At 33.9% G+C, this 144,179-nt stretch overlaps 7 protein-coding genes across 10 annotated transcripts; 1 reads left to right on the top strand and 6 right to left on the bottom strand.

The window, feature by feature from the left end:
- Positions 1-53,733: 53,733 nt before the first annotated feature.
- On the top strand, positions 53,734-57,772 carry LOC139857275 (65-kDa microtubule-associated protein 1-like). Of its 2 annotated transcripts, none has more exons than XM_071846010.1 (10): positions 53,734-53,853; positions 54,484-54,548; positions 54,693-54,896; positions 55,008-55,256; positions 55,339-55,554; positions 55,728-55,883; positions 56,057-56,368; positions 56,723-56,810; positions 57,046-57,194; positions 57,303-57,772. In XM_071846010.1, the coding sequence occupies exons 2-10, from the start codon at positions 54,486-54,488 to the stop codon at positions 57,594-57,596; spliced, it is 1,731 nt and encodes a 576-aa protein (XP_071702111.1). In that variant the 5' UTR covers positions 53,734-53,853; positions 54,484-54,485; the 3' UTR covers positions 57,597-57,772. The 2 variants fall into 2 exon arrangements, with proteins under 2 accessions (XP_071702111.1, XP_071702110.1); XM_071846009.1 differs by having other exon boundaries at positions 53,744-53,853; positions 54,461-54,548.
- Positions 57,773-61,580: 3,808 nt separating this feature from the next.
- Positions 61,581-67,151, bottom strand: LOC139857839 (serine/threonine-protein phosphatase PP-X isozyme 2-like). Of its 2 annotated transcripts, none has more exons than XM_071846676.1 (8): positions 66,697-67,151; positions 65,819-65,971; positions 65,183-65,260; positions 65,024-65,109; positions 63,081-63,156; positions 62,732-63,000; positions 62,558-62,636; positions 61,581-62,149 (listed from the first exon to the last, which is right to left on the bottom strand). In XM_071846676.1, the coding sequence occupies exons 1-8, from the start codon at positions 66,835-66,837 to the stop codon at positions 62,099-62,101; spliced, it is 933 nt and encodes a 310-aa protein (XP_071702777.1). In that variant the 5' UTR covers positions 66,838-67,151; the 3' UTR covers positions 61,581-62,098. The 2 variants fall into 2 exon arrangements, with proteins under 2 accessions (XP_071702777.1, XP_071702778.1); XM_071846677.1 differs by having other exon boundaries at positions 65,183-65,245; positions 66,697-67,149.
- Positions 67,152-93,952: 26,801 nt separating this feature from the next.
- LOC139858268 (V-type proton ATPase subunit e1) lies at positions 93,953-95,617 on the bottom strand. 2 transcript variants are annotated; one of them, XM_071847133.1, is made up of 4 exons: positions 95,500-95,617; positions 95,259-95,428; positions 94,456-94,503; positions 93,953-94,287 (listed from the first exon to the last, which is right to left on the bottom strand). In XM_071847133.1, the coding sequence occupies exons 2-4, from the start codon at positions 95,354-95,356 to the stop codon at positions 94,221-94,223; spliced, it is 213 nt and encodes a 70-aa protein (XP_071703234.1). In that variant the 5' UTR covers positions 95,357-95,428; positions 95,500-95,617; the 3' UTR covers positions 93,953-94,220. The 2 variants fall into 2 exon arrangements, with proteins under 2 accessions (XP_071703234.1, XP_071703236.1); XM_071847135.1 differs by having other exon boundaries at positions 95,259-95,558.
- Positions 95,618-96,504: 887 nt separating this feature from the next.
- Positions 96,505-97,521, bottom strand: LOC139858911 (probable long-chain-alcohol O-fatty-acyltransferase 5). Its single transcript, XM_071847748.1, has one exon. It carries the CDS (start codon positions 97,519-97,521, stop codon positions 96,505-96,507), a length of 1,017 nt encoding a protein of 338 aa, XP_071703849.1.
- Positions 97,522-98,401: 880 nt separating this feature from the next.
- Positions 98,402-99,484, bottom strand: LOC139858910 (long-chain-alcohol O-fatty-acyltransferase-like). Its single transcript, XM_071847747.1, has one exon. The coding sequence runs from the start codon at positions 99,482-99,484 to the stop codon at positions 98,402-98,404; it is 1,083 nt and encodes a 360-aa protein (XP_071703848.1).
- A 506-nt stretch (positions 99,485-99,990) lies between these two features.
- On the bottom strand, positions 99,991-122,011 carry LOC139857306 (uncharacterized). The gene is made up of 4 exons (XM_071846042.1): positions 121,334-122,011; positions 100,688-101,036; positions 100,408-100,605; positions 99,991-100,322 (listed from the first exon to the last, which is right to left on the bottom strand). The coding sequence occupies exons 2-4, from the start codon at positions 100,995-100,997 to the stop codon at positions 100,264-100,266; spliced, it is 567 nt and encodes a 188-aa protein (XP_071702143.1). The 5' UTR covers positions 100,998-101,036; positions 121,334-122,011; the 3' UTR covers positions 99,991-100,263.
- Positions 121,949-123,004, bottom strand: LOC139858909 (probable long-chain-alcohol O-fatty-acyltransferase 5). The gene has a single exon (XM_071847746.1). The coding sequence runs from the start codon at positions 122,981-122,983 to the stop codon at positions 121,949-121,951; it is 1,035 nt and encodes a 344-aa protein (XP_071703847.1). The 5' UTR covers positions 122,984-123,004.
- Positions 123,005-144,179: the final 21,175 nt, after the last annotated feature.

Raw genomic sequence — 144,179 nt, 5'->3', positions numbered from 1 at the left:
GGCTTCCTCGGTGTTGATGTTGAAAGCTCGGCCGCGCGTATTGGGGTTATCTTTCTTCTTCGGGCATGCGTTTCTATAATGGCTCGTTTGGCCACATTCATAACAAGTGCCTGTCTTTGGTGCATTGGGCCCCTTTTGAGCAACGGGAGCGGTGTTTCTACATTCGTGGGCCAAATGGCCACTCTTTTGACACTTGATGTAATACGGCCTTCCACATTCACTCAAATGATGTTTGTGGCACTTGTTACAAAACGGTAAAGTTCCGGCATAACCTTTCTTACCGTCGGGAGTGAAAGACTTCTTGGCGGGGTTGTTGTTGTAGTTGCTTGATTGAGAGGGTTCCCACTTTCTTTTGTTGCCGCCCGTTTTATCCTCGGCCTTAGGAGCCGGCACTACTACTTCATCCACCGTTTCTATTAATTGGCGGGCCATGTTCAAAGCGGCTTGGTGATTAGCGGGTTTGGAGGACATCACACCTTATTTGATGCTCTTTGGAAGACCATCCATATAGAGTTCAACCCTTTGAGATTCGGGGTTCACGAGATTAGGACACATCAAGGATAGCTCGGCGAAGCGTTGGTTATAGGCCTTGAGATCGTTTCCGACCGCCTTCAAAGTTCTTAGCTCTTGTTCGAGCTTTCGGGTTTCTTCGCGAGGGAAGTATTCAACAATCATCTTTTCCCTTAATTCGGCCCAAGAGAGGGCATGAGCTTCATCGTTACCCACCGATTGAACATAGGTGTTCCACCACGTGAGGGCGACACCGGCGAAAGTGTGAGTGGAGTATTTGACCTTGTCTTGGTCCCGACAACCACTTATGCTAAAGACGGCCTCCGTTTGTTCGAACCATCGAGTGAGTGTAACCGGTCCCCCGGTTCCATCATAAGTGTGAGGTTTGCACCCCATAAAAGCCTTGTAGGAGCACCCTTCGCTAAAGTTACCGGCTCCTTGGTTGTTTTTGTGGTTGTTGTTATTGTTGTTGTTGGAGGAGTGACTGGCCATGGCCGCCTCTATGGCAGTGGCCACTATTCGTTGTAGTTCTTGTTCGGGAGTCTCATGGCGTGGCACGCGACGAGGAGGCATTGTTCCTTCAAAACACAAGAATACCGTTGATTAGTATTTTCAATAATACTAATCATGATATGGAATAAGGATAGATAGAAAAATTTTCCTTGACTCGCCTTAAATTCTTTATGCCACAATGTCGGAACGTTCATATGAGTCACCGTAATATAATCCCGGAAATTATATTACCCTAATTCATATGTGCATTCGACATTATTTCACTAAGTCAATGTGGCGTGTCAATTAAATTAAATAACGTGAGATTTAGATTGAATAAGAATTAGATATGATAGAAGAGTTCGAGTATAATGCACAAGTGGTCAAGTAATTCCTACTTCAAGTCTATATGCCGGTTGTAGTCTAGACTCACCAATGTACCCTATGACTCGGGGTTGACACCAATGAACTCTAAATCCCTATAACCAATGCTCTGATACCATCTGTAGCGACCCAACAAAATCATCATTTAATGGCGCCGTCTACGTAGGTCCCATTACATGGTCATAAGTCTTTAAGACAACGTTTGACCGAAAACATGTCGCATTCATTTCATAAGTATGGATGTTTCAAGGTTTACAAAGTAGTTCGACAACTAGTTACATAACAAAGTTTAATGTAAAAATGAAACATATGCGACACAATTTGAAAGTAGTCAAAATACGCTCCACGTATGCAAGTATACTCGACATCCAATGCAAGTATCAAAAAAATAATAAGCGGAAGCATGTATCATTAAGCATTCAAGGACCTGAGAAAACATAAAAGAATCTGTCAACGAAAAGGTTGGTGAAATCATAGTTGTATGCATAAAGTATAATTGTATCGCAAGGTTTAGTATAAATCGTTTACCAAGCGTATACATCTCAAAAGATGTGTTTGTATCACGAGCACCCAATTATCAAGCTTAACTGAATCTTACCTCTGCATAATAGTGTTAGAACCTACATTATACATCGAAAATACGTTTCATTCATCTGAATGAGCGTTCGTCAAACCCCCATGGCCACACAACATAATTTCTCGCTTACACTCTACTAGTGTAACTAATGATAATTGGACTTGAGGATTTTTGTTCTGACTCGTATGTATCTTTGCTTTCGTATAGTATTCAAAGTATCAAAGTATGAAAAGTATATATATACATGTGAAAAGTATATATAAGTATGTAATGTATATGTTTTCTCATCCCACGATTTTACTCCAACAAGTAACGTGTGCAAGAACAATGCTAGTCTCGACCTAAACAAATAGGTTGTATCAATAACGATAGTCACGATTGGTCAAAGATGTTCAATTAGTCCTATGGCTCAATACGACTCGATTATGTAGCATGTGAATCAAATTGTCAAGTTTCATGCAAGATACAAGTATAGAATCATGTTAGAAAGATTGCATAATCATTTGGTTAAGTTTGACAAAAAGTCAAACTTTGATCGGTCAAAGTCAACGAAAAAGTCAACGCGTTCGGGTCGGGTCTCGAACTATTTTTCTATGCTAGTTATTCATATATAAGCATGTTAGAACAAGTCTCATGTGAATCGGAGGTCCATAGCGTGCCAAACATTTTTCATATAATTGACAAGTATGTCAGAGGCTGAACACGCCTTAGGTCGCGCCGCGACCCAAGACTGCTGCGCCGCGGCATATAACGTGTGCTGGTACCTGGTCAGTCTCAAATGTCTAAGTCTCAAATCAAAACTCTTTCAAGCATAAATCACAAACCGCTAACACTTAGAACTCGTATCTTATATCGTTAGAAAGGTAATTTGACAAGGAACACAACTAAATACATTTCACCAACCAAAGACATCATTTGCAACAATCGAATTTCCAAGTTAAATGATCAATCAATGCACACATTTAATGCTTCAAATTTTACAAGTGCATATTTATGATTCGGGCATTTAATGCATACATAAAATACGCCGTTTTGTAGATAATCAAGCATACAATACAACTAACTACTTACTAACAATAATTCATGGCATTCAATGCATCAAATATTCATTTCAAGCTTATCAAACCCTAACCCAAAATCACTAATCAAGTTTATGGAGCTTTCTCAAGCAACCTACACATCAAATTGAAGCTAGTGATGTTAGGAACACATTTAATACATGCATTTATAACATTTAATATCATTCAAACAACCAAATCACCAAATCAAACACACCAAAGTTTATGTTCATGCTAGTTACTTCAAATAACAAAATCGAACATATAAATCATATATTCATGTTAGACTTGAGCCATAGACACTAATTAACAACTTTATAAGTTAAAAACATCAAGAACACAAAATCTAGTGATTTTAGAAAGTTACCCAAACTTGATGAAATCGGTATGGAATCGAAGAGGAAGTTGCAAGGATTCCAAATATATAATTTGTTTTGATTGATGTTTGCTTGAACGGATTTGGATGATGAATCTTCAAATTGGAGAATTGAAAGAAAATAGGGAAGTAGTAAAAGAAAAGGAAAAATGGAAATGAAAAAGATGGGAGGTGGGGTTGACTAGTCAAAAGCTAGTCACCTCTGTGGCACTTTGACGAAACTAGTCCCTCGAGTTCGGTTGCGGTTGCGTGAATTACCTAAACGAGAATTTTTTTTTTAAACGCGTATTAACGAGGGATGTTATAAACATATAACGGAATTTAAATAATTAAACGGAAAAGTAAACGGAAAAAGGCGGGATGTTACAACATATTGTTGAATTTTTTTCGAAACGAGGACATTTTGACCAATTTTCCTGCTACATATAAAAATAAGATTTAGTTTTTATAAACGTACCTTCACGAGTTATTATTAATATACAAGTAAATATTATACAATTGAATAAACTTAATAATTAACATATATATAATTGGTTTATGATGTTAACAATATTTTAAGGATCACAATTAAATAAATTCAAACAATTTATATGTGTAATACAAACTTTTAATATGTTACCTCCGTTCCGCCACAATGTCCACATTTTTATTTTGGGACGTTCCATTTCAAGTGTTCACTTTGTGTTTTAACCAATGATAATATGTTATTCTAAAGAGAGAAGATTTCTAATTGGTGGAGAATGAAGTTAGTGAGATTTCTTAAAACTATGTACAAAAAGTAAGTAGACATTTTTTTTCTGGCAAAAAATAAAATAGTATAAATAACATTTTTCACAAAAATTGTGAAAAATGAGAGAAACAAAATGGAGCAACATGGGTTAACGGAAGACATACCCATTTGCTACTAGAACTGAAACCGTTAAACACATTAAACCCAAATACAAAGCAAAATGCTCAACTTTATCTAGTGAAGGCCTACACAAACACAAGCATACTTTACAATTACAGAACCATGTAAAACACCACATCGTTACTATTGATCCACAAACACCCAATACCTAGCCGACCCGATTAAGCTTCAAAAATATCGATGTCACTACCAACAACCCGATACACACGCCATAGAGAAATCCGATATAGACGAGAGCATGAACCAACAAACTACCACCTCTTGAATAAGGCACACCTAATATTGTGCCACCAAGAGCATTGTAATAGAATATGCTCAATCTTCCAAGCTCCAACCACGCACATTAGTCCATTCGAATTCTTGCTCCTGGTTTGATGTACGCATGAAACGCCCCCCTCCGCCACCATAAAAACCTCATATGGGTCTCGATACACAGGAAAACCAAGCACCCACTCCAAGATCCCAAGTTCCTAGACATAAGTGAAGGTACTACACTATTTGTTGGCAAATAAGTTACTTATTATTTGGTTTTATTTGGTCGTTCTCTACTATCGAACATACCTTCTATGAAGGTCCTCCAATTATCTATAGCGTTATTTTTAGGGTTAAGAATTTTACCATACACTTTGATAGGCTTACGAGGGAAAGTGGCTGAATCATCCAATTTGACATAGTAGGGAATAATTAAAGTAGTATAATTAAAGTAAGTAAATACTTGTAATGGGACGGATGGAATAATTAAAATAGTATGAATATAAATATTACAAATAATAATAAAGTAAGCTGTAACAAAACGTTTTGACATAGTCAAAGTTTATATGAATTATTACAAGGTCAATAACATTAAACGTTAATGGTATGGTACAAAAATAACATTGAATGTCTACAGTCCTTCCCAAGGGGTCAAACCGATCAAGGTTAAATAGTAACTTCACAAAACGCAAAAAATGTCATTTATATACTTTTAATTTATCTAATTATATTATTATTATTATTATTATTATTATTATTATTATTATTATTATTATTATTATTATTATTATTATTATTATTATTTTTATTATTATATTTATGATTTTTTTAAAGCTATGAATTTTTGTTATTAACACTATCACCAACGCAAAAGCCAGTTACAACTAAAAGATGTTCACACAATGCGAATATTTAGATTCGAGCCGATAAAAATTGAGAGGTGATCTTCACAACTTCTTTTTTATCTATGTACACCTAATTACATATTATACCCTTAATTATACTTAGAATAATAATATAAGTTAACAACAACAAAACTCAATACCACCTAAGTGGTGTACGGAGGAGGTGGGATGTAGACAATCATTCCCCTATTCTAAAATAAAGACAAGTCATTTCTCCACCCAGAGTGAAAACACTCTCAAAAGTAGAGAAAGTCATTTTTCTCTCTATTCAATGGATAGAGAGATTGCTTCCGAGTAAACCTCAGGCCAATAAGTAGGAATTTAAAAAAAATAGAATAAAATTTAGACGAAACGAAAATGGTAAAATTAAATTTGAAATGGCCCGTTCATATACATTATAAACGATTCACAATAGTTGATTACATCGCGAGGTATTTTGTGACGACCCGGAAATTTCCGACCAAAATTAAACTTAATCTTTATATGATTTCGACACGATAAGCTAAGTCTGTAATATTGAGTCTCCAAATTTTTGAACTAGTTTCATATATCCATTTGACCATTAACTGTTTTCGACGATTCACGAACAAACAAAATGTAAAAAGATACGTGTGAGTATATATATATATATATACACACACATATATATATATATGTATGTATATATATATATGTATATATATATATATGTATATATATATATATATATATATATATATATATATATATATATATATCAATTTCTATTCACATTTATAATTATATTAAAATATATAAATATCAAATATTCAATATATGATATTATATATATATATATATATATATATATATATATATATATATATATATATATATATATATATATATATATATGTTATATAATATTACATAATTAAAATTGAAATATTAAATGTCAAGTTAAAATATAGTTATTATATTAATATTGTTATTAGTACTTTCATTATTATCATTAAAATAAATATCAACGTTAATATCAACATTATGAATATTATTAATGATATGGATATAAAATTTGATATATTTAAAATGTTATAGTATTATTATTACTAATATTATTATCATCATTAGTATTATTATAATTAATATTATAATAATAGTAATAATATTATTTTTATAAATTTTATATTTATTATTATCAATCATTAATAATATTATTATTATTATTATCACTATTATATTATTATACATTTTTATTGTTATTATTTATAATATTAAGAGTATTTTTTTTTAAAAGCAAACAACTTATATTAGCTGGAAAAGAGATTACAAGCCATAGCATGTGAGGGCATGCATGAGGCAACCTATACAACTATTACAAAGCACAACTTGAAACTAAACAGGAAGATAAGAAGCAACCATATATGTAAATACAGATATATAAAAGCAGATGTATATATACATATACAATATATACATCAATATTTTGTATTAATAATTATTTGTTTAAATTAATTAATACAGATTAATACAATTACATAATCAAATTCATCAATGGGATCAGTTTCATATCACGATCACTGTAAGGATTTTTGTTTCCTGTCTGCAAATAGAATCAAATCTCTAATTCAGCCAAAATCCGTTAGCACTCCCTTTCTCCTTTTATATTTTTATTTATTATCCAGTACGAATTGATTCCCCCTGTCGAGCATTCTTTGTTATTACTTCTGGCTCGAATACTTCTGTCAATATTCTCAATCTTCTTTTACTTTGTTTATATATCTTTTTATTGAACTCTGTCGACACAATCCTAACTACAAAACAAATGAAATCAAATCTTGATGCTGTAGTATGTGTTCAATATCACATTTTGATGTTACTTCCTCCTGCATTCCCATGACTTAATATTGACAAAGAAAAGATCAAGATGAATTACCTTGCATATTATCTGTTTCCCATCGCTTTCTTTTCTTTTAGTTATCTGTATTCTTCTTTTTGATTGATTCTTCTTGTCGATCTCAATCACCACTACAATAAAATTTTCAATCAAATCTGGCTACTGCATAGAATCAAACTGGTACGATTATAAATTTTCCACTACAACACATACATGCATAATATAAAATCCCTCATCTTGAAAACTATATATATTTTCTATCTTCTGTTTTAGTTTAGAGTTCTATCCAAGAACAAATCCAAACTCACCATCTTTATTAACACTCAACAACTCGATTACCAAGAAAAACACCCGTTAGATCAACTACGACCACCTATCACCACCCTTCGATCACCTTACACTCTTTTCTCTCCCTCTTTTTTTTTTTTTTTTTTTTTTTTTTTTTTTTTTGTTACTTCGTGAACAATCAACCTTAACCATAACACCTTCACCTTTCACTTCTCTCACGCATTCTCTCTCTAAAATTTCCGTCATATTGAAACCCATCTTGCTTCGTTATCGTGTACAACTGAAACCATTTATTGATGAGCTTAAAGATGATGAATTTATGGACGAACATTTTAATGGTGATATTGTTCACTCATATGTTATTAAAATTCCTTGCTTTATTGTACGTGATCTCACTTCCTTTAAAACATGATATAAGTAAAGATTGAGAGGTGGTAAAGTAACGTTAAGTGCATGCCACTATGTAATCTTGTCTGCTATTCGAAATTCCTTTCACCAAGTACAAAACCCCACCACCTATATTTTTTTTTTCTTTCTTCCTGTTTGATGCAGTTCACCAACTGAAAGTGTTAATCAAGCACTCCTTAACCCCACTTCAATCAATTATTACATTAGTGATTTCCTTTTTATTTAAAAGTGTGCCGACATATATCAATCAAATGACACCCACGATTCAAACTGATAGGAAATAATACATGCATAACTACTGTAGGGTCGGTATATAAGAATATATTGGAAGAGTGATTAGGCAGCAAGCTGGAGTGCATTCCTTTCCTTCTACGGTCCCATTGTTTTTTTTTCTGTTTCCATCAAGTAGCATATCCAATCAACAAAACCTTTATGTTGCTAAGTGGGTCGTGATTATTTAAATTGTTGGGCCGTGGTTGTTTATTATTGCTAAGTCATAATTATCTAGCCTTTTTAAAGTGGTCCGTGGACTCGTTGTTACTGTTGGACGTATACAGAAACGAAGTTGATGAGTTTGAAGATGATGTAAACCGTGGTGGTGATGGTTAATGATAGATGATTAGGTGTTGATGATGAGATGAACCCTAGTATTGATATAGATGACATATAGGTGATGATGATTATGGTAGTGGTGGTCTTTGATTTAGTTGAGCTAAGCTAACCGTATGATGGTGGCAATATGAGGAAGTAAACGATGATCAATTTGTTTAAGGATGATGATGAAGTCTAATGATGATAATGAATTGAAACCCACTCATTTTAACCTATTCTATTCGATTGCTATTGTTTCCATTTTCTTTTGTTGATACCCTAAAAACAATCAAACAAAAACCACAAGACCCATTTGGTTTTCCTAATTGCTGCCACAAGATGAAACATCAAACTACAACACCGTGGCAGTATTGCTATAGTTTTATATTTTTGTCTTCTATTTTGGTTCGAGCAAGGAAGAACTTATAAGTTAAAGGTGAGGATGATGGGTGGTAAAGATGAGAATGGTGAAATAAGAAACAGAAATTAACGGGTTAAATATATTTGAATCACAATTTGAAACAGATATGGAGTGACAGAGGGGTGGTCAAATGTGTTGTTGGGTTAAGGAGAGGTCGCGGGTTCGAGCCCGGGCTGGGGTATTATTTTAAGCCATTTTCTTTTTGAGGTAGAATTTCCTATTTATTATTATTATTATTATTACTTCTATTAATATTATTAATATTCTTATTATTGATATCATTATTATCACATCATTATTATTAAAGTTAAGTATTATTATTACCATTAACATTATTATCATTATGAGTATAAATATTATTATTATCACGACTATTAAAATTTTCATTTTTAAAACTATCATTAGTATTATTATTAGAACTATCATTGTTTTTATCATTATTATCTTTATTATTATTTTTATGATTATTTTTATCATTACTAAAATTATTTTAGTATTATTATAATTAATAATTTTAACAAACAAATGATATTTACATATATAAAAATATATATTTAATACATATAACATAACAAAATTAATATTTTTAAATTATTTACAATATATAAAATGAATACCCAAAACATATAAATTATTAATATAAAAATGATATAACTAATAAACTTATTTATACAAATTTATTCGATTACAATTATATGTGTTAATATATATACCTGATATAGGTTCGTGAATCCGAGGCCAACCCTATACTTGTTCAATGTCGTCATATGTATTTTTACTACAAAATACAGTATGGTGAGTTTCATTACTCCCTTTTTAAATGCTTTTGCAATATATATTTTTGGGACTGAGAATACATGCGCTTTTATAAATGTTTTACGAAATAGACACAAGTAATCGAAACTACATTATATGGTTGAATGATCGAAGCCGAATATGCCCCTTTTTGCTTGGTAGCCTAAGAATTAGTAAACCAGTCTACTAATTGACGCGAATCCTAAAGATAGATCTATTGGGCCTAACGAACCCCATCCAAAGTACCGGATGCTTTAGTACTTCGATGTTGTTTTTATCATGTCCGAAGGATTTCTCGGAATGATAGGGGATATTCTTATATGCATCTTGTTAATGTCGGTTACCAGGTGTTCAATCCATATGAATGATTTTTGTCTCTATGCATGGGACGTATATTTATGAGAAATGAAAATAAAAATCTTGTGGTCTATTAAAATGATGGAAATGATTATTTATGTTAAACTAATGAATTCACCAACCTTTTGGTTGACACTTTAAAGCATGTTTATTCTCAGGGATTAAAGAAATCTTCCGCTGTGCATTTGCTCATTTTAGAGATATTACTTGGAGTCATTCATGACATATTTCAAAAGACGTTGCATTCTAGTCGTTGAGTTCATCAAGAATATTATTTAGTCGTTTATAGTTTGGATATATTATGAGATAGCATGCATGCCTGTCAACTTTCAATGTAAAGGAAGTTTGTTTTTTTTAAACGAATGCAATGTTTGTAAAATGTATCATATAGAGGTCAAATACCTCGCGATGTAATCAACTATTGTGAATCGTTTATAATTGGTATGGACTTCGTCCAGATGGATTAGGATGGGTCTCTACAGTTGGTATCAGAGTGGTGGTCTTAGCGAACCAGGTCTTGCATTAGTGTGTCTAACTGATAATTGCTTAGATGCATTAGTGAGTCTGGACTTCAACCGTGTCTGCATGTCAAAAGTTTTGCTTATCATCTCGTGTCAAAAGTTACCTGCTTATCATCCTTAGGAAATCATCTGCTTTCATCCTTAGGAAATTACCTGCTTATCATTCTTAGTCTAGACATGTCTTACTGCCTCTATTGCATAGACATTGTATAGATAAATTCATATCTTAGCGTATCTGTTATTGTTACCTTTGCCTGACAGCTTCTGTAGATTCCTCTATAACTTATGGGATTTTAGTATTAAATATGCATATGTAAATTATGTATTGCAGGGTACTAATCTACATCCTATAATCTATTTCTTATCGAAAATCCTTCATCTGATCGTACGAGATGAATCCCTCAACCAGTTCGAGTCCCTCAGATTTCGATAGCTATTCCGATAGTTATTTCGATAGCTATTCCGACATGGATATTCACCTAAGCTTCGAAAGCGGTGTCACCAGAATGAATCAATCAATCAGCCATCCCCAATTCATCTGATGAGTTCGTAGTCGACTTACTCAATGGAGACGCGAAGAAGGCGATCCTTTCCACCAACCAAATTGCCCTCTTGGCGAGAAACCTGAAGCACTTACCGGCGAACCTGTTCGTAATACCATTTTCTCTCTCATTTCCCGAATATCTCGCCATGATTATATACTATCTCAAAACCTTATTCACTCGCTCATTCCTACCGACAATCATCCTGGAGTAATAAGTCAACGAGCTTCGCGCCCGAGTTGTAGCCTTGAAAAATATGGTGCAAAACGTACCAGCTTCAGCAACATCACTGACACCAACAGTACCATCAACAGCACATCCGCATCACACACCTCAACATCACAATCTGTCCCACGAGCATCAACATCATATGCACCATAGATACCAAGGAGTACCAACAACAATGAACGATGAAGTATTGATCCATAACTTCATTGAAGAAATATTCTGCGAAGAATATGTGGTTTCTAAAGTCTTAAAGATTATTTATTCTAGCTTAAACCGAAAAGTAAATGAGATTAATATCATATTAACTCATTAAATCCATAAATACATCTGAAGAAAATATATATGCAAGTATATTTTCATAAAGATTGTAAATAAAAATTCTTTTGTACAAACTGTTAATGGTGAAAATATTTTAACAGGTAGGTAATACCCGAGGAATATTTAGTTTCACATTAATAAGTTACACTGTACATTCTTCGAATCTGATTCAACAGCTATTTACCATCCTACTTACATCTACAGTTATACGAATTTGTTCACCACTGAATAACCATGTTTATTCGATTTCATAATTGGATTTCAACTTATCAGAATCCAACAAGTGGTATAATGAAGGAAACTTTGGACAATTGAAATGAATTAAAATATTGATTATAGCATATGAAACTAAACAATTCTTCAAGTCTGCCACTTGATTTCATCTTAAACCTCATTTGTATCTTGACGAATCTAATCTGCGTTCAAACATTTCATAATTCTTAAAAACACTTCAATCGAGAGGATGAACCAACCGCACTTCATCTACGAAAGAAAAGATTGATGCATATAGTTATGTACCTGAAAACACTCGGAACCTGAGTAAATGTTTAAAACATATCTGTGCTAACCCTTTAGGAGTTGTTATTACCAAAAATAACTTTGCAATCTCTTTTCAAATTAGCAAATTTTGTCACAGCTCCATCAAGTCAACTTTAACTTTTCATTCGAAACAACCTTATTATAACCTTGATATATATGCGTGCTCTTTTATTGTTATCGGAGAATCTTTTATATTCCACCACATCACCAGTAGACGTACCAGCAACCTCGTTGCTCCTTGGCTTAAATCGCTCCGACAAATCACTATATTTATCTATTGAAATCTTATCATGAACTCATCCGCACCTTGTAACGAGAATTGCCATACCAATTACCAGAAATCAGCGTTTAATCATCTAAAAACACAATTCTCTTGAAACCCCTCGGTTTGATAACTAATGATCCAGATCCATTAACTTTGAAAATGCTGACGAAGCAGCATGTAGTAAATGGTCTTAATGGCCAAAAGTGATGATAAAAGAATGGAGTGTTGGGAACACACGATAGAAAATTTGGTACTGAAAAACGGATTGAGCAAACCATGAAGGAGACCAAGGACAAATACAAGGACCAAACCCTATATTCGAAGAACCCAGATAAATCTGGATCTGACGAAATCTCTAGCGAATATCTTGCCCCTTATTTATTCTAAATCCTTGCGAAAGGATTTTTCTTCAACAACATTTGAACTTAGAAATTCCAAAATATCATCATAAATATCTTCGATATTTCTGAGGATATTTTCATAAATATTCTTGTCCGAAATTATCTACCTCTTCGCGCTTTATGTATTCCATTATATTGGAAACTTATGTAAAATCTAAGTATAAATTATGAATGAATTCTGGAGAAGTGTAGGGAATTGAAGCATGAGTTAGTATAATATAATGGCGCTTGGCCAACGTGATTATATTACAGTAAGTCATGCTGAGTTTCTAATGAAACGTGATAATGGTTCACAGTAGATCATACCATCATCATGTGTCATGTTACATAACTCTTTCATTCTGCTTAACTTCTAAACATATCAAGAAAATATATTCTTGATAGTTCTATTCTCAGTGATTCTGGTAATTTGACAAATCAAATCGTGCTATTACGTTCTTTCTTGTTTAGAACATTAAGTTCATTCGAAACTCCATACTTACGAATTCTGGACCGTTACTCGCTTTACTAGAGGCTGAGAAAAAAAAAGCAAAGAGCTCCGAAACATAAGGAAAGATATAAAACTCGACAACAACACAGAAATCACAAACCGTGTACATTAATACGAATAGCAATATAAAGGCACAGGAGTATAATAAACACAATAACCCCAAGAGCAAAATAGAAGTAAATAGATTCCTTCGGTGGTAGATGAAAAAGGAGAATGAGCGATATGAAAGTCAGGAATATATCCAGAATTAAAACTGGATGAAACATATTGACTGATGATTTGGAAGTATGAATTAAATTAAAGCATACGAAATGGGAGTGGTGGGAAATAATGGAACGGAAGAAGTTCATTTATAGTGGAAATACCAGACAAAGCAATCGAGACAGATGATCGCATTTAATTAAAGAGATCATAACTTCCATAAATCCCGAAGAATCAGATCTTATAGATTTCCAAGATCTTCTTTTAAATTCCTTGAATTCCGGAAATCCACCGTATCTACGACAAAAGTTAAATCTCTATATTTTGTGACAGCTTCACTCGAACGCATCACATAATCGAATCGTTTTATCTATATTTATCAATAATGATAAAACCCTATTTATCAACTCATTCTCGTCATGAAAACATTTTTATTGTTAGCTATGACGACCTCACTCAAATTTCGAGACGAAATTTCTTTAACAGGTAGGTACTGTGACGACCCGAAAATTTCTGACTAAATTTAAACTTAATCTTTATATGATTTCGACACGATAAGCAAAGTCTGTAATATTGAGTCTCCAAATTTTTGAACTAGTTTCATATATCCATTTGACCATTAACTGTTCTCGACGATTCACGAACAAATAAATTGTAAAAAGATACGTGTGAGTATATATATATATATATATATATATATATATATATATATATATATATATATATATATATATATATATATATATATATATATATAATTTCTATTCACAGTTATAATTATATTAAAATATATAAATAGCAAATATTCAATATATGATATTATATATATATATATATAAATATGTTATATAATATTACATAATTAAAATTGAAATATTAAATGTCAAGTTAAAATATAGTTATTATATTAATATTGTTATTAGTACTTTCATTATTATCACTAAAATAAATATCAATGTTAATATCAACATTATGAATATTATTAATAATATGGATATAAAATTTGATATATTTAAAATGTTATAGTATTATTATTACTAATATTATTATCATCATTAGTATTATTATAATTAATATTATATTAATAGTAATAATATTATTTTTATAAATTTTATATTTATTATTATCAATCATTAATAATAGTATTATTATTATTATCACTATTATATTATTATACATTTTTATTGTTATTATTTATAATATTAAGAGTATTTTTTTTTAAAAGCAAACAACTTATATTAGCTGGAAAAGAGATTACAAGCCATAGCATGTGAGGGCATGCATGAGGCAACCTATACAACTATTACAAAACACAACTTGAAACTAAACAGGAAGATAAGAAGCAACCATATATGTAAATACAGATATATAAAAGCAGATGTATATATACATATACAATATATAAATCAATATTTTGTATTAATAATTATTTATTTAAATTAATTAATACAGATTAATACAATTACATAATCAAATTCATCAATGGGATCAGTTTCATATCACGATCACTGTAAGGATTTTTGTTTCCTGTCTACAAATAGAATCAAATCTCTAATTCAGCCAAAATCCGTTAGCACTCCCTTTCTCCTTTTATAATTTTATTTATTATCCAGTACGAATTGATTCCCCCTGTCGAGCATTCTTTGTTATTACTTCTGGCTCGAATACTTCTGTCAATATTCTCAATCTTCTTTTACTTTATTTATATATCTTCTTATTGAACTCTGTCGACACAATCCTAACTACAAAACAAATGAAATCAAATCTTGATGCTGTAGTATGTGTTCAATATCACATTTTGATGTTACTTCCTCCTTCATTCCCATGACTTAATATTGACAAAGAAAAGATCAAGATGAATTACCTTGCATATTATCTGTTTCCCATCGCTTTCTTTTCTTTTAGTTATCTGTATTCTTCTTTTTGATTGATTATTCTTGTTGATCTCAATCACCACTATAATACAATTGTCAGTCAAATCTGGCTACTGCATAGAATCAAACTGGTACGATTATAAATTTTCCACTACAACACATACATGCATAATATAAAATCCCTCATCTTGAAAACTATATATATTTTCTATCTTCTGTTTTTGTTTAGAGTTCTATCCAAGAACAAATCCAAACTCACCATCTTTATTAACACTCAACAACTCGATGACCAAGAAAAACACCCGTTAGATCAACTACGACCATCTATCACCACCCTTCGATCACCTTACACTCTTTTCTCTCCCTCTTTATTTTTTATTTTTATTTTTTTTGTAACTTCGTGAACAATCAACCTTAACCATAACACCTTCACCTTCCACTTCTCTCTCGCATTCTCTCTCTAAAATTTTTATCAAATTGAAACCCATCTTGCTTCGTTATCGTGTACAACTGAAACCATTTATTGATGAGCTTAAAGATGATGAATTTATGGACGAACATTTTAATGGTGATATTGTTTACTCGTATGTTACTGAAATTCCTTGCTTTATTGTACGTGATCCCCCTTCCTTTAAAACATGATATAAGTAAAGATTGAGAGGTGATAAAGTAACGTTAAGTGCATGCCACTATGTAATCTTGTCTGCTATTCGAAATTCCTTTCACCAAGTACAAAACCCCACCACCTATATTTTTTTTCTTTCTTCCTGTTTGATGCAGTTCACCAACTGAAAGTGTTAATCAAGCACTCCATAACCCCACTTCAATCAATTATTACATTAGTGATTTCCTTTTTGTTTTAAAGTGTGCCGACATATATCAATCAAATGACACCCACGATTCAAATTGATAGGAAATAATACATGCATAACTACTGTAGGGTCGGTATATAAGAATATATTGGAAGAGTGATTAGGCAGCAAGCTGGAGTGCATTCCTTTCCTTCTACGGTCCCATTATTTTTTTTTCTGTTTCCATCAAGTAGCATATCCAATCAACAAAACCTTTATGTTGCTAAGTGGGCCGTGATTATTTAAATTGATGGGCCGTGGTTGTTTATTGTTGCTAAGTCATAATTATCTAGCCTTTTTAAAGTGGGCCGTGGACTCGTTGTTACTGTTGGACGTATGCAAAAACGAAGTTGATGAGTTTGAAGATGATGTAAACCGTGGTGGTGATGGTTAATGATAGATGATTAGGTGATGATGATGAGATGAACCCTAGTATTGATATAGATGACATATAGGTGATGATGATTATGGTAGTGGTGGTCTTTGATTTAGTTGAGCTAAGCTAACCGTATGATGGTGGCAATATGAGGAAGTAAACGATGATCAATTTGTTTAAGGATGATGATGAAGTCTAATGATGATAATGAATTAAAACCCACTCATTTTAACCTCTTCTATTCGATTGCTATTGTTTCCATTTTCTTTTGTTGATACCCTAAAAACAATCAAACAAAAACCACAAGACCCATTTGGTTTTCCTAATTGCTGCCACAAGATGAAACATCAAACTACAACACCGTGGCAGTATTGTTATAGTTTTATATTTCTGTCTTCTATTTTGGTTTGAGCAAGGAAGAACTTATAAGTTAAAAGTGAGGATGATGGGTGGTAAAGATGAGAATGGTGAAATAAGAAACAGAAATTAACGGGTTAAATATATTTTAATCACAATTTGAAACAGATATGGAGTGACAGAGGGGTGGTTAAATGTGTTGTTGGGTTAAGGAGAGGTCGCGGGTTCGAGCCCGGGCTGGGGTATTATTTTAAGCCATTTTCTTTTTGAGGTAGAATTTCCTATTTATTATTATTATTATTATTATTATTATTATTATTATTACTTCTATTAATATTATTAATATTCTTATTATTGATATCATTATTATCACATCATTATTATTAAAGTTAAGTATTATTATTACCATTAACATTATTATCATTATGAGTATAAATATTATTATTATCATGACTATTAAAATTTTCATTTTTAAAACTATCATTAGTATTATTATTAGAATTATCATTGTTTTTATCATTATTATCTTTATTATTATTTTTATGATTATTTTTATCATTACTAAAATTATTTTAGTATTATTATAATTAATAATTTTAACAAACAAATGATATTTACATATATAAAAATATATATTTAATACATATAACATAACAAAATTAATATTTTTTAATTATTTACAATATATAAAATGAATACCTGAAACATATAAATTATTAATATAAAAATGATATAACTAATAAACTTATTTATACAAATTTATTCGATTACAATTATATGTGTTAATATATATACCTGATATAGGTTAGTGAATCCGAGGCCAACCCTATACTTGTTCAATGTCGTCATATGTATTTTTACTACAAAATACTGTATGGTGAGTTTCATTACTCCCTTTTTAAATGCTTTTGCAATATATATTTTTGAGACTGAGAATACATGCGCTTGTATAAATGTTTTACGAAATAGACACAAGTAATCGAAACTACATTATATGGTTGAATGATCGAAGCCGAATATGCCCCTTTTTGCTTGGTAACCTAAGAATTAGTAAACCAGTCTACTAATTGATGCGAATCCTAAAGATAGATCTATTGGGCCTAACGAACCCCATCTAAAGTACCGGATGCTTTAGTACTTCGATGTTGTTTTTATCATGTCCGAAGGATTTCCCGGAATGATAGGGGATATTCTTATATGCATCTTGTTAATGTCGGTTACCAGGTGTTCAATCCATATGAATGATTTTTGTCTCTATGCATGGGACGTATATTTATGAGAAATGAAAATAAAAATCTTGTGGTCTATTAAAATGATGGAAATGATTATTTATGTTAAACTAATGAACTCACCAACCTTTTGGTTGACACTTTAAAGCATGTTTATTCTCAGGTATTAAAGAAATCTTTCGCTGTGCATTTGCTCATTTTAGAGATATTACTTGGAGTCATTCATGACATATTTCAAAAGACGTTGCATTCGAGTCATTGAGTTCATCAAGAATATTATTAAGTCATTTATAGTTTGGATATATTATGAGATAGCATGCATGCCTGTCAACTTTCAATGTAAAGGAAGTTTGTTTTTTTTTTTTAAAACGAATGCAATGTTTGTAAAATGTATTGATGCGGTAGCGGAGTGGTATAAAATCGTTATTAATTTTAGCAGAAAATACTATTAAATACAATACAATTTTACACAAGATATTTATTTATTTAGAGAACGGATATACTTAAACCTTGCTACAACACTTATAGGCAGTGTACCTAATCGTACAGTAGTGTAGTTTTTAGTAAGTCCGGTTCGTTCCACAGGGAATCTTTTTAAACAAAGCTTAACGCTATATTAGTTTACTTTTATAAAAATACAAATATATATATATAAGTAATATTATTATTATAAAGGGGGAGTTTTTACCGTTTAATGACCGGTTTGTCGATTTTAAAACTTTAGTCGCAGTTAAAACCAAATGTAAAATATTAAAAATAAATACAAGACTTAAATTAAAGCATAAAGTAAATAACGATAATGAAATTTCGAATAATAAAAGTGCGATAAAATAAACTTGCGATAATTAAAAAGTACGATAATTAAAAGTGCAATTAAATACAATAACAATAAATAAAAATGTGATAATTAGAAGTGCAATTAAATATAAAATAAAGGAAATTAAATATGAAATAAAAGAATTATGCTTATTTAAACTTCCGTAATCATGATGTTTGACGTGTTGATTTTTGTTTTATGCCCATGGGTTAATTGTCCTTTGTCCTGGATTATTTAATATGTCCGTCTGGTTTTTGTCCATAACAGTCCATCAGTCATAAATATAAAGTGCGAGTGTCCTCGTCAAATTATCCTTATACCCGAAGTTAAATATTCCAACTAATTGGGGACTTAAACTGTAACAAGATTTTAATACTTTGTTTAATAATTACACCAGGATGTCGACTGAGTGTAACCCAAGGTTTTAATATTTTGTTATCAATTATACCAAGTGTCCTTGTACATAATTTCACCCCTGTTTTAATTATTCTAGTGGCTATTAATCCATTCCCGTGTCCGGTTAAATGAACGATTATTCGTAGGTATAAATACCCCGCCCATCATGTCCGATCGAGTGTATATGGTAATTTATAGGGACGCCCAATTGTAAATCTTTATATTAACATTAACAAACTATCATTTAGTTAAACAAATATAAAGCCCATTAATAGCCCATAGTCTAATTTTCACAAGTGTCGTTCTTTTGTCCAAACCCCAATTATGGTACAAAGCCCAATTACCCAATTTTAGTAATTAGCCCAACATCATGATTAATTCGTTTTAAATAAGCATAATAATAACTTAGCTACGAGACATTAATGTAAAAAGGTTGAACATAACTTACAATGATTAAAAGTAGCGTAGCGTTACACGGACAGAATTTCGACTTACACCCTTACAATATTCGCTAACATACCCTTATTATTAGAATTATAATTAAAATTAAAATTAAAATATAAATTATAAATATAAATATATCGTATGAATGAGGAGAAAAAAGATGATATTTTACGATCAGAATGCGCGAGCTTTATAGGGGGTTTCTGAATTTGGGGCTCCGCGACTCGCGGCCTTTTTGGCCTTCAAACTCCGCGAGTCGCGGAGTTTACTTTTACAGCTCAGAGGAGTTTGGCTCTTTGTTTACCGACGGTTTAAATATAAATATAATATATTAAATAATTATAAGAATTATTTAAATATTATATTATATTTATGTGCATAGTTGACTTGTAATTTTTAGTCCGTTGCGTCGAGCGTTGAGAGTTGACTCTGGTCCCGGTTCCGGATTTTCGAACGTCCTTGCGTACAATTTAATATCTTGTACTTTGCGTTTTGAATCTTGTACTCTTGTAATTTCGAGACGTTTCTTATCAATAATTGGAACCTCTTTGATTGTCTTTTGTACTTTTGAGCTTTTTGGTCGTTTGCGTCTTCAATTCGTCGAATCTGTCTTTTGTCTTCACCTTTTATTATTTAAACGAATATCACTTGTAAATAGAACAATTGCAACTAAAAGCTTGTCTTTCTTGAGGAATAATGCTATGAAATATATGTTCGTTTTTAGCATTATCAAATATTCCCACACTTGAGCGTTGCTTGTCCTCAAGCAATATCGTCTTGAAATACTAGAATCACTTCTTTATTCTTCACACTTTGTACATCAGTGATTTCCATACGGCGGTATAAACAATGGTAGTAACGATATGGTTTACAGTCCCACATGACTATAAAAATTTAGATCCATTAAGGAAATTGGATCTTTATGAAAACATTTGATCTTTTGAAAATTAAATCTAGTTTTTACCCTAGATAAGTTTTCCGGAATAACCCTTTACCGGTGTTTGCAAAATATTTTTGTGGGTTTGGTGGGTTTCATATTTGAAAATTTTAGCTCAAAACTTATGGTTTTGTGTCACCCACTTGCTAACCTTGTATTTGGAAAGCAACACGTCCAGTTTACTTGTCCCGTATATTACCTTTCGGTAAACTACCGTCCGATTGTAAAGGAAAGCGTTGAACAAGCAACTGTTAAGGCAATGTCCCCTGACATGCTTTTAATTATGGTCTATAACGTGTCGGACGCAATTACTATCCTTGGTAGGAGCAATAGTAAAGCTCACCCTTATGATTTTTCGGTATGGCACAAGGTCCTGTCTTTGACCATGCTATGCAACCACCGTTCTTACGGTTGACACCCGATTTGGTTCAGGTGACCTAATGAATTCCAGGTGAATTCCTAGGATTTTACGTTCAATGGTAATGAACGCATTGAAAATAGGGTTTTCAGAAAATAAATCGGTTTGTAATTTTGATCAAAATATTTTCCCGTTCAAGCTCGAGTTTAGATATCATTGAATTCCATGAGTTTGTAATTCTCAATCTTTAAGGTCAATCTCTAGGATTGAGTAATATCAGTCTTAAAAGCTGATTTTTAATCTTTAAGGAGATTATCCTTTCTGGGGATCTGATTCATTAGTCTTGTCCAGCTAATTTGCATGGTGCCCCCCCATTGTACGAGATAAATCCTTCTCATGGTTAGGATAAATCTGACCACTTGGCGACCCGGTTTAATGCTGAGGTCCGTGGATTTCCTGCTGATTTTAGTGATGACTTTTCTAGATTTTTCGTCAACCTACAGCTGGTCTGGACGACAACTTCATGACCTAAATCAAGAAGCGCGTGTCTTTTTCGAAAGACTTTACTTCCTTTTAATGATGGAATTGATTCATCGTGTAGATCCATCTCTTCTTTTCTTTTATCGGGTAAAACAGTTTAGTTTAGTCCAAAGCAAAAGTATTTTCAGTTATTTGCTACAGATATATGTGACATATGTTTAAGATAACTTGGTAAATTTTCCCACACTTGGCTTTTATTTTCCTTTTTATCGTCCTCTATTCCATTTTAAATGAATTTTAACATTTTAGTTTGTTTCTTAATTTATGTCCTTTCCGAGGTAACAATAATTTCGGTGTTAAAACCTAGTTTTATCGTTCATAAATATGTATAAACATGATTTTGAGTTCATTTAATTGAAAATTTTGAAAATTTTTACTAGAATTGGGTAGTCAGTATATAAGACCAGGGCTGTTCTTTATTATCAGAGAGCACTAGATTCTAATACAACTACTGCTTTACTAGTATTTTTAATGGTAACCAAGTGTATAAAGTAAAAAAAAAAATTAAAATCCGAAAGAATTTAACCCCTTCCCACACTTAAGATCTTGCAATGCCCTCATTTACAAGAAATCAGGAATAATTTCAATTATTGAGGGTGATTTGTGTGAAAATGTGTGATGACCCAGAAATTTCGACTAAATTTAAACTTAATCTTTGTATGATTAACATTTTCGACACGATAAGCAAAGTCTGTAAAACTGAATCTCAAAATTTTTGAATTACTTTTATATATTTAAATACCCTTCGGTTGTTTTCGACGATTCGCGAACAATTATATGTAAATAGATACATATATACTATAACATGAAAAGGTAACAATGTATTAATTGTTTGATACCGTACATTAAACTTATTGGTTTAAATATCTATTTGAATGTATATGATAAGTTGAAATATTTATTATTAAAATTTATTTATAAATAACTTCCAATGTGTATTTAAAAACTGATTTATGTATATTAAAAAGATATATACATATATATAATAAACGATAGTAACATTCGTTTATTGATTCAATTGATATTTAGATAAGTTAACTAAAGCGTTTAAGATGAACCAGTTAAACACTAATTTGTTACAGTGTTTTCAAATTGCCACATTACTCAAAATGCTACAGTGTTTTCGAAAATCACTATTTGCTACAGTGAAATTTGATTATAAAAATGTATTTTAACAAATAGCGAGACGATGATTTATAGAAGTAAATGACCAAAACACTCGAAAGTTTAAGATACACTTTGAGTGATATAATTAAGGGATAATTTAAGGCTATTGATAAGGCTAAAAAGGAACATATATTTCATAGCATTATCCCCCAAGAAAGACAGGATTTTAGTTGTAATTGTTCCATATTCAAGTAATATTCGTTTATATTTAATAAGTGTGAAGACAAAAGGCGAAAACGAAGAATTGAAGACGGAAAGGTCCAAAATGCTCAAATGTACAAGATACAATTAAAAAGGTTCAAATTATTGATGAAGAACGTCTAAAAATGACAAGAGTACAAGTTGCGGAACGCAAAGTACACGATATAAAATAGTACGCAAGGACGTCTGAAAATCCGGAACCGGGACCCGAGTCAAGAAGAAACGCCCGACGCAACGGACCAAAAATATCTAGTCTACTATGCACAAGAATAAAATATAATATATAAATAATTATATTAATTATTTATATATTTATATTTATTTTATATTATGTCGACAAGCTAGGAGCCAAAACAATGTGAGCTGTCCCTGGTCCTCATGCGAGTCGCATGGCCAGAAGGCCATTTCCATGCGAGTCGCATGACTCCAGATTTCAGGCCAGGTTCTATAAATTGCAACATTTTCTGCCGAGTAAAGAAAGAAAAAAAACACACACATACATATTACTCCGTATTTATTTTATTTATTATTTATATTATTATTATTATTATTATTATTATTATTATTATTATTATTATTATTAAGATTATTATTAATCTTTTTTTTTTTTTTTATTATTAGTGTTATTATTTTTGCGATACAAAAATAATAATGTACATCAAATATTACGACGGAGTGCTGTCCAAGTAATTTTCAAAATGAGTTTTCGAGCAAGCTAGAGCTAAGGAAATTATGGGTTATTGCCAAGGAGGTTATGGGTAATGTTCGGGGGTATTTTTTTGTGAATCAAACCTCGTGTTTATCATCTCCGATGCGTCTACGTGCTTTCCTGCAATATTGTATATCAATATTAAACAGTGAGTTTCATATGATCCCTTTTACTCAATATATTTTTGGGCTGAGAATACATGCGACTGTTTATAAATACTAAAAATACTAGATTTATATGCGTGAGTTTCATTTGCTTCCTTTTTAATTGCTTTTGCAATCTATATTTTTGGGCTGAGAATACATGCACTTTATTTTAAACGCAATGGATACAAGTACATACTAAATTCTACACCGAGTTTGAACCGAAAATCCCTTAGGTTTGGTAACTAGTAACTGCCAGTTATAAGAACTGGTGGGCGCGAGTAGTAGTATATGGATCCATAGGGCTTGACATCCCCGTCTGTTCCAGGTATAGAAAGAAACTCTAGCCTGAACTATAAAACAGACGTATGCTATTTGAAGTTAGTACACATTGGATTGCGTGTATTGTACATGTTGGTTGCATGTTAAACGAGGGGTACTTATTATAAACGTTAAAGTTTAGTTACCAGGGTTCTCAACTTTGTAGAACCGATTGATAAACGTTTCGGATGAAACAACTGAAATCTTGTGATCCACCTTTTATTTAAAACATAATGATAAACGTTTTGAATAAAACAACTGAACTTTTGTAATCCACATTGATATACGGATTATGTGTAATATTAAAACTATGAACTCACCAACCTTTGTGTTGACACTTGAAGCATGTTTATTCTCAGGTTTCTAGAAGTCTTCCGCTGTTTGCTCATACGTGATACAAGTTATGTGCTTGGAGTCATACATGCTATATACAAGAAACTTGCATTCATCAAACCATTACCATGTATCTTATTTTGACTGTATTGTCAACAGATGTATTATTGTAAACCATTTAAATGGTGATTGTCTATACGTAGGAATCATCAGATGTAAAAAAAACCTGGAATTTATATATTCATTTATGAAATACCTTTTCAAACGAATGCAATGTTACAAAACGTATCACATAGAGGTCAAATACCTCGCAATGAAATCAATGAATGACGTGTTCGTCCATATGGATTTGGATCGATCGTCACAAAATGATTAAATTTTTACCAAAGTTTCCAAATATATTGGCGTTTGTTTGCTGAATGATAAATGGTGCACATCATTTGTTCATTCCGTCTTGTCGTTATTTCACATATATTTTGCATCTTGTCGTCAAAATTAGTTGCTTTTGCTGAACTTAATGCCAGTCTTTGAAAATGCGTTGTTTTACCCTGTTGTGTACATAAGATAAAATGCAAACATATATACATATTTTTGAAGTTTGGTATATTACCCCACATTCAAAAATTGTTAAAATCTAAGAATAAAAGTTAGATAATTATAAAAATGATTACAATATTAACAAAAGTATTAAACGTATCAATAATTACAAATTACAAAAAAAAAAAAAAAAAAAAAACTAAGTATACTAGGGATGATACTGGTACCAATAGGGGTTCCAGGCATAACCATAGGTGCTGTAGAATGCTTCGGCAGGGTTATACGTAGGATATGGTGGCTGCATCTCTATAGACCAGGGAGGGAAGATGGGTTTCGGTGTAGGAATATAGTTTCTACCTATATGTTGGCAATGAGCTATGATTTGGTTCTGATGAACTTGCCAATCTTCAAATGCTCTCTGTCTAGCATTTTCGTATTCCTGAGAAGCTATAAACCTTTGCATTTCTTGCATCTCATTCCCCCCTCCTACATTACCTTGCTGTTGGTTTCTCTCCACCTGTGGATGTCTACCATGGTATTGTACTGCGGCGTTATTTCGCCTCTTCAAAACTTTCGCACCATGGTATACATTTAAACCTATAGTATCGCGGGGTTCCGGTTCTTCTACTAATAATCCCCCCCGACTTATATCCACACCGAGATATTCACCAATCAAAGTAATAAAAATACCACCTCCTATTATGCTATGCGGTCGCATCCCCCGAACCATAGCTGATAAATAATAACCCACACAATACGGTATACTTACAGCGCTTTGTGGGTCTCGAATACACATATGGTAAAACAAATCCTGTTCATTTACTTTTTCCTTGTTCTTACCCCTTTGTGTAATCGAATTAGCTAAAAACCTATGTATCACTCTTAATTCGGCTCTATCTATATCCAAATAAGAGTAATTTCCCCCTTTGAAACGGTGATGGCTTGTCATTTGACTCCACACACCGTGTGTATCAAAATTTTCATCTATCTTTCTACCGTTTAGTATCAACCCTCTACAATCGGCAGATGCTAACTCCTCAGGCGTATATATACGTAAAGCCTGAGCCATGTCTAGTAAAGACATGTGGCGCATCGAACCGCCTAACAAAAATCTAATAAAAGAACGATCGGTTAAACTAGCTACCCGATCATTCAACTCTATACTACACAACAATTCTTCACACCATACTTTATATACAGGTCTATGCATGGTGAATAAACGTACCCAGTCATTAAAAGTAGAATTACCATACCTCTGTACAAGTAATTCCCTAATTGGCCCGGCCAATTCTACAGCTTCTAAGGGTCCCCATTCTATGACCCTCGGTACCTCAACAACCTTAGAATGAAGAGTATGTAAACCCCTTTGATATTTTGGATAATCTATCCAAAGTCTGTCAAATCTCAGGTTCGGGTGCAACTCTTCCAAGTGCATATCGGAAAAGGTCATGACTGGATGAGGTATATCCTGCTTGTAGTAGTTATCCACCTCCTGTTGTTCCGCATTCTCAGCAGGAACATTACGGGCTTAGGATGAAGATTCACCCCTTTCAGTCTGCAAAACACATCAAACACAATTTTTGTGCATCCAAATATGCATTAGTGTCAGTAAAATCATCAATCAAAATAATTACAATGACATTTTAAACTTAAGCTTATTTTCACATTATTATCAAATCTACACCTTTTCAAATAAGCATATACGAAAATGTTCGCCAAGTTCATAAGCATTCAACTCAAATAACATGTCAAAATAATCATTACTAGCAATTAAACAAGTTTCAAATGGCATTATCTTTCAAAAATCAAGTTCATGAATTTTAGACTTGAAAAAGTCCACTTTAATTCTCAAAATCATGTTTAGGCTCAAAGTTTGGATCATTTAACTACCTAAACATGTTACACTACTTAATTTAGTAACAATTCATGACAAAAATCGGCCATAACCTGTTTATATCAAAAAGCCCCAAATTGCTCAAGAACACAAACCCTAGATTATTCAAAATTTGAAGTTTAAGGCTTCTAATCATGTTAAATAGCATCAATCTAGGTTATACAAGCATAATACATAAACAATTTAAGCCTAATTACACTAAAAAGCATCAAAATCAAATTGGGGAAAAAATTGCTCAAGAACACTAATTTCGGATTAAATGGTGCTTAGGTGTAGAAATTTACCGTTTTTCTTGAGTAATTCCTAGATAGCATCCTTCTCAACATGATTTTAGTAAAAGATTTGGTGATTAACGGTTAAAAATTGTGATTTTGGGGGGTTTTTTTTGGGTTTTTCGTGGGTTTTTTCGCTGTTCTTCGCAGTATTTTTGGGTGGGGGAGTGAACTGCTCTGTTTTTTTACGTTTTATTTTTTTCTGGGTTTTGGTCCCTCCGCGACTCGCGGTGAAATACCCTTCAAACTCCGCGAGTCGCGGAGTTTGGTATTTTTTTTTTAATCTTTAACTTATTAAAACAAATAAGTAATTAATTTTAAAATTTTGTTTCCCTTGTTATTTAGGACGAGGTCGTTTCGGATCGATGTCCTAGTCCGTCCCTCGACAAAATTTTAAAATTTTTTCTTTTTGTAGCGATTGTTTTAAAAGCTAAGATTTTTGGTTTTTTAATGTTTTTGGCATACTTTAAATTAATAAGATTAAAAATAATGATAATAAAAGTTCTCGTCCCTCCCTTGGGTAAAGCAATTTCGGTTCAAAGACCTAGTCTTCAACTTACGACGAATTTTAAAAATCATACTTTTAACTTAACGAGATAAAGTAAATTTTTGTTTTTAAATTCACACAACTTAAATATAAAATTCAAAATTAATATTAAAAATTCACACCAAACTTAAAATTTGAAATGCATAAAATTAAAAATTCATACTTTAAAAATTCACACCAAACTTAATTTAAAAATTCATATTATAAATTCACACCAAACTTATATTAATTTTTCAAATATTTACAATTTTAAATATATTGTTTTTACAAAGTTTACAATATTAATTTAAGATTTAAATATTAATTTTAAAAACATGGTAAAAATAATTAAAAATCTTTTTTTTGTCTTTTTATCCCACTTTAATCAATCAAATATTATCAAAAATATGCGCCCCTCTTTTCGGTAAAGTAATTTCGGTTCCAAGACCTAATTTAACTCATGACGAATTTTTGAAATATTTTGGGTTGATTGATTAAAGATATTTATACCTTAAGAATAAACGTTAAATTTCGCAGTGATGTAATAAATTTTTGAATGATATCAATAATTTCGGTCGCCAAACCTAATTTTATTCAATACCAATTTAATACTTTTTAGCGAACAAATTAGCGTTTATTATCAAAAGGTTAAAAATAAAAATAAAAATAAAAACTATACAGACATACCTGTGGAATAGATTTCTTAGTTATATGATCTATCCCATTCATAAGATAGTCGGTTTAATTGGTTTTCCATGGCTACATAGGCGTAACCTCGAGCATTCAGTGTCTTTTCTTCTAAACATATGAACGGTCCGTCTCTGCATAAAGTAACAAATTCGGTATTTGAATAGGTTTGATTATTTGAACATTTACCTCCATGTGACCATTTTCCGCATTTGTGACATCTTTCTAAGTGTCGTGCTCTTCTTTTCGCTGCGGATTTTGATTTTCCTTTACCAAATTGTAACTTATTATCTTCGCATCTGGATTCTTTTCTAACTCCGTCCATTCTTTCTCTGATTACTGATACTATTTCACTTGGTAGTATGTCATTATTTCTTTTAGTGATTAAAGCGTGTAGCATTAGACCATGGTTTAGTTCACAGGCAGTCTTCATTTTGTAAAAACCTAAAAAAAATAAAAATTCAGAATGGGGGGAGAAGACTAGTTCTTTAGGGTCTGCTAGGGAAAGACCATTCGGGTTCCATTTTCGAGAACTACACGAAAACAGACAATCTAACTCTATCAGAAATACATATTATCCTTTAAAGACTTGATTCTCCCCACACTTAGTTAGCTGTGGTGTCGAAATTGTGATTAACTTCGTTGTCGACTTCCATCGAACCATGTATGTAATGTTTAACTCTGTGACCATTAACTTTAAATTCAATCCCATTTGAATTTATTAATTCTATCGTTTCGTATGGGAAAACTCTTTTGACTATGAATGGTCCAGACCATCTTGATTTCAATTTTCCAGGAAATAGCTTGAATCGTGAATTGAAAAGAAGAACTCTGTCTCCTTCTTTAAATTCTTTTGAACTTCTGATTCTTTTATCATGCCATTTCTTCGTTCTTTCTTTATAGATTAACGAATTTTCGTACGCTTCATGTCTTAATTCTTCTAATTCGTTTAGTTGACTTAATCGTAGACGTCCGGCTTCATGTAAATCAAGATTACATGTCTTCAAAGCCCAAAATGCTTTGTGTTCAATTTCTACTGGAAGATGACATGCTTTTCCATAAACAAGTCTAAAAGGTGTGGTTCCAATTGGAGTTTTGTAGGCTGTTCTAAAAGCCCAGAGTGCATCCTCCAATTTAATGGACCATTCCTTCGGATTTGATCCTACGGTTTTCTCTAGAATACGTTTTAGAGCTCGGTTGGTATTTTCAACTTGTCCACTTGTTTGTGGATGATATACGGTGGAGATTTTATGAGTTACTCCATATCTTTTAAGAACTTTCTCAAGTTGATTATTACAAAAATGAGTACCCCGATCACTTATTAAAGCTTTCGGTGTTCCAAACCTTGCAAAAAGACTTTTTAAAAAGTTGACTACAACTCGTGCATCGTTAGTTGGGAGAGCTTGTGCTTCCGCCCATTTAGATACATAATCAATGGCTACGAGTATATATAGATTATTATGAGATTTTGGAAATGGACCCATAAAGTCAATACCCCAAATGTCAAATACTTCACATACTTGGATGATATTTTGTGGCATTTCATCACGTTGACTTATTTTTCCAGCCCTTTGACATGCATCACAGGATTTGCAAAGAAGGTGTGCGTCTTTGTAAATTGTAGGCCAATAGAATCCAGCTTCATAAACTTTTCTTGTTGTTAGTTGAGGCCCATAATGCCCTCCTGTTGGTCCTGTGTGACAATGGTTTAATATTTTACTAGCTTCATCTCCAAATACACATCGGCGTATTATTCCATCGGGACAACTTTTAAACAGATGTGGATCTTCCCAAAAATAGTGTTTTATATCACTGAAGAATTTCTTTCGTCTTTGGTACGATAATCCTTTCTCAAGGAATCCACAAACTAAGTAGTTTGCATAGTCTGCAAACCATGGGATTTCTTTATAATCTATCTTCAATAGATATTCATCAGGAAAGTTGTCTTGTATGGCCGATTCATTTAGAACTTCTAACTCAGAATTTTCAAGACGAGAAAGATGATCAGCGGCGAGATTTTCTGCTCCTCTTTTATCTCGGATTTCAATATCAAACTCTTGTAAGAGTAAGATCCAACGAATTAATCTTGGTTTAGCATCTTGTTTTGAAAATAGGTATCTAAGAGCAGAATGGTCGGTATAGACCACCGTTTTTGCTAGAACGAGATATGATCGAAATTTGTCAAAAGCAAAGACAATAGCAAGGAGTTCTTTTTCAGTAGTTGTATAGTTCGTTTGTGCCCCTTGTAACGTCTTACTAGCATAATATATAGGTTGAAATCGTTTTTCAATCCTTTGTCCTAAAACGGCTCCCATTGCAAAATCACTTGCATCGCACATTAGTTCAAATGGTAGATTCCAATTTGGTGTTATCATAATCGGTGCATTAGTGAGTTTCTCTTTAAGAATATTAAAAGATTTGATACACTCATCTGAAAAGATGAATGGAGCATCCTTTTCTAGGAGTTTATTCATAGGAGTGGCAATTTTAGAAAAATCTTTTATGAAACGTCGGTAAAAACCGGCATGCCCTAGAAAACTCCTAACTCCTCTAACATTGGTGGGATGTGGAAGTTTAGCAATTACATCTACTTTAGCTCTATCCACTTCAATTCCTTCTTTTGAAATTTTATGTCCAAGAACGATGCCTTCTTTAACCATGAAATGGCATTTCTCCCAATTAAGTACTAGATTTGATTGTTCGCATCTAAGAAGCATTCGTTCCAGATTAACTAGACATGATTCAAATGTATCACCGAAGACTGAAAAGTCATCCATGAAAACTTCCATGCATTCTTCTATCATGTCATGAAAAATCGCCATCATACACCTTTGAAAGGTTGCAGGGACGTTACAAAGTCCAAATGGCATGCGTTTGTAAGCAAAAGTACCATAAGGGCACGTGAATGTGGTTTTCTCTTGATCTTCGGGTGCTATTGGAATTTGAAAATATTCGGAAAATCCATCTAGAAAACAATAGTAACTATTTCCGGCTAATCTTTCCAACATTTGATCTATGAAAGGTAAGGGAAAGTGATCTTTTCTGGTGGCGTCATTTAATTTTCTATAATCAATACATACACGCCATCCTGTTACAGTCCTAGTAGGAATAAGCTCATTTTTCTCATTTGTAATGACAGTCATGCCACCCTTCTTAGGCACGCATTGAACTGGGCTTACCCATGGACTATCAGAGATTGGATAAATTAAACCTGCATCTAGCAGTTTAATAATTTCTTTCTTAACTATATCTTGCATATTAGGATTTAGTCTTCGTTGGCGTTGCACATACGTTTTATGATCTTCTTCCATAAGGATTTTATGTGTGCAATACGAAGGACTTATTCCATTAATATCATGAATCTTCCATGCAATGGCTGGTTTATGAGCTTTCAACACAGAAATGAGTTGTGATTTCTTATTTTCAGTAAGAGAAGACGATATTATTACAGGTAATTCAGATTCACCATGTAAATAAGCGTATTCCAAATGGTTTGGAAGTGGCTTTAACTCTAATTTCGGAGGTTCTTCTATCGATGATTTGTATCGATATCTGTCTTCTTCTTTTAGCATTAGAATTTCTTCTATTGTTGGTTCATATCCATTAGCTATAAGTGTAGCTAACATTTCAGCTTCATCAATTGGTTCATTACCTTCTCCTAAAGAACATTCTCCTGTTCCTTGTAATTCTGGAAATTCTTCTAATAATTCTGCATGTGCATCTATAGTTTGAATATAATAACATGTATCATCTGCAGATTGTGGTTGTTGCATTGCTCTATCAACTGAAAAGGTAACACTCTCATCCTCTATACTTAGGGTCAATTTCTTACCGAACACGTCTATCATTGCTTTAGCCGTGTTTAAGAATGGTCTTCCTAATATGAGAGGAACTTGAGAATCTTCTTCCATGTCCAGAACAACAAAATCTACTGGAAATACTAAAGTACCAACTTTAACTAGCATGTTCTCCATTATACCTCTAGGATATTTTATTGATCTATCGGCTAGTTGTATGCTTATTCTTGTTGGTTTCAATTCTCCAAGGTCTAGTTTAGTGTATAGTGAATACGGCATTAGATTTATACTAGCACCTAAGTCTGCCAATGCTTCTATTGAACTAAGACTACCCAGAAAACATGGAATTGTGAAACTTCCTGGATCAGATAGTTTTTCTGGTATCTTATTCAACAGCACTGCTGAACACTTAGCATTCATAGTAACAGCCGAGAGTTCTTCCATTTTCTTTCTATTTGAGATTAGATCTTTCAAGAATTTAGCATATCTAGGCATTCCTGAAATCACATCAATGAAAGGAAGATTTACATTTATCTGTTTAAACATATCCAAAAATTTGGATTGCTCGGCTTCAAGTTTCTCTTTCTTCATTTTACTCGGATAAGGAAGTGGTGGTTGATACGGATTAACATAAGGTTTATCCTTAACTATGTTATCTTCATTAACCTTTTCAACTACCGGTTCTTTTTCCTTATCTTGATCAGGTTGTGGTTCTTGTGGAGTAGGAATAGTTTCATCAGAAGTTACAGGTATTTCCGGTGGTTTAAGTGTTGTACCACTTCTTGTGGTAATGGCTTTAGCTGTTTCATTCCTGGGGTTAGCATTTGTATCACTAGGTAGACTTCCCGGTTTTCTTTCACCTATTAACCTTGCTAGGTTACTCACTTCTTGTTCCAGATTTTGAATAGAAGCTTGTTGATTTCTAAATGCTTGAGCATTTTGTTCATTGGTTTGTTTCTGAGATGTGAAAAACTGCGTTTGAGTTTTAACTAGCTTCGTCATCATATCTTCTAAATTCGGCTTTTTATCATCGGTTTGTTGTGGTGGTTTGTTTTGAAAATTAGGTCTTTGCTGATTATAAGTATTATTGGATACTTGTTGATTGCTAGGACCTTGTTGGTTGTTGTATGGAATATTTCGGTTATAATTCTGGTTTTGATTGTAAATCGGTCTTGGCGGTTGATAATTATTCTGATAATTATTTCCAGGCCTTTGGTTTATGTATGAAATATTCTCTCTTTGTTCCATTGTTAATTCAATACTGAGACAATCTTTTGTCAAATGTGGTCCTCCACACTGCTCACAACTAATTCGTATTGAGTGAATATCTTTAGTCATCTTTTCCATTCGTCTCTCCACAGCATCTATCTTTGCGGAAATGGAATCTAAGTCATGGCTAGAATCGGCTCTAGCTGCTTTAGATGATCTAACGATATCTTTTTCTTGGTGCCACTCATGTGAGTGGGAAGCAGTATTATCAATAATTTTGTAAGCATCAGTTTCGGTTTTCTTCATAATAGAACCACCAGCTGCTATATCTATGTCTTTTCTTGTAGTGATGTCGCATCCTTGGTAGAATATTTGTACTATTTGACAGGTGTCTAAACCATGTTGCGGACATCCTCTTAACAACTTTCCATATCTAGTCCACGCCTCATATAGAGTATCATTTAGTTTCTGTGTGAACGTAACAATTTCTGCTTGAAGTCTTACGGCTTTAGATGCAGGAAAGAATTGTTTAAGAAATTTGTCAACTAAAACGTCCCATGTATCGATCGCCCCTTCAGGTAACGATTCCAACCAATCTTTGGCTTCTCCCTTTAAAGTCCAGGGAAATAACATGAGATATATCTGTTCATCCTCCACTTCTCGGATTTTAAATAGTGTGCAGATCCTATTAAAGGTACGTAGATGTTCATTTGGATCTTCCTTCGGCGCACCACTAAATTGGCATTGATTAGTCACCATGTGTAGAATTTGTCCTTTGATTTCATAATCTGGCGCATTAATGTCTGGATGAGTAATTGCGTGACCTTGGCCAGTGCGTTTAGCTCTCATTCGGTCTTCCATACTTAAAGGTTCCAGATTCTCCATAATTGAATTTGTTGAATCGGTATCACTAGATGATTCTGATTTAATGGTTCGTTCCTCAACAATCTCTGTTTGAATGATTGGTGGTTCCGGAGGAAAGTTTAATGGTTCAGGATCTACGAACCGTTCCTGAATATTTTTCGGATTCTCAATTGTGAGGTCGGGTTCAAAAAATGGATTATCGGAAATTTGAACTGAAGTACTTGGTCTACTGGATGACGATTCTAAAGAAAAATCAACGGCGGTTATATTTGCTAAATGTCTTTATCTAGTTACAGGTGGTGAACGTACAAAAGGTGATGAACGTCTTGCTCGGTGCATTCACTGAGTATCCTATTAGTTTTTAAAAGGAAAGAAAAATTATAATAAGTTATCCAATCAATAGACTTTTCTGATTTTGCCCACGTTTCGAATAGCCAAAAGATGCAGCAGAGGGGCAGGATTCGTTTGGTCTCAATATAATTGAGGACTGTTTGGCTCCAATAACCCGGTCCACGTACAAATCCAACTATTACTACGAACCAGAAAATTTTAATGTCTATCAATTTAACCACTCAAAATAAATTTTCGTAATTTTAAGAAATTTAGATAAGAAGCAGAATAAAAATCTATGTCCTAAAACTAGAATAGCGAGAAATAAGAAAGAAAAAGAGTTCGTCGAAAAAGGTCGAAAAAGAAAAATGGTTGAAAAATAAAAGGTGACGAAAAAAATAAAAGAAACTTATAAAACTTAAAAATACTTGACTAACCTAACCTTATTACTACAGCTAACTTAAAATTATAATCACAAATTGAAATTACTAATTGGAATGATAATTGATACATAGGTAAAAGTCGTCTAAAAATATTAAAGCTTACAGGAAAAACTAAATCCCAAATGAAAATAACTTAAAAAGAAACTAAAACTTAAAAAGGCGTCGCAAAATTCTAAAGTACCTAAATCTTAGTCTAAAGAAAAAGCACTTAAGGAATTCTACGGCAAAGCCTAAAAATCTAAGAGTAAAAATGACTATGGCAAAAACTAAGTTTAAAATTAAATATGAGCGAAAAATACAAATATTACGCTACAACGATTAAAAAGGGACAAAATATAAAAATATACAAAAAGTTGTAAAAATTATAATTTTTATAAAAATATTATTTTTATATTATTTATTTAATAAAACTACTAATTTTACAATTTAATTAAACTAATTTAACTAAAATATAAATTAAATAAAAATTAAATTAAAAATAAACTTAGTTATAATAATAATAATTAGGGTTAATAATAATAATAATTAATAATAATCCGTAATAAATGCAGGATTAGGGCTTCCTGTTCGTGTGTCAGGTCCCCTCCGCGATTTGCGGTATTCAAAGCTTCAAACCCCGCGACTCGCGGGGTTCAGAAATTCAGATGACAGGTTTAATCTTCGACGCGTTTTTCTTTATTTATTTAATTTTTTTTTTTTTGTTTTTATATAAATAAAAGATATTTAAATAAAACTTATATTTTTATAAACTAAAATAAAAATAAAGAAACTTATAAAACTTAAATATTTAACAAAATCTTAAAAATACTTATATTTTTGTTTTTCTTTTTATATTTTCGAATATTTAAAACGTTTTTTTTTTATTTTATTTTATATATTAGCGTTGCGCTTCCGGCATTTAGAAAGTTCCCCGGCAGCGGCGCCAAAAATACTTGATGCGGTAGCGGAGTGGTATAAAATAGTTATTAATTTTAGCAGAAAATACTATTAAATACGATACAATTTTACACAAGATATTTATTTATTTAGAGAACGGATATACTTAAACCTTGCTACAACACTTATAGGCAGTATACCTAATCGTACAGTAGTGTAGTTTTTAGTAAGTCCGGTTCGTTCCACAGGGAATCTTTTTAAACAAAGCTTAACGCTATATTAGTTTACTTTTATAAAAATACAAATATATATATATAAGTAATATTATTATTATAAAGGGGGGGTTTTTACCGTTTAATGACCGGTTTGTCGATTTTAAAACTTTAGTCGCAGTTAAAACCAAATGTAAAATATTAAAAATAAATACAAGACTTAAATTAAAGCATAAAGTAAATAACGATAATGAAATTTCGAATAATAAAAGTGCGATAAAATAAACTTGCGATAATTAAAAAGTACGATAATTAAAAGTGCAATTAAATACAATAACAATAAATAAAAATGCGATAATTAGAAGTGCAATTAAATATAAAATAAAGGAAATTAAATATGAAATAAAAGAATTATGCTTATTTAAACTTCCGTAATCATGATGTTTGACGTGTTGATTTTTGTTTTATGCCCATGGGTTAATTGTCCTTTGTCCTGGATTATTTAATATGTCCGTCTGGTTTTTGTCCATAACAGTCCATCAGTCATAAATATAAAGTGCGAGTGTCCTCGTCAAATTATCCTTATACCCGAAGTTAAATATTCCAACTAATTGGGGACTTAAACTGTAACAAGATTTTAATACTTTGTTTAATAATTACACCAGGATGTCGACTGAGTGTAACCCAAGGTTTTAATATTTTGTTATCAATTATACCAAGTGTCCTTGTACATAATTTCACCCCTGTTTTAATTATTCTAGTGGCTATTAATCCATTCCCGTGTCCGGTTAAATGAACGATTATTCGTTGGTATAAATACCCCGCCCATCGTGTCCGATCGAGTGTATATGGTAATTTATAGGGACGCCCAATTGTAAATCTTTATATTAACATTAACAAACTATCATTTAGTTAAACAAATATAAAGCCCATTAATAGCCCATAGTCTAATTTCCACAAGTGTTGTTCTTTTGTCCAAACCCCAATTATGGTACAAAGCCCAATTACCCAATTTTAGTAATTAGCCCAACATCATGATTACTTCGTTTTAAATAAGCATAATAATAACTTAGCTACGAGACATTAATGTAAAAAGGTTGAACATAACTTACAATGATTAAAAGTAGCGTAGCGTTACACGGACAGAATTTCGACTTACACCCTTACAATATTTGCTAACATACCCTTATTATTAGAATTATAATTAAAATTAAAATTAAAATATAAATTATAAATATAAATATATCGTATGAATGAGGAGAAAAAAGATGATATTTTACGATCAGAATGCGCGAGCTTTATAGGGGGTTTCTGAATTTGGGGCTCCGCGACTCGCGGCCTTTTTGGCCTTCAAACTTCGCGAGTCGCGGAGTTTACTTTTACAGCTCAGAGGAGTTTGGCTCTTTGTTTACCGACGGTTTAAATATAAATATAATATATTAAATAATTATAAGAATTATTTAAATATTATATTATATTTATGTGCATAGTTGACTTGTAATTTTTAGTCCGTTGCGTCGAGCGTTGAGAGTTGACTCTGGTCCCGGTTCCGGATTTTCGAACGTCCTTGCGTACAATTTAATATCTTGTACTTTGCGTTTTGAATCTTGTACTCTTGTAATTTCGAGACGTTTCTTATCAATAATTGGAACCTCTTTGATTGTCTTTTGTACTTTTGAGCTTTTTGGTCGTTTGCATCTTCAATTCGTCGAATCTGTCTTTTGTCTTCACCTTTTATTATTTAAATGAATATCACTTGTAAATAGAACAATTGCAACTAAAAGCTTGTCTTTCTTGAGGAATAATGCTATGAAATATATGTTCGTTTTTAGCATTATCATGTATCATATAGAGGTCAAATACCTCGCGATGTAATCAACTGTTGTGAATCGTTTATAATCGGTATGGACTTCGTCCAGAAGGATTAGGACGGGTCTTTCAAAATATATGCCATGAATGACTTCAAGTAATATCTTTAAAATGAGCAAATGCACAGCGGAAGATTTCTTTAATACCTGAGAATAAACATGCTTTAAAGTGTCAACCAAAAGGTTGGTGAGTTCATTAGTTTATCATAATCGATCATTTTCATCATTTTAATAGACCACAAGATTTTTATTTTCATTTCTCATAAATATACGTCCCATGCATAGAGACAAAAATAACCATTCATATGGATTGAACACCTGGTAACCGACATTAACAAGATGCATATAGAATATCCCCATCATTCCGGGACACCCATCGGACATGATAATTTCGAAGTACTAAAGCATTCCAAATTCCAGAATGAGGCTTGTTGGGACCGATAGATCTATCTTTAGGATTCGCGTCAATTTGGGGGTCTGTTCCCAAATTCTTAGGCTACCTAGCTAAAAAGGGGCATATTCGGCTTCGATCCATTCAACCATATAATGTAGTTTCAATTACTTGTGTCTATTTCGTAAAACAGTTATAAAAATAGCGCATGTATTCTCAGTTCCAAAAATATATATTGCAAAAGCATTTAAAAAGGGAGCAAATGAAACTCACAATACTGTATTTCGTAGTAAAAATACATGTGACGTCATTGAACAAGTGCAATGTTGGCCTTGGATTCACGAACCTATATTAATTATATATATTTATATGTTTGATCAATAGCTGTCTAACAATTTAGGTCAAGTCGTAGTGTATAACAATCCTAATGCTCGAGACTAAATATGCAAAAGTCAACAAAAATCAATTTGACTCAAAAATGATTTTCAAAATTTATACATGATTATAATATATTTTAAATATCGTCGTTTTATATTTTTAAATATTTTTAAAAGATTTATTAGAGTAAATAATATAATTCATTTATTAATAAATAAAATTTTATATTAAAATTTATATAATAAAATATACTTTTATATATATTAAGTAATAAAATTTATAGAGTTCATTTAATATCATAAAGATAGTATGATAACTATTATTAAAGTAATTTATTACACGTAGTAAAATATGTTTGTATCACATATTTATTTGATAACATAATATCTATAATAATAGTAAGTAAAAGTTGTATTATTTTGTAATAATTATTATTATTATAAAAATATCAATATTTATAATTACTAAGATGACATTATGATAAAACGATATTTCTAATTATGATAACTTTAATATTTACGATACTTTTTAATATTATTTTTAAAATAATAATTCTATTTAAAATGATAATAATAATGATATTTTATAGTAACAATGACATTTCTATTAAAATGATATTTTATAGTAACAATGACATTTCTATTTAAATAATTCTTATAATTATTTAATATATTATATTTATATTTAAACCGTCGGTAAACAAAGAGCCAAACTCCTCTGAGCTGTAAAAGTAAACTCCGCGACTCGCGAAGTTTGAAGGCCAAAAAGGCCGCGAGTCGCGGAGCCCCAAATTCAGAAACCCCCTATAAAGCTCGCGCATTCTGATCGTAAAATATCATCTTTTTTCTCCTCATTCATACGATATATTTATATTTATAATTTATATTTTAATTTTAATTTTAATTATAATTCTAATAATAAGGGTATGTTAGCGAATATTGTAAGGGTGTAAGTCGAAATTCTGTCCGTGTAACGCTACGCTACTTTTAATCATTGTAAGCTATGTTCTCCTTTTTAAATTAATGTCTCGTACTTAAGTTATTATTATGCTTATTTGAGCCGAAGTAATCATGATGTTGGACTAAATATTAAAGACGGGGTAATTGGGCTTTGTACCATAATTGGGGTTTGGACAAAAGAACGACACTTGTGGAAATTAGACTATGGGCTATTAATGGGCTTTATATTTGTTTAACTAAATGATAGTTTGTTAATTTTAATATAAAGATTTACAATTGGACATCCCTATAAATTACCATATACACTCGATCGGACACGATGGGCGGGGTATTTATACCAACGAATAATCGTTCATTTAACCGGACACGGGAATGGATTAATAGCCACTAGAATAATTAAAACAGGGGTGAAATTATGTACAAGGACACTTGGCATAATTGATAACAAAGTATTAAAACCTTGGGTTACACGCAGTCGATATCCTGGTGTAATTATTAAACAAAGTATTAAAACCTTGTTACAGTTTAAGTCCCCAATTAGTTGGAATATTTGACTTCGGGTATAAGGATAATTTGACGAGGACACTCGCACTTTAAATTTATGACCGATGGACTGTTATGGACAAAAACCAGACGGACATATTAAATAATCTAGGACAAAGGACAATTAACCCATGGGCATAAAACTAAAATCAACACGTCAAACATCATGGTTACGGAAGTTTAAATAAGCATAATATATTTTATTTCATTTTTCCTCGTACTTTTATTTATTGTCATTTTAATTATTGTTATTTATTTTATATTGTTATTTAAATATCGTCATTTACTATACGCTTCGCTTAAAATATAAATCGACAAACCGGTCATTAAACGGTAAACCCCCTTTTATATATTATAATATATAATTATATATATTTTGTACAAATATAGTTGTTTAAAAATATAGTGTACAATAAGCCCGCTCCCTGTGGAACGAACCGAACTTACTAAAAACTATACTACTCTACGATTAGGTACACTGCCTATAGTGTTGTAGCAAGGTTTAGGTATATCCCATTTGTAAATAAATAATTAAAACTTGTGTAATATTTCGTCGTATTTCGTAGTAAAATATAGTACTATTTCGTACCCCCACGCTACGACATCAAGTTTTTGGCGCCGCTGCAGGGGACTCGGCGAAACGCTATATTTTTAATTTATTTTTGTATAAATATTTTTATATATATTTTTAGAAAAACAATATAAAAAAAAACGTTTTTCAAACTCCACGACTCGCGGAGTTTGCAGGCTTAAAACTCCACGACTCGCGGAGCTGCCCTGACCAGCCTGACCAGAAACCCTATTTCGCATTAATTACGGAATATTATTAATTATTATTATTTATAAACCCTATTAATTTATTATTATTAATATTTAGTTTTAGTTTTTAAATTAATTTGTATTTTGTATTTTAATTAGTTTTATTATAAATAAAAATTAATACTTTTATAAAATAATAAAGATAAAAATAATATTTTTATAAAAATTGTACTTTTTACAACTTTAAGTTTATTTTTATTTTTTTGTTTGTTTATTTTTATTTGTTTTTAGCATAATATTTGTATTTTTATTGTTCGTAGCTAGTTTTAAATTTAGTATTTTGCCGTAGCTTATTTTTATTTCTAGATTTTTAGGCTTTGCCGTAAAATCCCTTAAGTGCTTTTTCTTTAGATTAAGATTTAGGCGCTTTAAAATTTTACGACGCCGTTTTAAATTTTAGTGCCTTTTAAGTTATTGCCGTTTTGGATATAGAATTCCTTTAAGCTTTAATACCTTTAGGCGTAACTTTTAGATTTAATTTTTAGACTTTTAAGTTTCGACGTTTTTCTTTCTTATTTTTATTTTTCGACCTTTTTCGACGCGCTCTTTTTCTTTCTTATTTCTCGACAATCTAGTTTTTAGGACATAGAATTTTCTATTTCTTCTCTAAAATTTCAAAAACGAAAAATTATTTTAAGCGGCTAAATTGATAGACATCCAAATTTTCTGCTTCGTATAATAGTTGGATTTGTTAGTGGCTGAGTTGTGAGCTTCCAATTTAAAGGGTTCTGGCTCCCTGCTGCATCTATTGGCTATTCGAAACGTGGGCAAAAGCAGAAAAGTCTATTAATTTGATAACTTATATAATTTTTTTATTTTATAACTAATAGGATAATTAGTAAATGCACCACATTGTAGCTAAAATTTGGTAATAAGTGCATTATGAAAAGTCTCGAAGATATTTTAGAAACTATTAATGAAATACGAAATCAATACTCTCAACCGAGTGTTGATGACAATTCGTTCGGTCTATCTTGGATCACGAATGATGAAACAATAACTGGTTGTGAAATCTGTGGAGATTATCACTCAACATGGGAATGTTATTATTACGTTCCTATGGAAAATTATGAACCTATGGAACCTGAATGGAACGATTATGAGGAATACAATTCTAATTGGGATTATTCACAAGAATATATCCAAACTCAACAACCAGAAGACGAGAAAAATTATGTGCCTGAAAATTCTTTAGATTATATGAAAATCAAACTTGAAGAACTTGATGCTCAAAATGAACAAATGAGAGAGTTTGTAAATAGGCAAGCTGAAACTCTATCAGATTACACACCTGTTGATATGAGGAGTATTGTGCAAGAAAATCTCATATCATCGAATTTTGATGAATTCGAGAGCTCCGAAATCACCAACTATCCCGATGATACTTTTTATTCAGCTTTACCAATTTCACAACATATCGACACATTAGCCTCTACCGACGAAATCATCGATCCATCAATGGATGAAGAAGAAGTAAGGAAGACAAATTTGTACTCTTGGGAAAACGATAACGTTGAAAATTTTACCCCCGAGACCAAAATGGAGGGACTGATAAGGACCGTTAATGAAAAAGAATTTACTTCGATCCCGAAATTCACTATTCAACAACCTTCCAACCCAATATTCTCAATAGACGAGTCATCTACCAAAGATGAACTACAAGCTGTAATAGATATTGACACCTCGAATTTCACCCAATTGGGTAATAGAGGTGAAAACTTTGATCCCGAGAATAAACGGAAGGAAATGTTAGGAATTATCCATCTTATAGAAATATGTATGTCGGTGTATATCGATCCATTTGACCAAGAACCAGAAAAGAGATATATCCATTTACTAAAAGCTACACTTAAAAAAGAATTAAGTAGTGACAATCGGGCGAGTCTAAACTTTAAACCCATTGATATATTATACACCACCCGAGATGTAAATAACTGGCTCACTACTCTAATTCGTGGAACTTATTCTACCGACTTCACATGTCGTCAGCTAAGTATGGGGAAGTTTAACCCCACTTAACGTTAAATTAGGGGTTCGGGTTAGTGCATAACTCGTTAATAAAAATGCACGATTAGGGTAAAAGACGCATTTTCAAAAATTATAAAACAGTTCAGAAAAGCAACCGTTTTTGAAAAAAAAACATGTGTGATAAAACAAGAAGGAATGAACGATGAGGTGCACCATCTATCATCCTGCAATTTTATGGTATCTTTAACTACTTTCTACACTAATCACCCTCTTGAATTTATAATTATAGTCTGATTTCATGCAAATGAGGGCATTGCGTGATCTTAAGTGTGGGGAAGGGTTATAAATTCTCTCGGGTTTACACTTGGTTTATTTGCCAAATTTTGTGAAAATTTGAAAAATTTTCAACTAAATGAAGTCAAAATCATGTTTATACATATTTATGAACGATGAAAACTAGGTGTTAATACCGAAATTATCGATACCTCGAAAAGGACATAAATTGAGAAACAACCCAAAATGCTTGAATTCATTTAAAATAGAATAAAGGAGAATAAAAAGGCAAAGAAAGAAACTAAGTGTGGGGAGAATGTACCAAGTTATTCAATTTTTTTTTTTTTTTTGAAAGGCAACAATTTTATTGATACTTTTAAATAGTTTTACACATACAACTATATACAGGTACACGAATGAATAACACGATAGCCATACACAAAGACCTCAACTAAACCAAGTTATTCAATTAAAAACTATCTATCACATGTTTCTGTAAAGTTTATTGCAGGTGCTTTTGTTTGGACTAAATTAACTGTTTTACCCTATTTACTGTAACATACTTGAAAGAAAGATGGATCTACACGATGAATCAATTCCATCATTAAAAAGAAGTAAAGTCTTCCGAAAAAGACACGCGCTTCTTGATTTAGGTCAAGAAGTTGTCGTCCAGACCAGCTGTAGGTTGACGAAAAATCTAGAAAAGTCATCTCTAAAATCAGCAGGAAATCCACGGACCTCAGCATCAAACAGGGTCGCCAAGTGGTCAGATTTATCCTAACCATGGGAAGGATTTATCTCGTACAATGGGGGGGCACCGTGCAAATTAGCTTGATAAGACTAATGAATCAGATCCCCAGAAAGGATAATCTCCTTAAAGATTAAAAATCAGCTTTTAAGCCTGATATTACTCAATCCTTGAGATTGACCTTAAAGATTGAGAATTATAAACTCATGGAATTCAATGATATCTAAACTCGAGCTTGAACGAGAAAATATTTTGATCAAAATTAAAACCGATTTGTTTTCTGAAAACCTATTTTCAATGCGTTCATTACCATTGAACGTAAAATCCTAGGAATTCACCTGGAATTCATTAGGTCACCTGAACTAAATCGGGTGTCAACCGTAAGAACGGTGGTTGCATAGCATGGTCGGAGACAGGACCTTGTGCCAGACCGAAAAATTATAAGGGTGAGCTTTACTATTGCTCCTACAAAGGATAGTAATTTCGTCCGACACGTTTTTGGACCATAATCAAAAGCATGTCACGGGATATTGCCTTAACAGTTGCTTGTTCATCGCTTTCCTTTACAACCGGACGGTAGTTTGCCGAAAGGTAATATACGGGACAAGTAAACTGGACGTGTTGCTTTCCTAATACAAGGTTAGCAAGTGGGTAACACAAAACCACAAGTGTTGAGCTAAAATTTTCAAATCTGAAACCCACAAAACCCACAAAACCCACAAAACCCACAAAACCCACAAAACCCACAAAAATATTTTGCAACACCGGTGAAGGGTTATTCCGGAAAACTTGTCTAGGGTAAAATCTAGCTTGAATTTTCAAAAGATCAAATGTTTTCATAAAGATCCAATTTCCATAAGGATCTACATTTTCATAGTCATGTGGGACTGTAAACCGCCTTTCAAATGTGCACTTTGCTTTGGAAATCGAAAGTAAATCGTCTATTTGATTGCAAGTGTCGTTGACCTAAACCCGAGGCAACTGTGGATGACACACCCACCTTTAACCATGGTTCTATCGTTACTATCATTGTTTATACCACCATATCAAAATCACTGATGTACAAAGTGTGATGAATAAAAAAGTGATTCATGTATGTTTTTATTTCAAGTTCTGTATTGCTTGAGGACAAGCAAAGCTCAAGTGTGGGGATGTTTGATAAGGCTAAAAAGGAACATATATTTCATAGCAATATCCCTCCTAAATAATAGGTTTTCATATGTAATTGTATTATATTTTCATTGTAATTGTTTAAATAAATAAGTACGAAGACAAAAGGCGAAAACGAATATTTGAAGACACAAACGTCCAAAAAACTCAAATGTACAAGATACAATTCAAGTGGTTCAATTTATTGATGAAAAACGTCTAAAAATGACAAGAGTACAAGTTACAAAACGCAAAGTACAAGATATTAAATTGTACGCAAGGACGTTCGAAAATCCGGAACCGGGACATGAGTAAACTATCAACGCCCGACGCAATGGACCAAAAATTATGAGTCAACTATGCACAAAAATAAAATATAATATATAAATTATTTATATATTATTTATATATTATAAATATATATATAATCATGTCGACAAGCTATGGGACAAAGGATCCTGAGCTGGATTTTCAAACTCCACGACTCGCAGAGTTTGAAGGCCAAAAACTCCACGACTCGCGGAGCTGTCAGAAATCAAAACGCCTATAAAAGGCCATGCATTCGTTCGATAAAAAAAATATAAATAATAATAATAAAACTTTGTAATAAATAATAAATAAATATATATATAATATATATATATATATATATATATATATATATATATATATATATATATATATATATATATATATATATATATATATATATATATAGTATAGGGTAGTTTTATATTAGATTAGTTCGGGTTATGTAAAGGTTATTTTACGGGTTTTAAAGTCGGAGCTCTGTCCGTGTAACACTACGCGATAAATAATCAATGTAAGCTATGTTCTCCTTTTTAAATTAATGTCTCGTACTTAAGTTATTATTATGCTTATTTGAGCCGAAGTAATCATGATGTTGGACTAAATATTAAAGACGGGGTAATTGGGCTTTGTACCATAATTGGGGTTTGGACAAAAGAACGACACTTGTGAAAATTAGACTATGGGCTATTAATGGGCTTTATATTTGTTTAACTAAATGATAGTTTGTTAATTTTAATATAAAGATTTACAATTGGACGTCCCTATAAATAACCATATACACTCGATCGGACACGATGAGCGGGATATTTATATGTACGAAAAATCGTTCATTTAACCGGACACGGGAATGGATTAATAGTCTATGGAATTATTAAAACAGGGGTGAAATTATGTACAAGGACACTTGGCATAATTGATAACAAAGTATTAAAACCTTGGGTTACACGCAGTCGATATCCTGGTGTAATTATTAAACAAAGTATTAAAACCTTGTTACAGTTTAAGTCCCCAATTAGTTGGAATATTTGACTTCGGGTATAAGGATAATTTGACGAGGACACTCGCACTTTAAATTTATGACCGATGGACTGTTATGGACAAAAACCAGACGGACATATTAAATAATCTAGGACAAAGGACAATTAACCCATGGGCATAAAACTAAAATCAACACGTCAAACATCATGGTTACGGAAGTTTAAATAAGCATAATATATTTTATTTCATTTTTCCTCGTACTTTTATTTATTGTCATTTTAATTATTGTTATTTATTTTATATTGTTATTTAAATATCGTCATTTACTATACGCTTCGCTTAAAATATAAATCGACAAACCGGTCATTAAACGGTAAACCCCCTTTTATATATTATAATATATAATTATATATATTTTGTACAAATATAGTTGTTTAAGAATATAGTGTACAATAAGCCCGCTCCTTGTGGAACGAACCGGACTTACTAAAAACTATACTACTCTACGATTAGGTACACTGCCTATAGTGTTGTAGCAAGGTTTAGGTATATCCCATTTGTAAATAAATAATTAAAACTTGTGTAATATTTCGTCGTATTTCGTAGTAAAATATAGTACTATTTCGTACCCCCACGCTACGACATCAGATTATATAAGTATTTCTTCAATAATATTGAAATTATGAATCAATACTTCGTTATTTGTTGAGATGTGATGTTGGTTTTCGTTAAATTCTTGTGAACTTCGCAAAGTACGAATGATGTTATCTGAAAAGTTTCGGGTACATCGATGATGAAAGTGTAAAATCAAATATATACTTGATTTATTATGAATTGGAATTTGTTGAATTGCGACAGAGATTGTAGTTAACGCTGGTTAAGTTGCGGCATAAGGACGTACATTATTGCATATTTGTAATATGAATTAACCGAGTAGTTAAGATTCACACACAATAGCTTAGTACGAAAAGATTTATTTCAAAATATATATATATATATAATATACATATAATTTCTTTAGAGGGAATGAGTTAATTCTTCATAACTCGTTGATACAATATACACGTTATTGATTCATAATGATATCCACAGTGATTCTTGAACTGACGGAGTTTGTGATGTTATATGCATTGTTGATTCTGATGTTGACTGTACTGACGATGCTGGTGACGCTGACGGTACTGTTGATGCTGTTGGTAAAGCAAGTTTAGCTTGTTAATCACACACCATTTTTGTCAGGGTTTCTACTCTTTCTTTTATCATTTTGGTTCGCTTAACTGATTTATGGTTAAGGCTAGATTAGATAATCTCTAAGACTTTAGAGATTACATAATCGCCGCAGAATGTTTCTCCAATGAAATTATGAATTAATACTTCGTCAGTTATTGTTGTTGGCACTTCTTGGTATCTATGGTGCGTATGACGTTGATGCTCGTGGGACAGATTGTGAAGTTGAGGTTTACGACGCGGTTGTGGTTGGAGGTGGTAATGGTACTGTTGGCGTTGATGATGGTGGTACTGGTTATGCTGCGGATGCTGCTGCTGGTGTTTGTAATCTCTGCACCATATTATCCAAAGCCACTACCCGAGCGCGAAGCTCGTTGACTTCTTCTATTACACCGGGGTGATTGTCGGTTCGGATGAGTGGATAAATAAAATCTAGAATTTGATGTAGTATATAATCGTGACGAGATACTCTGGAAATGAGAGAGAAAATGGTGTCTCGAACAGGTTCACCGGTAAGTGCTTCAGGTTCTTCGCCAAGAGGGCAATGTGGTGGATGGAAGGGATCACCTTCTTCTTGTCTCCAAAGATTGAGAAGGCTACGAACCCATCCCCAATTCATCCAAAATAGATGATGGCTGATTGGTTGATCCATTTCGGTCACACTGCTTTCGGAGCTTGAATGGGATTCCATTTCGGAATCCGAGTGACTTGAACTGATGACGAATTCCATTTCGTACGATTGGCTAAAGGATTTTTTGATATGAAATGATTTTCCGACGATCGTGTGGTATTCTAATTACATAGAATATCTATATATATAGAGCAAAAGATTTTCGTAGATTACGGAGGAATTTACGAAATATGTCAGGCAAAGTTTACAGTAATAGATACGATAAGATATGATTTAGCAGATACGCTAAGATATGAATTTTGTCTATACACTACTCATGCAATTAATGTAGCAAGACGTGTCTAGACTATTAATGATAAGCAAGTAATTTCTTAATGATGATAAGTAGATGATTTTCGACACAAAATGATAAGTAAAACTTTTGACATGCAGACACGGTCGAAGTCCAGACTCACTAATGCATCCTAACGACTTATCAGTTAGACACACTAATGCATACCTGGTTCGCTAAGACCACCGCTCTGATACCAACTGAAATGACCCGTTCATATACATTATAAACGATTCACAAAATTTGATTACATCGCGAGGTATTTGACCTCTATATGATACATTTTACAAACATTGCATTCGTTTTTAAAAGATAAACTTTCTTTACATCGAAAATTGACAGGCATGCATACCATTTCATAATATCCACTATCCAACTGTAATTGACTTAATAGTAATCTTGATGAACTCAATGACTCGAATGCAATGTCTTTCGAAATATATGCCATGAATGACTTCAAGTAATATCTTTAAAATGAGCAAATGCACAGCGGAAGATTTCTTTAATACCTGAGAATAAACATGCTTTAAAGTGTCAACCAAAAGGTTGGCGAGTTCATTAGTTTATCATAATCGATCATTTTCATCATTTTAATAGACCACAAGATTTTTATTTTCATTTCTCATAAATATACGTCCCATGCATAGAGACAAAAATAACCATTCATATGGATTGAACACCTGGTAACCGACATTAACAAGATGCATATAGAATATCCCCATCATTCCGGGATACTTATCGGACATGATAATTTCGAAGTACTAAAGCATTCCAAATTCCAGAATGGGGCTTGTTGGGCCCGATAGATCTATCTTTAGGATTCGCGTCAATTTGGGGGTCTGTTCCCAAATTCTTAGGCTACCAAGCTAAAAATGGGCATATTCGGCTTCGATCCATTCAACCATATAATGTAGTTTCAATTACTTGTGTCTATTTCGTAAAACAGTTATAAAAATAGCGCATGTATTCTCAGTCCCAAAAATATATATTGCAAAAGCATTTAAAAAGGGAGCAAATGAAACTCACAATACTGTATTTCGTAGTAAAAATACATGTGACGTCATTGAACAAGTGCAATGTTGGCCTTGGATTCACGAACCTATATTAATTATATATATTTATATGTTTGATCAATATCTGTCTAACAATTTAGATCAAGTCGTAGTGTATCACAATCCTAATGCTCGAGACTAAATATGCAAAAGTCAACAAAAATCAATTTGACTCAAAAATGATTTCCAAAATTTATACATGATTATAATATATTTTAAATATCGTCGTTTTATATTTTTAAATATTTTTAAAAGATTTATTAGAGTAAATAATATAATTTATTTATTAATAAATAAAATTTTATATTAAAATTTATATTATAAAATATACTTTTATATATATTAAGTAATAAAATTTATAGAGTTCATTTAATATCACAAAGATAGTATGATAAGTATTATTAAAGTAATTTATTACACGTAGTAAAATATGTTTGTATCACATATTTATTTGATAACATAATATCTATAATAATAGTAAGTAAAAGTTGTATTATTTTGTAATAATAATTATTATTATAAAAATATCAATATTTATAATTACTAAGATGACATTATGATAAAACGATATTTCTAATTATGATAAATTTAATATTTACGATACTTTTTAATTTTATTTTTAAAATAATAATTCTATTTAAAATGATAATAATAATGATATTTTATAGTAACAATGACATTTCTATTAAAATGATAATTTTTGTTAAAATGATAGTTTTAATACTAACGATACTTTTAATAATAATAGTAATAATAAAAATAATAAGAACGATAATTTTATCTAAATCAATATCTTATAATATTTTAATTTCATCATGATACTCTTACTCATTATTTCCTAATCGTTTCGTTTAATAGTTTTTAATCGTCTTTTATATCGTGTTCATAATAATGATAATAATAGTAATCAAAATAATTAGGTGTTACTAATATTAGTTTTAATTACAATAATACTAATAATGATAATTACTATGACATTATTAACGATAATACTAATAATTATTTTAATGATAATATAATAATAATAATAACAATAACAATAACCATTTTTAAATAATGATATAATAATAATAAGATAATAATAATAATACTAATTATAACTTTAACGATAATAACGATAGTAATAATAATAAAAATAACAATTTTTAATGATAATACTTTTTATTGATAATAATAATAATAATAATAATAATAATAATAATAATAATAATAATAATAATTAGATAAAAACTAGAACGACGATAATAACGACGATAATAATAATCATGTTTACAAAAATTTAATTAGCTATAACTTCTAATCCGTTCATCGAAACCATTCGACATCTAAATGAAAAGTTCTTAATTTTTCGCTAGCTTTCCAACGACATGCATATCTTATACCTTATCCCAACCGCACAGGTAACTAATTTAAGATTCAACATAACCTATCTAATGGCAATATCAAAAGTACAAGCATGCATAATCCTATTTTCTCGAGCACTAGTTAAGGATACACTATTATTATGTAAAAATTAATTTACGAGTACTCACGTATCAATATTGAGATTCAATATTGCAGGAAAGGTACATAGACGCAACGGAGATGATAAACACTAAATTAACCTCACGAGCATACCCATGAACCATACTCATCACCTCCATAGCTATAACCCATAATTTCCTTAGCCCTATCCTACTCTAAAACCAGTTTTGAAAACACGCGAGCAGAACCTCGTCGTAGAATTTTATGTATAATACATAATAATAATACTACTAATAATAATATTATGATATTTAATAATAATAATGATTTTAATAATAATAATAATAAATATAAATATAACTTACGGAGTATATAGAGGATAAAGTGTGAATTATGAATCATAAAACAGAATTCGATCGACTTTAAAATAATGTAACTCACCTAACCCACCCATGCACTTGCATGAGTTTATGAGAGGATTCTCATGCAAGTGCATGAGCTCCATATACATCGCACATATGCATATTTTGCTACCGACACCTTTTTTATAATATTTAATATATAATATATTTAATCTTTAGAATTAATTAAATATTATATTATATTCTCGTGCATAGTAAAAATGTAATTTTTGTTCAAATGACTCGTACGTTGTCACTCGACTCATGTACCACTTCGGTTTTTTGAACGCACTTTCGTACGTTTAGAAAACTAGCCTTTTACGTTACGCGACGTGTACCCTTATTAATAATTTGACTTACTCATCAATAAATTACCTTATAAAAAATATAACTTATAAAATTGAGCGTTGTGGTCATTTGCTTCTATAAATCAGTGACTTGTTGTTTATCAAAATATATTATTTTAAATCAGGATGTTTTATGACTAAGTTAAAATATATATATATTTTATTTAGAATTGTAAATTTGTTCAATATATTTATGTTTGAAATATTTATCTAACGAGATAGTATTTAGTCTTTCAAAACCAATTATATTTCAAAGTCCGTTTTATAATCGTTTAGAAAAATATAATAACACGTTTCGTTTATACTTTAAGGCTTAAATAGATACAATTTATTTATACACTAACGTTTTAAATATCAATCGCATTACTAAGCGAGTGTTATATCGCGTACTTCACTAATTTGAAAACATATATTTTTAATGAATATGTTTTAAATACAAATTGTAAATTATCTATATATATTCAACATCTAATATTCTAATCTAAGGATATTTTATTAATCAAGTTCTATTATATCGAAAACGTTTTCGTACACTTACAACTAGATCATAATTATTAACTTTAGTCTACCACTAACTTTTATCTAATCCTCGTTAATGATACTTTTGTTCTTACTTGTAAATCACTTTACCATTTTTCGAATATTGTTAAGAGGAATAAATTTTCTCAAATCATAGTGGACCTCTCAACAAAGACTTGTAATCATAATTCAATGTTTCTGATAATTCAATCGTATTATATTATCTTTTAATTCCATCGATAACTATAATAACTTTATATTGAAACAAAATACGTTCATGTAAAGTATTATGCATCTAATACTTTGTTAAGGTTTTCACTTAATAAGTATATATTACATATCTATATACACATAATGTTCGTGAATCGTCGAACATAGTCAAAGGGTAATTGATTACATGAATATAGATTTCAAAACTTTCGAGACTCAACATTACAGATTTTGTTTATCGTGTCGGGAACATATAAAGATTTAAAGTTTAAATTTGTTCGGAAATTTTCGGGTTGTCACAAAATTTCCATGAATTTTAAATCTTGCCTGAAATTTAATTTAGGTTCTTAAGAGTTAGTCAAATCGTCAATAAATCGATGTTTGCTGTCAACTCGATAACTAAGCCGTAAATAATACTCTAAGTTAACCTCAAGGATAATAATATAAGTTAACCCCAATGAGTTACTTGTGATAATATCCCCACTTGCTACACTTTAAGGACTTGCCTTTTAAAAAAAAAAATGCTTGAAAAGTTATGCATGTACAGTATTAAAAAGTGGTATTTAAGGATCACCTCACATAAAAAATTACATAAAGTACTTAATTATTACGGAGTATTATTAATTGTTATTATTACTCCATAGTACGGAGTATTATTTAATCTTAATCATATTTAATTATTTCGCCTAGAAAATTTTTATTTGATTATTTAAATATATATAAATTAAAATAAATAAATAAAATACACATTAAATATGCACTGTCTCACACTTCCTATTACTCTATCCATCTTCGTTTTCATTTCTACAACAAAAAAGCAAACAACGAAGCCATAAAGAAAAACGCGCAGATCTGTGACCACAATATCTTCACTAAACACTAATCAATTTCACAGATTTTGTAAGCATTTATGTATCTATTTCGTCGTTATTACAAAATGCAGTTCATTTTTGTGCACTCTAGATACAATAAGTACACTCTTCGTACTCGAATTCAGTGTTTACTCGAAATTCTTAAAATCTATTTGTTCGTAATCACTTGAAGTTTTCACAATCAGTGTGTTTTAGTCATCAATTGGTGTTCATTTGCGTATTATAGAGTTTAGTGCGTGTGTGTGGTGTTCTATTATTTGAGATGGTGACTGCTGGAATACTATTTGATTTTTGTGTAGTGGAGTTAGGTTTAAGTGCAAATGAACTATTTGCATCTATATTAATGTATTGTTCTGTAAATATAGGGTTTATTTATTTATTTTTATTTTTATTTTTCTGCAATTTGCTAATCTTGTAACTGTATTAAAAATAGAATTCCTTCAGGTGTGTAGTTATGCTTGTGCTTTGGGGAATGTAATTATGAGATTTTGTGGATATATATTATACCATAATTGTGTTATCTGTATTGTTTTCGTAGAGATATTCACTTATTCAGAGAATTACAAGGCTCAAAATTTTATAGCCATGATGTAAATTGTTACTTTGTATAGATTTTAATTTAATTGCTAACTTAGGTTGGGGTGATACCAAATGGCAGAGATGGATAGTCAAAATCCTCTTATCGAAGAAACAACCTGCCGATCATTACTGCATCAGTTGCAGGTGAAATTAGGTCTCACATAGTAGATTAGTAGTTTTCCCCTTAATTTATAATCATATTAGTTTCTTATGAATTATAATATTATATATACTCCGTAATAATTTTACTCTAAAATTGAGGTGAGTTAATTTCACATGTTAACGCAGAACATATGGGATGAGGTAGGTGAAGGTGATGAGGAGAGGGATAAGATGCTTCTTCAATTAGAGCAAGAGTGTTTGGATGTATACAAGAGGAAAGTTGACCAGGCTGCAAAGTCAAGGGCACAACTTCTTCAAGCACTTACAGATTCTAAACTCGAGCTTTCAACTCTTCTTGCATCTCTTGGAGAGAAAACAGTTGTGGGAATTGTATGTAACTCTGCACCTTCAGTTTGTATATAGAGCTTTTATTGAATGTGAAAATGGACTGTATTACTTATAATATGATGCAATTTTTGTGTCTTTCGGTATGATATGTAGCCTGATAAGACATCGGAAACAATCAAGGAACAACTTGCTGCTATCGCACCAGCATTGGAACAGTTGTGCAAACAGAAGGAAGAAAGGATAAAGGAGTTCTTGAATGTACAAATGCAAATACATAAAATATGTGGAGAAATTGCAGGGGGTAATGAGCAAGAACGAAGCCCAACAATTGATGAGTCTGATTTGTCCTTGAAGAAGTTGGATGAATTTCATGATCAGCTTCAAGAACTCCAGAAAGAAAAGGTACCATATAAATTCACTCAAACATAGGGAAATATCATTGGTTGTGAAATTGGTAACTTATATATATTGTTTGATTTGACAGAGTGATCGATTGCACAAGGTGTTTGAATTTGTGAGCGCTATACATGATCTTTGTGCTGTCCTTGGGGTTGACTTTTACAGTACAGTGACAGAGGTTCATCCAAGCTTAAATGATGCAACTGGTGTACAGTCTAAAAGCATAAGCAATGATACACTAGCTATGCTTTCTAAGACTGTTTTAGGTTTAAAGGAAGATAAGAAGCAACGATTGAAAAAGGTGCAAAATTTTCTGTGCGCTTGTTTCTTTGCACATTGTATATGATGTATGATGGAAGTTTTGACTTTAATTACATTTGCTAATACATAGCTAGTATAATTTATTTCAGGATACAGAGTTCTGTAACATCTTGTTTTACGATTTTGATACACGATTTACTTTATGTTCTGCAGCTTCAAGAGTTAGCAACTCAGCTCATCGATCTTTGGAATTTGATGGATACATCTGAAGAGGAGCGTAGCTTGTTTGATCATGTTACATGTAACATATCAGCATCAGTGGATGAAGTAACTGTCCCTGGAGCACTTGCTATAGATTTGATTAAACAGGTATATCACATAGTACTTAAGTTGTTTTTAACGAACATTATAACAGTATGACTTAACTTTTATGTGGAATACTATTATTACAATGTTGCCTATCTTACTTGATAATATTGTATAATGCGACTAATACATTATAGTTACTAGTTTTTAAAACATTGCATGCTTTTGTTAATTAGGCTGAGGTGGAAGTTGAAAGGCTAGATAAGCTTAAGGGTAGCAGAATGAAAGAGATAGCATTTAAGAGGCAAGGTGAGCTTGAAGAGATTTTTGAACGTGCACATATTGAGATTGACACACAGGCTGCCAGGGAGAAAATTATGTCCTTGATAGATTCTGGGAATATTGAGCCTTCTGAGCTGCTTGCGGACATGGAAAAACAGATCATAAAAGCAAAAGAAGAGGCAATAAGTAGAAAAGATATATTGGATAAGGTTGAGAAGTGGATGTCAGCATGCGAAGAAGAAAGTTGGCTTGATGATTACAATAGGGTATCTCCCTCACTATCCTCTTTTGTTTTCTCCATATGACTCTCTTATCTTAATTAGCAAATTAATCCAAAAAAGTCAGTTGGGAATTAGCCTCTTTGTTTATAAAATGTTAAATTTGGTTGCATAGCTGAAGGGAGTGTAATATATCCCGTACAAGTTCATCTAAAAGGGAAAGATGTCAAATCGGTTGAAACGTTCTTCAAAGTCTTTTATTAATAGATAAATATGATAGCTGAGATTCTTTGTTACGTGTAACGAACTAAATACTTTTTCAGTTTTCATAATGTTCTCATCTTTATTGGAAGTTTCATGTGGTCAACTATAATTTTCATAGTTATGGCTTCTTCATAACAGGATGACAACAGGTACAATGCAAGCAGAGGTGCACACTTGAATCTGAAACGTGCTGAGAAGGCTAGAATTTTGGTCAACAAAATTCCAGGTAAAACAAAGTTTCCAATCTTTGGTTATAATTGGATCCTCACTGCGATACTGATCCTTTTATTTGGATGCTTAAAATTTGTTGACTCCATAAAGTTACAGCCATATTGATTATTTTTTCCAGCCTTTCGTTCATATCTATATACCATAAGAAACGTGAATATATTGTGTGCAATCTGACATGTTGAATATGTTATTAAATAACTTTTAAGCATATCTTTAAAATGTTAATGCAGCTCTTGTCGACGCCTTGGTTGCCAAAACACGAGCATGGGAAGAGGAACGTGGACTTACTTTTGTATATGACGGTGTCCCACTCCTTGCCATGCTAGACGAGTACGCTTTGCTCAGGCATGACAAAGAAGAAGAGAAACGAAGGATGAGGGTTACAAAAATCTTACCTATTTTTTACATTTTTACTGTTCACCCACTTGATAACAATTAATTAATATATAATTTATTGCAACTGAGTTTGTTTTGGGAATGATTACAGGACCAGAAGAAATTCAATGAACAACTAAACACAGAACAAGAAGCTATGTTTGGTTCAAAACCAAGCCCCGCTCGACCTCTTAGTAGTACAAAAAAGGTGGTTGGTCCACGTGTAAACGGGGGTGCAGCAAATGGACCACCAAACAGACGATTATCCATGAACCAAAACGAGTCTAAGTCTGGCAAGAGGGACAGCAACGCTAGGCCAATTGCTCCTTCGAACTATGTAGCCATATCAAAAGAAGATGCTGCCTCACATGTGTCTGGTACAGAGCCCGCCCCAATTACACCATAAATTCTGTCGACTAGAAAGTGTACATTTTGGATTCATACTCCCCCTCCTGTGTTTCCATGTTTACTGTAACTAGATCTAAAGATATGCATTTTCTGGAGAGTGAAACGGACATTAAGTTAGCTATAGCTTGTTTGCATTATATTAGTATCCATTACCAAATGCTATTACTTTTTTCATGTTGGTCAACAAAGTCATGATTTCAACCCATTTATCTACAAATGGGTCGTTTCTGGATTGTGCTTTATCTCAAAAACATGTCTGGTGGGTTGAGTTAAAAAAACGGTGAAAACGGTAAGTGTTTGTGGGCATTGACCAGATATAACTGTCAGGTCTTTATCATGCCTGAGTCCGACCACAAAATCTAGTTTTGAAAAGGGATGATGGCTTGGTTCAGAGGTCATAAAGTCAATATTGTTAATGTGCAGCAGTTAATTATGCTTTGATGTAAATGGGCCGAGCCATCTTACGGGTAATGGATTTAGAGCCGTTATAGGTGGAAGGAAGTTTTAGAATCGATAACTATTTGTACTCAGCGAAATGCGTCGTTATGCAAACGTGAATGTACATACATGTACAGTTCCTGCTTTTTGGGTTTGAATCTTAAAAGAATCTTAGGTCGGGTGCCTTGTTCATGTACAGTTTCTTGTAACCATTTAGGAAACCAGCATACACAAGTACAGATAGGATCAATCTTAAGTGCAACAGCTTGGTTTGTTTTCTGTCTTATTGCATTGGTTTTACATGCACATTAAACCTTAGTTTATTCCAATTGGTCCAAGACCGTAAAATACCAATGTTTTTACTTTCTTACCTAGGAATCTCCTCTACAGAAAAACAATGCAACACAACATTCCGAACAGAATCCAAGATTCTAACTGTCCCTCATTGTATAAATACCGAATTTAAACTAGCATTGTGTCAATATTAATTTGAGATGGAAAAAGTAATGGGGTTTTTGATGGAGTGTGTGAAACCAAGATGTTTGTTCAGTAACAGTAAGACAAAACCTCCCGTGCGTAGAGATGAGATAAAAGAATCGGTTTTGAAGATTGATCAAAAAACGACTTTACAGGACTGCATTTTAAGCTCACCAAGATCATCTGCGTGGCGAGCTACTTCTAATAAAAAGGTTCATCCTAATCCTCCAATTATCAATGAAGAAATCTCTACGGAAAGACCTCTAAAACCGAAGTTCGATGACGATTTGTCAAAAGGTGTAAAGACAAAGAAGAAAGTAAGCTTTAGAATGCCTGAAGTTGCTGATGTTTTCATATTGGCTGATTCTCCTAAAACTGCTCATGAGTTAGTCTATGAACATCATTGTAATCTTAATTTACACTCTTGAAATTGGATGAGAAAAAAAGGTTGCAGTTTGCAAGTTCCTTTTTTGTGTATCCTCTAGGTTAAAGGAATATATGAAATAAAGTATTTGCTTATTTTATCATGTTCCCATAAAGAAAATATAAGTTCAAACATTACAAATTCATAATGATGATGATGATACCTATCATTACTATGTAACATGTGGTTTTAACTTCAAGTGCACCAACACAAGTGCATGCAATAAGACATGGTAGTAATAATAATTTACAAAAGATAAACATAACTCAGCAGGATCGTATTTTCTATTAATGGGCTTAATATACCCTTCAGCATTTTTTTTTTTCCCGTCGCCAATATTAATCATTTGATCAAGTTCGTCTTCTTTGTCTCCATACATTAAGTTATTAACAAAATTTAAACTGTCACGATTTTTTCTCTCTTGTAGAAGACCTTATAGCCGTTCAATCCTTGCTCTCTACCTCATCTCTATATTCTCGTACAGTTGTACTCTATTTGTTCTTCCCCTTCTTCATCATCTTCATCTTCTAGCTAGTTCAAACTTTTCCTTTATTTTATCAAGGAGTGGTTTTTGGGGTTTTACATATTGTTTAAGTTCCATGATAATACGATCCTTAAATTATCTTTTACAGGAAATAATAATAAAAAAGTGAGTAATAACTAAAATGTAGGGAAAATTGATTCAAAATGCATCGAACTTTCCACCAATTCCTATTGTATGCGTCCATCTTTCAAACCTCCGATTGTATGCATTGAACTTTGTATTTTCTCCTATTGTATGCATTTTACCTGTTATAATAGGTTACCTTCAAGTCACCATTTCTAAACATTTACATCATTGGTCCCTCATTTTTGTAAAACCTAATTTCATTGATCCCTCAGTTAGATTGGTCATTTACATTATCAGTCCATTATGTTTCTTTAACCTGAATCATCTTCAACAAATGTTAAAGATCAAAAATCCTAAAAATCAAATACTATTCTTCTTTCTTAATCTACAACCACTATCCAAATTAAAATCACTTTATTCAACACAATCACTAAACTTCAAATAAACAAGCTGCATACCAAATGTCTACGACTACCTCCAAAATGATCTCCGATGTGGAAACACCTGATTAGAAGAAGTATGGTGAAGAAGAAACAGAAGCAGATCTGAGAATTGTTTTGAGAATCGATTTGAAGAAGTACAACTCTAGATCTAAAAATCGATTTGAAGAAGTCTAAACATATCTACGATTTAGGGATGAAGCGATTTTCAGGAACAAGAACGATGGTTCTCCGGAATCCAACCACCATCAGATCTGCGATTTTCTGGTTCAATGTTTCTGATTCTGAAACGAATTTGTATTGTTTTTAAAACCCAGATATGTACACGTTAGATGGTTTATGTTTCTGAAATTTTATTTGGTTTGATGTTTCTGATTCTGAAACGAATTTGGATTTTGCCTCTATCGTTACATTTTTTATTCACATCAATATTGACCAAAAAGTTTACTTGTTCCAAGTGGGATGATAATTCACAGTTCTGAGAAATTGTTCCAAGAGCAAGTAGACTAAAAGAACCACACCTAGATCCGATGATATCATCTTCAAACTTCTCGTCAAGCTATTTGAATTATAAGTGTAATTATAAGTGTAATTTTTGATTTAAAGGTCTTGATTTTGATTTGAGAAAAAACATATCAAATTAGGGTTTATAAAGAATTTTGAATTCGTAATATTGATACGCTGAATGAAGATGATGAACTTCAAGAATTTCAAGAGTTTGAGATGAATAAATACATATCAAATCGAGTTAATAAATTATTGTTATAGATATAATGAATATTTGTAAAATTGGTTCAAGAGTTTAAGATGATGATGTTTAACTCATCAATTATGTTTGTTGAATTTTTGAATTAAACTTTGAATTTTTGGAAATTAAAATTGCACCTAAACCATTGAAGATTCAATTTTAGACTTAACGGAAAAATTTAACGAGTGTTAAGTCAAGGGACCAACCACGTAAAAAAAACCCATGTAGTAACAGGTAACCTGATACAAGGGTGATAGGATGCATACAATAGGAGAAAATACAAAATTTAATGCATACAATAGGAGGTTTAAAAGATGAATGCATACAATAGGAATTGGTGAAAAGTTCGATGCATTTTGAATCAATTTTCCCTAAAATGTAATCAGAGATGAATTTATTAAAGTGATCATATAGTTGTATTAGAAACTTAGGATCTATGTTATATATATAATAATAAATAACTCAAAATAAATGATAATACTCCATACTACTTTTGGTTCGAAAGAAATTTGTTTCAAAATTAGTACTTTAAGCCTTTTACGAGTAGTAATTTGATAAATGATATCATAGTTAACATGTAACGACCTCACCAAGAAAACTACTCCCTCCGTCCCTAAATTATTGTCCAGTATTCCATTTTGGGATGTCCCAAATTATTTGTCTACTTCCATAAATAGAAAGGAAAGGAGATATTTCATTGGTGGATCTGGAGAGAGAAGATATTTCATTGGTGGAGAAATAAAGTTAGTGGGATTTTCTAAAACTGTGTGTTTTTTGTCTGGGGACAATTAATCTGGGACGGAGGAGGGAGTATAATTTAATGAAAGGAGACAATGAGATTAATACGTGGTATAAGAAAAATATATGTTTCAATCACTGTGCAGACTCCCATTATGTGCAGAAATTAAGATATAACACAGGCGATTACAAAAATTAAACATTATAAGATCCCCATGACAACTCCCCAATTTAACTTCACTCTCCTAAAGTTTCTTTCACCACCGAAACAGATTGCAACAACGGCGGTTTCACTATAAGTGCATCTTTTGTATGCATACACATTTTAAAGACTAACTACAATCTAACACACATTAAATCCACTTCTAAACACTAGAGGGATAAACCGCATAAGGTGAAAAATGGAATCGAAGAAGTATACCCGTCCAAACAATATTAAGGGATCAGGATACAGTTGGCGCACCAATATATCCGCCCGATCATAAGCCGATGGAAATATTAGTCCACTGATCTTTCGGTATCATGACACGGGTTCAATTTGGAGACATAAATCATCATCATCTTCCTGGTAAATGGATGTAAACCGGATAGCAATAGGTATAGAAATCGAAGGAACCCGATATTATTATAGAAAGTAATCTGGTGGTGGTTTCTTAGCCGGAGCCCCTCTTGAATCCTGCAATTTAAGGTTACCAAATTCATTCATCCTGAATCATATATTATAGTTATAAATTTTCAAAAGGTCGTCATTATGAGTAGAGAAGGTAGTTTCGACACAGTTTAATACTAATTAATATCGGTTGCATCCTATCTCAAATGAGTAAGAAAGGAAGAAAGAAATAGCTAAACGACGAAGAAGTCAAAGTCTGCTATTGTTTTATTCAAACATCTGGATTTGGATCAAGATTATTATAAAAGTGATAATCTTTTTGTGATCAGAATTCAGAATTATCATGTTAATTATTAAGTCAAGCACGGAGAAAAGGCTTTGCATGTACATTAACCTTTCCGCATGCCTATAATGCCACCTTTAATTTGGGAGATGATTTGTTAAAAAGCAGGTACGAATTTTTAAGTAATAAACCTGTGGAGCTGCTTTAAATACTCGGAACTGTTTATTGAGATTCTCATCTAACTCGAGAATCGCAGCTACATTACCACACCTGCAACACAAATTTTAGAATTGTAAATTATACACAATGAATCTTGTCTTGATCAAACATAAAAAGAAAATGAGAGTAATAAAGACGAAATGCACCTGTAACAGTAATTTGGAGCTGACCAAACCGTAACTATCTGGTTATTGAACATCCATTTAAAACCTTCCATTACTAATTGATGTGCACGACAGATATAATCAATATTATTAGTGTGATTAAAAGTGGTAACAACACTGCCACCAAACAAAAAACCAGCACCACGGGGACTCAAACCCCACCCATCCACAATGTCCTCTGGATCGGACCACAGAAGGTCACACATGGCACCATCATGGGGTACTTCTTGCTTTCGATCAATTGTCCGAATCTAGAAAGTTAATTCTGTTGTTATATATTCAAGGTAAAGACTAATGAGTTTGATAAAAAAAATGGGTCAATAGGTCAAACCTGATCTAAGGTGTTGATGTTGGGAGAGAGACCACCATGAACGGAAAATATTTTGTTCTCAATGAGAGCGGACAAACTGTTAAAAAAAGTCATAATTCACAAGCGGCTTAGATATTGCGATTTGAACCAATAATTGTACAACCTAGATATAAATTTTTTCAAAAGTTGCCTATTAACAAAGTTGCCTATTATTAGTTCTCGTTCGAATGACTTCGTTTTGATATCCCCGTTTGCGACTTTGGCCACTTCTTTTCATCGTTTCGCTTGGTTGGAGATGACGGGAATTCCAGTTACTTGTGCTTCGGAGGAGTGCACTAAAAGTGGCAGAGCGATTCGGTGAGGTTATCGCGGTGGCAAATACAACATCGACTTTGGGTAATGTTGTTTCTCTTTTTGCTTTTATTAAGTCGGGTAATACGAAGCATATCCACGATACGATTGAAGTGGATTTGGAGGATACGAAGTGTTCTAGATGTAGTGTGTGGGTTTCTGAAGTTTCAGACCTTGATCGACTTAACCGTATTAATTTCGAGACTTTCGATCAACGTTTGTTGATGTCCACTAATCGATTTGTGGTAACGAGTGGTTCAACTGTTGTGGAGAAGCAAGTTTCTCTTGATAAGAACTCAATTTATTCTTCTCATTGTGACATCTTAAAAGTCGCATCAAATGGATTTGTTGATGCTGGTAATAATGCTTCTATTCAAGGGGTTGGTTCGAATATTGGGAACGATGCGGGTTTAGGTGTTTCGGGTATTAAATTTGGTTCGCTAGAGGTTGAAGAGATTCAAGGGGTGAAGACTAATGTTTCTAAGGTGTGTTATTCGAATGAACTTGGTCTAGGTGTTAGTGGTGTTGTTAATTGTTTGGCCCATGAAGATACTGATGTTTTTGGTGGTAATGATGCTTTCAAAAGTTTGGGAAAAGATATTACTGTTAGTTTAAAAGAGTCTGTTAATGTTGCAACTAGTGATGTTCAAATTGCATTTGCCACTGATTCAACCGAAGGTCCTGTGCCTTTTGATGTTATTGAAAAAAATTTGTGTAACAAAGATGTGTCGGGGTCAAATGATGATAACATTACGTTTGCGGTTAGATTGGATCGATTGAAGAAGGAGAGAAAGAAAAAGAAGGAAGAATTGTTGGCAGAAAGAAAGGTTGAATCGAACGTTGAAAGGCCTAAACCGGTTTTGATCGGTCGTAGTGGAAGATGTTATTGTGATTGTGAGGTTCCCTCGTGTGACGGTTTTTGTAAAGCGTGGTATGTTATGAATAGAGATGTTTCTAGATGTCTACTTAGTGATGCTAACCAAGGTCAAGAAAGAAAGGGAATGAGGCTTCTACTTCGGGTGCTTATAAGCTTAAAGATAACATTGACGACTTGAACTACGGGGACGCAATTCAAAATTTGTTTATGGGTCCTCAAGACGGAAGAGATGGTGGCTTATCGGCAAACGGGAGAGGAAATATGTCCGTGGAGTCTTTAGCGGCATTTGATGTTATGATGACACGTTTGGCCGGTGAGAATGCGCCGGGTGAAGGATCCGCTAATGTGTTATCTTACAAGTTTGAAAATTGGTCTGAAAAGAATTCTTTGAAAGAGACGGTTAATGGAAAATTGAAAAGGGCGGGTCCTCGAGGTTGATTGTTGTGATCTGTCTTATGTTCTTCGTTTGGTTTCTTTCCTTGTATTTCCATGCTTTTTCTCGGTTTTTGTTTGATGTTGTTTGTAGTTTTTTTCGGGATATTAGGGAGGCTCGTTTATAGATAGTTGTTGTGTAGATTGTTGTTTATTAGGTGCGAGCTTCCCCGTTTTCCTCATGTTATTTGTATTCTCTGTTGAGGGCGTTTCCCTTTGGAAAACGACCTCGTTTCTATATGAGTATTCGTTTTTTCGCCAAAAAAAAAAAAAAAAAAAAAAAAAAAAAAAAAAAACTGCAAACCTTAGGTAATCAAATATATCAGTGCAATATCTCCATACATTGACAGAACCGTACTTCCTTGGGCACTCATCATAGAATCCATATACCTACCATATGGAATAGTGGTGAGCTCTAAAAGAAATCAACAAATCAAGCCGATAATTAATCACAATCAGATACCTGAGTGATCTGTCGACTCTCATGATTACCCCTAATCAGTGTTATGCGATCAGGGTACCTAACCTGTTTACGGCAGCCCTTGCTTTATTAAAGAGCATTAAAGAAATAATGATTACAATCATGCAGGATACATGGATCAGCTCATCAGAAATGAAAATTCGCTCAATTACTGAAATGAATTACATGCAAAACCATAGAGAAATTGTATAAAATAGTGATGAAAACCCCTTGGTAAAACAAAGGGTGCTATCTTTCACATGTAAGATTATTTATTAAAACTATAAAAAAAAGGTTATAGATTTACGCCTTGCATCAAGGAATCCTGAACATCATAAAGCATTTACCTATGCAAAGTAAGGGGTACAGTTTAAAAGTTCACCATCACAAGAAAAAATGAAAATAATAATATGAGTGCTGTAGAAAACTGCAAGTTCATGAAAAGGAACTTATATCTATATATACATAGGCTTCAAGAAATTGTTTAGTAGTGAACAGATACATAAAACTTACACCTCATCCATATATTTTTTCCATGAGCAGAACAAGGATATTATATGACATGCAATCTTGGTCTGACAATATTTGTTAATTTGTATAACTATTTAAAAAGAAAACAGAAGAAAAAGCCAACGTTACCTTCAGTGCAAGTAAAAGCAGAAAAGTTTCTACAGAGTAGAAACCTCTATCCACAAAATCTCCAAGAAACAAGTAGTTCGTCTTTGGGCAATCATCACCTACTTTGAATAGCTCTTTCATATCAAAAAATTGCCCATGGATGTCGCCACATATCTATACAACACGAAAACAAGGCCAGAAATAACAAAAGTTACCAAGAGGGTACCCTGAGTAAAAGACATAATTTGAACAAGCAACAAATCAAAACTAGGGGTAATAGCAATCCAGGTATGTAGCTTTCTGGAAACACAACTTCACTTCTTACATAAAATAGAATTTGTTATTAAAAGCAAGGAAGTTTCATCATCCATTGTATCCTAAACTTTGAAGACAAATAAAATCAACATATCAATCGCAAGTGCCTGCTCTGCTTTTATAATCTCTAATATAATAATCATTCTCCTACTACAAATGTCCATTAACCTCAAGTCTTACTCACTTTAATAAGATAATAAACTGAAAGTATTATGTAATCAATCACAACCAATGTTCAGGCTTAATCATATCCACCGTGTACTTTCATAACATCAGGCTGACAAATTTTAAATAAACAGTCAAATCATATAAACCCTAGTTTCAGTTAAAACCACTCAATACAGTACTAACCACATTTCCAGCTAACTAATTTGCAATTCAGTCCAATTATGCAAGTTTTCATAACTGAACAGATACAAAACCCTAAAATTAAGTTGCAGATAGATAGATAGATAGATAGATAGATAGATAGATAGATAGATAGATAGATAGATAGATAGATAGAACGTGTGAATGTGTGTGTATATATACATATACATATACATATATACATATACATAGATATAGTAAGAAAGTAAAGTTACAGTGACGGGAGCATCGACTCTTTGAACGTTACTTTCTTCAACGAGTATTTCCATAGCTTTTAAACAAAGAGCTTTCACTTGAGATTCATTAAGTGGTTCGCAGTTTTTCAGCTGCTCGATTTGCCTGTCTAGGTCTGACATACCTCCACCTCTGGAACGCAAATTAATTAGGGCGGCAGTGGAGTGATCTTTTCTCCGATCGCCGGCTGTTCAAGTTTCAGCCAGATTTTTATGGTGACCTCGAATTTTGTGACTGGTGACTTCACTGAGAGTGAGCACTGAGCACTAATCTCACTGTTATCACTTATTTGTTGGTAGCCTTTTGTATAAATCCCATCATAAAAATCGGATTAGCGTATTTTTCAGTTTTACCAATATACTCCGTATGTACTTATTAAGTACAATGAAGGGGCTGAATTGAAAAGTGAACTTGACACAGGATAAGAGTGTGTTTTTGAAGATTGACGTTAATTCCCTTCCATACTAAAACTCATGCCTTAACTGTGTGACTAACCGTGTAGTTTTAATTCATTTTTATTGCAGTGTTGCGTTTGTGTTTACACTAACTCTTCAAATTCGTTTCAATTTACACAATAGCCCCTCAAGTTTACACTTTTTCAAGGGTAGAAAGTGTAAACATATAATTTTATTAAAATAAAATAAACTAATTCCCCCAAATTTATAACGGGCTCTATCTTCTCGCTCGGTGCGAGTTAAATTTTTCCGAGACTAACGTTCAACTCGAAGGAGTCTCACCAACCCAACGGGACTAACTATACGCGAAACGGACACTTTTTAAAAACGCTTAACACAACGACAGCTCGTATCTTTCTGTTCGCCGCAAGTTAAAATTTTCCGACAGCACAGTTTTGGGTTTGTGTTTACACTACAATCGGCCCCTCAAATTCGTTTCAATTTACACAACAGCCCCTCAAGTTTACACTTTTTCAATGGTAGAAAGTGTAAACATATAATTTTATTAAAATAAAATAAACTAATTCCCCCAAATTTATAACGGGCTTTATCTTCTCGCTCGGTGCGAGTTAAATTTTTCCAAGACTACCGTTCAACTCGAAAGAGTCTCACTAACCCAACGGGACTAACTATACGCGAAACGGACACTTTTTAAAAAACTTTTAACACAACGACAGCCCGTATCTTTCTGTTCGCCGCAAGTTAAAATTTTTCGACAACACCGTTACACTCGAAATTTTTTTATGAACAAAACGAAACAAACTACGTTCGAAACGGACACTTTGAAATGTCCCGTTCATATTGATTATAAACGTTCCATATTAATTGATTTCGTCGCGAGGTTTTGACCTCTATATGAGACGTTTTTCAAAGACTGCATTCATTTTTAAAACAACTATAACCTTTATTTTATCGATAAAGGTTTAAAAAGTATTACGTAGATTATCAAATAATGATAATCTAAAATATACCGTTTACACACGACCATTACATAATGGTTTACAATAAGAATATATTACATCAAAAATAAGTTTCTTGAATGCAGTTTTTACATAATATCATACAAGAACGGACTCCAAATCTTGTTCTTATTTTAGTATGCAACAGCGGAAGCTCTTAATAATCACCTGAGAATAAACATGCTTAAAACGTCAACAAAAATGTTGGTGAGTTATAGGTTTAACCTATATATTATCAAATCATAATAATAGACCACAAGATTTCATATTTCAATATACATCTCATACATAGAGATAAAATTCATTCATATGGTGAACACCTGGTAACCGACATTAACAAGATGCATATAAGAATATCCCCTATCATTCCGGGAAATCCTTCGGACATGATAAAACAACATCGAAGTACTAAAGCATCCGGTACTTTGGATGGGGTTCGTTAGGCCCAATAGATCTATCTTTAGGATTCGCTTCAATTAGTAGATCGGTTTACTAATTCTTAGGTTACCAAGCAAAAGGGGCATATTCGGCTTCGATCATTCACCCATATAATGTAGTTTCAATTACTTATGTCTATTTCATAAAACATTTATAAAACTGCATGTATTCTCATCCCAAAATATTAGATTTTAAAAGTGGGACTATAACTCACTTTCACAGATTTTTACTTCGTCGGGAAGTAAGACTTAGCCACTGGTCGATTCACGAACCTATAACAAATATGTACATATATATCAAAGTATGTTCAAAATATATTTACAACATTTTTACTACGTTTTAATGTTTTAAGTTTATTAAGTCAGCTGTCCTCGTTAGTAACCTACAACTAGTTGTCCACAATTAGATGTACATAAATAAATCGATATATATTATCTTGAATCAATCCATGACCCAGTGTATACACGTCTCAGGCTAAATCACAACTCAAAGTATATATATTTTTGGAATCAACCTCAACCCTGTATAGCTAACTCCAACATTATTGCATATAGAGTGTCTATGGTTGTTCCAAATAATATATATACATGGGTCGATATGATATGTCAAAACATTTGCATACGTGTCTATGGTATCCCAAGATTACATAATATATTATAATACATGTATAATACAATATAAGTTAGCTAGGATAATATTTGTATAGAATTGTTACAATATTTCCCGTAGCTACAACAATCAAAAAATATCCAATTTTGTTTTACCCATAACTTCTTCGTTTTAAATCCATTTTGAGTGAATCAAATTGCTATGGTTTCATATTGAACTCTATTTTATGAATCTAAACATAAAAATTATAGGTTTATAGTCAGAAATATAAGTTACAAGTCATTTTTGTAAGAGGTAGCCATTTTAGTCGAAAGAACGACGTCTTTATGACCATTTTGAAAAACATACTTCCACTTTGAGTTTAACCATGATTTTTGGATATAGTTTCATGTTCATAATAAAAATCATTTTCCCAGAAGAACAACTTTTAAATCAAAGTTTATCATAGTATTTAATTATCAAACCTAAAATAGCCCGCTGTGTTACTACGACGGCGTATGCCCGGTTTTACGGTGTTTTTTGTGTTTCCGGGTTTTAAATCATTAAGTTAGAATATCATATAGATATAGGACATGTGTTTAGTTGATTTTAAAAGTCAAGTTATAAGGATTAACTTTTGTTTGCGAACAAGTTTAGAATTAACTAAACTATGTTCTAGTGATTTCAAGTTTAAACCTTCGAATAAGATAGCTTTATATGTATGAATCGAATGATGTTATGAACATCATTACTACCTCAAGTTTTGTGGATAAACCTATTGGAAAAGAGACAAATGGATCTAGCTTCAAAGGATCTTTGGATGGCTTGAAAGTTCTTGAAGCATAATCATGACACGAAAACAAGTTCAAGTAAGATCATCACTCGAAATAAGATTGTTATAGTTATAGAAATTGAACCAAAGTTTGAATATGAGTATTACCTTAAATTAGAAAGATAACCTACTGTAAATAACAAAGATTTCTTGAGGTTGAATGATCACTTGAGATGGATTTTCAAGATTGGAAGTAAGGTAGTAAACTTGAAAGTGTTTTTGGTGTGTTCTTGAGTAGTTGTTTTGTAGGTTGATCAAAGGTTGGTTTTAGGAGCTAGATTGATGAAGACTTTGTTGAATATGCTGGAGAACTCTTAGAACATCATCATAGAACAAAAGAGAGATCAAATGGATGAAAGAAAGTTGCAAAATGAAAGTGTGTGTGTGTGTGTGTGAAAAAAACGTGAATGAGGGTGATCATATAAGCAAGTTGTATTTTAATTTTTAGTGTAATAATTCTAGCAAGTTGCCAAAATGGTTGGTTCCACAAGTTGATTAATCATTTAAGGCTGCTAAGGAGCAGATTTTTATTGGTATAGATGAATAGTAAATACATCTAAAAGCTGCGTATTGTACGAGTACAAATACGTGTGTATACGAGTAGAGTTTTAGATGAAAATGAATGAGAATGTAATTGTAAGCATTTTTGTTAAGTAGAAGTATCTTGATAAGTGTCTTGAAGTCTTTCAAAAGTGTATGAATACATATTAAAACACTACATGTATATACATTTTAACTGAGTCGTTAAGTCATCGTTAGTCGTTACATGTAAATGTTGTTTTGAAACCTTTAGGTTAACGATCTTGTTAAATGTTGTTAACCCATTGTTTATTATATCTAAAGAGATGTTAAATTATTAAATTATCATGATATTATGATATATTAATATATCTTAGTATGATATATATACAGTTAAATGTTGTTACAACGATAATCGTTACATATATGTCTCGTTTCGAAATCATTAAGTTAGTAGTCTTGTTTTTACATATGTAGTTCATTGTTAATACACTTAATGACATGTTTACTTATCATTTATCATGATTAAACATAGTGTATCAATATCTTAATATGATTCATATGTATTTAGTAAGACGTTGTTATAACGATAATCGTTATATATATCACTTCGAGTTTCTAAATTCAATAAACTCAATTTTATGTATATAACTCATTGTTAAAATACCTAATGCGATACTTACTTATCATAATATCATGTTAACTATATATATAATCATATATATGTCATCATATAGTTTTTACAAGTTTTAACGTTCGTGAATCACCGGTCAACTTGGGTAGTCAATTGTCTATATGAAACCTATTTCAATTAATCAAGTCTTAACAAGTTTGATTGCTTAACATGTTGGAAACACTTAATCATATAAATATCAATTTCATTTAATATATATATAAACATGAAAAAGTTCGGGTCACTACAGTACCTACCCGTTAAATAAATTTCGTCCCGAAATTTTAAGAGTTGGAGGTGTTGACGTATCTTCTGGAAATAAGTGCGGGTATTTCTTCATCATCTGATCTTCTCGTTCCCAGGTGAACTCGGGTCCTCTACGAGCATTCCATCGAACCTTAACAATTGGTATCTTGTTTTGTTTAAGTCTTTTAACCTCACGATCCATTATTTCGACGGGTTCTTCGATGAATTGTAGTTTTTCGTTGATTTGGATTTCGTCTAACAGAATAGTGAGATCTTCTTTAGCAAAACATATCTTCAAATTCGAGACGTGGAAAGTGTTATGTACAGCTGCGAGTTGTTGAGGTAACTCAAGTCGGTAAGCTACTGGTATGACACGATCAATAATCTTTAATGGTCTAATATACCCTGGATTTAATTTCCCTCGTTTATCAAATCGAACAACGCCTTTCCAAGGTGCAACCTTAAGCATGACCATCTCTCCAATTTCAAATTCTATATCTTTTCTTTTAATGTCGGCGTAGCTCTTTTGTCGACTTTGGGCGGTTTTCAACCGTTGTTGAATTTGAATGATCTTCTCGGTAGTTTCTTGTATTATCTCCGGACCCGTAATCTGTCTATCCCCCAATTCACTCCAACAAATTGGAGACCTGCACTTTCTACCATAAAGTGCTTCAAACGGCGCCATCTCAATGCTTGAATGGTAGCTGTTGTTGTAGGAAAATTCTGCTAACGGTAGATGTCGATCCCAACTGTTTCCGAAATCAATAACACATGCTCGTAGCATGTCTTCAAGCATTTGTATCGTCCTTTCGCTCTGCCCATCAGTTTGTGGATGATAGGCAGTACTCATATCTAAACGAGTTCCTAATGCTTGCTGTAATGTCTGCCAGAATCTTGAAATAAATCTGACATCCCTATCAGAGATAATAGAGATTGGTATTCCATGTCTGGAGACGACTTCCTTCAAATACAGTCGTGCTAACTTCTCTGTCATCTTCTCTTATTGGCAGAAAGTGTGCTGATTTGGTGAGACGATCAACTATTACCCAAATAGTATCAAAACCACTTGCAGTCCTTGGCAATTTAGTGATGAAATCCATGGTAATGTTTTCCCATTTCCATTCCGGGATTTCGGGTTGTTGAAGTAGAACTGATGGTTTCTGATGCTCCGCTTTGACTTTAGAACACGTCAAACATTCCCCTACATATTTAGCAACATCGGCTTTCATACCTGGCCACCAAAAATGTTTCTTGAGATCCTTGTACATCTTCCCCGTTCCAGGATGTATTGAGTATATGGTTTTATGAGCTTCTCTAAGTACCATTTCTCTCATATTTCTAAATTTTGGTACCCAAATTCTTTCAGCCCTATACCGGGTTCCGTCTTCCCGAATATTAAGATGCTTCTCTGATCCTTTGGGTATTTCATCCTTTAAATTTCCCTCTTTTAAAACTCCTTGTTGCGCCTCCTTTATTTGAGCAGTAAGGTTAGTGTGAATCATTATATTCATAGCTTTTACTCGAATGGGTTCTCTGTCCTTTATGCTCAAGGCGTCAGCTACCACATTTGTCTTCCCCGGGTGGTAACGAATCTTAAAGTCGTAATCATTCAACAATTCAATCCACCTACGCTGCCTCATATTCAGTTGTTTCTGACTAAATATGTGTTGAAGACTTTTGTGGTCGGTATATATAATACTTTTGACCCCATATAAGTAGTGCCTCCAAGTCTTTAATGCAAAAACAACCGCGCCTAATTCCAAATCATGCATCGTATAATTCTGTTCGTGAATCTTCAATTGTCTAGACGCATAAGCAATTACTTTCGTTCGTTGCATTAATACACAACCGAGACCTTGCTTTAAGGCTTCACAATATATCACAAAATCATCATTCCCTTCAGGTAATGACAATATAGGTGCCGTAGTTAACTTTTTCTTTAACAATTGAAACGCTTTCTCTTGTTCATCTTTCCATTCAAATTTCTTCCCTTTATGCGTTAATGCAGTCAAGGGTTTTGCTATTCTGGAAAAGTCTTGGATGAACCTTCTATAGTAACCAGCTAGTCTTAAAAACTGGCGTATGTGTTTCGGAGTTTTCGGGGTTTCCCACTTTTCAATGGTTTCAATCTTTGCTGGATCCACCTGAATACCTTCTTTGTTCACTATGTGACCGAAGAATTGAAATTCTTCCAACTAAAATGCACACTTTGAAAACTTAGCGTACAGTTTTTCTTTTCTCAGCAACTCTAGCACTTTTCTCAAATGTTCTTCGTGCTCTTGATCATTCTTCGAGTAAATAAGTATGTCATCGATGAAAACAATGACAAACTTGTCAAGATATGGCCCACACAATCGGTTCATGAGGTCCATGAACACAGCTGGTGCGTTAGTCAATCCAAACGGCATAACCATAAACTCGTAATGACTGTAACGCGTCCTAAAAGCAGTCTTTGGAATATCATCCTCCTTCACCCGCATTTGATGATACCCAAAATGTAAATCGATCTTCGAATAAATAGACGAGCCCTGTAGTTGATCAAATAAGTCATCGATTCTCGGTAGTGGGTAGCGGTTCTTGATGGTAAGTTTGTTCAACTCTCGGTAGTTGATACACAACCTGAATGTACCATCTTTCTTCTTGACAAACAAAACAGGAGCTCCCCATGGTGATGTGCTTGGTCGAATGAAACCACGCTCTAAAAGTTCCTGTAACTGACTTTGTAATTCTTTCATTTCGATGGGTGCGAGTCTGTATGGAGCACGAGCTATTGGTGCAGCTCCTGGTACAAGGTCTATTTGAAATTCAACGGATCGATGTGGGGGTAATCCCGGTAATTCTTTCGGAAATACATCGGGAAATTCTTTTGCGACGGGAACATCACTGATGTTCTTTTCTTCAGGTTTAACTTCCTTGATGTGTGCTAGAATGACGTAACAACCTTTTCTTATTAGTTTTTGCGCCTTCAAACTACTAATAAGATTTAATTTCGCGTTGTTCTTTTCTCCGTACACCATTAAAGGTTTTCCTTTTTCACGCATAATGCGAATCGCATTTTTGTAACAAACGACCTCTGCTCTCACCTTTTTCAACCAGTCCATGCCAATTATTACATCAAAACTCCCTAACTCGACTGGTATTAAATCAACTTTAAACATTTCATCCCCTAGTTTAATTTCTCTCTCCCGACATATTTTATCTGCTGAAATTAATTTACCGTTTGCTAATTCGAGTAAAAATTTACTATCCAAAGACGTCAATGGGCAACTTAATTTAGCATAAAATTCTCTACTCATATAGCTTCTATTCGCACCCGAATCAAATAAAACATAAGCAGATTTATCGTCAATAAGAAACGTACTCGTAACAAGCTCCGGGTCTTCCTGTGCTTCTGCCGCATTAATATTGAAAACTCTTCCACGGCCCTGCCCATCAGTATTCCCCTGATTCGGGCAATTTCTAATAATGTGGCTCGGTTTTCCACATTTATAACAAACAGCGTTGGTATTACTTGATCCGACACTATTCGTTTCGGCATTACTTGTTCCGACATTATTTGTTCCTTTAGTTCTATTAAACTTTGGTCCGTAGACCTCACACTTTGTCGCGCTATGATCATTTCTTTTACACCTGTTGCAAAATGTCGTGCAAAACCCCTGATGATTTTCTCTACACCTATGACATGGCTATTTTTGGTTTTTGTTGCCATTATTGTTATTGAGGTTGTTGTTGGGATTGTTATTATTGTTGAAACGGTTGTTGTAGTTGTTGTTGTTGTTGGGATGTTTGTTGTAGTTATTGTTAGGATTGCGGTTATTGTTGCGATTGTTGTTGCGATTGTTGGGATAGTTGTTGCGCTTGTGGTTGTAATTGTTGTTGTTGTTGTTGTACTGGTGACTCTTGTCACCGTTTTTCTCCCACTTCCTCTTGAGTTGTTTCGTGTTGGCTTCTTTGGCCGCCTGCTCTTTAATTCTTCCCTCAATCTGATTTATGAGTTTATGAGCCATTTGACTTGCCTTCTGTATAGAAGCGGGCTCGTGTGAACTCACATCTTCTTGAATCCTTACTGGTAACCCTTTTACAAAAGCGTCGATCTTCTCTTCTTCATCTTCGAATGCTCCCGGACACAATAGGCACAACTCTGTGAATCGTCGTTCATATGTGGTAACGTCGAACCCTTGTGTTCGTAACTCTCTAAGTTATGTCTTGAGTTTATTGACTTCGTTTCTAGGACGATACTGCTAGTTCATCAATTGCTTGAATGCCGACCACGGTAGTGCGTAAGCAGCATTTTGTCCTGCCTGTTCAAGATAGGTGTTCCACCACGTTAACGCAGTACCTGTGAAGGTATGCGTAGCATACTTAACTTTGTCCTCTTCAGTACACTTACTTATGGTAAACACCGATTCGACTTTCTCGGTCCACCGTTTCAATCCAATTGGTCCTTCGGTTCCATCAAATTCCAAAGGTTTGTAGGCAGTGAATTCTTTGTAGGAGCATCCTACACGATTTCTTGCGCCGTTAGCTGCATTGCTAGATTCAGAGTTATTGTTGGTATGTAGCGCAGCCTGTACTGCGGCTATGTTTGCAGCAAGAAAGGTATGAAATTCCTCTTCGCTCATATTCATGGTGTGTCGAGTAGTCGGTGCCATTTCCTTCAAAATAGCCAACTAAATCGAGTTAATCATACAGAATATTAAGAGTAGTCAATAGTATTTCGTAGCATAATATGAACTCATTTATAAAAGTTTTTTCTTCATATTAGCGTTTTATAAGTTTAAATTCGGGTACTACCTACCCGTTAAGTTCATACTTAGTAGCTAATATACAATTCCACTACTACAATTACATATGAAAAACTGATTATAATAATATATCACATACAAATATTCTTCAAACTTACAACTTCGCTATATTACATATAACATGAAATATAGTACACTATGATACAGGACAGTTTTGAAGATAAATCTAGTTAATACGCAAGTTGTTCAGCAAAGGAAATAAAGACACGTAATTCATAAGTCCAGAAACAAGTCATGCATTCTGGTTTTACTAAGACGACTTACCATCCTTGGTCTTGTGGAAAATAACCGTTATGACCATTGGCTAGGCAGCATGTTGTAATGTCGTCAAAAGGACGAGGGTTTCGTAATGTCCATGTGACGATCGCTCAAAATCCACTTGGACGAACACATCATTCATCGATTTCATTGCGAGGTATTTGACCTCTATATGATACGTTTTGTAAACATTGCATTCTTTTGAAAAGGCACACCATAAATGAATATTTAAATCAAAGGTTTTCGACATCTGATGATTTCTACATATAGACAATCACCGTAATATAATAATTTACAATAATACTTCCGTTGACAATGCAGTCAAAATAAGATACATGGTGATGATTTGGTGAATGCAACATTTCCTTGAAAAATATGCCATGTATGACTCCATGCACATAGCTTGTCTAACATATAAGCAAACAGCGGAAGACTTCTAGGAAATCTGAGAATAAACATGCTAACAAGTGTCAACACAAAGGTTGGTGAGTTCATAGTTTTAATGTTGCACATAATCTGTATATAAAGGTGGATCACAAGATTTCAGTTGTTTCATCCAGAAACGTTTATCAAAATATTCTACGAAATTGAGCACCCTGGTAACTAAACTTAACGTATATATAATTTGTACCCTTTGTATAATCATCTTAATAATACACGCAAACCAACGTGTACGCTTCTCAAATAGCATACGTCCGTTAAAAGGCTAGTGCTCTAGCTCGGACGGGGATATCAAGCCCTATGGATCCATATACTACTACTCGCGCCCACCAGTTCTTATAACTGGCAGTTAACAGTTACCAAAGCTAAGGGATTTTTGGTTCAAACTCAGTGTAGAATTTAGTATGTACTTGTATCCATTGCGTTTAAAATAAAGTGCATGTATTCTCAGCCCAAAAATATAGATTGCAAAAGCAATTAAAAAGGGATCAATGAAACTCACGCATATAAATATTGTAAAACAGTTAATAAAGCATTTGCATGTATTCTCAGCCCAAAAATGTAATGAGTAAAAAGGGCAAATGAAACTCACCTTAGCAGCATATAAAGTCGTTCACCAAAATGTGATCGAAACTCGGATTACCAAATAACCGTAGATCTCAACCTAGAGAACATATGTTGGTCAATAAATGTCTATCAAGCTAGGTCAGGTCATAGTGTATCACAATCCTAATGCTCGAGATCGACATACAAAAGTTATCCAAAGTCGTTTCAAAAAGTCAATTTTGACAGTTGTTTAACAAAACGAGACGTACCTTATATAAGGATTCATTTACTCGGTTGGTAATATTCAAAAATCCAATTTATCAATCTCGTAAACAAGTTGTTTAAATCTTAATTGCAGATTCAAAAGCAATTTCAATTAACGTCAATCATAATTCAGTTGATCATATCTTTTAATCCGTTCATCGAATTTATTCGATATCTAAATGAAAAGTTATTGATTTTTCGCCAGCTTTCCAAAAACATGTATATCATATACCTTTTACCAGTAATATATGTATTTAATTTGTGATTCATTATAAACTGTTTAACGACGAAATTTAGCATATAAGCATATATAAATATATATACTCGTGCACTAGATATGGATACACAATTAATGTATAAAAGATAAAATATGAGTGCTTACGTATCAATATTGAGATTCAATATTGTAGGAAAGTACGTAGACGCAACATAGATGATAAACACTAGATTTGATTCACAAATATACCCTCGAACATTACCCATAACCTCCTTGGCAATAACCCATAATTTCCTTAGCTCTATCCCGCTCAAAAACCCATTTTGAAGGTGACACGCTCATAACCTCGTCGTAGTATTTTATGTATATATACTACTAATAATAATATTATAATAAGATTAATAATAATAATATTAATCTTAATAATAATAATAATAATAATAATATAATAAATAATAGTACGGAGGAATGAATCGAGCTTTTATAGTTTGTGGCCTGCTACAGTACCTCATGCGATCGCATGAGTTTTCAGTGTTTTTGCCATGCGATCGCATGGCCGCCTTATCCGTTTTTGTTTGCTAGTTCGTCGACATCGAATAGTGTTACTGTAGCAAAAAGTGTTTACTGTAGCAATAGTGCACTGTAGCAAATAGTGTTTTACTGTAGCAAAGTCGTTTTCACTGTAGTACTGTAGCAAAGTACGGTTTTACTGTAGTAAATAGTGTTTTACCGTAGTAAAGTCGTTTTCACTGTAGCACTGTAGCAAAGTACGGTTTCACTGTAGCAAATAGTGTTTTACTATAGCAAAGTGTGTTTTACTGTAGCAAAGTCATTTTTACTGTAGCAAATAGTGTTTTACTGTAGGAAAGTCAATTTTACTTGTACATATATATATATATATATATATATATATATATATATATATATATATATATATATATATATATATATATATATACATACATATAATTGTTCATGAATCGTCGAGAGCAGTCAAATGTAATTTAATACATGAAACAGTTCTAAAATTTTGAGATTCAACTTCATAGACTTTGCTTATCGTGTCGAAAACATTAAATCATTTAAAGATAAAGTTTAAATTTGGTCAGAAATTTCCGGGTCATCACAGTACCTACCCGTTAAAGAAATTTCGTCCCGAAATTTAAGTGAGGTCGTCATGGCTAACAATAAAAATGTTTTCATGACGAATATGAGTTAATAAATAGAATTTTATCACCGTTGAATAATATGGATAAAACAATCCGATTTCTCGAAGCGTATGAGAGAAGTTATCGTAAAAGAGTGAAATGAAAGAATAGAGATTCGTCTTAACTTTTGACATAGTTACGATTAATTTCCGGAATTTAAGGAATAGAAAATCTTCATAATCTAAATAAGATTTGATTCTTCGGAATTTAAGGAAATTAGGATTTCCTTTGATTAAATGCGTAATCTGCCTCGATTGCTATGTCTGATATTTTGCTATAAATTAACCTCTTCCGTTTCATTTATTCTCACCACTCCTATAATCTTCTTTCTTATTTCATACTTACAAAAGATTTGTGAAAATGCTTCATCCAGTTCTGATTCTTGTTATTTTCTTGGCTATCATATCATTCATTCTTCTTTTTCATCTGCCACCAGAGGAGGTTATTTTCTTCTACTATTACCTTGGGGTTATATTTTTTTTCATTCTCCCGTGTCTTTATATTGCTATACGCATTGATATACATGGTTTGTAATTTCGGGGTTGTTTTCGGGCTTTATATTTTCCATTATATTTCGGAGCTTCATGCTTTCGTTTTCTCTTCCCGACTTTAAGTCAAGCGAATAATGGTCCAGAATTCGTAGGTATGAATTTCGGAATAAACATAATTAATGTTCTAAGAAAGAAACGGTAATGGCACAATCTGACTTGTCAAATTACCAGAATATCCGGAAAAGACCGAATCATCAAGAAATATATTTTCTTGATATATTTAGAGATTATATAGAATGAAAGAGTTATGTAACATGGTTTATGATGAGGGTGTGATCTGTGAACCTTTGTCACGTTCCATTAGAAACTCAACATGACTTACTGTAATATAATTACGTTGATCAAGTGTCATTATATTATACTAACTCATGCTTCAGTTCCCAACATTACTTCAAAACATCCATTTTTTTGAATTTTTCAGATTTTAGAAACTAAAATAGTTTCTTTTATGATGTAACACATATAGCGCGAAGAGGTAATGATTTCGGATAAGAATGGTTTCTAAAAATATCTTCAGAAATATGGAAGATATTTATAATGGGAGATACGATGATATCTTAGAATATTTAAGATAAGATGATGATGAAGAATATTGTCCGCAAAGGTTTTAGAGTAAGGAGCAAGGTATTCGCTAATGATTTCAGCAGACTCTGAATCATTTGGATTCTTTGAAGGTAGATTTAGTCTTTGTGATTTGTCCACAGCCTCCTTCATGGTCTGCTCAATCCGTTTTTCAATTTCAAACCTTCTCTTTTTCTCAGCTTTACCACCATACTATTCTTTATCATTAAACTTTTAACTGTTAAGGTCGTTTACAGTTTTTGCTGCTTCATCAATATTTTTCCAAAATTCGGAGAACTAGTTTCGTAGTTTGGGGTGTTTTTCGGAAACTTCACATTCGAAGTATGTAAGTCCAGGAGGTAGACGTTATATGTACACATATAACTGTTGGCGTAGACGTGCTATAAGATTTCAAAATACTAATTGCTAATTTCCGATAGTTGCTATGGCAATTGCCGTTACAAGATGTGGATGAGTACATGATTCGGTTTCAATGAGTATAAGGATTTTTTGGAAGGTCAAAGATCAATGAAGTTGTTGGTAAATTTACTGCTAATGTGGTGGAACATGAAAGGTTCCCCAATAACGAAAACGTATATGCCAAAATTACAAGTCTGAAAGGTCGTCGTTGACTGGTTGAATGGTTGATAATACTGGATACTTTGAAAAGGAATTGCAAGGTTATTTTCGGTAAAAACAATGCTAAAGGATCTTGCATAGTTTTGAAGTCAAAGTATAGCTTTGAAAGATGTAGAGATCTAAGAAAGATGTCACCGGTTCAGAGTTATGGCTTGGATTCTGATCCGTTGATATCAGAATATGTGATTGAATTTGTATGAAATGATTGTGTATCATTGTGAAGATAGTGAGTATAGTTAATGATTTTTGAATCAAAATTGAAGAATGTACAGTGTAACATATTAATTGTGAACTTAAATATTTCTCGAGTAGTACCTACCCGTTAAAGATTTCACAATTAATACTTTGTACAAAAGAATTTTTATTACCGTCTTTATGAAAATATATGTATGTATATTTTTTTCAAATCTAATACAGATTTAATGAGTTAATATCATATTAAGCTCATTTTATTTTTGACTTGACTTAGAAATGATTAATCTCTAAAACATTAAAGATTACATAATCTTTGTGGAGTATTTCGCTAATGTAATCGATACTTCATTATTTATTCTTATTTATCGGTGAAGGATGTTGATGCTTGTGGAATCTTTGTGAACCTTACAAGGCACAGATGATGTTTTCTGGAAAGTTTCGAGTACATCGAAAATGAAAATGTAAAATCAATTATGTAATTGAATAATACACTTGGTTTATTATGAAATGGAATTCATTAAGTTGAAACAGAGATTGTAGTTAACAATGGTTAAGTTGTTAAGGAAGGATGTACATCATTGAATATTAGTAATATGAACTAACCGAGTAGTACCTACCAGTTAAGATTCACACGTAATAGCTTAGTACGAAAAGATTTATTTTGATTTCAAAATTCATATATATTAAATATACATAAAATTTCTTCAGGGGAAATAAGTTAATACTTCATCGGTTATTGTTGCTGGTATTTCTTGGTAACTACGATGCGTATGACGTTGATGTTCAAGGTACATATTATGATGTTGAGGCTTGCGGTGCGGATGTTGTTGGTGGTGGTAATGGTACTGTTGGTGTTGTTGTCGGTGGTACTGTTGATGCCGGAGATTCTGCTGGTGCTTGTAACCTTTGCACCATATTCTCCAAAGCCACTACCCGAGCGCGAAGCTCGTTGACTTCTTCTACTACACCGGGATGATTGGCGGTTCGGACGAGCGAATGAATAAGATCCAGAATTTGAGAGAGTATATGATCATGACGAGATATTCTGGAGATGAGAGAGAAAATGGTATTACGAATAGGTTCGCCGGTAAGTGCTTCAGGTTCTTCGCCAAGAGGGCAATGTGGTGGATGGAAGGGATCGCCTTCTTCTTGTCTCCAATAATTAAGTAGGCTACGAACCCATCTCCAATTCATCCAGAATAGATGATGGCTAATTAGTTGATCCATTCCGGTTACACTGTCTTCGGAATTCAGGTGAATATCCATATCGGAATAGCTGTCAGAGTTTAAGGAATTTGAACTAGATACGAGATCCATCTTGTATAATTAGGGAGATGATTTTTTTTATATGAATTAGATTATAGAATTTAGTTTGGTATTCTTCAATACATAATTTACATATGTATATATAATACCAAATTCCATAAATCACGGAGAAATTTTCGGAAGATGTCAGGAAAGGTTTACAGTAACAGATACGCTAAGATATGAATTTTGTCTATACACTAGTCATGTAATCAATGCAGTAAAACATGTCTAGACTAGAAATGATAAGCAGGTAATTTCCGACAAAAAATGATAAGCAAAACTTTTGACATGCAGACACGGTCGAAGTCCAGACTTACTAATGCATCCTAACAACTATCAGTTAGACACACTCATGCAAGACCTGGTTCGCTAGGATCAACGCTCTGATACCAACTGTGACGATTGCTCTAAATCCACTTGGACGAACACGTCATTCATCGATTTCATTGCGAGGTATTTGACCTCTATATGATACGTTTTGTAAACATTGCATTCTTTTGAAAAGGCACACCATAAATGAATATTTAAATCAAAGGTTTTCGACATCTGATGATTTCTACATATAGACAATCACCGTAATATAATAATTTACAATAATACTTCCGTTGACAATGCAGTCAAAATAAGATACATGGTGATGATTTGGTGAATGCAACGTTTAATTGAAAAATATGCCATGTATGACTCCATGCACATAGCTTGTCTAACATATAAGCAACCAGCGGAAGACTTCTAGGAAACCTGAGAATAAACATGCTAACAAGTGTCAACACAAAGGTTGGTGAGTTCATAGTTTTAATGTTGCACATAATCTGTATATAAAGGTGGATCACAAGATTTCAGTTGTTTCATCCAGAAACGTTTATCAAAATATTCTACGAAATTGAGCACCCTGGTAACTAAACTTAACGTATATATAATTTGTACCCTTTGTATAATCATCTTAATAATACACGCAAACCAACGTGTACGCTTCTCAAATAGCATACGTCCGTTAAAAGGCTAGTGCTCTAGCTCGGACGGGGATATCAAGCCCTATGGATCCATATACTACTACTCGCACCCACCAGTTCTTATAACTGGCAGTTAACAGTTACCAAAGCTGAGGGATTTTCTGGTCAAACTCAGTGTAGAATTTAGTATGTACTTGTATCCATTGCGTTTAAAATAAAGTGCATGTATTCTTAGCCCAAAAATATAGATTGCAAAAGCAATTAAAAAGGGATCAATGAAACTCACGCATATAAATATTGTAAAACAGTTAATAAAGCATTTGCATATATTCTCAGCCCAAAAATGTAATGGGTAAAAAGGGCAAATGAAACTCACCTTAGCAGCATATAAAGTCGTTCACCAAAATGTGATCGAAACTCGGATTACCAAATAACCGTAGATCTCAACCTAGAGAACATATGTTGGTCAATAAATGTCTATCAAGCTAGGTCAGGTCATAGTGTATCACAATCCTAATGCTCGAGATCAACATACAAAAGTTATCCAAAGTCGTTGATGTGTAATATCGTGTCTATAATTTATATTGGAAAAATGCCGGTTAAAAGATTACTACACACTAACGGGCAGTGTACCCGATCGTGTAATAGTATAAAGTTGGTAATTCCGAAATCGTTCCAAGGACAGTTTTAACGTGAGAATTAAGATTGTAACTAATAAAATAAACTAAGTTAATCTATAAAAATTGAAAGTACGAGATAGTTTGTTTTGTGGCTATTTAACGATTAGCCAAATCAAGATAGATCAAAAGCAAAAGACAATATTTTTGGGTTTTTAAGTTTAAATAAATCAAATAACAGACTCAACGGAAAATAAAGATAGTTTGAATTCAATAGATAAAAGAATGTTCGCCTAGATCTCGTATTCGCAGTGTTGGATGATTTGTTATTAAGCATTAGTTCTATTTATCAATGCACGCAACTACAGAGCCGGTTTACCCAGAGTTCTCTTTTAGCAAACACGTCAAACTAGGATTTATTGGCTTAGGGTTCCCTTTCACCAAAGACCTCTTTCGTTTGTGACTTAGTAATTAACTAACTACAAGATTAAGATTCAATTGGTTACGCGTTCATTCCACACAATTCACCCCTGTTTTATTCAATCAATGTTACCCGGTTTACCCCCTTGGTCCAGTAAGCAACCAATCGGTTAAGACAAATCAATTGGAAATTAGATCACTAAATTGAAACAGGGTCCCTTTGTTCAAACAAGATTCACTAATCAACCTAGTAACAATAATCAACACCTACAAGAATGGTTCTTAATCAAAACTCATAATTATCATGCATTAATCAATAAAACTACAAAGTATCATCCAAACACATGCAAATATTCAATCTAGACAAACATTAAAGACTTAGCCAAAAATCATAGCTAAAACCAAAATAACAATCAAAGTAATAGAAGAATTCATTGTTTTAAACAAATAGATTAACCTAATTAATGGTTGACTCTTGAACGATAAACGGATCGAAACTTGCTTCTGGAATGATTGATGCCTTAGAATGACCTTGGAGTTCTCCAAAGATCACCAAAAATCGTCCAAAAGCTGCCCCAATTCGTCTGGATGGAAGAATGAATAATTAGGGTATTTTTCGGGCCTTTTATACTTGCCAAAATTACCTGAACCGACAGACGGTCGCGCCGCGGCCATAATGGTCGCGCCGCGACATATAATGTAAAATTTCACCCTTCTTAAACCCTGTTCTGATCTAGAAACGCGTTAAACGTCGCGCCGCGGACGCATTTGTCGCACCGCGACAATCAACTAAACCTGGTTCCTTCGTCTCTTTTGCACTCTTTCAATACTAATAATAACTTAAAACCAAACTACCTGATATTTACTTAACATTTCCAACCCATGAGCACCAATAATAATAATCAATTACCAACATGCCTTAAAAGCTTCAAAAACCGCATCTCTTCTACAAATAGCTCTCTAAACTCGAACATTCTCAATATTATCAAAATAAACACCAAATCGTATCCGAACGGACTAAATTATGATCGATATCGCTAAGGAAAACGTGTATAAAATATGCGATATCAGTCGTTTCAAAAAGTCAATTTTGACAGTTGTTTAACAAAACGAGACGTACCTTATATAAGGATTCATTTACTCGGTTGGTAATATTCAAAAATCCAATTTATCAATCTCGTAAACAAGTTGTTTAAATCTTAATTGCAGATTCAAAAGCAATTTCAATTAACGTCAATCATAATTCAGTTGATCATATCTTTTAATCCGTTCATCGAATTTATTCGATATCTAAATGAAAAGTTATTGATTTTTCGCCAGCTTTCCAAAAATATGTATATCATATACCTTTTACCAGTAATATATGTATTTAATTCGTGATTCATTATAAACTGTTTAACGACGAAATTTAGCATATAAGAATATATAAATATATATACTCGTGCACTAGACATGGATACACAATTAATGTATAAAAGATAAAATATGAGTGCTTACGTATCAATATTGAGATTCAATATTGTAGGAAAGTACGTAGACGCAATAGAGATGATAATAATAATAATAATAATAATAATAATAATAATAATAATAATAATAATAATAATAATAATAATAATAATAATAATAATAATAATAATAATATAATATAATAAATAATAAATAATAATACGGAGGAATGAATCGAGCTTTTATAGTATGTGGCCTGCTACAGTACCTCATGCGATCGCATGAGTTTTCAGTGTTTTTGCCATGCGATCGCATGGCCGCCTTATCCGTTTTTGTTTGCTAGTTCGCCGACATCAAATAGTGTTACTGCAGCAAATAGTGTGTACTGTAGCAATAGTGTACTGTAGCAATAGTATTTAATGTAGCAAAGTACGGTTTTACTGTAGCAAATAGTGTTTTATTATAGCAAAGTCGTTTTCACTGTAGCACTGTAGCAAAGTACGGTTTCACTGTAGCAAATAGTGTTTTACTATAGCAAAGTGTGTTTTACTGTAGCAAAGTCATTTTTACTGTAGCAAATAGTGTTTTACTGTAGGAAAGTCATTTTTACTTGTACATATATATATATATATATATATATATATATATATATATATATATATATATATATATATATATATATATATATATACATACATATAATTGTTCATGAATCGTCGAGAGCAGTCAAATATAATTTAATACATGAAACAGTTCTAAAATTTTGAGATTTAACTTCATAGACTTTGCTTATCGTGTCGAAAACATTAAATCATTTAAAGATAAAGTTTAAATTTGGTCAGAAATTTTCGGGTCATCACAGTCCAACAGCCCCGTAATAATCTAAAAACCTTGTTTCTCACCCGAACTACTGAATCCGTCACTTGTGGGAAGGTTTTATTTAAAAGTTGCAATCCGATGTTCTTTTTCTCACTTTGGTAAGAAGCGAACATCACTAATCCGTAAGCATAATATGCTTCTTTATGTTGCATGTTAGAAGCTCTTTCTAATTCACGAAATCCTATGTTGGGATATGTTGAGTCAAAATAGGTTCTTAACCCGTAGTGTAAAATTGCATTTGGGTTCCCCGCATTTAATGCTTTAAAGAAAACACGGCGTAACTTACGGTCTTCCCAATGTGATATACCCCACCTATCAAAGGAAAGCCTTTTATAAACTAAGGTATTCCTGGAAAGTCTTTCAAATTTTTGACAAGTTAATTTCGCCATAACTAAATGTGCTGATTAATTCTGACCGACTCTAGACAAGATTTACTCAATCATATCCTCTGGTAGGTCTTCTAAATTATTCGGTTGTCTACCCTTAATGTCCATTTTGTTTTTATACTGTAAAATAGACAAGGATTAAATTCGTAAAAGATAATTAACAAACAATACAAGCAATTTTTACATAGAACATAAAAGTACAAGCACACTACAATACATATAATACACATCATGATTACAACCCTCTAATCTGAATCACTGGTTTCTTCTTCTTCGGACTTGGTTCGTTTTCCTAATTTTCTAGGAATATATGGTGTTCCTCTAATACGAGCCGTCGTTTTCCATAATGGTTTAGAAAAACCTGGTGGTTTAGAGGTTCCCGGGTCATTGTTACATTTTAGGAAATACGGATGTTGTCGATACATATAAAGTTCATCGGGGTTGGAATCGGGTTTCTCTATTTTTATACCTTTTCCCCTATTATTTTTTTTCGCTTTATTAAATTGGGTCGAGGTAATTTATATAACATCATCGGAATCCGATTCATCGGAAAATTGGTAATCTTCCCAATATTTTGATTCCTCGGCGGAAACACCATTGACCATTATTAATTTTGGTCGGTTGGTTGAGGGATTTTCTTTTATTTAATCGATTTACTATAGGTATCAATATTTCTTCCTCCAGAACCTCTTCTTCTTCTGGTTCCTCCTCTTCCGATTCCTCCTCTTCTGGTTCCTCTTCTTCCGGTTCCTCCTCTTCCGGTTCCTCCTCTTCCGGTTCCTCTTCGGGAATTTGTGAATCTTCCCAAAATATATTCGACTCTTCATTATTATTAGGTGAATCAATGGGATTTGTACTAGAGGTAGACATCTATCACACAATATCAAACACGTTAAGAGATTAATATATCACATAATATTTACATGTTAATAATATATAGTTTTCAACAAAAAATGTTAAGCAATCGTTTTTGAAGAAAAACACGGTCGAAGTCCAGACTCACTAATGCATCCTAACAAACTTGGTAGGACACACTAATGCAATTTTCTGGTTCTCTAAGACCAACGCTCGGATACCAACTGAAATGTCCCGTTCATATTGATTATAAACGTTCCATATTAATTGATTTCGTCGCGAGGTTTTGACCTCTATATGAGACGTTTTTCAAAGACTGCATTCATTTTTAAAACAACCAAAACCTTTATTTTATCGATAAAGGTTTAAAAAGCATTACGTAGATTATCAAATAATGATAATCTAAAATATACCGTTTACACACGACCATTACATAATGGTTTACAATAAGAATATACATCAAAAATAAGTTTCTTGAATGCAGTTTTTACATAATATCATACAAGCACGGACTCCAAATCTTGTCCTTATTTTAGTATGCAACAGCGGAAGCTCTTAATAATCACCTGAGAATAAACATCCTTAAAACGTCAACAAAAATTTTGGTGAGTTATAGGTTTAACCTATATATTATCAAATCATAATAATAGACCACAAGATTTCATATTTCAATATACATCCCATACATAGAGATAAAATTCATTCATATGGTGAACACCTGGTAACCGACATTAACAAGATGCATATAAGAATATCCCCTATCATTCCGGGAAATACTTAGGACATGATAAAACAACATCGAAGTACTAAAGCATCCGGTACTTTGGATGAGGTTCGTTAGGCCCAATAGATCTATCTTTAGGATTCACGTCAATTAGTAGATCGGTTTACTAATTCTTAGGTTACCAAGCAAAAGGGGCATATTCGGCTTCGATCATTCACCCATATAATGTAGTTTCGATTACTTGTATCTATTTCGTAAAACATTTATAAAACTGCATGTATTCTCATCCCAAAATATTAGATTTTAAAAGTAGGACTATAACTCACTTTCACAGATTTTTACTTCGTCGGGAAGTAAGACTTGGCCACTGGTCGAATCACGAACCTATAACAAATATGTACATATATATCAAAGTATGTTCAAAATATATTTACAACATTTTTACTACGTTTTAATGTTTTAAGTTTATTAAGTCAGCTGTCCTCGTTAGTAACCTACAACTAGTTGTCCACAAGTAGATGCACATAAATAAATCGATATATATATTATCTTGAATCAATCCACGACCCAGTGTATACACGTCTCAGGCTAGATCACAACTCAAAGTATATATATTTTTAGAATCAACCTCAACCCTGTATAGCTAACTCCAATATTACTGCATATAGAGTGTCTATGGTTGTTCCAAATAATATATATACATGGGTCTATATGATATGTCAAAACATTTGCATACGTGTCTATGGTATCCCAAGATTACATAATATATTAGAATACATGTATAATACAATATAAGTTAGCTAGGATAAGATTTGTATAGAATTGTTACAATATTTCCCGTAGCTACAACAATAAAAAAATATCCAATTTTGTTTTACCCACTACTTCTTCGTTTTAAATCCGTTTTGAGTGAATCAAATTGCTATGGTTTCATATTGAAATCTATTTTATGAATCTAAACAGAAAAAGTATAGGTTTATAATCGGAAATATAAGTTACAAGTCGTTTTTGTAAGAGGTAGTCATTTAGTCGAAAGAACGACGTCTTGATGACCATTTTGAAAAACATACTTCCACTTTGAGTTTAACCATGATTTTTGGATATAGTTTCATGTTCATAAGAAAAGTCATTTTCCCAAAAGAACAACTTTTAAATCAAAGTTTATCATAGTTTTTAATTATCAAACCCAAAACAGCCCGCGGTGTTACTACGACGGCGTATGTCCGATTTTACGGTGTTTTTCGTGTTTTCAGGTTTTAAATCATTAATTTAGCATATCATATAGATATAGGACATGTGTTTAGTTGATTTTAAAAGTCAAGTTAGAAGGATTAACTTTTGTTTGCGAACAAGTTTAGAATTAACTAAACTATGTTCTAGTGATTTCAAGTTTAAACCTTCGAATAAGATAGCTTTATATGTATGAATCGAATGATGTTATGAACATCATTACTACCTCAAGTTTTGTGGATAAACCTATTGGAAAAGAGACAAATGGATCTAGCTTCAAAGGATCCTTGGATGACTTGAAAGTTCTTAAATCAGAATCATGACACGAAAACAAGTTCAAGTAAGATTATCACTCGAAATAAGATTGTTATAGTTGTAGAAATTGAACCAAAGTTTGAATATGAGTATTACCTTGAATTAGAAAGATAACCTACTGTAAATAACAAAGATTTCTTGAGGTTGGATGATCACTTGAGATGGATTTGCAAGATTGGAAGTAAGGTAGTAAACTTGAAAGTGTTTTTGGTGTGTTCTTGAGTAGTTGTTTTGTAGGTTGATCAAAGGTTGGTTTTAGGAGCTAGATTGATGAAGTCTTTGTTGAATATGCTGGAGAACTCTTAGAACATCATCATAGAACAAGAGAGAGATCAAATGGATGAAAGAAAGTTGCAAAATGAAAGAGAGTGTGTGTGTGAAAAAAAACGTGAATGAGGGTGATCATATAAGCAAGTTGTATTTTGATTTTTAGTGTAATAATTCTAGCAAGTTGCCAAAATGGTTGGTTCCACAAGTTGATTAATCATTTAAGGCTGCTAAGAAGCAGATTTTTATTGGTATAGATGAATAGTAAATACATCTAGAAGTTGCGTATTGTATGAGTACAAATACGTGTGTATACGAGTAGAATTTTAGATGAAAATGAATGAGAATGTAATTGTCAGCATTTTTGTTAAGTAGAAGTATCTTGATATGTGTCTTGAAGTCTTTCAAAAGTGTATGAATACATGTTAAAACACTACATGTATATACATTTTAACTGAGTCGTTAAGTCATCGTTAGTCGTTACATGTAAATGTTGTTTTGAAACCTTTAGGTTAACGATCTTGTTAAATGTTGTTAACCCATTGTTTATTATATCTAAAGAGATGTTAAATTATTACATTATCATGATATTATGATATATTAATATATCTTAGTATGATATATATACAGTTAATGTTGTTACAACGATAATCGTTACATATATGTCTCGTTTCGAAATCATTAAGTTAGTAGTCTTGTTTTTACATATGTAGTTCATTGTTAATACACTTAATGACATGTTTACTTATCATTTATCATGATTAAACATAGTGTATCAATATCTTAATATGATTCATATGTATTTAGTAAGACGTTGTTATAATGATAATCGTTATATATATCACTTCGAGTTTCTTAATTCAATAAACTCAATTTTATGTATATAACTCATTGTTAAAATACCTAATGAGATACTTACTTATCATAATATCATGTTAACTATGTATATAATCATATATATGTCATCATATAGTTTTTACAAGTTTTAACGTTCGTGAATCATCGGTCAACTTGGGTGGTCAATTGTCTATATGAAACCTATTTCAATTAATCAAGTCTTAACAAGTTTGATTGCTTAACATGTTGAAAACACTTAATCATGTAAATATCAATTTCATTTAATATATATATAAAAATGGAAAAGTTCGGGTCACTACACACTTTTTGAAAAACGCTTAAGACAACGACATCTAAACGGCGCTTAAGACATGAGTCGTTTCCCCCTCTGTAAATACACAACGCTACGTTAAATATGAATACACAGGCCGAAAGCCCCCGCCGCATCGCGCGGGACGGATCCGGACTAGTTATGGACTAGAGCTAGAGTTGGATTTTATTTTTGAAGCTAGTAGCTGGAGCTTATTATTTTCTACAAGTATTTGGTAAACTAGCTGGAGCTTATTTTCCAATTCATAAGCTCCAGTGTTATAAAAAAACCCGATTACTCGCCGATTAATCCTCGATTAATCATTTTTAGGAGCAATCCGTTCCGATTTCCATAAATCCGTTTAATTAAACGGTCAACGTCAATTGATGTAACAAAATCGAATTTGGTAATAAAAGTCAGTCAAATTCAAAAATGGTTAACATTTTAAGATAATTTAAACTAGAATTTTATAATTTTGAAGCAAAATGAACAATTTTAGACAATTATGTTAAAAATTGTCTATATATTTATGGTTTTTTTCTATAGTTACACATATAATTTTTAAAATATAATTTTTAAATGTATACAGTACAATCCGATTAATCTCCGATTAATTCCCGAATTTTTGATTAATCGTTCCAAAGTGCCAACCGATTAATCCCCGAATAGCGAATTTTGCAACCTTGATAAGCTCTATTTTTTTTTCATAAGCTACTAGAAGTAGCTTATTTTTCTAGAGCTTATGATTTTCATAAGCTCTACTTTTTATGTCTACCAAATAAAGCTTATTACTTGGAGCTTATTAAAATCATAAGCTCAAGCTCCCATAAGCTTTCATAAGCTTTTGCGCCAAACACACCCTTAGTAGATATCTACTAGATCTAACGGTGAATATCGATATCAGTGGATTGGATAGAATGTGAATTATAATTTACAATTCATCGACACCGATATATCAATATCAATACATATATACACATATACACACAAATATATACAAATCCATTGAAAGTATTAGAGAGGTCCGAACGGTTGGTTCCTCCCTTCCGTCCAGACGACCACCCATCACCACATCGTTAGCAGCTCCGCCTAGGTTTCTGCCCTGCTCGTCGCCCTCTTTTCTGTCTTTCTGAGGCATCTTGTTGGACGAAAGTCACTGCTAAACATACTTGTACATGGTGTTGCAATTTTTGTACTACACAAGAATTAATTAATATAGTTGGTCTCAATTTATTTAAGTAAGTATGTCATGGTTGAGAGTGTTTAGTCATGAGTTAGTTTTGATGAGAAAGTATTGATGTGGCGGCTAGTCCATAAAGCATGTCACCATTCGGAGCACTCTTATAAAAGGTCACTAGTTGTTTTCCAAATAAAACTATCATACATCCATGTTATTTAACGCTTGTGCACATAACCTGCAACTTTTGATGTTTTAATGTGATTTCATGTAACTACCAAAGTGACTAACAAACACGTGATCAATGTTTTTGAAATTAATCAAGTTATTTAGTGACTTTCAGTTATATAAACTCATAAAAAATATGACTTATAATTGTATAAGTAGAATATTATTTTCGATTATACAAACTAGAATAAACTTATAAGGATATGAATGGACATCCATTAATCTGCTTAATTTAACAGATATAAATGAATGCATATAAATTAAATAGATCCAGATATGTATTTGAAATATTGAATAAGTATGAATGTAGATATGATATCACTCTGATCAATTGAAATCAACGTTAACATAAGGTTTTGTTGATGCATAAACACGTTATTTTGTACCATGATAAGAAATTGTATACATAATAACATTTCGAAATGATTATCAGTGTAAGTGCAAACTCTTGAACCTTGAACAGAAAATAAAAGAAATCTTGCCATCAACTCCATCTAAGTTTAGCCTTTACCCGAGCATCTTAAGTTCCAAGAGATTTTACAAATTAAAGAAAAAAAAATAGTCAAATGGATGGGGATGTTTTGTTAATAGGAACAAAATTGTGTTTATAACCATTCTAATAAACTAGCTTTTTTTCTTTCTTTCTTTGCTTTGTTAGTCCTTTCTATTCGATTGTACTTTACATTATGATATAGATATAGATAGATAACAAAGTATCAGACAGATTAACCTATTTACTTCGGTTTGAGTTGCTTCCAATATTTTCCTACAAATAAATAAAAAATGGATCATATATGAGCCACATGCATAGATTTCACATACCACATGAGCTGATGAGATCATATGATCTTACACTATATAAGATAGAGAGGCCAAGGAGTCTTGGATATAATCATTTATTTCATTTCATAGATTCAAAATTGAACAATAAAGCTACTACCTAGTACCTACCAAGGTACCAATACAACAATTTAATTCTCAAAAACAATAACAAGAAAGAAATGCATAGATGTTTGCAATTTATACCAATCTTACAGATTATATTTTGAATAAATAAAATAATAAAGCCTGAAAATCACGATTCAGTAAATTTAGATCCCTTCCATCCTTGATTCACAAATGCTAAAAATCCAAGGAGAATGTTGCTGCATTTCCCTATTCTCCTTCACTCAAGATAGGGACAATGAGTGGGTTCATCTGTGCAAGGTAAACAATGGCCCACCTGAAAGAAAACCAAAAGATCAAAATTCAATTTCAGGTTTTTAACCAATCTGTTTAAAGGCATGAAGAGTGCAATTTTGGGAAGATAAAGTGGAATGCATTTACAAAAGACTATCATATGTTCAAAACTAACTATGAGACTTGTAAAGAATCAAGGATCCAAACTTACATCATCCAACAGCATACAGTAGCAGTAATCACCAGAGTAAGGTGAAACCTGCAAAATGAAAATAAAACAATGTTTTTACTATTGATGTGATATAAACTTAGTGCAATAACATGAACTTTAAGCATTATTGTACTATATCACAGCAGCCAGAAAATATCCTCCACACTGAAAATGAACATTGCATAATCTAACTATCTAACACAAGTCTCATTATTCCACCAAGACTTGCAATGAACGATGCATGGTAATGAATATCAGGGGCGATAATATGTAGGGTTAGGGATGCACCAGCCACCAGTATAGCCAGAGTGAGAAGCATAATGTTCAATGGTTATTTAATCAGACACTGATCAAGGCCGAGCGCTATAAACTAAAGGGAGGGGGAGACTTTGAATGTCCCTCAAACACTCGGTTGAGAGTTCGAGTCCCATGGATCTAGAAAAGTTTCATCTTCTTTAATATTTGAATGTTGGTTCAAGCATTTTTCTTTTCAAACTACTATCTCGCATCAATTTCTACCCGGTAGCTAAACGATTTCTAAAACTAAGTAATGTTTACAAACTCCCTAATCTGAATACATTACTACAGGCGACAAAACAGTTTGAACCATATAATGTAGGTTTGATCAACATTACTAACTTCCTAAAAGCATGTAATCTCTACTAATACCCTAAAATTTCAATCAATGCAGACGCTAATCAGAGCTAAATACATAAACACATGTGTGCATAATTGTGCATATAGATACATATTACCAAAAACATCCAAAATTTGATCAAATCAGAAGTAAAATGAAAACATACAGATTTGCAGAAGGGCCTCTATTGCAACAGACACGTGTGCAAAAGGAAGCAATGATTCCGATCACAATAAAAATTAGGGTTGTAAGGATAAACCCCATCGTAATTAGATCGCCAATCAAATCCGAACCCTCGTGTGTGATAGATAACAAATCAAATCAATCACCAAAAACCTGATCGAATTGAAATTTTATAGTAGATCAACAAATTATTATAATTAACGATATAATAAAATAATATAGACCTGATATCCGGTCACCGGCGATATGACTGGTGTGGTTGTTCGGAGCAATTTTGAAACACAGATTTAACTAATCAACTACTGTACCTTCCAAATACCCGACCCGAACCGATAAAATAACTTTCGCGGGTTTTTTCTGTAGGTCCAGTAAGTTCTACCGGGCCTTAGTTTTAGCTGGACCAAGTTTGTGCAACAAATGCGAAATTGTGACCCATTAATATTCTTTTTTATTTTTTATATAAAACAAATTAAATTAAATTAAATTAATGGAGTGAAGTACTGAAGTTTTTCAATGTTATCTTTTAATACATCTTATTAATAATGACAAAAACATATAGTTATAGACTTATAGTCATACATACATAATAACATTATTTCACAAGACCTTAACTGAATCGGACCGAGGGTACTTTGGTGGTTGAAACATAAGATCAATCATCACAAGTTATAATTAATTTTACTGAGATATTGTCTTTAAATAAAATTGAATTTAGACTTGCGTTTAATACGTATTGCCATTTTAAAATTACAAACTTTTATTATCACAATTTTTTTTAATATCACATTGAAATGAATTGATTTAAGGCATGAAAATTTTAAGTGAGATCTTATATTCTAATTACATTAATACGACATTTTGAGGTTACTAGAGAAGATCTGAAATGATCACGAATAACTCGATTAGACTATAAATATAAATATTTGAATAAAAACACTTATCATTTTATCAAGCTAAAGTAATTTCAACATTACTTGTTTTATATATATAGCATATATGCTAGCATAACGTCTGGAAATTTGTCTACATATCTGGACCAAAATGTAGTAATGTTGGAATAACTAATGTACGTGTAAAAAACGTGAACACATTTCGTAACAAAAAACTGTACAATGTTACCCAAATTAGCTAACTTGTTATTCATTGTATTTTACATTTTTATATCTTACAAGTTACGGGGTGTATTAAAAAAAATAATAATCATAATAATATTGTTGGTAACTAAAACTTCATGCATATTGATCTATTAACAATTTATTCATGATAAAATCAGCAACCGAAGTATAATCCTTAAGAAATTCAACATCGATACGACCAATAATGAACGGTGGAACGAACAACCAAACACCAGTAACCACCACGAACACGTTCATCAACAATGTAGCCACAATATCCGGCACTCGCAAACCTTTGCCACGTAGACTTCTTTTTATGATCATTTCCACAACTACACAAATTCCATGTAGGATGAAAAATGACGTCATGTGCCACGTAGGCGCCACACGGGCCAATTGGTACACGTACAGCTCGTGCATTAATCCTGAAATAAAAAAGGATGCTAATACGCCCGCGAGTGGGGCCCATTCGTAGTTGGACAGTATATATACTACGGGTTTGTATACAGTGTACCGCATTGCGTGATTTACCAAAAGGTTCCATCTGCCCCAAAAGTCTTGTAGTGACGTGGCGAGATATGGTTGGTTGGATGGTTGTTGGAGTTCTAATCCGGTGAGTACATGGAGTACAAAGTTTAACATAGAGACTACAATGTCTATTTGTAAAAAAAGTAACCAACCGTAGATGAACGATATAAAGTTAGGATGAACTCGGCCTTTGCAATAAAGGACGATCCTCACAAGTAATGTGAAAATGATTGATTGGAATACGAATTTGAATCGAGAATTTTTTGGGGACGAGATTTGGGAGTTTTTTGATTTGATTGGTAAGGAAGTGTAGATGATGAATTTGTCAAGGGACATGGAAGGGTGATATGGGGATTGATCGAGATCGAATGCAAAACGAATGAGTTTGAAATTTGTGAGCCATGTGGTGAATGAAAAGGCGATAGCGGTTGTGAAGACGAATGAGCAAGAAAGAGGTAAGATCGTGAAGATGAAGAAGATTGGGATTAAGGATATGAATCTGTAAATGCCTTTAGGAAATTTTGATGATATAAAGTAGCAGTAGGAAAGTGATATTGTAATTGTTGATATGTAGAATATGAAATTTTTAGCTACGGTTGCCATGATCTATATGAGTTGTGTATGTTGTGTAGATTGATAATTATTTTATATATATGTGATGGAAATGAGAATGTGTTAGAAATGATAAAGCTGGTATTTTGGGCTTTTTCGGTATTTAAAGAAGATTGCAAAGGTTCTAAACACATTTATGCACTAGTGTTTTAGATGAATTAATTTGTACATGGATAACGTGAGCTATGTTAATGGACCACTCTCATTGAGTCTTCATATTATTTAGCTCATGAACTAGTCTTCACATGATAGAGAATTTATTAATGAGCGCAACCCTTAGGCTTAGTGAGCCTCTTATAATGGATTGTCTCTAATGGGCTTGACTCCCTCATTCCTATATAAAGAAGACAAGTTACAAGAAGGTGGACATTCTATTCTACACATACAAGTTACAAGGAACGGAAAACATCTTCTCTCATCTCCAACTGCATTGTCTCTTTACTACCCTTGAGAACTATCTCGACGGATTAGCCCCGCCATTCGAAGTGTAAAGAAGCAATTGTTGTACTCAAATCAAAATTAACTTGATCATAGTGTCGTGTCTAGTAATAATTTTAGATCTTTTCAATCTACACTAATTTAATTTCCTGTTCTTTAAAATTTTATGTACAATGTAATTGTAATTATACTTGTAATTATAATTATAATATAAGTATATTACAATAAAATATGTTTTTTAATTAGGCTAGTTTTTACTGGGCCAAACCTACCAGTTTCCTATGGGCTGGGTATGAGATATAATGACCATGCAAACACAAGTAAGTGAGTAACAGTTTCCAAATTCAAACATTCAAATTATACCCTTGTCTACCTGGTTACATCAGTACATGGTATGTCACATTTATTTTAGGTGTAGATGATTATCATCATTTCATTCTCGTTTAGGCCCCAAAATATAATTTACAAAAGCTAAATATTCATCTACCACCTTAACATCTATACCATTTCTTATTAGTTGCGGAAACAACAAGCGATCACTTGTCACCACAACAAATGCCAATGTTATCGGCCCCGACACCACCCAAGGCAACCAAAGCCTGCGGTTAATGAACTTTTTAACTATCACCTCAACGAACGTACACACTCCATGCAGTACAAAAAACCATGTAACTTCCCACGTAGGAAGTTCGCGTGTGAAATAAAAATACATTAACTCGTGCATTAACCCGGACACCACAAAAGTCACAAAAATGGCAGGAATCTTGCTCCAAAATGTACCAAAAATCGGTGTAAATATGTTTCGTAATGGATTATAGACAGTAGGACGAAGGACGTTTGTTGCCATAAGATTCCACCTGCGGCCCCAGTAATCCTGAAGCGAGGTAGCTAAATAAGGCTCGTTAAACTGTGGTTCGATCTCAAAATTAAATCCAAGAAATATCATCTTAACAATCAACACAGTGGTGGCGTAAAATAATTCTAAACCGAGGTATAAATGACAATAGTAGAGAACTTTTATCGCATCCGAGTTGAAGTACTTATCCTTGTATGGATAAGAAGTTACTATTATAGCGAGAATTATTGCTTTTAAGGCTAACAGAACTGGTTTATGTGATGGTACTGGAACTGAAGTTGGAGCTGGAGCACTAACTGATTTTTTATTGTTACTAGTGAATTTTTGTTTTGGGATGATTGGAAAGAGAGCAACCGCGACAAAAACTTTGAAAGGCAATCGAGGCGTTGAAGCTAGAGGGCCTTGGTTAAAGGCGAATAGTACGAGTTTGAAGTTAGCGAGCCAAGCTATGTAGATGAAAGTGAGACCCGTGAGATTGAATGTCGAGAGGTGAAGAGGGAGGATGAAGAATAAGATGATGACGGGGATAATCGAGAGTAATCTTGGGAATACATTTGAGATTCGGGACGAGATTAAGTAGCAGTAGCAAATACAAGAGATGGCAATAAGCCATATCTTGATGAAGGTTTTGAGATCCTCATAATAATAGTCTTCTTCCATTTCTTGTTGAATTTAGAATCAGGTTTATTGATGTGGAGTGAAACTAACAACATGATAAAGTAGGCTAGTTGAGCTTGAGAAGGTATTTTAAACAATACCACAACTCTTTTCTTTTTCTGTTGAAGACCTAAATATATAGAAAGATAACTAACTTCTTGTATTCATTACATTTACAATTAAAAAATCATGTTACAAATGTACCATTTTTGGGTGATTAATGTTTAGGATTCGGCCTGTGGGACTATATTGGGCCGTCCAAACTAATTAGTTATTTGTGGGATAGTGGGCTCAGCTGGGATGAGCACGGTACGGAACCGGTACCGAACCGTACCGGAACCGAAAAGTACCGGTACCGAATTTACCCAATTTCGAATACCGATACCGTACCGTTTTTCTAGTAATTTTTGGTATTTTACCTGTTAGTACCGAATTTGGACTGCAAAAAATATGGACTTCAAACATCATTCATACAAAAAACAGCATCATTTTATACTAAAACAGCATCATTTTAATAACATTCAACCACATTTTAACAAAATTCAGCAACATTTTAACAACAAAAACAGCAAACAGTAACATTTTAACAGCATTCAGCAGCAAAAACAGCAACATTAACAGCATGCAGCAGCAGCAAAACAGCATTTTAAGCATCAAAACAGCACCAAAACAGCACCAAATCAGCAAAAACAGCACCAAAACAGCAAAAACAGCACCAAAACAGCACCAAAACAGCATTTTAAGCACCAAAACAGCAAAAACAGCACCAAATCCTTCTAACCTTACGAGGACACTTTCTCTTTTCCTTTTTTGTTTTGTTCTTTGATCGGCTCTTCCATCTCTATATAATGAAATACACAAATTTAGTTAATTACTCATTATGTAGGACACTAACGTATACATAAACTTTTTAAAAATAAGATTACCAATTGCAATGTCGTCGTCATTATCAATTACTTCATCTTCAAATATAGGCTTAGTTGATTTGTTTACCCAATCTTTGGTGCAAATCAAAGCTTCAACTATTTGGGGCGATAACCTTGTTCTATACGGGTCAAGTACACGACCACCCACACTAAATGCCGACTCCGATGCCACACTAGATATTTGTATCGCCAATATATCTAACAATTTTAAATGATCAAAAAGTCATAATAATGTAACAAATTATAATTCAAATACAATAAAAAAAAGTAAGTAATTTACCTCGAGCCATCCGTGCTACAATTGGAAAACGCTCCTCGTTTTGCTTCCACCACTTTAGTATGTCAAAAGTGGGAGACCAATTCAACTTTGGCTCATTTAGGTACCTTGAAAATTCCGTTTCAACCTCAAATGAACTACTATTTTCTTCAACGCTTCTCCACTTGGAAAGGAAGCTATTAATCCCTTGACCCGTAACAACATTTTCTTGAGTTTGTGATTCTTGAGTTCCCGAATTATGACTACTTTTTTCAAACTTTTGTACATAAGTTCTAAACAAACCTTCCTTCCTTGTTTCAACATCAACCATCATGTAACATCCCGTTTTCCCGTACGTATCGAAAGGTACTTACTTAATCATTTGTACGTTTATAACTCGTTAGCTTATGCGTAAATGTATGAATATATGTGTAGATATATATATATATTATATATATATATATATATATATATATATATATATATATATATATATATATATATATATACATATATGTATACTTGATAATGTGTGCATGTATAAGTTTAAACATGGGTTTGGTTAGCGTTAAGTCTTGTGAGACTATTGTTGAAGGCTAGGTGAATATAGGAAGCGGGTTTGGAATGTACAAATTAAATAAAATCGAAAATTGTTTAAGTTGGTCGAACTGTTCAGATACAGCCTTAGGCCGCGCCGCGATAATTGGGTCAGCGCCGCGGCATATCAAGCAAATCTGGATCAGAAGTTGGGTTAAAAGGGGTCGTTTTTCCTTCGATAAGTCGCGCCGCGACAAATTGGCCGTGCCGCGGCATCTCTGCTGTTCTGACTCCGATTTCTACTCAATTTAAAAGGGTTTTAGGGGTAATTTGGTCTTTTTGCTTGTAAATCAGATTGGAGCATTAAATCACAGCCACTTATTCCATTTATTTCATTTCCTTTTCTCTTTTCTTTCCAATTTCTCTCCCAAAACACAAAACCCACTTAGAATAAACTTAAGATTTGGAGGTGAAGATTTGTGGATCAATCCTAGGAGCAAGAGTTAAAGTTGTTCTCCTTGTTGTTAGCTACAAGAGGACAGTCTTGGTAAGTTCTAACCTTATGTTTTAAGTTTTAATTGGTTAATGGCTAGGGTTTTGGTTACTAGAGATTTGTATGACCCATTTGAGGGTAAAATGGGTGAATTTGGGTTGTGTTGTTGTAATGAAACCCTAATAGCCACAATCTAGGGTTTTGGCATTATGATTTGAGGTTGTAAGTGTCAAATGGTGTTGTTAGTCACTAATGCACTTTAAGATTAATGAAAGAAGTGTAAATGGGTAAGTTTGACTTGATTGTGAGTCTAAGTAATATAAAATGGGTCAAAATGTACTACTTGACCTAATTAGATGAAATGGGTATGGATTACCCTAAGTTTTGTGTTAATTGAAGTTAGTAGACTTTAATTCACTAGCCTTAGTGATTAAAGTCGAGTCTTGGCCATTTATGGGCGGTTGGGTGTAGTTGAGTCATTTAATGCAAATTGGGTCATTAAATGCTCAAGTGGGAGTATCGTGGTTAATCCCACTAGTTGTGAAATTGAATGTGCACTTAATGATTTAGGTACATTGCGTTGAAGCTCGGAAGTGCTAAATCATCATCCTTGTGACAAGGTGAGTGGAGTAATTATACGTATGTGTATATAGCATATTTATTTGTGAATATTATGGTATGAACCACCGAGCCGGTAGTGCCATAACATGTGTGGGTTAGGATGTGAACCACGAGCCGGTAGCATCGAGTGTGAACCACGAGCCGGTAGCACTATAAACTAAGATGTGAACCACGAGCCGGTAGCATCGAGTGTGAACCACGAGCCGGTAGCACTATAAACGAGTGTGACTCAAAAGCGTATGGTGTGAACCACGAACCGGTAGCACCATAGCGATATTGGTTAACCATATTGAGATTGTTGTTTTGTTTAGCATATTATATATATATATATATATATATATATATATATATATATATATATATATATATATATTGAGTTGAGTATATGCTAATGAAGTGGTGTGATAATGTACGACTTGTTAGTGTTACGGGTATGTTGACATGCTATTTGAGTTACAAGTTCGTATGAGATATTTGGTATTGTGATTGCAAATGGATAGGTTATATATATGTATGTATAATTGTTGCACTCACTAAGCATTGCTTACCCTCTCGTTGTTTATCATTTTATAGGTTCCGGCTTGGACAAGGGTAAGGGCATACGGTTGGATTAGTTGTCTCCTGTTTGTGTTGACAGGGGGTGCTTTTGGTGTTAGCTTTTTGATGTTGGCCTAACGTTTTGGGTAGTTTAACCCCAAACAGTGCTCGAGTGTCGTTTGGATTATAAACTATCATTGTAGTGGGTCAAACTTGTATAAAACTTAATTAATGGCCTTCGTGCCTTTTGTAAACATTTAAATTGATGTACGTTTAAATGGAACTTATGGAATGGTTTACATATTTAATTGGCGTGTAAATGTGTATTATAAAAAAAAAATTATCGTATGGAATACGGGTTGGGTTGTTTCAAGTGGTATCAGAGCATGGTCTAAGGGATTTAGGCGACTTGAGATAGGTGCCTAGACTTGGGCTTTATTGTGTGAGCGCTTTATGCGGGACTTGTAGGACTTTGGGTCTAATCGGAAATTGTTAGTGCTTTGGTTTATGTGAACTAACCTTGTGCTAATTGTTTTGTGTTGTGTTTAGCAATTATCAAGCAAGACGGACGTTGTACTAGCAAGTTAATGCGACGTGCTCGCGTAACAACGATTTGCTACCGTTGTTACGGGTGCAAATCGTGTCAAACGAGTAATGTACGACGATTGTTGAGCAAGATGGAGTAGTATGGTGCGCATGTATATACTTACGTGTTATGCCTTTCGTTCATGGTTTAACCTTTTCCGTTTTATAGAATGAAGACGAGAAACGGACACGATAACGATATCGGTGGTACAAGCGAGGACCCCGAATTCACGGCCAAAGTTGAGGCCATCTTGAAGAACTACAAGGAGGATTTTCTTGTTAGCGTGAGAAAAGTTTTCAAGGAATCGGTTGACGAGCAGATAACCGATTTAATTAATGAACGAATGAAGGCCACTGTCGATGAGGCTCTTGACTATAGAAACATTTATCCTCGTGGTGAAGGAGGTGAAGGAAGGCGGGACTTCTACTACAAAAATTTCAAGGATACTCAACCTCCGATGTTTAATGGGGTGAGGGATCCATTGAAAAGTACTTGTTGGATTTCCGATATCGAGGGGGCGTTCCGTACCGGTGAGTGTCCTCCCGAGAAGAAGACGAGGTATGGGTCTAGCATGTTACGTGAAGAAGGCAAATTGTGGTGGGACGATAAAATCAATTTATATTGTGAAGAGCAATGCATGAGCTTGACATGGGATGAGTTTAAGAAGGAATTTTTCCAAGAATACCGAACTTCTTCCGATCTTGATAAAATCCGGGACGAGTAGCACAATTTGCGACAAGGTTCAATGGACTTGGTTACTCTCAAGTCTACTTTCTTGGCAAAGACTCGTTTTTGTCCGGAGTATGTTGGTGATGATCACAAGTTAGTGCTAGATTTCTACCGTACTTTAAGTGATGAGATGAAGGGTAAGATTAGCCGGGGGATGGCTAAGTCTTTTGAAGATTTATACGAGTTGGCTAGGGGTTTTGAGCCGGAGGTTCCAAGGAAGAGTGATTTCACTTTTTCAAAGAGAAAGTTTGAAGGTTCGAGTCATTCGAATTTTTCAAATAAAAAGAACAAAAAAGGCTCCGAGAGAGTTAATAGTGTGAAGAAGGGTACTTCCGGGGGTTTCGGACCCACGTGTTATAATTGTAACCAAATAGGGCACATGGCCCGTGATTGCACCAAGGCGTCGACCAAAATCACTTGCTTTAATTGTGGTAAAGAGGGGCACAAGAGGCCGGAATGCCCCGATTTGAATAATGATCATGCTAAGAAGTTAGAGAAGGCGGCGGGCACGGCTAGGGGTCGCAACTACTTGATGACCAATGACGAAGCCAAACAATCCAACGAAGTTGTCTCAGGTACTTTTATGGTTAACTCTAATCCGGCAAGGATTTTATTTGAAAGCGGTGCAAATTTGTCGTTTGTGTCTCCAAAATTTGTGCCTAAACTTGATAGACCGTTAGCTAAGTCGTCCGGTAGAAGTCGAAATAGCGGACGACAAGACGGTGCTAGTGGTTGATGTGTGTAAAAATTGTGACGTTGTGTTTGGTGCCGAGAACTTTAAAATTGATCTTATCCCGATGACTTTGGGCGACTTTGATATCGTTGTTGGTATGGATTGGCTCGATCGAAATAGAGCCAATATTGCATGCCATGAGAAATTTATCCGTGTGAAGACCCCAAGTGGGGGAGAGTTAATTATTCACGGCGATAAACGAAGAAGACTTGTGCCGATATGTTCGTTTGCACGGGCACGTCGTTTTCTTGTTAGTGGTGGCATGGCTTTTCTTGCCCATGTTGTTGATACTCGTGATGAGCCACCACCCATTCGTGAAATTCCGGTGGTTAGTGAATTCGAAGACATTTTTCCGGAAGAGTTACCGGGTGTTCCGGCGGAAAGACAAGTTGAATTTCGCATTGAGTTGGTTCCGGGAGCTACTGCCATTGCTAAAACTCCTTATCGTTTAACACCAACAGAAATGCAAGAGTTGTTAAATCAAACCCAAGAGTTGCTTGAGAAGGGTTTTATTCGACCGAGTGCTTCGCCATGGGGCGCTCCGGTTTTATTCGTGAAAAAGAAGGATGGTAGTATGCAGATGTGCATCGATTATCGGGAGTTGAATAAAGTGACGATCAAAAATCGTTATCCATTGCCTAGGATTGATGATTTGTTTGACCAACTCCAAGGTGCGACGTATTTCTCAAAGATTGACCTACGGTCCGGCTATCACCAAATGCGGGTCCGTGAGAAAGATATTGAGAAAACAGCTTTTCGAACGCGTTATGGGCATTTTGAGTTTGTAGTTATGCCTTTTGGTCTTACGAATGCACCGGCGGCATTCATGGATCTTATGAACCGAGTGTGCCAACCTATGTTGGACAAGTCGGTGATTGTGTTCATTGACGACATACTTTTTTTTTTTTGAAAAGCAAGAAGGACTTATATTAAACAATCACGAATAGTACATGGTTGACTGGGCAACCTTAACAACACAATACATCACGAAAGAAATAGAGAAAACAAATTACACCGCCCTAAGCTAATTGCAAAGATTGCAACTAACAAAAGAGAGAAACTAAGGTTGTGAGAACCATTGAAGCCAATCCATAATATGACCCTTGCAACGTCGTGAAATCCAATCGTATGAAAGAACTTGAACCTCGCTAAATAAAGATGGGACCGTCTCGAGCTTATTCTTGAACACCTTTGCATTTCGATTCTTCCATATAATGTAACAAACCACCCAACAAACCGCTTGCCATTGGTTCCTTTTGTGATCATGTGCTACGTAGCCGAAGGTACCATTAAAAATATCCTCATACCCGAATAAAGCCGAATTATACCCCCACCATTTAAGGACTTTCGCCCATATGTCTTTGGCCATTTGACAAGAAAAAAGTATATGTTCCACCGTCTCAATGTCACCATCACAAATCGGACATCTCACGCTGTTCAAATCGATGCCCCGTTTATCTAACTCGAACCTTACCGGTATACGACCTAATCTCGCCCGCCAAATAAACACCTCTACTTTTTTTGGAACCAAACCATTTCGCAACGACTCAATTGAATTAACCGCACGTGGTAGGATGACTTTGTCCACTAGAACCGAACAGTCCTTGACCATATATGTACCCTTCGAATTGAGATTCCAGCTCCAACAGTCTTTTTTATCTTCGATCAGCTGCAAGTTCCGAACAGTATCTCGCAATTCAGTTAGTTCACTATTCGTTCGTCCCATAGGTGGATAGGCCCAATTGCCGAGCCCATCTCCCTTAAATTCTTCGGTTTTGTTACTGATGTTGATATCTTTGTCAATCTCGAGCCTGTATAATCTTTTGAATTTGTCTTTGAGGCTTGCGTTCCCCACCCAAATGTCATTCCAAAAAGAGGTGCTTTTCCCGTCCCCGAGCAAGCGTATGAAAGACTTAGAGAAAGAAATCCCTAACCCGTCCACATGTTTTCCTGCAACACATATAGAATTCCAAAGGCTAGCGTTTGGTTTTCGGACAAGCCCGTTTCCAAGCACAAGACCTCCATTAGAACCATAAATGCTACGAATTACGGCGACCCATAAAGTGTTAGTTTCGGTTTTAAACCTCCACCACCACTTACAAAGAAGAGCTAAATTTTTACTTTTTAAGGACATGATATTTAAACCTCCTTCTTCGTGAGGAAGAAGGATTTTTTCCCACTTAACCCATGACATTTTAGAGTTAGAACCCGTCCCGCCCCAAAAAAATTTCCGTCTCACACTCTCGAGAGAATTTAGCACACAAGTAGGGGCACGAAAGAGCGAGAAGTAATAGAGAGGTAGGCTAGAGAGAACCGACTTAACTAAAGTTAACCGTCCACCGAATGAAATCATTTTTTCTCTCCAGTCCGCTAACCTCTTGTTAAATTTCTCGATCACCGGGGACCAATCATTCAATTTCTTCATCTTATTACCCACGGGAATACCCAAATACATGAAAGGCAACCGACCTGCAAGACATGAACACCAAGACGCAAGAGCTTCCACGTTATCATTACTAATGCCTATCCCAAATAATTGACTTTTATTATAATTAACCTTCAACCCCGAAGCCCGTTCAAAACATTCCAACAAGTACATTAAATTTCGCGCATTACGTCTACTCCATTCGCCAAAAAAATCGTATCATCCGCATATTGCAAATGAGAAATGACGACTTTATCTTTACCCACCTCCACCCCTTTATACATCCCTCTCTCAACCGCCTTTTTCGTTAGGATATTAAGTCCCTCCGCTGCAATAATAAAAAGGAAAGGTGATAAGGGATCACCTTGGCGAACGCCCCTTTTAAGATTAAACTCACTTGTCGGAGACCCGTTTATGAGAATGGAGATTGTAGCCGATTTAAGACACGAGGAAATCCACTTACACCATTTGGTACCGAACCCCATACATTTCATCACTTCAAGAAGATAATCCCAATTAAGCGAATCAAAGGCTTTCTCGAAGTCTACCTTAAAAATTAGGCCGTGCTTTTTGTTTCGTTTAAGATCTTCGACCACTTCATTTGCAACTAACGCACCGTCTAGAATATATCTACCCCCAAGAAACGCACTCTGTTCCTTCCCTACAAGACTAGGTACCACTTTACAAATTCTCAAAGACAACATCTTCGCGATAATTTTATAATAACTGCAAATAAGACTAATCGGGCGATAATCACTAAAACTCAGCGGGTCTGATTTCTTCGGAATAAGGGAAACAAAAGAGGCATTGCAACCCTTTGAAAACTCGCCAAAAACCCAAAACCAGTTGATAGCACCTACCAAATCATCTTTGATTATGGACCAAAACTTTTTGAAAAAACCAAAGTTGAACCCATCCGGTCCCGGGGCCTTCGAACTACCACAACATTTGACCGATTCCCAAATTTCCCCTTCCGTGAAAGGAGCTTCTAAGAGCTCGTTGTCCGCTGATGTAATCAATTCAGAAAACAGCCCTTCAAGGCTTGGTCCATCCGAATTATGTACCTCGAATATGCTCTTAAAATGGTTGAAAGCAACTTCTTTGATTGTATTAGGATTTTCACACCAAGACCCATTAACATTAATCCCCCGGATGTTGTTTTTATTATATTTCCTCTTTAAGGAATTATGAAAATATTTTGAGTTTTCGTCTCCATCGATCATCCAACGAACACGAGCTTTCTGTTTTAGCATCCCTGTCTTGATTTTTTCCTTTTCCATCCATGTTTTTCTCGAGTTTAGCCATTTAGTCCGCTCTTCATCCTTTAAACTACCTACTTCTGCTTTCATTTCAAGATCCGTTACCACCTTTTTAACCGACTCAATCTCACAATCAAGCTTGCCAAAGTGAACTTTACTCCATTCTTTAAGGTCTCCTTTTAATCTTTTTAACTTGTTACGAAAAACGCAATCCTTCCGGTTACCCCCCATTGGACCAGACCAAGAATCGGCAATAACCTTGTCAATACCCTCAACCACGAACCAATCATCAAAGATTTTAAATGGTTTAGGCCCAAAATCCACTTCACCATCCGACATCATAATAGGACAATGATCCGATACAGTTCTATCTAAAGCCACCACTTTTAGATCGGTCCAAAAGCTAAGAAAGTCGTCCGAAACCAAGAATCTATCTAGTTTACTCATTTTCAACCCATCATCACTAACCCTAGTAAATTTCCTCCCACCCAAAGGAATGTCCACTAAACTATTTCTATCAATAAACTCGTTAAACCTCCTAGCCCGGTTATAAAAAAATTCACAATTCAATCTTTCCGACTTATCTCTAACCTCATTAAAGTCCCCACAAATGACCCACGACACACCATCAATACACAAGATCTTGTCAAGCGAATCCCAAAACTTACATTTATTGGCGTCATCATGCGGACCGTACACATTGACAATAATCGATTCATTTCCCGACTGTTTCCATTTCCCCCGTATAGCAATAAAAAAGTCACCAATTAGCTCACTATAAACCTCGAAGATGTTTTTATCCCAAATTATTAATTGTCCCCCCGACTTACCAATCATTTCTTTTTGAACATACCCACAATCATTAGAACCCCAAAGCCCGAATATCCAATTGTCGACAAGGTTATGACATTTAGTTTCTTGAAATGCTAGAATAGAGGGCCTTTCGACCAAACATAAGCTTTTAACATCACCAAACTTACTTTCTTTCCCGGACCCGAACCCACGAATGTTTAAGGAAATAATCTTCATAAATAAAAAGAAGATACGAACAGAGAAAGAAGACACTTACATATCTTTCTTGGTCCATTTTAGACCAAGATTGGTGCCGAATTCCTCAACTCCAATACTGTTTTCCGATATCAATTGGCTCACCTCCTTCTTCTTGCTATTCCTAGACGACGATGGCTTCTTACTCAGTTTCGATCTTCTACTACCACATGTCACACAATTAATCCCACTTGGATCCTCAACGCCTTTCCCTTTCCTAGTCGATTTTTTCGCATGTAAAATTTTCGATGAAGCTTTCCAGTTGCCGATGGAATTCCAGCAGCAATTGGACGAATCAGAAGCATAAACAACCCCTTTACTTGCTTTTTTAGGCAAATAGTTGTTAGCGGTATCCATAACATTCAACGAGGATGTATCACCGGAAATCTTAGCCTTCTCCACCCCGTCACCACCGTAGTTCTTAACTGGACTTTTACATTCTTCTTCATCCGATGAGCAATCGGTATCACCGAGATCCTCTATCACCACATTATCTCTTGGATCGGCCGACCTAATGACATTAAACTTATTTTGATTAATAGGCCCATCAACACTAAGCACCTTTGTTGGATTATCACGAGATACTGGGCCAGATTTATCAACATGAAAGTTGGGCCCATTTAAGTTGAAGTGAGCTGACCCAACACTAGTACCCGAATAACAGCCCTCAGGATTTACTTTTTTATTCGAGACATCAGACCTCACCTTGGTATCCGGAGTCTTGGACTTGGAGATATTTGCATCTATAGGTGATTCTTGCACATTGGACAAAAAAGCATCATCATTATTATCTTTATCAAAAGGTTGCTTAATTCCCATGCAGGAAGACCCATCATCTTCCACCTGCAATGGTAAGCTGCCATGACCACCACCATTCACCTGACCTTTTTCCGATCGAATCTCCCCATCTTCAAGTTCATCGGAAGCGTCATCACCGGACAAAGAATCCGGAATTTCTTCCTCATCTTCCGAGCTGTCCCAATCCGACTGTGGAATATTTTCCAAATCAAGTTCTATTTTATCATCACATTCTGAAATACCAACATGTTTGCACCAGATGCCTGCGACCAATTTTACTATTCCATTGATGCGTTCGTCATTCTTAGTATGAATCAAGACTTTACCCGAAATTAGATTTTGATTACCACGAATAATATTGCAATTCTTGAAATCCAGGGCTGGCCCCCACCACTCCACAATTGATTTAAAGGTACTACAAGACCAATATTTAAACGGAACCCCTATGACGACATACTAGTCTACTCGAAAAGTATGAACGAGCATGAACGTCATTTGCGTGAAGTATTGAAGACGTTACGAAAGGAGAAGTTGTATGCTAAGTTCTCCAAATGTGAATTTTGGCTAAGGGAGGTTCAATTCCTTGGTCACATTGTGAACAAAGACGGCATTCAAGTAGATCCGGGGAAGATAGAGACGGTGAAGAGTTGGAGACAACCGACTACGCCTAAGGAAATCCGAAGTTTTCTCGGATTGGCCGGTTATTATCGTTGGTTTATCCAAGACTTTTCTAAAATTGCTTCTTCATTGACGAAGTTGACAAGGAAGAACGCGAGATTTAATTGGGAGGACGAGCAAGAAATTGCTTTTCAATTGCTTAAAGAGAAGTTGTGTCAAGCTCCGGTGTTAGTGTTGCCGGAAGGAGTGGAAGACATGACGGTTTATTGCGATGCTTCGTTAAATGGGCTCGGGTGTGTTCTAATGCAAAGAGGTAAAGTCATCGCTTATGCCTCTCGACAATTAAAGGAACACGAGACGAGATATCCGACTCATGATCTTGAGTTGGCGGCGGTGGTGCATGCGTTGAAAATTTGGCGCCATTACTTGTATGGTGTCAAGTGTACTATTTATTCGGATCATAAGAGTTTGAAACATCTCTTTAATCAACGAGATTTGAATTATCGTCAACGCAGGTGGATGGATGTGGTGAAAGATTATGATTGTGAAATACTTTATCATCCGGGCAAGGCAAATGTGATCGCGGATGCGTTAAGTCGAAAAAGTCATCACCCGGCGTTACGATTGGGATTGTTACGTATGATTATTACTAACGATTTTCTTGAAAAACTTGGTGTGATTCAAATAGAGGCTTACGTTCACAACAAGCATGCGGAACGAATTGTGGGGCAATCGGAGTTCATTACTATGGGTTCGCGTGGTTTGTTGTCTTTTCAAGGAAGAGTGTGGGTGCCTAAGATGGGTGATTATCGACAAGTGCTACTTGATGAAGCACATAAGTCAAAGTATTCCATTCACCCGGGCGCGATGAAAATGTATCTTGATTTAAGGAAAGATTATTGGTGGCCGGGCATGAAACGTAATGTTGTGAAGTATGTTGAGCAATGCGTCACGTGTTTGCAAGTTAAAGCCGAGCACCAAAAGCCGTATGGTAAGTTACAACCGTTAGAAATCCCGAAATGGAAATGGGAGCACATTACCATGGATTTCATCACAAAGTTACCTAAAACGGCGAGAACCCATTTTGATTCGATTTGGGTTATAGTTGATCGACTGACGAAGAGTGCTTTGTTTCTTCCCATTAAGGAAGCGATATCGTCGGAGACCTTGGCTAAGTTGTTTATCAAGGAAGTCATCTCTCGACACGGTGTTCCTATATCTATTATTTCGGATCGAGATACTCGCTTTACATCTCGGTTTTGGGAAAAGTTTCATGAGGATATGGGTACACAATTGAAATTGAGCACGGCGTATCATCCTCAAACGGACGGTCAAACTGAACGTACGAATCAAACGTTGGAGGATATGTTACGGGCATGTATTATTGATTTTGGTGGTAGTTGGGACGAGCACTTACCTTTGGTGGAATTCTCGTACAATAATAGTTATCATACTAGTATTGGGATGCCACCTTATGAGATGCTTTATGAGCGTAGGTGTCGAACCCCGATTTGTTGGGGTGAAGTGGGACAAAAGGAAATCGGGAGTACCGATTTAGTTTTAGAGACGAATAGTAAGATTGATATGATTCGAGAGCATTTGAAGAAGGCTCAAGATAGACAAAAGTCGTATGCCGACAAACGTAGACGAACGATCGAATTTCAAGAAGGTGACATGGTGATGCTTAAGGTGTCGCCATGGAAAGGTATTATTCGATTTCGGAAACGAGGAAAGTTAGCTCCTCGGTTTATTGGACCATTTAAGGTTTTAGCTCGTGTTGGTGAAGTCGCGTATCGTTTGGAATTACCCGAAGAGCTTGCGGGGATCCATAATACATTTCATGTTTCCCATCTCCGTAAGTGTCTTGCGGATGATTCATCTTAGGTGCCATTAGACGAGATTGAGCTAAATAATAAGTTAGAGTATATCGAGGAACCGATTGTCATACTTGATGAGAAGGTCAAAAGGTTGAGGCATAAAGAGGTTAGGACTTTTAAAGTTCAATGGCGTCGTAGTAAGGGTTCGGAGTTTACTTGGGAGCCCGAAGAGTTTGTGTTGGTTTATCTTCCTTCTTGTCATGTGGCTTGGATCGCGAGGACGCGCTCCGATTCAAGTGGGGGAGAGTTGTAACATCCCGTTTTCCCGTATGTATCGAAAGGTACTTACTTAATCATTTGTACGTTTATAACTCGTTAGCTTATGCGTAAATGTATGAATATATGTGTGTGTATATATATATATATATATAAATATATATATATATATATATATATATATATATATATATATATATATATATATATATATATATATCTATATATACACATATATGTATACTTGCTAATGTGTGCATGTATAAGTTTAAACATGGGTTTGGTTAGCGTTAAGTCTAGTGAGACTATTGTTGAAGGCTAGGTGAATATAGGAAGCGGGTTTGGAATGTACAAATTAAATAAAATCGAAAATTGTTTAAGTTGGTCGAGCTGTTCAGATACAGCCTTAGGCCGCACCGCGACAATGGGGTCCGCGCCGCGGCATATCAAGCAAATATGGATCAGAAGTTGGGTTAAAAGGGGTCGTTTTTCCTTCGATAAGTCGCGCCGCGACAAATTGGCCGCGCCGCGGCATCTCTGCTGTTCTGACTCCGATTTCTACTCAATTTAAAAGGGTTTTAGGGGTAATTTGGTCTTTTTGCTTGTAGATCAGATTGGAGCATTAAATCACAGCCACTTATTCCATTTATTTCATTTCCTTTTCTCTTTTCTTTCCAATTTCTCTCCCAAAACACAAAACCCACTTAGAATAAACTTAAGATTTGGAGGTGAAGATTTGTGGATCAATCCTAGGAGCAAGAGTTAAAGTTGTTCTCCTTGTTGTTAGCTACAAGAGGATAGTCTTGGTAAGTTCTAACCTTATATTTTAAGTTTTAATTGGTTAATGGCTAGGGTTTTGGTTACTAGAGATTTGTATGACCCATTTGAGGGTAAAATGGGTGAATTTGGGTTGTGTTGTTGTAATGAAACCCTAATAGCCACAATCTAGGGTTTTGGCATTATGATTTGAGGTTGTAAGTGTCAAATGGTGTTGTTAGTCACTAATGCACTTTAAGATTAATGAAAGAAGTGTAAATGGGTAAGTTTGACTTGATTGTGAGTCTAAGTAATATAAAATGGGTCAAAATGTACTAGTTGACCTAATTAGATGAAATGGGTATGGATTACCCTAAGTTTTGTGTTAATTGAAGTTAGTAGACTTTAATTCACTAGCCTTAGTGATTAACGTTGAGTCTTGGCCATTTATGGGCGGTTGGGTGTAGTTGAGTCATTTAATGCAAATTGGGTCATTAAATGCTCAAGTGGGAGTATCGTGGTTAATCCCACTAGTTGTGAAATTGAATGTGCACTTAATGATTTAGGTACATTGCGTTGAAGCTCGGAAGTGCTAAATCATCATCCTTGTGACAAGGTGAGTGGAGTAATTATACGTATGTGTATATAGCGTATTTATTTGTGAATGTTATGGTATGAACCACCGAGCCGGTAGTGCCATAACATGTGTGGGTTAGGATGTGAACCACGAGCCGGTAGCATCGAGTGTGAACCACGAGCCGGTAGCACTATAAACTAAGATGTGAACCACGAGCCGGTAGCATCGAGTGTGAACCACGAGCCGGTAGCACTATAAACGAGTGTGACTCAAAAGCGTATGGTGTGAACCACGAGCCGGTAGCACCATAGCGATATTGGTTAACCATATTGAGATTGTTGTTTTGTTTAGCATATTATATATATATATATATATATATATATATATATATATATATATATATATATATATATATATATATATATATATATATATATATATATTGAGTTGAATATATGCTAATGAAGTGGTGTGATAATGTACGACTTTTTAGTGTTACGGGTATGTTGACATGCTATTTGAGTTACAAGTTCGTATGAGGTATTTGGTATTGTGATTGCAAATGGATAGGTTATATATGTATGTATAATTGTTGCACTCACTAAGCATTGCTTACCCTCTCGTTGTTTATCATTTTATAGGTTCCGGCTTGGACAAGGGTAAGGGCATACGGTTGGATTAGTTGTCTCCCGTTTGTGTTGACAGGGGATGCTTTTGGTGTTAGCTTTTTGATGTTGGCCTAACGTTTTGGGTAATTTAGCCCCAAACAGTGCTCGAGTGTCGTTTGGATTATAAACTATCATTGTAGTGGGTCAAACTTTTATAAAACTTAATTAATGGCCTTCGTGCCTTTTGTAAACATTTAAATTGATGTACGTTTAAATGGAACTTGTGGAATGGTTTACATATTTAATTGGCGCGTAAATGTGTATTATAAAAAAAAATATCGTATGGAATACGGGTTGGGTTGTTTCACATCATTTCACCGACCTTCTTCTCAACTTTAACTTTTGACAATGTATTATCCATGTTCATGTTATTCATAACGACGATTCTAAAACAATGTTTCATAAATACTGTTTTCATCGTTGGATCCAATAGTACAGCAAAGTACATGAAGTCATTTAGTTTATCTAACTTACCCCAATACTTTTCAAATTTTAATCTCATCGGATTAACCATCAAACAAAAATCAAGATCGGCCGACCACTCACGTAAGTGACCATCAATATCTAATAGTACACTAAAAAAGTATGAGCAAGAGGTTTTGTGGATGCTGAAACCGCTACCGTCGATTCCTTGAATTTTTCTAGAAACTTAATGAAATTCTTTACAACATCAAAGTCAACATCACCGGGAACCTTATCTAAATCACGCTCGAAACTTTTATCCACACCTTCATATTTTGTAAATATATCTTTCAAATCCACGACCCTTTTCAAAAGTTCATACGTGGAATTCCACCTAGTTGGACAATCTCCACATAGAAACTTCTTTGAATCAATTGTTTCGTCTTTCATGCATTCTTTAAACTTTTTTATCCGTTGAGATGATTGCCTGATGTACTTAACTGCTTTTTGAATACACTGAATATGCAAATTTGCTTCATCTAAGCCCTCTTTCACTATTAGGTTAATAATATGTGCCATACACCTAATGTGAGCATGTTTACCATCTTCATATTTATTCTTCAACTTAGACAAAACATATGCTATGGCCTTGTCATTGCTAGATGCATTATCAAGGGTCATAGTCATTACATTCTTTATACCCCAACCTCGAATACACTCAATCAATTCACTACCAATGGCATCACCCTTATGACTAACAATGGGTTTGAAGTTAATACTTCTTTTATGCATTACCCAATTTTCGTCTATAAAATGACCGGTTACTACCATGTAGTTCTCACGTTGACAAGATGATGTCCAAGTATCAGTTGTCAAGTGAACGGTATTATTCGGGTTACTCAAGAAAGCATGCAATTTAAGTCTTTCATCTAAATAATATTGGACAATATCCTTAGAAAGTTTATGGTGTGATGGAAGCTTAATATTGTGAACCTACTGATTATTTATAGTTATATACAACTGATCTACATACTTATATATATTGTCACATTTGAAAGAAAAAAAAAAAGACACGAAGCAGGTTGTAAAACATGGGTAATTAGATGAAGATTAATAAACATAACTGTATTCAGTACACTTGATCATAGGTTCATATTTACAAATGCGAAGTTCATAAGATGTAATATATACATGTGTGTTCATGCGAAGTTCATAAACTGTAATTATATATACAACTTTTTTTAAAAATTAAATAACTTACTTGATCAGGTGTGTTCATGGAAGGGATTGATGATGATGGAAGTGATGAAGGAGGAGAGTCCATGTTGATTGATGATTATAGGCGACGAATTTTCAATTGATGATTGATGATTAGGGTTTATGAATATAGCCGACGATTTTTTTTTTTTTTTTTTTTTTTGATGATTAGGGTACGGGACCAATACAAAATACGTGAAGTTCAAGGGACCAAGCTCCAGGCCTTTTCATATTCCAGGCTTTTAAAAATATGGGTATTGAAATCGATACTAATACGGGAATTTCCCGGTACCGTACCGGTACCGGATCTTTTGTACCGAAACTGAAAAGCCAAAAAATCTGGAACCGGAACCGTTCCTGTTTACCCTTCGGTCCGGTAAAACGGTACCGGTTCGGGATCGGTAAAATGGTACTTCTGCTCATCCCTAGCTCAGCATATAGATGTTTTTGGATTGTTTCATTGTGATGGATCTTTAAAATATTTATTTATTTATTTATTTATTATTATCCTGTATACTAAAACAAGTTGGATTTTTGGTCGTTCCATCAATACCAAAATGACACCACCAATTTTCAAAAAAGCACCCCCCCTCCACCCCACACACACACACACACAACTATGTTAATTTTTCAAATCTTTCAGGGTAAAAATCGTAAATTTGTTATTTTCTTAAATTAACTTAAACAAAATCCACCCGAATTTTCAACGTTCCATATCTTCCCGCTCGCCGCAAGTTAAATTTTTCCGACTTCACCGTTCAACTCGAAATAATTTTACGAATACAAGGCAACTAGCTATGCGTGAAACAGATTGTTTTTATAATACGCTAAATATTTCAAGATATTTTTCACATGTACGTACACGTATAATAAACAACTTAAACTAACCACATCATATCGATGGTTCTGTTCCCTTATTTATGTGATTTTTCTGGCGTTAAAAACGCGGAATCCATTAGGTATACTATGTACTAACCACGTATTTCCAAACATACCTGTAGCAATGTGTTTTTAAATCTGTAAATATATATCACTACGTTAAATATGAATACGCAATTCAAAAAGCCCTGCCGCATCACGCGGGCTGGTATTTTTCTAGCATATATAAAGAATAAGAGTACTAGGAGTCGTGCACCAAAATCACCGTTTTTTCACCGTTAAACAAATCTGAAGCCGGGATTCCGGCGGTGTCTACTCCCGTTCGGCGTTAAATCATCGTTGCCGCTCACCGTTTTCAGCCACCGTTGCCTAGGCGACGCTGAATTCTGTGGTTTTCTTTTATTTTTTCTTTAATTATTTTCTGTTTTGTGAGTTGGGATTCCTTGACTAGATGAAGAAGACAATGAACAGCACCAATTTTTGTTTTCTCTAATTATTAGGTTAACATACTATATTTTAAAGAAAAGAACTGAGTCAAATATGGGGTAAATATGGGCTACATATGGGCCAAATTATTTGGCTAAATGATACGGAGTAATTTTATTCTTTCAATATATTTATATTTATATCTAATTATTTTATATATATTTGTGTTATTAAAATAAATTAAATAATAAATACAAATAATTTAAAATGAATTAAAAAATAATAATTGAATAAATAATAAAAAAAAAATTTAAAAGGCAAGTATTATTAAAGGACAAAGAAACAAAACTAGCAAGAAGCTAGCATACACACGGGGCCACGCCCAAACACACAAATAACCAAAACACGAAAAAACCTAAACAACACGAGAAGGGCTACGCCCTCAAGCCCCTAACCAATGCTACGAAGGACCCAAAACGAAAACCATACACGAAAATCTACAAACATAAACAAACCCGAAACCACAGACACCACATTAATCAAAGAAGACTATGTTTCCGAATCCGAGACAGAGCATGATGAGGGACACGAGCAGCAGCACGAGCAGCAGCACGAGCAACAGTCAACTTCACCATCGACGTCCTCAGAATTTTCCATCACATCATTTAATAAGATACCTATCTTGCCATCGATATTTATCCCGACATCTACTAGGCTTCCACTTTGGTCTTCCCCAAACATATTTGAGGAAGTGACTTTTAATTAACGGTTTGAATTTTCTCATCTTTCCACGAAAACGAGAACTACTCGTATCATTTAAACAAGAACTACCCGAAAACGGTTTGAGGAAGTGACTTTTACTGCCGCTTAAAGCCTAAATTGAATTCTAGACATGATCTAAAACCCATGAATATTTGATTCTACCATTTTCATGGCGTCTCTTTTTATTTTTATTTTTATTTGTTACACACACACACACACACACACACACACACACATATATTGTGGTAGGATCAAGAGGGAAGTAACCAATCGGGGGGAAGTGAGGGGAAGCAAAATTTATTTATTTTTTTCGTTTTTTGAAAAAACTTTGTTCACGAACATTATAGATTGAATGAAAATATGAACATTTAATAAAGACACTTTGTGATAATGTTTTTATTTTGGCGGGAAAACGCTCGAAGAAGTAATATATAACAATTATCGTGTTTTTCGAGCTTATGTTGAGGTTTAGATATTAGGGTTTATATATTAGGGTTTATAGGGTTTAGATATTAGGGTTTAGAAACTTAGGGTTTAGAGTTTAGAGTTTAGATTTAGGATTTAGATTGAGTTTTTAACACGAACGGTTTAGAGTTTAGGGTTTAGGGTTTGGTGTTTTGGGTTTATGGAATAAACCCAAAACACCAAACCCAAAACCCTAAACCCTAAACTCTAAATCGGGCTAAATTTTACTTCACAAAACATGAAGAAAAAAAACGTTAACATTCTTCACGAACAATATTATCTCTAATGTTATTTTTGTCGATCGTTTTCCGCCAAAATAATAACATTCATAGCGAAGTGTCTTTTTTAAATGTTCATATTTTCAAAAAACGAAAAAAAAAATTGCTTCCCCCCGATTGGTTACTTCCTCATTGATCATGCCCATATATATATATATATATATATATATATATATATATATATATATATATATATATATATAGTGGTAGGATCAAGAGGGAAGTAACCAATCGAAGGGAAGCGGGGGGAAGCAAATTTTTTTTTCTTTCATTTTTTGAAAAAACTTTGTTCGCGAACATTATAGATTGGATGAAAATAAGATCATTTAGAAAAGACACTTCGTGATGAATGTTATTATTTTGGCGGGAAAACGCTCGAAGAAGTAATATATAACAATTATCGTGTTTTTCGAGCGTATGTTGAGGTTTTAGACATGAGGGTTTAGATATTAGGGTTTAGATATTAGGGTTTATAGAGTTTAGATATTAGGGTTTAGAAATTTAGGGTTTAGGGTTTAGATTTAGGGTTTAGATTTAGGATTTAGATTGAGTTTTTAACACGAACGGTTTAGAGTTTAGGGTTTAGGGATAAACCCAAAACACCAAACCCTAAACCCTAAACCCTAAACTCTAAATCGGGCTAAATTTTACTTCACAAAACATGAAAAAAAACGTTAATATTCTTCACGAACAATATTATCTTGAATGTTATTTTTGTCGATCGTTTTCCCGCCAAAATAATAACATTCATCACGAAGTGTCTTTTCTAAATGTTCTTATTTTCATCCAATCTATAATGTTCGTGAACAAAGTTTTTTCAAAAAACGAATTTTTTTTTTGCTTCCCCCGCTTCCCCCCGATTGGTTACTTCCCCATTGATCCTGCCCATATATATATATATATATATATATATAGTGGTAGGATCAAGAGGGAAGTAACCATTCGGGGGGAAGCGGGGGGAAACAAAAACTTTTTTTTTTTCGTTTTTTGAAAAAACTTTGTTCACGAACATTATATATGAGATGAAAATATGAACATTTAGTAGAGACACTTTGTGATAAATGTTTTTATTTTGGCGGGAAAACGCTCGAAGAAGTAATATATAACAATTATCGTGTTTTTCGAGCGTATTTTGAGGTTTTAGCTACTGGGGTTTAGATATTAGGGTTTAGATATTAGGGTTTATAGGGTTTAGATATTAGGGTTTAGAAATTTAGGGTTTAGGGTTTAGATTTAGGGTTTAGATTTAGAATTTAGATTGAGTTTTTAACACGAACGGTTTAGAGTTTAGGGTTTAGGGTTTAGGGTTTGGTGTTTTGGGTTTATGGAATAAACCCAAAACACCAAACCCTAAACCCTAAATCCTAAACTCTAAATCGGGCTAAATTTTACTTCACAAAATATGAAGAAAAAAAACGTTCATATTCTTCACGAACAATATTATCTTGAATGTTATTTTTGTCGATCGTTTTCCCGCCTAAATAATAACATTCATCACGAAGTGTCTCTTCTAAATGTTCATATTTTCGTGTGATCTTGATGCCGGAAAAAAAAATTTCAAAAAAAACGAAAAAAAAAAAATTGCTTCCCCCCGATTGATTACTTTCCCATTGATCCTGCCCCATATATATATATATATATATATATATATATATATATATATATATATATATATATATATATATATATATATATATATATATATATATATATATTATTTTTACCTTTTGGCCGGAGGTCCTTTGGAAGCAATCTCTTTATCCGTCGAACAGAGAGAGGAAGACCTTTTAGACTATTGGAGTGTTTCACTCGAGGTGGAGAAACGACTTCTCTTTTGTTCAAAGATAGATGAAGGATTATCTACGTCTCACCTCCCCATACCCTACACATGTGGGATTGGGTATGTTGTTGTTGTTGTAATAAGTCTTTAAAAAATAATTAGATAATAAATTAGACACTGAAATTTAACACCGAACGATTTCCGCTATTTTGATCTCAGTGTTAAATCTCAGTGTTCTTCTTTAAAAAATAATTAGATAATAAATTAGACACTAAAATTTAACACCGAACGATTTCCGCTATTTATAAAATTGACGTACTACAACAAAGTGTTTTAAAAATGATGGTATAAACACCGAGTGTTCTTAAATCTCAGTGTTCTTAACATTGAGATTTAACACCGAACTCAGTGTTCTTAACACTGAGTGTTTTAAATTTCAGTGTTCAGTGTCACGAATCTTAGTGCTCTAATTATTCATTTTATAAAATTGACGTACTACAACAAAGTGTTTTAAAAATGATGGTATAAACACAAAAAATGAATCTTACTATCTTAATTACTATATGGTGTATAAACTAAAAATAGCAAATTTATAAATATTGAATAATAAGTGTAAAAAATCTAGCCTCGTGAACTCTTGGAGAACTTTCACATCCAAACGGCGTCTAACTAACGGCGGAAAAAACAACCAAAAACCAGTCACCGTTACAAACCCCACCGTTAATACCGTCGCTACAAAATCCGGCAACCGCCACCGTCTACCAGCTAAACTTCTCTTAATCATCATCTCCACTACAACACATATTCCATGAATCACAAAAAACCGCGTCATCTCCCACGTGGCCTTCTCACGTGACAACTGATAAACAAACAGCTCGTGCATCAATCCCGAAACCAAAAAAGATGCCAATATTCCGGCCAGTGGAGCCCACTTATAGTTTGAAAAAACTGTTACCACAGGTTTGTATACAGTGTATCGCAGCGTATTTGTTACCATAAGGTTCCAACTTCCCCAAAAATTTTGTAACGATGTTGCCATGTAAGGTTTATTAGACGACGGTTCTAATTCTAATCCGATCAACGCGAACATCAAAGCGTTAACCACCGCAGATACTATATCAATTATTAAGAACAATAAACCACAATAGATTATAAATACGATATTCTGATGAGCTCGAATTCTGTAATCGAGTACTGTCTGTACAAGTATTGAGAAGATCAATATCTGAAACCCTAATTTGTAGAGAAAAGGTGTTTTGGTTGATGTCGAACTACGTTTTGATTTGATTGGTAAAGAAGTGAAGATGATGAAATTGAGAAGTGAAATGGATCGATGATATGGTGATTGTTCGAGATCGAATGCGAAACGTATAAGTTTGAAGTTTGTGAGCCACGTGGTGAATGAAAAGGTGATGGCGGTTGTGAAGATTGATGTGCAATAAAGAGGTAAGATTGTGAAGATGTAGAAGATTGGAATTAGAGATATGAATCTGTATATACCTTTAGGAAGCTTTGATGATATGAAGTAGCAGTATGTAAGTGATACTGTGATTGTTGATATTTGGATTACGAAGTTTTTAACTATGGTTTCCATGGTGATAATTTGTGTTTTGATTTTGTAGATTGAAGATTGATTAGTTTTTGATCGAAATGATGATATTGAAATAAAAAAAGATTGTGTTTATGGATTTTTCATTTTCAGACCTCTTAGTTTTGTTTTTCGCTAATTAAACACAACATACAACAAAATAGTTAACAATGCGAGGGTCGTGTTTCAGATGTTAATAATGCGCATGTTACTTCTTCGCCTATTGTGTATAAGTGGGTCGTCTCTAGATCGGATAAAGCCGTGACATATCCACAAACTGCGGGTAAATTTTCTAAGCCAGATAACAGAGATTGGAATGCTTCCAAGAAGGCAATTTATTTTAGCGTTTATTGCTTATTGTTGTTTAGTTTGGGCCTTGTTCATGGTCGAATGTCGTTATGTTTTGTTGTTTATTTCTTCATGATGTTATTTGTGCGTTCGTTGTCTAGGTTTGCTTTCTGTTGGGCTCAGTTTGTTTGGTTGTGTGCCCTGTGCGGTTTTGTTTGTTATGGTTTGAGGCTTGTCCGGGCCGGTCTATAATTATTTTTTGAAGGGTCCTTTCATTTTTACGAAAAAACTCATTCTATAAAAGTTTTCATTTTTCGCCAAAGAAAAAAAGAGTTAACACATGACACTCACGCACTGGCAGACCTTGAAATTTTTTGGAGTCGAAAAGAAGAATATGATAAGCTATTGTTATTTGGGGAGCGAGTAACGTAAATTTATTTACTTTAAAGATAGATATTAATGACTGTATAGAATAAGTTGAGCCCGAACAATCCTTATTACTATTTTACAGAATGTGGTAAAATAAAAATGATCACTTTACCCTTAAACTAGTTTTTAAATCATGTCAAACAAATGATAGTAAAACTTATTGCTTAATGATCAATCCTTAATTAATGATGTTACTTAATTGCGGATTGAGTGCAATAAGATTATAATGGAGGATGAGATGTTTGATGATTATTTTGGGCCCCGATGATCGTCTTTCACTTTAACTAACAAGTGATCAACCACCCCGACCCGATCTTGATTGTCAATTAGCATAATTCATCTTTACTCAATGTGGAAATTACTTGGGCAAAGTCACAAGTGAAACTCACAAAGGCTTGGGCAAATGGCCGAGAATCAACAACCTATAAATGAGAAGCCAAGCTTCCTATTTATAGTATTCGAGATATCCGCGGTATGCGAACTACTTATCCATCCGCGGAAACTCATCGGATTAAACCGCAGTCCCTTATTAACACGGAAATATAACTACTGCACTTTATTTTCAGCGAATATTGCATATCTTAGCTTTAGGGTCCGCGTAATTCTGCTTTTAACCTTTAGTAAATAAAACACACATATACAATGCTATGTATATGATCAAGTCCCCCCAGTTTATTATGATACATTTTCGCGAAACAAATGTATCATGATAAACTCTAAAAATAAAAAAGTGCTTATTTAAAATATTTCACAAGCAATATTTTATAATTTTTACCGTCCATTTATTACCGTTGTTTTTATTAGGCTCAACGCGTAATTACAACGGTAACTTTCGCCATTCTGTCAAATCAATACGCTGTAACGGTTAGAAATTTACCGTTTATACGTTGCGGTAATTTCAGCCGTTTAAATGTAATGATTACCTTTTCCACTTGCTCGCCCTAATTCGAATTATAAATAGCTGAATAATCCGCATAAAAACTTTACGCTTTCTCACTCGATTTCATTTTCAATCAAATTCATCTAATCACAATCGTACCGAGCAATTAACGAATCCAACCTTTAATTTCTTCAATTCCAACATCCGATTTATTTTCCTTATTACAAATGGCGTCGTCTTCATCTATGCATACTCCTGGAGGTTATGTTTGTCATACCCCGTCCTAATCCATCCGGACGAAGTCCATATCGATTATAAACGATTCACAACAGTTGATTACATCGCGAGGTACTTGACCTCTATATGATACATTTTACAAACATTGCATTCGTTTTTAAAAAGACAATCTTTCATTACATCAAAAGTTGACGGCAGGCATACCATTTTATAATATATCTAACTATAATTGACTTAATAATAATCTTGATGAACGCGACGACTCGAATGCAACGTCTTTTGAAATATGTCGTGAATGACTCCAAGTAATATCTCTAAGATGAGCAAATGCACATCGGAAGATTTCTTTCATACCTGAGAATAAACATGCTTTCAAGTGTCAACCAAAAGGTTGGTGAGTTCATTAGTTTATCATAAATAATCATTTCATAAATTTAATAGACCACAAGATTTCATATTTCCATTTCTCATAAACATACGTCCCATGCATAGAGACAAAAATATCATTCATATGGATTGAACACCTGGTAACCGACATTCACAATATGCATATAAGAATATCCCCATCATTTCGGGATCCTCCTTCGGACATGATATAAATTTCGAAGTACTAAAGCATCCGGTACTTTGGATGGGGCTTTTTGGGCCCGATAGATCTATCTTTAGAGTTCGCGTCAATTAGGGTGTCTGTTCCCTAATTCTTAGATTACCAGACTTAATAAAAAGGGGCATATTCGATTTCGATAATTCAACCATATAATGTAGTTTCGAATACTTGTGTCTATTTCGTAAAACATTTATAAAAATTGCACATGTATTCTCAGCCCAAAAATATAAAGGGTAAAAAGGTAAATGAAACTCACCATACTGTATTTTGTAGTAAAAATACATATGACGTCATTTAACAAGTGTAGAGTTGACCTCTGATTCACGAACCTATATCAAGTATATATATTAACACATATATTCACATAATTCCTCCTACATAATATTTATATATTAAGTGTTGTAGTTATATAAATATATACTTTATTTATATTTTATATCTTCAGTTATATTTTATATATAGTTATTTTGTAAATAATCAATATTCCTACATATAGTTATATTACAATATATATATATATATATATATATATATATATATATATATATATATATATATATATATATATATATATATATATATATGTGTGTGTGTGTGTGTATGTGTGTGTGTGTGTGTGTGTGTGTAGTTGATATTATATCAAAAATTAATAATTTGCTATATGTAGTATTCATATAATAATATTATTATGTTTGTAGTGATAATAATAATACTGTAAAAATAATAATAATACTAATGATAATAATAATGATAATAAAATAATGTAAATAAAATTATATATAAAAATTATGTTAATGAAAATAATAATAATGATAGTAATAATGATAATAATAATGATAGTTATAATTTTAATTAAATTGTAAATTTTAATTTTAATAATAATAATAATAATAATAATAATAATAATAATAATAATAATAATAACATTAAGGAGTAATAAGTAAACTACCTCAACGAAGTAGTTCTTAAAAATAATGCTCAAGTCCGGGTCTAAACCCGCGACGTCCCGCTAACCCGAATTCATCCTTAACCACTTCGCTGATCTCGCTTAACCAATAACACCCTTAACCAACCATCTATCTTTGCTTTTCTATTTTTAAATTCGCTCCTTTATTACTTTAACCCATATCATCGTGATCATGACTCCACTATAATCATCATCAAATATTTTTGTAACATCATCAATATCATATTATCATCTAACAATCGTATCATCATCTTAATTATCTATTGTTACCGTATTACATGATCATAATACCATCATCATAAAATCATGCGTCAAATCTTCTTATCATTATCATACTAAAAATCATAATCATGATTTTCGTTTTCGTCTGTCACCCTCACTATTGAATTCACGATTTATCCTCCTCATTATTTACGTTATCATTAAACCTACTAGTCTTCTTATCCTTTCACTAATTGCCTCGTAAAGAAACAAGGATTTGTGATGGTTTCCGACCGAATACAAAACATAGGCCCAATCATCAAAATCCTATTTTTATTTTTATTTTTTTTGTAAAACCTTTAAATAAGAAATGGTCCAATTTTCCATTCCATTTGTTTTTGTAGTTGTTCGATGGACCCAGTTTACTGTGAGCATGCTTGCATATAAAAGTAATATCTAATACATCATTTAAATAAAATGGAAGTCACTTGGTTGAGAATGTCGGCCATGAAGTTCATGGTTGTCCCACTTGCACAACATGCTTGAATTTTATAATGTAATATGTAACAACTCCAATACAATCAAGTGGACACTTTTTATGTATTTAAGAGTGGTGATAAAGGTTTAGGTTTAAAGCGAAAAATGGTAATAGGATGTATATTTCAAATGTCTTAGCAGCAGCTAGTTAGGAGCCAGAAAAGAAAAAGAAAAAAAACGCTCGTACAGTAGTAGCAGTCCAACGAAGGTTTTTGAATAATCAAGAGATTTCAACAAGTTTTGTGGTGGTGGCGTGTCTTGGTTCAAACAGAAAGAAAAACTTGCAGCTGTACCGTAACAATTATGGCAACTTGCAGGTGGTTCTTGGGTTGGTTGGATCGAAACAGAATCATAACTGAATCAGGTAACAGTAGTGTTCGAACTAGAAGGTAGGAAACAAACGAGAGAGAGAGATGACAAGAGAGAGGGAGATGAGTGTTGTGTTGTTCTTAGTTCCAATAGAAACAGAAATAAAAGTAACCGGGTTTCATTTAAATGGGTTTTCTATGGTGGTTGTATGATTGTTTTGGTGGTGGTTTATATGTATGGGGTGGTTTGGTTTCATCGAATAGTTGGCAAACAAGTAAGAGTTGTGGAAGGTGATTAAATGGGTCATCAAAAAGAAAAAATGGGTTTTGGTTCGTGAGGTGTCTAGGGTTTTGTGGAGATCGAAGATAATAGTAAGCAAGGTTGTGGTAAGAGTTATCGAGCAACTAAACCATGTTGGTGTGTTCGGTTTCGATTGTGATCGAGCACGATGGTTTATGGTTATTAATCATGTTGTAAGTATATATATATATATATATATATATATATATATATATATATATATATATATATATATATATATATATATATATATATATATATATATATATATATATATATATATATATATGAAGAAGGTGAAGGTTGATGGAAGGGACAATGAAGGTTGTGGTGGTTGAGTCTTGAGTCGATAGAGTTAATAACAAGAACAAGAATGATGATGAGTATCCATGTATGCATAAACTTTTATCTATATATATAAACTTAATAATAATATGATAACAAAATATCTTATATTAGGATTAAAGGAACGTGCATGTCTGTGACAACCCGGAAATTTTTGACCAAATTTAAACTTAATCTTTGTATGATTAACATTTCCGACACGATAAGCAAAGTCTGTAAAACTGAATCTCAAAATTTTTGAACTACTTTTATATATTTAAATACCCTTCGGTTGTTTTCGACGATTCGCGAACAATTATATGTAAATAGATACATATATACTATACCTTGAAAATGTAACGATATATTAATTGTTTGATACCGTACATTAAACTTATTGGTTTAAATATCTATTTGAATATATATGATAAGTTGAAATATTTATTATTAAAATTAATTATAAATAACTTCCAATGTGTATTTAAAAACTGATTTATGTATATTAAAAAGATATATACATATATATAATTTCAAGTTATTTAGTAAACGATAGTAACATTCATTTATTGATTCGATTGATATTTAGATAAGTTAACTAAAGCGTTTAAGATGAACCAGTAAAACACTAATTGGCTACAGTATTTTCAAATTGCTACTGTACCCAAAATGCTACATTGTCTTCGAAAATCACTATTTGCTACAGTGAAATTGACTTTGCTACAGTGAATTGCTACAGTAACTTTGCTACAGTAAAACACTATTTCAAAATAAATAAATAAATATATATATGTATATGTATATACTACGAGACGATAATTTATAGAAGCAAATAACCAAAACACTTAATTGATTAAAGCTACACTTAGAGTGACATAGTTATCAATGATTAAGTTTATATTTTGACAAAGGTACGAGTCACGAAACGAAAAGTACTAGTTTTCTCAGCGTACGAAAGGGCGTTCGAAAAACCGAAACCGGGACATAAGTCGAGTGACAACGTACGACTTATCGGAACAAAAATTACAAGTCAACTATGCATGTGAATTTAATATAATATATAATTAATTATATAATTAAATATATTATATTTATAATTAAAAAATATGTCGACAAACTAGAAGTTAAAAGATCATGAGCTGGAAATCCATCCCATGCGATCGCATGGGAAATGGTCTTGGAGGCCATGCGATCGCATGGCAGTCTTGGATAAGCCACACCTATAAAAGCTCGAGATATCTGCCTCTGTTTTGATTTAAAATTACTCCGTAAGTAAATTATTTATTTATTTATTTAATTATTATTATTATTATTATTATTATTATTATTATTATTATTATTAAGATTAATATTATTATTAATCTTAATATTATTAGTAGTAATATTATTAATTAGTATTATACATAAAATACTACGACGAGGTCATGAGCGTATCACTTTCAAAATGGTTTTCAAGCGGGATAGAGCTAAGGAAATTATGGGTTATTGCCAAGGAGGTTATGGGTAATGTTCGGGGGTATATTTGTGAATCAAACCTAGTGTTTATCATCTCCGTTGCGTCTACGTACTTTCCTACAATATTGAATCTCAATATTGATACGTACGCACTCATATTTTATCTTTTATATATTAATTGTGTATCCATGTCTAGTGCTCGAGTATATATATTTATACATGCTTGTATGCTAAATTTCGTCGTTAAATAGTTTATGATGAATCACGAATTAAATACATATGTTACTGGTAAAAGGTATATGATATGCATGTTTTTGGAAAGCTGGCGAAAAATCAATGACTTTTCATTTAGATATCGAATAGTTTTGATGAACGGATTAAGAGATATGATCAACTGAATTATGATTGACGTTAATTGAAATTGCTTTTGAATCTGCAATTAAGATTTAAACAACTTGTTTATGAGATTGATAAAATGGATTTTTAAATATTACCAACCGAGTAAATGACTCCTTATATAAGGTATGTCTCGTTTTGTTGAACTATTGTCAAAATTGACTTTTTGAAACGACTTTGGATAACTTTTATATGTAGATCTCGAGCATTAGGATTGTGATACACTATGACCAGACCTAACTTGATAGACATTTATTGACCAACATATATTCTCTAGGTTGAGATCTACGGTTATTTGGTAATCCGAGTTTCGGTCACATTTTGGTGAACGACTTTATATGCTGCTAAGGTGAGTTTCATTTGCTCCCTTTTTAATTGCTTTTGCAATATATATTTTTGAGCTGAGAATACATGCACTTTATTTTAAACGAAATGGATATAAGTACATACTAAATTCTACACCGAGTTTGAACCGAAAATTCCTTAGCTTTGGTAACTAGTAACTGCCGGTTATAAGAACTGGTGGGCGCGAGTAGTTATATATGGATCCATAGGGCTTGATATCCCCGTCCGAGCTAGAGCACTAGCCTTTTAACGGACGTATGCTATTTGAGAAGCGTACATGTTGGTTTGCGTGTGTTATTAAGATGATTATACAAAGGGTACAAATTATATATACGTTAAGTTTAGTTACCAGGGTGCTCAATTTCGTAGAATATTTTGATAAACGTTTCTGGATGAAACAACTGAAATCTTGTGATCCACCTTTATGTACAGATTATGCAAAACATTAAAACTATGAACTCACCAACCTTTGTGTTGACACTTGTTAGCATGTTTATTCTCAGGTTCCCTAGAAGTCTTCCGCTATTTGATTATATGTTACACAATCTATGTGCATGGAGTCTTACATGGTATATTTTTTCAAGGAAACGTTGCATTCACCAAATCATCACCATGTATCTTATTTTGACTGCATTGTCAACGGAAGTACTATTGTAAACTATTATTTATGGTGATTGTCTATATGTAGAAATCATCAGATGTCGAAAACCTTTGATTTAAATATTCATTTATGGTGTGCCTTTTCAAAAGAATGCAATGTTTACAAAATGTATCATATAGAGGTCAAATACCTCGTAATGAAATCAATGAATGACGTGTTCGTCCATATGGATTTGGAGCGATCGTCACAATGTCTAATGTATACATATAAATAATACAGAGAATAAGTGAATTGTGATGAAAACAAAACATACACAGTGATAAAAAAAGTGAAAATAACAGTTGATGTGTGGGATGATGATATGGTTTTTGTGATCTTCTATAAAGTCTCGAAAGTGTACATATATGTAAATTAGAGAATAGTTAGGTGGGGTTTGGATTGATAATCAGACAGAAGACATGAAATCGAATTTAGATGTTATGAAGGTGATTGTGTAAGTGGGTGTATTACATCCTATAAAATTGATAAAATAATTGATAAAATAATATAACTCTATAAATATCTATGATTCAGAAAACGTGTTAATTAATCATAGCAACCTTTTAAATCTACTGACAGTTTTAACACGAAGAGTATATCGTGCTCCGTTGATAATTAGTGACGGATAAAAGTTTTCAAAAAATTTTCAATATTTTTATAATAATTATCTTTATTTATTTCAGTCATTGTGGTATAACATTCGATCCTAATTTATTAAATAAAAATTACATCAACTGTCCCTCTCAATTAAAAGTGATAAAATTTAATGACTAGATCCTAAATACATTTTTAGTAAACCTAAAATTTATAGAACTCATTTTCGGATCACCATTTATTTTAAAATAATATAAGTTCGATTTTAACTTGCTTATTATCAATCGGAACATCAACGAGTATTAAAATTATTTAATATTTATTTTTAATATACTTTATTTGTATATAAATATGTTTTAAATAATAATTATTATTTTTACATAATTAATTTCTAACAATTACACCATAAATTATTTTCCAAATTATATATATTTATTTAAATATATACATATCTATTTACAAATAGTTGTTCGTGAATCGTCGAGAATGGTCGATGGTTAATTGAATATATGAAACATTTCAAAAATTTTGAGACTCAACATTACAGACTTTGCTTATCGTGTCAGAAACATTAAATCATATAAAGATTAAGTTTAAATTTGGTCGGAAATTTCCGGGTCATCACAATGATTCCTATATGACGGAAACAAAACTCCAAACCCTACAGGAGTGGTATCCGCCACTTGCCCAATTTGTTCCTACTGCACCCGCGGTAGAACAATGAGCTGACACTCCCCCTAAGGGGATGATTACCGTATATGAGGCTGCCATCTCTCAAGGCAACCTTTGATTTCCAGTTACTGAATTTTTCCGCAGTGTCTGCGAGTATTATAAGATCGCTATGGCACAGCTGCATCCGAATGCGGTTAATAAAATTGTGCTGTTCGAGATGTACTGCCATACCAACAGCAAACAACCGCTGTTAAACGTGTTTCGCACGTGTAACAGTCTGATTTTATACGATGTGGGATGGTTTTCATTCCGCAGCAAACTGGGCACAATGATTTCACCAAAAGACTCAATCGGCAACTGGCGCGGTTCTTTCTTTTACATTAACGACACCGCCAATGTGGACAGCGACAAACCAAGAACATGGTGTACAAAACTTGATCCCAATCTCAATGAGAAACCTGTACTTGATGATCTTGAGAATGATATTCTCAAGACACTAAAAAACGCAGGCCTAATTCTGCGAGCTTATTCGAATGTACCGCTGTACATCGGTAGAGTTTTAATTCAATGGTCATGGAGCGACTATGACGCGCTTTTGGTTGACCAGGCAAAAAATGGTATTTCGCTTAAACTTATCGCATAATACTTTTTATACTTTTCACAGTATATTTTTGCTTCACATAACACTATATGTTTATATTTTCGCAGAGATTGCTCTTGACCTTATCATGAGGTGTGACGATCGCTCCAAATCTATATGGACAATACGTCATTCATTGATTTCATTGCGAGGTATTTGACCTCTATATGATACGTTTTGTAAACATTGCATTCTTTTGAAAAGGCACACCATAAATGAATATTTAAATCAAAGTTTTTCAACATCTGATGATTTCTACATATATACAATCACCATAAATAATAGTTTACAATAATACTTCCGTTAACAATGCAGTCAAAATAAGATACATGGTGATGATTTGGTGAATGCAACGTTTCCTTGAAAAATATGCCATGTATGACTCCCTGCACATAACTTGTCTAACATATAAGCAAACAGCGGAAGACTTCTAGGGAACCTGAGAATAAACATGCTAACAAGTGTCAACACATAGGTTGGTGAGTTCATAGTTTTAGTGTTTCGCATAATCTGTATATAAAGGTGGATCACAAGATTTCAGTTGTTTCATCTAGAAATGTTTATCAAAATATTCTACAAGATTGAGCACCCTGGTAACTAAGCTTTAACGTTATAATAAGTACCCCTGTTTTAACATACATGCAACCAACATGTACAATACACGCAAACCAACGTGTACTAAACGCAAATAGCATACGTCTGTTTTATAGTTCAGGCTAGGGTTTCTATACCTGGAACAGACGGGGATGTCAAGCCCTATGGATCCATATACAACTACTCGCGCCTACCAGTTCTTATAACTGGCAGCTACTAGTTACCAAAGCTAAGGGATTTTTGGTTCAAACTCGGTGTAGAATTTAGTATGTACTTGTATCCATTGCGTTTAAAAAAGTGCATGTATTCTCAGTCCAAAAATATAGATTGCAAAAGCAATTAAAAAGGGAGCAAATGAAACTCACCTTAGCAGCATATAAAGTCGTTCGCCAAAATGTGACCGAAACTCGCATTACCAAATAACCCTAGATCTCAACCTAGAGAACATATGTTGGTCAATAATTGTCTATCAAGCTAGGTTAGGTCATAGGGTATCACAATCCTAATGCTCGAGATCGACATACCAAAGTTATTCAAAGTCGTTTCAAAAAGTCAATTTTGACAGTTGTTTAATAAAACGAGACGTACCTTATATAAGGATTCATTTACTCGGTTGGTGATATTCAAAAATTCACTTTATCAATCTCGTAAACAAGTTGTTTAAATCTTAATTGCAGATTCAAAAGCAATTTCAATTAACGTCAATCATAATTCAGTTGATCATATCTTTTAATCAGTTCATCGAAACTATTCGATATCTAAATGAAAAGTTATTGATTTTTCGCCAGCTTTTCAAAACATGTATATCATATACCTTTTACCAGTAATATATGTATTTAATTAGTGATTCATTATAAACTGTTTAACGACGAAATTTAGCATACAAGCATGCATAAATATATATACTCGAGCACTAGACATGGATACACAATTAATATATAAAAGATAAGATATGAATGCTTACGTATCAATATTGTGATTTAATATTGCAGGAAAGTACGTAGATACAACAGAGATGATAAACACTAGGTTTGACTTGAGAACAATACCCTTGAACATTACCCATAACCTCCATAGCTATAACCCATAGTTTTCTTAGCTCTATCTCGCTCGCAATCCCATTTTTGAAAGTGACACGCTCATAACCTCGTCGTAGTATTTTATGTATAATACTAATTAATAATACTAATAATAATAAGATTAATAATAATATTAATCCTAATAATAATAATAATAATAATAATAATAATAATAATAATAATAATAATAATAATAATAATAATATAAATAATAATACAGAGTAATATGTGAGAAGTGAATTGAGAAGAGTAAAACGCGAATTCGATCGAATTTATAGTAGTTGGTCAGAAAAAGGGTGCCATGCGATCGCATGGCTTCCCAAGCCATATCCCATGAGATCGCATGGGAAGTTTTGACAGCTTACATTGTTTTGGTTTCTTCCTCGTCGACATAATTTTATATTAATTTTATAATATATAATTTATATAATTAATTATATATTATATTAAATTCACGTGCATAGTTGAATTGTAATTTTCGTTCCGATAAGTCGTACGTCGTTACTCGACTTATGTCCCGGTTCCGGTTTTTTGAGTGTCCCTTCGTACGCTGAGAAAACTTGCATTTTACGTTTCGTGGCACGTACATTTGTCAAAATATAGCCTTAAATTATCCATAAACTATATCACTCAAAGTGTATCTTAAACTTTCGAGTGTTCTGGTCATTTACTTCTATAAATTATTGTCTCGTAGTATATACATATACATATATACATTTTTTATTTTAAAATAGTGTTTTACTGTAGCAAATAGTGATTTTTGAAAACACTGTAGCTTTTCGGGTACTGTAGCAATTCGAAAATACTGTAGCAAATTAGTGTTTTACTGGTTCATCTTAAACGTTTTAGTTAACTTATCTAAATATCAATCAGATAATCAAACCAATAAGGTTAATGCACAGTATCATTTTCATAACACTTTGTTACGTTTTTAAGTTATAATATATGTATCTATTTACATATAATTGTTCGCGATTCGTTGAGAATAACCGCAGGGTATTTGAATAGTTCAAGAATTTTGAGATTCAGCTTTACAGACTTTGCTTATCGTGTCAGAAACGTTAAAGATTAAATTTAAATTTGGTCAAAAATTTTCGGTTCATCACATGAGGTCTGCCGATATCAGCAGGATCAGCCCTGCTCGTCGCCTAAAGAATGGCGACGGCGACATTGTTCTTATTGATGAGCCAATCATCAATACATGTTATATTATTGGTGGCGAAGACCGCGGCAAGCGAAAATTTGTGGAAGATGCCACCACCCCGCGTAGAAAACGATTACGCTCTCTTGCTGAATAAGAAACGAGTACGTAATTGTGAATTCGCAGTATTTATTTATTACACGTTTTTTACTTTCGCATAAACTAGCTATATTTGTTTATTTGGTTATAGTTGTTCTTTCAGAGTCATCCGCTGAAGCCACCCCACTCTACAACATCAGAGGGAGCATTCCCACAGATGTTCTTGAAGAGCCCGGGCAAGAAGATTTGTCTCTTCCATCTGACGCAGAAGCGTCTAATCAGGAGGAGGAAGGAGAAGCTGATGCAGAAGAAACCGCAGCAGCAGAACAGGCCAATAGATTATACCGCAGGCTTTATAAATTTGTTCCCAGGAAACAAAAGAGCAATATCGCAAACTATCATACCCCGAAGCTGCAAGACAACGGCTGCATAATTGTTATAATGGAATTTATCTAACAATTGACAGCATGGAGCGCTTCACGGAGATGTCGGATGAGTATGATAAAGTATTGAAGCTTGCTAACGCGCACGAGAGAAAAGCGCAAAGGGCTGAGTTTCGGTTTAAAAAGTCTACGGAAGAGAACTCCAAGCTCAAAAAGAGGGCGGAAACTGCGGAACAAAATTTCACACAGCTGTTCAAGTATCTCCCAACTTTCGCAGATAAAGTGATGGACTCCAATCCAGTCACTGAAAAATTTCAAGCGTATGCCCAAGCAACAAAACTTGCCACTCGATGTGAGTGGTATGATCTATTGTGCAAGCTTGGCGATCTTTCTCAACCTCTACCTTCTGACATGGCGAAATAAATAAGCACCACAGACGATGCTCGCGAAGCACTTGAGAGAGCGAAGAAGGAGGTCGAGAAAGTCAGCATACCTGCCCTGGAGGAACTTAGTTAGCGCGAGGGCGTTTCATTCGCAGATATTGAAGCATTAGAGCTTTGAATTTGCCTTAGCTAGCTTTTGAATGTATTCTCGCAATCTTGAATTGCATTTTTTGTAATGATCCGCGTTGTTTCCACGCTTAATATTAATGACTTATTTAAAATTCACAGTTGCAACTTCTTTTATTTATATAGCGCTTTACATTATCATATATTCATAATTCAGACTTGCCCTTTGCAATTTCCGCATTCGCTATTGTGCACATAACAAAGCGTACTTTATGCGAAACAATCTTTTAATCATTATGAATCTTCTAAGTCCGACAAATCGATCCTTAGGCAAATTTAGCATTGCGAAGCATCTAAGTATTGGCAAGATCAAATACTTAGGAAATTTTATCCTTTCGCAATTATTAACACAAGTGGGCAATTTCATCACTTTGTTTTTAACAAATTATTTCGCAATGCATTTTTGCATTATTATAACATTTAAGTAGGCCATGTTTAGCGAAAACCATGCCACTTTACTTAAAGTATCCACAGAACAAACATTAACTTAGTGTTATAAAAGACAAGTAATTGTATTCTGCGAAATTATCACTACGTGTGGTCACACGCAGTGCATTCGCTTTGTTAAAGAAACAACTACTAACACTGAAATTAACTTTGCCTTATTCATTATTGTTTCGCATTACAAGGTTCAAAAATAAACGCAACAATCATATTCGCATCATTATATCATACTGATCAAGCATATTTCCGCCTAGGATAGAAACATGCTTGAGATCGAGGGAGGAGTTTTATTTAGATTCAGCGACGTTAACCTCCGGTCCGGTTACTGTGATAACCCTAGCCGAGATGATGATCTCGGGAGGGTGGTTAAGGGCTGACCGTCGGCCGATGGACGGCTCCGATTGGCGACGCAGGGAAAAACCCTACCAGGAGTGGTAGGTAAAAACCCTAGAGAAGATTGTGTGTTGAATGGATCCCCTAATTGATTGGTGACCCCTCTATTTATAAGAGAGAATTAGGGTTTAGGAGGGAGACTTAATAGCGACCCATGGACCAAGCCCGATTACTAGGCCCGATGGGTACCGCCCATCATCAAGTCCCCCAAGTTCGGTGTGACATATTAATGTCATATCGAAGTTATGAATATGCCACCGCAGATAACTCATCACATAACCCGCACCGACTATGAAGTCAAGCGCAATGCATAATGAATCCACATAGTAATGTGATGACGCGATGTAATAATTCCGCATGCCATGCAGTCATGAGGCGAGCGGGAATTCGTAGGGTGGAACCCTGCACAGTACGACCTACACATCATAACTATGCGCGACACAGCCCCACGCATTGCAATCATGCATGATATGACCAAATGTGACGCATGCATGTTAACCACAACTACTCACGATGCATCCTTTCACCTAACGCAATGCAGCGATGTGAGCATGCTAACTTCCACTACCATCCACAATGCACCAAAAACAAAACTGAAGGGATACTGATAGTATACCATCACTCCCCCCAGTTCGGTATGAAATGTGAAAGCATGTCATGGCGAACTATAAATAAGACCACGTCAAAATGACATCCTGAAACAACTAGCTTATCAGAACTTGTAGTTGTATACAAGGCATCTCAGACTCGCGGAGTCTGATCTCAGAGTCATATTAAGGCATTCCTACCACATATTCGTGAGGGATATCAAGTAACCATGCGCTTACGCAGCGTAATCATGGACATTTATGCATTTGATTGTAATTGCCTATCAACACAAATTAAGACAATTCAAACAATGTGCACATAAGTTAACCAAAACTTATGCACAATTTCGGGCGTTGCGCAAAATAAACCAATATTTTAACAAAAAGCCCGTGTGCGAGTCCGCATGAAGCGTGTTTATACTCATAAGTTACAGCATCACTTGCTCTGTCACGTACTAGGGGTGCACTTAGTTGTGTGGTAAGGCAATGCTAACTAAAAACAAACCAATGTTTTTATACTTAAGAGTTTCCCCAAGTAAACCAATACTTAGGATAATTTAATATGCACAAGCAAACCAATGCTCGTATTTTAAGTCGACTTGGCAGCCATCTAGTCTGCGTGGCGCTTGGCTAGGGGAAAACCAATTCCCTTCACCTGCCGTTATATTCTAGCCTTGTAACCAAACAGGCTTCTGCCACGCGGGGGCTAGAGGACACCCCTTAAGTAGGCAGGAACCGCACCATAAACTATTGATAAAATATGTGCGAAAGATTTATTGGCATTTGAAAGTTATTATATCCGCGACGCATTTAATCTTGCCATGAACAATAGAATTTTGAGGACAACAGAATTCCACTCTTCGATTCGTAAACCGTAGACAATCCTAGCGAGATTGCAAGTAATGTGGGGTTTAAGGATCTTAGAATTTAACTCTCCGGTCCGGCTACCGTGAATAACCCAGATCGATATGATGATATCGATGGGGTGGTTAAATGTTAAGTCCACTATTGATAACGTTCGTTGATCAATGGCCCCGTGAAGGTTGTAGGTCACCGTCGCGATAGACTCTCCTGTTAACCTTAACCACGAATGATGATAATGATGGTTTACGTAATTTGACTATCGATTCGATAAAGTAAGATCTACGTAATGTTGCGTCCCCCGTCGAATGATCGTAATCATGTGACAAACCGGGAATAACCCGTATAGATAATCATACGGTTAAAACCCAAAAACCAATCGTGAAGACGATTCTAGGTAAGGAAGTAGGCAAGAAGCCATATGAAGAAGAGGTGTATCGTGGTCGTAAAGAACATAAGCTGATAATTTGGGTGATCAAGTCCAACTAGCTATATATTACCTCTTTAATGTCGCCGCATGCCAAATGAGGTGCGGCCATGGGTTTACGCAGAGCCACCATGGTCTTAAGCAATGTGCGAAATGCACAAATGAAATGCCGCCATGGGCTTACATGGAGCCGTCATGGTGGAAAGTAAAGTGCGCGCAGTCCACACAAAGTGTTGAACAACGCACGAATAATCTTGCGACCATGGTCTTACGCGGAGCCGCCATGGCGCAATACAAAATGCGTAAAAGTGTCTTAGGCTTAGGGTCGTCGCCAAAGGAAACAAATCTTCCCTATCAGTTAAAGCCATATATCTATATATCTTGGTAGCCCCCATTTCAAGACTAATAAGTATTTAGTGGTGTTGAAATCCAACATTAAGTTGACACCACCTTTAAGGGTGATACATAAACGAGCATAGATATTCTAATAGAAAAGAACTGCGCAAAGCATTACATAAGAACTGCGCTCGAATGGGAGCACAAAAGGGGCATAGAAAAGACCGCGCATTGCGTTGTGCAAAAGACCCTGCGCAAATAACCGCTCAAAGAACTATGCAAGGTGCGCGAAGTAAAACTACGGTCATGGGCTTATGTGAGGCCACCATGGCGCAATGTGCGCGGATCACAAAGAAACCACTGCCATGGGCTTACGAGGAGCCACCACGACGCTAAGAAGTGTGCAATGTGTTGCATGTTGCAACTCGCACGAACAAATTGAATCCATGGGCTTACGTAGAGCAGCCATGACACAATGTCCGCAAAGGACGAGCAAAACTGCTGCCATGGACTTACGCGGAGCTGCCATGGCACAATGCGTGTAAGCATGAAGTAAGCTGCAACCATAATGTACGTGAAACATGAATTAAGACATAGTATAATGGCACCGAAAGGAATTAAGGAAAGATATCGTGTATTACTAAAGCGTGTTGTAGAATATTTGCGTCACAAATCTATGCCCTAACCAAGAAGGAATGAAGCGCATCAGTTCTGACAAACTAGTATATAGTCAATGGCGACATTACAGAACATGAACCGAAAGCGACCCGGTGTTATCCAGAGGCATAATGACGCTCCTCTCAAAGGGGAGACATTCTTGAGAAAACATATTGTGCTAACGGGACCACCCAAAATGGGTTGCATGGCCACACATGACAATGGAACACGCCTTCCTTGTTGATAACCTTGTACCATGCTAGCCCCCATTTCAATACTACTAAAGTATTTTGTGGTGTTGGAATCTAGCATTAGGTTGACACCACCTTCAGGGGCGATAAACGCGTATGGAAAAAGAAATAAAGTGTCACAACTTAACATTGTCAAGTAATGAAAATGCAACAAGGATCGTGCAAAGCACATAAACTACAACCATGGACTTATGAGAAGCCGCCATGGTGAAAAGCAAAGTGCACGCAACACATACAAATTGATACGCAATGAACAAATAATGCTACGACCACGACCAAGGTGCAAATGCAAAGTGCGTGCAACTATGGCAGATAAGCTGGCTATGCTAATAGATACATCGCAAGGATCCATGCAGAATACTTTGGCTATGATAAATTAATCCTCGTGATTAAAGCTTTGTGGATTAGCATCGCAGATAAACTCCACAAATAAAGTATATAGTGATATATTTGAGCCGACCACGACAATTGTGCTATGAGCCACAATCTCTTATTATAGATTAACAGACCAAATGAAAATGATGCGTGGCTGATATTTAAAAATATAATAAACCTTTCATCGAACATGTATATCATAAAACATGTGTCCAGTGGGTTTTTTTTTCAATGCAAATAAATGTTCGACTTCACTGCGGAAGTCACAAACGACGCATGACAACATGGGAACCGCGTACACACGCTGCTTTAGTCGGGAAATATTGCTGGGATTTTTGAAATTGATACATAGATAATGTTGAGTGAAACGTAGCCATATACAAGCTTTGTTTCCGAATACTCCTCACCGAATCCATAGTTAAGGATTATCATTGCCAGAAAGAAAACTAAAACATGTAACCTGGGCTAAACCAAAACGCAACAGAGGTGATCGGATTTGCAAAGTAACTCAACAGAGTGTTTATTGATAGCATGATCGACTGTAAGGTTACGACGGTCATTACCCATGACGCACTTATGTAGTCACTGTGACAATATATAGAATCAACGATGTAAATTTTGACATTGGTTCCTGTGTGCGTAAAACTCTGGTATGTTTCTAGTTTCGATCGAAGAGATCCGACAAACCGCAGAATAATAATTATAATTGTATGTAAGATGTAGATGTATTGTGGTTAACGTGTCCATAAGTTTCTAGGCCCGAACACAACTCAACCATATGTTAAATTATTAACAATACTCGGAATGTTTACCGTGAAATATCTGACAGTGCACAATGCAAACGGTGTCAGGTAAACATAACAGCCACGTGTTCGTGTGGTTTTCAATAACCGGGTATATATGTTCAAATCTTGACAATGCAAGTTATGTCCGCAATTGGGATGCGTAAAAGACTCCGCGAATAGCTGCGTAAAGGACACAAAGGTCTGCGCAAATTACCCATGAGGGCTGCTGCAAATCAGCCGCGATGGTTCCAGCAAAACGCCACGAAAGCTGCTGCATATTGTAATGAAGACTGCTGCAAATCAGCCCCAAAGGCTGCTGCAATTTAGTTGCAAAATGTGGTGTAAATCAGTCTGCGAAGACTACGCAAAGGCTGCTTTAAATTAGCCTCAAAACTGCGCAAAGGCTTGTGTTTTCAAGGCGATAATAGATCCCACCCAAGACTACAACCAGGCTTCGCAAAGGCTGCTCAAACCCACGCAAAATCTACGCAAAGGACACGCAAAGGGATGTAATCAGGCTTCGTAAGGCCGCGCAAAGAGGCGAGCAAAAGGCTGTACGAGACCGCGCAAAGAACCACAAATGGGGGCGCGAAAGACTGGAAAGCACTACGCAAAGTACCGTCCGAATAACCGTGCGAATGGATGCGCAAAAAGCTGCGTAAAGTGCGCAAAGGACTGTGCAAATTAGCTGTGAGGCCTGCCGCATAACTGTGCGATGCACAAGCGAGGCACGATAGCGACTGAGTAACGCTGATTAAGTCCTCGTGAAAAAAAAGAAAAAACCTCGCGAAATATCTTCACGCAAACCTCAATTGAAATTTCATAAATAATGATTAATCTTAATGAATAAAGCAATGGCACATCATACGCAATGATTATCGTATTAAAAATTATGTGCCGTCCCACAACTCAGAAAATAAGCTACTGTCCAAGCTAGTGGAGGTAGCCAATATCACTTTGACTAAAATAAATATAGAATTAATGTGCCCATCAAAAAGTTTATATCTCCCCCTTAATAGGAGTATATATACAGTGAGGTTTATTTTAAGAATAAATTGCATTTACCCCTCAAGATCAATGCGAGATTCCTTGAGCAACTAAATAAATGGTTGGGAGATATTCTTAACATAGAAACCATAATTGTTACCATCTTTTGGTCTGTGTTTATTATAACCTCGTAATCAAGTTGAGTAATAAACAAATCAAGCTGAGAAATCTGTGACCACACAACTAGCGTGTACATTTTCTGGAGGCATTACAATCTGCCCGGAGACATAATGATATGTCCAGAGATCGGTGTTACAATCTGCCTGAAGGCACTGCAACCTACCTGGAGATGTTCCGACATGCCCGAAGGCGTTATGATATACCCGGAGGCGTTGCTATCTGCCCGGAGGCGATGCGATCTGCCCGTAAGCACTATGATCTACGCCGGAGCGTATCCGCACAGCATTGTTTGTTCAATATTGATGCTTAATTTTATGAAATTAACGGTGTTATCGACAGCAAAGGGCTTTATCATCGCCGTCGTCGACTTATGCGTATGTATAAACCAATTCCAATTTCACAGATTATTTAGTTATTAAGTCGCTATAATCTGTAACCGATTATCATGTGAATGCATCTCAAAGATTTCAAACAACACAATTGTGACAAGCCACAACACGTAATGACAAAAGTATTCCATGTTATTGTATTGTATAACTGATTGTGAGATCCGACGTATATATATAAAAAAAACATCAATAAAAAAAAGAAGGCTTACAACCAGATCCGATGATACGAACGTTAGAGTCTTTGATCCATTCTCAATAAAAGCACCACTTGATCAAGTATATTTCCGCCTAGGATAGAAACATGCTTGAGAGCAAGGGAGGAGTTTTATTTAGATTCAGCGACGTTAACCTCCGGTCCGGTTAACGTGATAACCCTAGCCGAGATGATGATCTCGGGAGGGTGGTTAAGGGCTGACCGCTGGCCGATAGACGGCTCCAATTGGCGGCGCAGGGAAAAACCCTACCAGGAGTGGTAGGTAAAAACCCTAGAGAAGATTGTGTGTTGAATGGATCCCCTAATTGATTGGTGACCCCTCTATTTATAAGAGGGAATTAGGGTTTAGGAGGGAGACTTAATAGCGACCCATGGACCAAGCCCGATTACTAGGCCCGATGGGTACCGCCCATCATCACATACATTGATGAAGTTTGCCTTAGCATCTCATTACAACTTTTAAAATTTCGCACTATTCAGGATTAACTGAATGTCCTTCAATACCCATATTCGCATTTGCCATAATCATAGCGCAGAATGGCTCCATCTCAGCAGAAATTAGCGTGTCAATTCCCTTATTGGCAGAAAATTTAACCATGCCATGTATAGTAGAAGGAATAGCGCCAAACATGC

The sequence above is a fragment of the Rutidosis leptorrhynchoides genome, chromosome 7 (genome assembly GCF_046630445.1).
Source record: "Rutidosis leptorrhynchoides isolate AG116_Rl617_1_P2 chromosome 7, CSIRO_AGI_Rlap_v1, whole genome shotgun sequence".
Classification (NCBI taxonomy): Eukaryota; Viridiplantae; Streptophyta; class Magnoliopsida; order Asterales; family Asteraceae; genus Rutidosis; species Rutidosis leptorrhynchoides.
Note: the sequence above shows the minus strand (reverse complement) of the source record. Positions and strands in the feature narration are given on the sequence as shown.

What these genes read in the sequence shown, in the direction of transcription:
- LOC139858268 (XM_071847133.1), bottom strand. Translation starts at nt 95,356, where the DNA reads ATGGGGTTTATCCTTACAACCCTAATTTTTATTGTGATCGGAATCATT. An exon ending in AGAGGCCCTTCTGCAAATCT is followed by an intron (nt 94,504 to 95,258) that starts GTATGTTTTCAT and finishes TTCATTTTGCAG; the next exon opens with GTTTCACCTTACTCTGGTGA. An exon ending in ACTGTATGCTGTTGGATGAT is followed by an intron (nt 94,288 to 94,455) that starts GTAAGTTTGGAT and finishes GTTTTCTTTCAG; the next exon opens with GTGGGCCATTGTTTACCTTG.
- LOC139857275 (XM_071846009.1), top strand. Translation starts at nt 54,477, where the DNA reads ATGGCAGAGATGGATAGTCAAAATCCTCTTATCGAAGAAACAACCTGC. An exon ending in AAGAACTCCAGAAAGAAAAG is followed by an intron (nt 55,257 to 55,338) that starts GTACCATATAAA and finishes TTGATTTGACAG; the next exon opens with AGTGATCGATTGCACAAGGT. An exon ending in CTATAGATTTGATTAAACAG is followed by an intron (nt 55,884 to 56,056) that starts GTATATCACATA and finishes TTTGTTAATTAG; the next exon opens with GCTGAGGTGGAAGTTGAAAG.
- LOC139858909 (XM_071847746.1), bottom strand. Translation starts at nt 122,983, where the DNA reads ATGGAAACCATAGTTAAAAACTTCGTAATCCAAATATCAACAATCACA.
- LOC139857306 (XM_071846042.1), bottom strand. Translation starts at nt 100,997, where the DNA reads ATGATGGTTGATGTTGAAACAAGGAAGGAAGGTTTGTTTAGAACTTAT. An exon ending in TGTAGCACGGATGGCTCGAG is followed by an intron (nt 100,606 to 100,687) that starts GTAAATTACTTA and finishes TAAAATTGTTAG; the next exon opens with ATATATTGGCGATACAAATA. An exon ending in TGACGACGACATTGCAATTG is followed by an intron (nt 100,323 to 100,407) that starts GTAATCTTATTT and finishes TTCATTATATAG; the next exon opens with AGATGGAAGAGCCGATCAAA.
- LOC139857839 (XM_071846676.1), bottom strand. Translation starts at nt 66,837, where the DNA reads ATGTCAGACCTAGACAGGCAAATCGAGCAGCTGAAAAACTGCGAACCA. An exon ending in AGAGTCGACAGATCACTCAG is followed by an intron (nt 65,110 to 65,182) that starts GTATCTGATTGT and finishes TCCATATGGTAG; the next exon opens with GTATATGGATTCTATGATGA. An exon ending in TATTTAAAGCAGCTCCACAG is followed by an intron (nt 62,150 to 62,557) that starts GTTTATTACTTA and finishes CTTAAATTGCAG; the next exon opens with GATTCAAGAGGGGCTCCGGC.
- LOC139858910 (XM_071847747.1), bottom strand. Translation starts at nt 99,484, where the DNA reads ATGGAAGAAGACTATTATTATGAGGATCTCAAAACCTTCATCAAGATA.
- LOC139858911 (XM_071847748.1), bottom strand. Translation starts at nt 97,521, where the DNA reads ATGGCAACCGTAGCTAAAAATTTCATATTCTACATATCAACAATTACA.